At 40.5% G+C, this 144,179-nt stretch overlaps 3 protein-coding genes across 4 annotated transcripts; all 3 read right to left on the bottom strand.

The window, feature by feature from the left end:
* Positions 1–53,565: 53,565 nt before the first annotated feature.
* Positions 53,566–83,874, bottom strand: il10rb (interleukin 10 receptor, beta). Its single transcript, XM_034186966.1, is given in 10 exon segments — positions 53,566–54,443; positions 57,103–57,281; positions 57,574–57,731; positions 59,097–59,187; positions 59,189–59,212; positions 59,214–59,252; positions 63,153–63,313; positions 65,815–65,999; positions 71,879–72,002; positions 83,776–83,874. Coding segments are annotated over 10 exon segments (1,248 nt in total). The 5' UTR covers positions 83,831–83,874; the 3' UTR covers positions 53,566–54,211.
* A 6,685-nt stretch (positions 83,875–90,559) lies between these two features.
* On the bottom strand, positions 90,560–109,382 carry LOC117525010 (interleukin-10 receptor subunit beta-like). Of its 2 annotated transcripts, none has more exons than XM_034186829.1 (7): positions 109,235–109,382; positions 107,095–107,230; positions 103,065–103,246; positions 99,628–99,782; positions 98,305–98,455; positions 94,399–94,541; positions 90,560–91,162 (listed from the first exon to the last, which is right to left on the bottom strand). In XM_034186829.1, exons 1-7 carry the CDS (start codon positions 109,287–109,289, stop codon positions 90,947–90,949), a joined length of 1,038 nt encoding a protein of 345 aa, XP_034042720.1. In that variant the 5' UTR covers positions 109,290–109,382; the 3' UTR covers positions 90,560–90,946. The 2 variants fall into 2 exon arrangements, with proteins under 2 accessions (XP_034042720.1, XP_034042721.1); XM_034186830.1 differs by having other exon boundaries at positions 107,101–107,230.
* Positions 109,383–118,403: 9,021 nt separating this feature from the next.
* Positions 118,404–129,774, bottom strand: LOC117524308 (CD5 antigen-like). Its single transcript, XM_034186072.1, has 7 exons — positions 129,624–129,774; positions 128,844–129,137; positions 124,368–124,673; positions 123,999–124,292; positions 121,875–122,180; positions 120,212–120,544; positions 118,404–118,471 (listed from the first exon to the last, which is right to left on the bottom strand). Exons 1-7 carry the CDS (start codon positions 129,772–129,774, stop codon positions 118,404–118,406), a joined length of 1,752 nt encoding a protein of 583 aa, XP_034041963.1.
* Positions 129,775–144,179: the final 14,405 nt, after the last annotated feature.

Here is a 144,179-nt window from a genome sequence, read left to right as displayed (position 1 = left end):
TTACATTTTCGGCGGTTACACCACAGCCAATCACAGAGCGTGACGTGATAGCCAATAGCGGCCGATGTATCAGATGTCTCCATGGTAACCAGACAACAATTCATTTGCTGAGCATAAAACTGAGAAAACACACAGACTTAATTCAGAAGCACATCAACCACCAAACTGTTGACACCTTTGGAGAAATAAGGAACATTTGTCTCTCAATTTTGTCAAAAAGGTAAACTGAAATGATTTAAATGACATAAATACACACCAAATTATGAATAAGTGTTGTATGTAAATTACTAAGCTGCTGTAAATGAACAGGATAAGGTGTTCAAATTGAAATCACTTAATCAAAAGGGCAAACAGTAAGTACACAACCTATTTCCATCTGGATTTACTGTATCTGAGTAAAATATTGTGAAGCAACATGATAATATCACTGAAATAAAAACACTTTTACATTAATGACAGTAAATTAAAATAAATTAAGTCCTGTTGCAGGTGAGAAAAACCAAACAGTAACTTTCTTCTGTTTGGTAACACTCATAAGGCCACAATCATTCAGCTTGTAAAAAAAAAAAAAAAAAAAAAAAAAAAAGGTCTGGTCCCTTTAAAAAACTGAGATCAAACAAGTTTTTTAAAATATATTAATGACAGTAAATTAATATGAATTAAAAATAAAATGTTCCTGTTGTCCAGGCAGCAGGTGAGAAAACAAAACGTAATAATATCATTTTAATGTTGGCACACTAAACATTTATAGCAGTGACACCCAAAATGAAGGCAATTAGGATTAAAAACAATGTGAATAAAATGTAAATTGGCCAACACAAAGTGTTGAAGAGACACATAGAGATGTATTTGTTTCTGAATTCGCCTCATTTGTCATGACATAAGCTAAAAAATAAATTTCTTTAAATTTATTTGCTCATGTTCAGTGGATTTCACTTTGTAATTTGCTGTAGGAACTCTGAGCTCAAGTAAGGTGATCTAAAAACAAACTTATTTCTCAACTTTTCCACATTTATCAGAGGCGAGTTTTCCCTACTCTGGAAAAATATCTATTTTAAAGTATCATTTATGAAAACAACATCAAGATCTGATCAAGATTGACCCTGACTTGAAGGCAAATCTAAAGCTGTCTAATGTGAAAAATTAAGCTTTACTAATATTGAGCCTTTACAAACTATAATTCATCCAGTTAATGTAATCACATGTTTGCATTACACATTTGTATTTGGACCAGTTCATTGTAGTCGAAACACCTTCAAAATAAACCTTTACACAATTAGTTCAAACGCATAGATTCAGTGGTCAAATACTGCATGTGTTTGTGTTTTATTCTTATCTGATCAGGTTTCATCTCTGCTTACTATAATCTGACACTGAATTTCATTTTTCCAGCAATTTCCAGTAAAATTATCTCAGTTTACACATACAAATGAAATGGGCCTAAAAGATTTGCACAGTGTTGCACGTGTGTAGAAGGGCCAGAAAAAAAAGAAAAAAAATCCCAAAGACAAAACCACGCCTATTCTTCCAAATATGTGTGCAGAGCCTGACCTCTGCTGTCTGTTTCATGCAACTGCAGGTTCCCATCTGGTACTTGGTGAATTTCTCAGAAAACAGATTTGTGATTTTTTCTGTAGTTGTTTCTCCATTAACCAGTGAGGAGGATGAAGGTGTAACATCTGCACCTCTCCACAAGGGCGTTGCTGTAAATCTAAAAAATTTTGTCAATATGTTTTGCACAGATGGTTTTTACATCAGGGAATATTAGAATTTTGAGGAAGATCCAAATTTGCCTCAAGATTTTTTTTAATCCCTTTTTCTTTAACATTGTGAAATTGGGTTCTTTCAGGAGTTCTCTTAATGATATCTTAAACTCAGTAAATAAATATCCAGCTGAATTCAGGCTTAAAAATAATTTTAATCCACTGGCAGAAGTGTACACACACACACACACACACACACACACACACACCACACACACACACACACACACACACACACACACACACACACACACACACACACACACACACACACACACACACACACACACACACACACTCTGAGTGCCCTGTTAGTTTCTTGCCATTAAAGTTGAGCTATTTTGTGCACTATATTAAATTTGTTGTTACTTTTCTTCAGGGGTTTATCCAAGGATCCTCTGCTCTCAAGCCCATCACTTAACCACAAGACCATCACCTCCACCACAAAACAGACTACAGGGACATTAAAACCAGGTGAAGGTTGGTCTTTATTATTCACCTGAGTCATGTTCTGCCCAAGTGCTTTTTTAGTTTTTACATTGAAATTTTAGCTTGAATTGTCTTTGTAGCTCATTTAAAGTAATTTAAAGTGTTTCATTTTTCACATTAGTTCCATTTGTATTAATCTTGTTTTATGGTCATTTAGATTTTAAACTGTTGTATTTGATGTTTTTCTGAAATTTCCTATAAGTAAAATAATCATCATTATTGATGTTGTGTTCTGACTCCAGTGGACATCATGGATTGTTCCCAGACTTTCTTCGTGGATTTGCTTCATCATGACGGAGAAACTGACCATTTGGTGCACATGGTCGAGGTCATGATGAAGTGTTTCCGAGATCCCAGAGACCCCAAACACACAGCGCCTCCTTCTGCTCCTCCAGTGGAAGAACAGGTAGAGTTGGACCCAACACACAGTCAACAGGAGTATTTTGTCATTACATCATAAATGAAAAGTTACAAAACAATTTAAAGTGTCATAAACGCAGAAAGTTTGTCTTCAGATTAAGAATTTTAATGAATGGAGAGATGGATTTGTGAAAATGTGGACAGATGACATCTTGTAATCACTGGTTGTGTTTGTTTGCATCTCCAGGATCAGGATCCCGTGATCATGGACCTCGGAGGCCCTCAGACTGTCAGCAATCCTGGTCCACAATCTACGCTGTTGCAGGTTGCTCCTCCCACATGGTACCCTGCTCCCTGCACCGCTGCCCCTCCCACACTGTACCAGGCCCCCTCCATCCCTGCTGCTTCTACCTCCATTGCTCCTCCCAGTCCTCCAGCCCCTCCAGAACCAGACGTCTCTCCCAGCACTTCTGACCCCAAACCTTATATTAAAAAACCCCCCAATGCCTTTATGATTTTTAGGAAGGAGCAGCACCCTCTCGTGGTGGCACAACATAAAGTTCGAGACTGTGCCATCGTCAATAAACTTCTGGGGCAGATGGTGAGTGTGTGTGCACGTGCATGTGCACCATCTGGCGGTGGTGTCAGTGAGCGTGTTAACTGACCGTGTGCTGTCTTGTCTTTGCAGTGGCATTCTCTTTCTGCAGCAGAGAAGGACAAATACTATGAAGAGGCAAGAAAAGAAAGCCAGCTGCATTACCAGCTCCACCCAACGTGGAAGCCCAACAGGAAGGTGAGGAAAGAGTCGGAAAACACATGTTGGATGTTGTTCTGCCCCTCCAGTGGAAGACAGAACACAGTCAGCAGGAGTATTTTGTCATTACATCATAAATGAAAGTTACAAAACAATTTAAAGTGTCATAAACGCAGAACGTTTGTCTTCAGATTAAGAATTTTAATGAATGGAGAGATGGATTTGTGAAAATGTGGACAGATGACATCTTGTAATCACTGGTTGTGTTTGTTTGCATCTCCAGGATCAGGATCCCGTGATCATGGACCTCGGAGGCCCTCAGACTGTCAGCGCTCCTGGTCCACAATCTACGCTGTTGCGGGTTGCTCCTCCCACGTGGTACCCTGCTCCCTGCACCGCTGCCCCTCCCACACTGTACCAGGCCCCCTCCATCCCTGCTGCTTCTACCTCCATTGCTCCTCCCAGTCCTCCAGCCCGTCCAGAACCCGACGTCTCTCCCAGCACTTCTGACCCCAAACCTTATGTTAAAAAACCCCCCAATGCCTTCATGATTTTTAGGAAGGAGCAGCAGCCTCTCGTGGTGGCACAACATAAAGTTCGAGACTGTGCCATCGTCAATAAACTTCTGGGGCAGATGGTGAGTGTGTGTGCACGTGCATGTGCACCATCTGGCGGTGGTGTCAGTGAGCGTGTTAACTGACCGTGTGCTGTCTTGTCTTTGCAGTGGCATTCTCTTTCTGCAGCAGAGAAGGACAAATACTATGACGAGGCAAGAAAAGAAAGCCAGCTGCATTACCAGCTCCACCCAACGTGGAAGCCCAACAGGAAGGTGAGGAAAGAGTCGGAAAACACATGTTGGATGTTGACGTCACACAGCTGATGCCATGTGGAAAGTCATAATATGTTTCTTTATGTTTCTGTGTGCAGATTAAAAAGGTCAAACAGCCTCAACCCTGACCTACAGGCAGCCTGCGGATCATACAGTCAACTTTATTTTTTTATTACCTGTAAATATGTCATTTTAATAAATTGTCTTTTTAACATAAAATGTTTGGTTTGTTTTGTTTTTGTGCATTTTCAAAGAACCGACGGGTCACTGATTTCATTCTTACTTCAGATAAAAAGTAAAACCTGATCAATTTAAAGGACGAGTTGTCCAGAAGTGAAAGTCCATGTCTCCTGAAAATAACAGATTCCTGACTTCTTCCAATGTAAGAAATACAGCTACATTTTCAGGCAGCCTGTAAAAACAGTCTCATGCTGGAGTTTCAGCATGTTCTCTCCGTGTTCACATGGCTTTTCTCTGAGGAGCGAGTGGGAGGAGTCACAACAGAAACACAACGCAGGCGAGAGGGAGTACACAGGGCCGTATATAGGAATGTGAAAGGGGGGTTCAAATCCTTGAGTTGGGGCCCCCGGTGGGGTCGAGGGGCAACGCCCTTGTGGGGGGCTCAGGTGGGCGAAGCCCCCCGAAGCAGAAGCTTTTTGAGGATTTCGAGGGGTTAAAAGCTACATAAATTTCATTTGAAACCCAAAATGTATCATTTTAGGAAATACATTTTTATATACAAATAGTCCTTGCTTGGGATTGGATCAGTTGCCATAAGAACCACCCAGGAAGAACCAAGGTAACATTAATGCAAACTTTATACCTGCCTGTCAGTTGTGAATGACGCAACCGACAGGCGTGAAAAAAAACTCACACATGCCCACGAAGGTTCAAGCTTGGCTGATGCAAGCGCACGATTCAAATCCATATAGTTTTTGCAAAAAATAAAAAGGTCGGATCGTTTTCTAACAGACCTCGTATTTAGCGGTATTAATATTCGCATTTACATTATGAATATGTACGTATATGTACATTATGTATTAAAATAGCAGTATTTAATTTGGTGACCTTGTTTAACTCGCGAAATTCGCATAATAAATCCCACGCGAATATTTGCACCTTTACAGTATTTGCAACAGGAAGGAGAAGCTCCCTTTATTTCTCAGCTTATACATAAAAACATGTTTTTACAAACCAGACAAGTGTAATTGTGTGTCTACATGGGTATTTACAAGCCTACTAATCTGTTTGATATCAGAGGAGGATAGGGACCAGGGAGCAAAAATTCTCAACCGCCATGGGAAAAGTTTATCTAACAGTTTCCCCTTTCATCACTTAAGGGATTACTCTGGCAGAGGAAATTGAAACTTGAGGGTGTGTGATAATAGCTGTGTAACAGTTAGTGCTTGTTGCTTATTATCAATGAAAAGAAAATACATAACGTTAATATCCAGATCAGAAAAAAATCAACAGAAAAAAAATCAGCAGAATTCCCCTCTATATACGGACATGGTACAGATGCCACACACGCTAGGAGGTGAACCAGAAACTTTACAGTTTTTGTCAATTGCTTTGACACTAGTTTCAGAACCTTGATGACACAAAAAATGAGGTGGGCTTCATAGATAATTGGCAAAGCTTCTGGGGAAAACCTGGTCTTGTTAGGAGAGACGGCATCCATCCCACTTTGGATGGAGCAGCTCTCATTTCTAGAAATCTGGCCAATTTTCTTAAATCCTCCAAACCGTGACTATCCAGGGTTGGGACCAGGAAGCAGAGTTGTAGTCTTACACACCTCTCTGCAGCTTCTCTCCCCCTGCCATCCCCTCATTACCCCATCCCCGTAGAGACGGTGCCTGCTCCCAGACCACCAACAACCAGTAAAAATCTATTTAAGCATAAAAATTCAAAAATAAAAAATAATATAGCACCTTCAACTGAACCACAGACTAAAACAGTTAAATGTGGTCTATTAAACATTAGGTCTCTCTCTTCTAAGTCCCTGTTGGTAAATGATATAATAATTGATCAACATATTGATTTATTCTGCCTAACAGAAACCTGGTTACAGCAGGATGAATATGTTAGTTTAAATGAGTCAACACCCCCGAGTCACACTAACTGTCAGAATGCTCGTAGCACGGGCCGGGGCGGAGGATTAGCAGCAATCTTCCATTCCAGCTTATTAATTAATCAAAAACCCAGACAGAGCTTTAATTCATTTGAAAGCTTGTCTCTTAGTCTTGTCCATCCAAATTGGAAGTCCCAAAAACCAGTTTTATTTGTTATTATCTATCGTCCACCTGGTCGTTACTGTGAGTTTCTCTGTGAATTTTCAGACCTTTTGTCTGACTTAGTGCTTAGCTCAGATAAGATAATTATAGTGGGCGATTTTAACATCCACACAGATGCTGAGAATGACAGCCTCAACACTGCATTTAATCTATTATTAGACTCTATTGGCTTTGCTCAAAAAGTAAATGAGTCCACCCACCACTTTAATCATATCTTAGATCTTGTTCTGACTTATGGTATGGAAATAGAACACTTAACAGTATTCCCTGAAAACTCCCTTCTGTCTGATCATTTCTTAATAACATTTACATTTACTCTGATGGACTACCCAGCAGTAGGGAATAAGTTTCATTACACTAGAAGTCTTTCAGAAAGCGCTGTAACTAGGTTTAAGGATATGATTCCTTCTTTATGTTCTCTAATGCCATATAACAACACAGTGCAGAGTAGCTACCTAAACTCTGTAAGGGAGATAGAGTATCTCGTCAATAGTTTTACATCCTCATTGAAGACAACTTTGGATGCTGTAGCTCCTCTGAAAAAGAGAGCTTTAAATCAGAAGTGTCTGACTCCGTGGTATAACTCACAAACTCGTAGCTTAAAGCAGATAACCCGTAAGTTGGAGAGGAAATGGCGTCTCACTAATTTAGAAGATCTTCACTTAGCCTGGAAAAAGAGTCTGTTGCTCTATAAAAAAGCCCTCCGTAAAGCTAGGACATCTTTCTACTCATCACTAATTGAAGAAAATAAGAACAACCCCAGGTTTCTTTTCAGCACTGTAGCCAGGCTGACAAAGAGTCAGAGCTCTATTGAGCTGAGTATTCCATTAACTTTAACTAGTAATGACTTCATGACTTTCTTTGCTAACAAAATTTTAACTATTAGAGAAAAAATTACTCATAACCATCCCAAAGACGTATCGTTATCTTTGGCTGCTTTCAGTGATGCCGGTATTTGGTTAGACTCTTTCTCTCCGATTGTTCTGTCTGAGTTATTTTCATTAGTTACTTCATCCAAACCATCAACATGTTTATTAGACCCCATTCCTACCAGGCTGCTCAAGGAAGCCCTACCATTATTTAATGCTTCGATCTTAAATATGATCAATCTATCTTTGTTAGTTGGCTATGTACCACAGGCTTTTAAGGTGGCAGTAATTAAACCATTACTTAAAAAGCCATCACTTGACCCAGCTATCTTAGCTAATTATAGGCCAATCTCCAACCTTCCTTTTCTCTCAAAAATTCTTGAAAGGGTAGTTGTAAAACAGCTAACTGATCATCTGCAGAGGAATGGTCTATTTGAAGAGTTTCAGTCAGGTTTTAGAATTCATCATAGTACAGAAACAGCATTAGTGAAGGTTACAAATGATCTTCTTATGGCCTCGGACAGTGGACTCATCTCTGTGCTTGTTTTGTTAGACCTCAGTGCTGCTTTTGATACTGTTGACCATAAAATTTTATTACAGAGATTAGAGCATGCCATAGGTATTAAAGGCACTGCGCTGCGGTGGTTTGAATCATATTTGTCTAATAGATTACAATTTGTTCATGTAAATGGGGAATCTTCTTCACAGACTAAAGTTAATTATGGAGTTCCACAAGGTTCTGTGCTAGGACCAATTTTATTCACTTTATATATGCTTCCCTTAGGCAGTATTATTAGACGGTATTGCTTAAATTTTCATTGTTACGCAGATGATACCCAGCTTTATCTATCCATGAAGCCAGAGGACACACACCAATTAGCTAAACTGCAGGATTGTCTTACAGAAATAAAGACATGGATGACCTCTAATTTCCTGCTTTTAAACTCAGATAAAACTGAAGTTATTGTATTTGGCCCCACAAATCTTAGAAACATGGTGTCTAACCAGATCCTTACTCTGGATGGCATTACCCTGACCTCTAGTAATACTGTGAGAAATCTTGGAGTCATTTTTGATCAGGATATGTCATTCAAAGCGCATATTAAACAAATATGTAGGACTGCTTTTTTGCATTTACGCAATATCTCTAAAATCAGAAAGGTCTTGTCTCAGAGTGATGCTGAAAAACTAATTCATGCATTTATTTCCTCTAGGCTGGACTATTGTAATTCATTATTATCAGGTTGTCCTAAAAGTTCCCTAAAAAGCCTTCAGTTAATTCAAAATGCTGCAGCTAGAGTACTGACGGGGACTAGAAGGAGAGAGCATATCTCACCCATATTGGCCTCTCTTCATTGGCTTCCTGTTAATTCTAGAATAGAATTTAAAATTCTTTTTCTTACTTATGTTTTGAATAATCAGGTCCCATCTTATCTTAGGGACCTCGTAGTACCATATCACCCCAATAGAGCGCTTCGCTCTCAGACTGCAGGCTTACTTGTAGTTCCTAGGGTTTGTAAGAGTAGAATGGGAGGCAGAGCCTTCAGCTTTCAGGCTCCTCTCCTGTGGAACCAGCTCCCAATTCAGATCAGGGAGACAGACACCCTCTCTACTTTTAAGATTAGGCTTAAAACTTTCCTTTTTGCTAAAGCTTATAGTTAGGGCTGGATCAGGTGACCCTGAACCATCCCTTAGTTATGCTGCTGTAGACGTAGACTGCTGGGGGGTTCCCATGATGCACTGTTTCTTTCTCTTTTTGCTCTGTATGCACCACTCTGCATTTAATCATTAGTGATCGATTTCCGTGGTGGTTTCCGTTTGTGGTGACAGCTGACTGAGGCGATGAGATTAAATAGATCCTGGACCTGTGCCTGGTCTGGAGCAGACTCACCCCACAAAATAACAGAATAACTCTCCATGGTGACGTATGTCATAGTCCACTTTCCACTATCCCACTTTTGTGCAACTGTCTCACAAATAAACTGAGCCAGGATAACCAGGATATCCCAGCTTAATCTCTTATCCTACTTTTGTGCAACGGGCCCCTGATCTCCACAGGTCAGGAGAGATGACTGAGAGCTGTTTGTACTCACAAATTGTCTACAAGTCTAACTGGATTAAATTAATCTGCTAGCAGTTTCTAGAAAAGGCTAAACTTCCAGACAGTTTTGGAAATTTAACCTTGACATGTGGTGGTGAGAGAAATGTGTTCAGATCAGTTCGACGTGTCTGAGAATAATGGTCATTTCCTGCAAGGTGCTTTCTGGACCATCCGTGTGTTCTTTTTGTTGGTGTTTCATCATTCAGCTGATCAGTCTCACAATCTTTGTAAGACAGCACCTCGTGTGCTGAGGTCACGTCCCGACTGAAAGGTCAAAAGTGACCATGCAGCTGTCACAGGGGGTATAGCTCAGTGGTAGAGCCTTTGACTACAGATCAAGCAGATCAAGGTCAACCGAGTCAACTTTTTACAATTTCAACACAGACATCATTTCAGGAATGTTTTTTTTTTTTGGGCTTTCCATATAGGCTTCTTTTTTTTTATCTTATTAGCCTTGATCAAATTTAAGCTTTTCTTCTAAATTTTTCCCAGGTGCTTTTTATTCCCCTGGTTTGAAATACAGGGGGGGATATAGCGATCAGCGTGTCCGTCTCTCTATCTGTCCGTCAATTTTCACTTGTTAGTGTGATATTTCAAGAAGCAGTCAACTAATTTCAGTCATATTGAGCATAAGCGTGTACTTGGGTGGTCCTGCAACACCAGTGGATTACAGTGACCTTTGGGTCACTATGTTTTAACATATATGTTAATTTTCTTGAAGGTGGACTAAAATGACCGAGCTATATCCCTTGAGGCTGAGGGCTGATCCTCCAAGTGCACGTTATAATTCTTGATAAAGCATAAGTTATGTCCATCTTGCCAGCTTTGCGCTGAACTTCTTGATGTGAAAGTGAATAAAAGAATGGAAATGAAAAGGAAAAAGACTGAGTATCTTTTTCATGTCATCAGGCTGTTCATTACATTATAGTGAGCTCAAGCTCTGTTGTGTTTAATATGAATTGGCCATGACTATATTCACACCATCTCTATCATTTGTATTTTTTTTTTTTTTTAACCAGACTTTGATCCTTTGGGATTCTGGTTGTGATTGTTACTTGTATTCTGCTTTGGGTCATCACTGTGCCAGTTATATTAATAGCCAATAATATTAGTAGCCATAAGGGCCCATAGTCATTATGCTACCCCACACCGCCCTCCACTGGAAGTACAATGAGTTGCAGTAAACTACATTTTAGCAATCTACTTCTGCAGTTATTTTGGTGAAGGTACCTCAAAAGTAATGCAGAATGATAATGCATTTTAATTCAGAGACAATTATACTGTAATGTAACTAATTACTTTGAAATAACAATAACTAGTAATCTATAATGTAATATGTATGTGTCGCAGACATGAATGAGTGAAGCTCTTCAGCATCTCATCATGTCATTTAGGTCCTTCAGACTTTTTTTTTTTTCAGTAAATGCTTCTGGGGAGCATTAGCATGGCTAAAAACCTTCAGACTGCCAGACCCCCTAAATACAGCCCTCTTAACCCCTGCCACTTTAAGCATTTAAAAAAAAAAAAAGTAGATTAAATTAATATTCATATTTTCAGATCGTTGACAGTACGGCTACACAATATGGTCAAATTATCGTATCTCAATATTGATGCCAAAAATTATATCTCTATCGATATATGACTTGACTATGACTTCACACAAAGTGCAGCAACAGTGAAAATTAAGCATTCTTAAACAAAACAGTAATAATACCACACTCATTTTGCATTTTGGATCTAAATGACATAAATACACACCAAATTATGAATAAGTGTTGTATGTAAATTACTAAGCTGCTGTAAATGAACAGGATAAGGTGTTCAAATTGAAATCACTTAATCAAAAGGGCAAACAGTAAGTACACAACCTATTTCCATCTGGATTTACTGTATCTGAGTAAAATATTGTAAAGCAACATGAAAATATCACTGAAATAAAAAGTTTTTACATTAGCAGAATTGAATTAAGTCCTGATGCAGGTGAGAAAAACCAAACAGTAACTTTCTTCTAACACTCATAAGGCCACAATCATTCAGGTTGTTAAAAAAATAATAATAATAATAAAAAAAGGTTTCTGGTCCTTTTAAAAAACTGTACTTTGAGTACATTTGGGTTTCCATTTATTTAAACTCTGAATACCAGAAAAAAAACATCAAAGATAGCATTTTTGCTAAAACTGTTGAGAAACATATGATGTGCATGTTGCATTAAATATTAAGTTGGTTCCACTCCTCCAGTCAAGGCAAAGGAGTCGGTATCGGGTTGACTTGTAGTCAGGATTCTGACATTTTGCTGATTGGCTGAGACACGCAGCTCTCTGATTGGCTGCAGCCTTTGTTTACACCGTGGCACTGGTACCACAGTCTCTGGAGTAGTGGAACCAACTTACATTTTCGGCGGTTACACCACAGCCAATCACAGAGCGTGACGTGATAGCCAATAGCGGCCGATGTATCAGATGTCTCCATGGTAACCAGACAACAATTCATTTGCTGAGCATAAAACTGAGAAAACACACAGACTTAATTCAGAAGCACATCAACCACCAAACTGTTGACACCTTTGGAGAAATAAGGAACATTTGTCTGTCAATTTTGTCAAAAAGGTAAACTGAAATGATCTAAATGACATAAATACACACCAAATTATGAATAAGTGTTGTATGTAAATTACTAAGCTGCTGTAAATGAACAGGATAAGGTGTTCAAATTGAAATCACTTAATCAAAAGGGCAAACAGTAAGTACACAACCTATTTCCATCTGGATTTACTGTATCTGAGTAAAATATTGTGAAGCAACATGATAATATCACTGAAATAAAAAGTTTTTACATTAGCAGAATTGAATTAAGTCCTGATGCAGGTGAGAAAAACCAAACAGTAACTTTCTTCTAACACTCATAAGGCCACAATCATTCAGGTTGTTAAAAAAAAAAGAAAAAAAAAAGGTTTCTGGTCCTTTTAAAAAACTGTACTTTGAGTACATTTGGGTTTCCATTTATTTAAACTCTGAATACCAGAAAAAACATCAAAGATAGCATTTTTGCTAAAACTGTTGAGAAACATATGATGTGCATGTTGCATTAAATATTAAGTTGGTTCCACTCCTCCAGTCAAGGCAAAGGAGTCGGTATCGGGTTGACTTGTAGTCAGGATTCTGACATTTTGCTGATTGGCTGAGACACGCAGCTCTCTGATTGGCTGCAGCCTTTGTTTACACCGTGGCACTGGTACCACAGTCTCTGGAGTAGTGGAACCAACTTACATTTTCGGCGGTTACACCACAGCCAATCACAGAGCGTGACGTGATAGCCAATAGCGGCCGATGTATCAGATGTCTCCATGGTAACCAGACAACAATTCATTTGCTGAGCATAAAACTGAGAAAACACACAGACTTAATTCAGAAGCACATCAACCACCAAACTGTTGACACCTTTGGAGAAATAAGGAACATTTGTCTCTCAATTTTGTCAAAAAGGTAAACTGAAATGATTTAAATGACATAAATACACACCAAATTATGAATAAGTGTTGTATGTAAATTACTAAGCTGCTGTAAATGAACAGGATAAGGTGTTCAAATTGAAATCACTTAATCAAAAGGGCAAACAGTAAGTACACAACCTATTTCCATCTGGATTTACTGTATCTGAGTAAAATATTGTAAAGCAACATGAAAATATCACTGAAATAAAAAGTTTTTACATTAGCAGAATTGAATTAAGTCCTGATGCAGGTGAGAAAAAACAAACAGTAACTTTCTTCTAACACTCATAAGGCCACAATCATTCAGGTTGTTAAAAAAAAAAAAAAAAAAAAAAAAAAGGTTTCTGGTCCTTTTAAAAAACTGTACTTTGAGTACATTTGGGTTTCCATTTATTTAAACTCTGAATACCAGGAAAAAAAAATCAAAGATAGCATTTTTGCTAAAACTGTTGAGAAACATATGATGTGCATGTTGCATTAAATATTAAGTTGGTTCCACTCCTCCAGTCAAGGCAAAGGAGTCGGTATCGGGTTGACTTGTAGTCAGGATTCTGACATTTTGCTGATTGGCTGAGACACGCAGCTCTCTGATTGGCTGCAGCCTTTGTTTACACCGTGGCACTGGTACCACAGTCTCTGGAGTAGTGGAACCAACTTACATTTTGGCGGTTACACCACAGCCAATCACAGAGCGTGACGTGATAGCCAATAGCGGCCGATGTATCAGATGTCTCCATGGTAACCAGACAACAATTCATTTGCTGAGCATAAAACTGAGAAAACACACAGACTTAATTCAGAAGCACATCAACCACCAAACTGTTGACACCTTTGGAGAAATAAGGAACATTTGTCTCTCAATTTTGTCAAAAAGGTAAACTGAAATGATTTAAATGACATAAATACACACCAAATTATGAATAAGTGTTGTATGTAAATTACTAAGCTGCTGTAAATGAACAGGATAAGGTGTTCAAATTGAAATCACTTAATCAAAAGGGCAAACAGTAAGTACACAACCTATTTCCATCTGGATTTACTGTATCTGAGTAAAATATTGTGAAGCAACATGATAATATCACTGAAATAAAAACACTTTTACATTAATGACAGTAAATTAAAATAAATTAAGTCCTGTTGCAGGTGAGAAAACCAAACAGTAACTTTCTTCTGTTTGGTAACACTCATAAGGCCACAATCATTCAGCTTGTAAAAAAAAAAAAAAAAAAAAAAAAAAAAGGTCTGGTCCCTTTAAAAAACTGAGATCAAACAAGTTTTTTAAAATATATTAATGACAGTAAATTAATATGAATTAAAAATAAAATGTTCCTGTTGTCCAGGCAGCAGGTGAGAAAACAAAACGTAATAATATCATTTTAATGTTGGCACACTAAACATTTATAGCAGTGACACCCAAAATGAAGGCAATTAGGATTAAAAACAATGTGAATAAAATGTAAATTGGCCAACACAAAGTGTTGAAGAGACACATAGAGATGTATTTGTTTCTGAATTCGCCTCATTTGTCATGACATAAGCTAAAAAATAAATTTCTTTAAATTTATTTGCTCATGTTCAGTGGATTTCACTTTGTAATTTGCTGTAGGAACTCTGAGCTCAAGTAAGGTGATCTAAAAACAAACTTATTTCTCAACTTTTCCACATTTATCAGAGGCGAGTTTTCCCTACTCTGGAAAAATATCTATTTTAAAGTATCATTTATGAAAACAACATCAAGATCTGATCAAGATTGACCCTGACTTGAAGGCAAATCTAAAGCTGTCTAATGTGAAAAATTAAGCTTTACTAATATTGAGCCTTTACAAACTATAATTCATCCAGTTAATGTAATCACATGTTTGCATTACACATTTGTATTTGGACCAGTTCATTGTAGTCGAAACACCTTCAAAATAAACCTTTACACAATTAGTTCAAACGCATAGATTCAGTGGTCAAATACTGCATGTGTTTGTGTTTTATTCTTATCTGATCAGGTTTCATCTCTGCTTACTATAATCTGACACTGAATTTCATTTTTCCAGCAATTTCCAGTAAAATTATCTCAGTTTACACATACAAATGAAATGGGCCTAAAAGATTTGCACAGTGTTGCACGTGTGTAGAAGGGCCAGAAAAAAAAAGAAAAAAAAATCCCAAAGACAAAACCACGCCTATTCTTCCAAATATGTGTGCAGAGCCTGACCTCTGCTGTCTGTTTCATGCAACTGCAGGTTCCCATCTGGTACTTGGTGAATTTCTCAGAAAACAGATTTGTGATTTTTCTGTAGTTGTTTCTCCATTAACCAGTGAGGAGGATGAAGGTGTAACATCTGCACCTCTCCACAAGGGCGTTGCTGTAAATCTAAAAGAATTTTGTCAATATGTTTTGCACAGATGGTTTTTACATCAGGGAATATTAGAATTTTGAGGAAGATCCAAATTTGCCTCAAGATTTTTTTTAATCCCTTTTTCTTTAACATTGTGAAATTGGGTTCTTTCAGGAGTTCTCTTAATGATATCTTAAACTCAGTAAATAAATATCCAGCTGAATTCAGGCTTAAAAATAATTTTAATCCACTGGCAGAAGTGTACACACACACACACACACACACACACACACACACACACACACACACACACACACACACACACACACACACACACACACACACACACACACACACACTCTGAGTGCCCTGTTAGTTTCTTGCCATTAAAGTTGAGCTATTTTGTGCACTATATTAAATTTGTTGTTACTTTTCTTCAGGGGTTTATCCAAGGATCCTCTGCTCTCAAGCCCATCACTTAACCACAAGACCATCACCTCCACCACAAAACAGACTACAGGGACATTAAAACCAGGTGAAGGTTGGTCTTTATTATTCACCTGAGTCATGTTCTGCCCAAGTGCTTTTTTAGTTTTTACATTGAAATTTTAGCTTGAATTGTCTTTGTAGCTCATTTAAAGTAATTTAAAGTGTTTCATTTTTCACATTAGTTCCATTTGTATTAATCTTGTTTTATGGTCATTTAGATTTTAAACTGTTGTATTTGATGTTTTTCTGAAATTTCCTATAAGTAAAATAATCATCATTATTGATGTTGTGTTCTGACTCCAGTGGACATCATGGATTGTTCCCAGACTTTCTTCGTGGATTTGCTTCATCATGACGGAGAAACTGACCATTTGGTGCACATGGTCGAGGTCATGATGAAGTGTTTCCGAGATCCCAGAGACCCCAAACACACAGCGCCTCCTTCTGCTCCTCCAGTGGAAGAACAGGTAGAGTTGGACCCAACACACAGTCAACAGGAGTATTTTGTCATTACATCATAAATGAAAAGTTACAAAACAATTTAAAGTGTCATAAACGCAGAAAGTTTGTCTTCAGATTAAGAATTTTAATGAATGGAGAGATGGATTTGTGAAAATGTGGACAGATGACATCTTGTAATCACTGGTTGTGTTTGTTTGCATCTCCAGGATCAGGATCCCGTGATCATGGACCTCGGAGGCCCTCAGACTGTCAGCAATCCTGGTCCACAATCTACGCTGTTGCAGGTTGCTCCTCCCACATGGTACCCTGCTCCCTGCACCGCTGCCCCTCCCACACTGTACCAGGCCCCCTCCATCCCTGCTGCTTCTACCTCCATTGCTCCTCCCAGTCCTCCAGCCCCTCCAGAACCAGACGTCTCTCCCAGCACTTCTGACCCCAAACCTTATATTAAAAAACCCCCCAATGCCTTTATGATTTTTAGGAAGGAGCAGCACCCTCTCGTGGTGGCACAACATAAAGTTCGAGACTGTGCCATCGTCAATAAACTTCTGGGGCAGATGGTGAGTGTGTGTGCACGTGCATGTGCACCATCTGGCGGTGGTGTCAGTGAGCGTGTTAACTGACCGTGTGCTGTCTTGTCTTTGCAGTGGCATTCTCTTTCTGCAGCAGAGAAGGACAAATACTATGAAGAGGCAAGAAAAGAAAGCCAGCTGCATTACCAGCTCCACCCAACGTGGAAGCCCAACAGGAAGGTGAGGAAAGAGTCGGAAAACACATGTTGGATGTTGTTCTGCCCCTCCAGTGGAAGACAGAACACAGTCAGCAGGAGTATTTTGTCATTACATCATAAATGAAAGTTACAAAACAATTTAAAGTGTCATAAACGCAGAACGTTTGTCTTCAGATTAAGAATTTTAATGAATGGAGAGATGGATTTGTGAAAATGTGGACAGATGACATCTTGTAATCACTGGTTGTGTTTGTTTGCATCTCCAGGATCAGGATCCCGTGATCATGGACCTCGGAGGCCCTCAGACTGTCAGCGCTCCTGGTCCACAATCTACGCTGTTGCGGGTTGCTCCTCCCACGTGGTACCCTGCTCCCTGCACCGCTGCCCCTCCCACACTGTACCAGGCCCCCTCCATCCCTGCTGCTTCTACCTCCATTGCTCCTCCCAGTCCTCCAGCCCCTCCAGAACCAGACGTCTCTCCCAGCACTTCTGACCCCAAACCTTATATTAAAAAACCCCCCAATGCCTTTATGATTTTTAGGAAGGAGCAGCACCCTCTCGTGGTGGCACAACATAAAGTTCGAGACTGTGCCATCGTCAATAAACTTCTGGGGCAGATGGTGAGTGTGTGTGCACGTGCATGTGCACCATCTGGCGGTGGTGTCAGTGAGCGTGTTAACTGACCGTGTGCTGTCTTGTCTTTGCAGTGGCATTCTCTTTCTGCAGCAGAGAAGGACAAATACTATGAAGAGGCAAGAAAAGAAAGCCAGCTGCATTACCAGCTCCACCCAACGTGGAAGCCCAACAGGAAGGTGAGGAAAGAGTCGGAAAACACATGTTGGATGTTGTTCTGCCCCTCCAGTGGAAGACAGAACACAGTCAGCAGGAGTATTTTGTCATTACATCATAAATGAAAGTTACAAAACAATTTAAAGTGTCATAAACGCAGAACGTTTGTCTTCAGATTAAGAATTTTAATGAATGGAGAGATGGATTTGTGAAAATGTGGACAGATGACATCTTGTAATCACTGGTTGTGTTTGTTTGCATCTCCAGGATCAGGATCCCGTGATCATGGACCTCGGAGGCCCTCAGACTGTCAGCGCTCCTGGTCCACAATCTACGCTGTTGCGGGTTGCTCCTCCCACGTGGTACCCTGCTCCCTGCACCGCTGCCCCTCCCACACTGTACCAGGCCCCCTCCATCCCTGCTGCTTCTACCTCCATTGCTCCTCCCAGTCCTCCAGCCCGTCCAGAACCCGACGTCTCTCCCAGCACTTCTGACCCCAAACCTTATGTTAAAAAACCCCCCAATGCCTTCATGATTTTTAGGAAGGAGCAGCAGCCTCTCGTGGTGGCACAACATAAAGTTCGAGACTGTGCCATCGTCAATAAACTTCTGGGGCAGATGGTGAGTGTGTGTGCACGTGCATGTGCACCATCTGGCGGTGGTGTCAGTGAGCGTGTTAACTGACCGTGTGCTGTCTTGTCTTTGCAGTGGCATTCTCTTTCTGCAGCAGAGAAGGACAAATACTATGAAGAGGCAAGAAAAGAAAGCCAGCTGCATTACCAGCTCCACCCAACGTGGAAGCCCAACAGGAAGGTGAGGAAAGAGTCGGAAAACACATGTTGGATGTTGACGTCACACAGCTGATGCCATGTGGAAAGTCATAATATGTTTCTTTATGTTTCTGTGTGCAGATTAAAAAGGTCAAACAGCCTCAACCCTGACCTACAGGCAGCCTGCGGATCATACAGTCAACTTTATTTTTTATTACCTGTAAATATGTCATTTTAATAAATTGTCTTTTTAACATAAAATGTTTGGTTTGTTTTGTTTTTGTGCATTTTCAAAGAACCGACGGGTCACTGATTTCATTCTTACTTCAGATAAAAAGTAAAACCTGATCAATTTAAAGGACGAGTTGTCCAGAAGTGAAAGTCCATGTCTCCTGAAAATAACAGATTCCTGACTTCTTCCAATGTAAGAAATACAGCTACATTTTCAGGCAGCCTGTAAAAACAGTCTCATGCTGGAGTTTCAGCATGTTCTCTCCGTGTTCACATGGCTTTTCTCTGAGGAGCGAGTGGGAGGAGTCACAACAGAAACACAACGCAGGCGAGAGGGAGTACACAGGGCCGTATATAGGAATGTGAAAGGGGGGTTCAAATCCTTGAGTTGGGGCCCCCGGTGGGGTCGAGGGGCAACGCCCTTGTGGGGGGCTCAGGTGGGCGAAGCCCCCCGAAGCAGAAGCTTTTTGAGGATTTCGAGGGGTTAAAAGCTACATAAATTTCATTTGAAACCCAAAATGTATCATTTTAGGAAATACATTTTTATATACAAATAGTCCTTGCTTGGGATTGGATCAGTTGCCATAAGAACCACCCAGGAAGAACCAAGGTAACATTAATGCAAACTTTATACCTGCCTGTCAGTTGTGAATGACGCAACCGACAGGCGTGAAAAAAAACTCACACATGCCCACGAAGGTTCAAGCTTGGCTGATGCAAGCGCACGATTCAAATCCATATAGTTTTTGCAAAAAATAAAAAGGTCGGATCGTTTTCTAACAGACCTCGTATTTAGCGGTATTAATATTCGCATTTACATTATGAATATGTACGTATATGTACATTATGTATTAAAATAGCAGTATTTAATTTGGTGACCTTGTTTAACTCGCGAAATTCGCATAATAAATCCCACGCGAATATTTGCACCTTTACAGTATTTGCAACAGGAAGGAGAAGCTCCCTTTATTTCTCAGCTTATACATAAAAACATGTTTTTACAAACCAGACAAGTGTAATTGTGTGTCTACATGGGTATTTACAAGCCTACTAATCTGTTTGATATCAGAGGAGGATAGGGACCAGGGAGCAAAAATTCTCAACCGCCATGGGAAAAGTTTATCTAACAGTTTCCCCTTTCATCACTTAAGGGATTACTCTGGCAGAGGAAATTGAAACTTGAGGGTGTGTGATAATAGCTGTGTAACAGTTAGTGCTTGTTGCTTATTATCAATGAAAAGAAAATACATAACGTTAATATCCAGATCAGAAAAAAATCAACAGAAAAAAAATCAGCAGAATTCCCCTCTATATACGGACATGGTACAGATGCCACACACGCTAGGAGGTGAACCAGAAACTTTACAGTTTTTGTCAATTGCTTTGACACTAGTTTCAGAACCTTGATGACACAAAAAATGAGGTGGGCTTCATAGATAATTGGCAAAGCTTCTGGGGAAAACCTGGTCTTGTTAGGAGAGACGGCATCCATCCCACTTTGGATGGAGCAGCTCTCATTTCTAGAAATCTGGCCAATTTTCTTAAATCCTCCAAACCGTGACTATCCAGGGTTGGGACCAGGAAGCAGAGTTGTAGTCTTACACACCTCTCTGCAGCTTCTCTCCCCCTGCCATCCCCTCATTACCCCATCCCCGTAGAGACGGTGCCTGCTCCCAGACCACCAACAACCAGTAAAAATCTATTTAAGCATAAAAATTCAAAAATAAAAAATAATATAGCACCTTCAACTGAACCACAGACTAAAACAGTTAAATGTGGTCTATTAAACATTAGGTCTCTCTCTTCTAAGTCCCTGTTGGTAAATGATATAATAATTGATCAACATATTGATTTATTCTGCCTAACAGAAACCTGGTTACAGCAGGATGAATATGTTAGTTTAAATGAGTCAACACCCCCGAGTCACACTAACTGTCAGAATGCTCGTAGCACGGGCCGGGGCGGAGGATTAGCAGCAATCTTCCATTCCAGCTTATTAATTAATCAAAAACCCAGACAGAGCTTTAATTCATTTGAAAGCTTGTCTCTTAGTCTTGTCCATCCAAATTGGAAGTCCCAAAAACCAGTTTTATTTGTTATTATCTATCGTCCACCTGGTCGTTACTGTGAGTTTCTCTGTGAATTTTCAGACCTTTTGTCTGACTTAGTGCTTAGCTCAGATAAGATAATTATAGTGGGCGATTTTAACATCCACACAGATGCTGAGAATGACAGCCTCAACACTGCATTTAATCTATTATTAGACTCTATTGGCTTTGCTCAAAAAGTAAATGAGTCCACCCACCACTTTAATCATATCTTAGATCTTGTTCTGACTTATGGTATGGAAATAGAACACTTAACAGTATTCCCTGAAAACTCCCTTCTGTCTGATCATTTCTTAATAACATTTACATTTACTCTGATGGACTACCCAGCAGTAGGGAATAAGTTTCATTACACTAGAAGTCTTTCAGAAAGCGCTGTAACTAGGTTTAAGGATATGATTCCTTCTTTATGTTCTCTAATGCCATATAACAACACAGTGCAGAGTAGCTACCTAAACTCTGTAAGGGAGATAGAGTATCTCGTCAATAGTTTTACATCCTCATTGAAGACAACTTTGGATGCTGTAGCTCCTCTGAAAAAGAGAGCTTTAAATCAGAAGTGTCTGACTCCGTGGTATAACTCACAAACTCGTAGCTTAAAGCAGATAACCCGTAAGTTGGAGAGGAAATGGCGTCTCACTAATTTAGAAGATCTTCACTTAGCCTGGAAAAAGAGTCTGTTGCTCTATAAAAAAGCCCTCCGTAAAGCTAGGACATCTTTCTACTCATCACTAATTGAAGAAAATAAGAACAACCCCAGGTTTCTTTTCAGCACTGTAGCCAGGCTGACAAAGAGTCAGAGCTCTATTGAGCTGAGTATTCCATTAACTTTAACTAGTAATGACTTCATGACTTTCTTTGCTAACAAAATTTTAACTATTAGAGAAAAAATTACTCATAACCATCCCAAAGACGTATCGTTATCTTTGGCTGCTTTCAGTGATGCCGGTATTTGGTTAGACTCTTTCTCTCCGATTGTTCTGTCTGAGTTATTTTCATTAGTTACTTCATCCAAACCATCAACATGTTTATTAGACCCCATTCCTACCAGGCTGCTCAAGGAAGCCCTACCATTATTTAATGCTTCGATCTTAAATATGATCAATCTATCTTTGTTAGTTGGCTATGTACCACAGGCTTTTAAGGTGGCAGTAATTAAACCATTACTTAAAAAGCCATCACTTGACCCAGCTATCTTAGCTAATTATAGGCCAATCTCCAACCTTCCTTTTCTCTCAAAAATTCTTGAAAGGGTAGTTGTAAAACAGCTAACTGATCATCTGCAGAGGAATGGTCTATTTGAAGAGTTTCAGTCAGGTTTTAGAATTCATCATAGTACAGAAACAGCATTAGTGAAGGTTACAAATGATCTTCTTATGGCCTCGGACAGTGGACTCATCTCTGTGCTTGTTTTGTTAGACCTCAGTGCTGCTTTTGATACTGTTGACCATAAAATTTTATTACAGAGATTAGAGCATGCCATAGGTATTAAAGGCACTGCGCTGCGGTGGTTTGAATCATATTTGTCTAATAGATTACAATTTGTTCATGTAAATGGGGAATCTTCTTCACAGACTAAAGTTAATTATGGAGTTCCACAAGGTTCTGTGCTAGGACCAATTTTATTCACTTTATATATGCCTCCCTTAGGCAGTATTATTAGACGGTATTGCTTAAATTTTCATTGTTACGCAGATGATACCCAGCTTTATCTATCCATGAAGCCAGAGGACACACACCAATTAGCTAAACTGCAGGATTGTCTTACAGAAATAAAGACATGGATGACCTCTAATTTCCTGCTTTTAAACTCAGATAAAACTGAAGTTATTGTATTTGGCCCCACAAATCTTAGAAACATGGTGTCTAACCAGATCCTTACTCTGGATGGCATTACCCTGACCTCTAGTAATACTGTGAGAAATCTTGGAGTCATTTTTGATCAGGATATGTCATTCAAAGCGCATATTAAACAAATATGTAGGACTGCTTTTTTGCATTTACGCAATATCTCTAAAATCAGAAAGGTCTTGTCTCAGAGTGATGCTGAAAAACTAATTCATGCATTTATTTCCTCTAGGCTGGACTATTGTAATTCATTATTATCAGGTTGTCCTAAAAGTTCCCTAAAAAGCCTTCAGTTAATTCAAAATGCTGCAGCTAGAGTACTGACGGGGACTAGAAGGAGAGAGCATATCTCACCCATATTGGCCTCTCTTCATTGGCTTCCTGTTAATTCTAGAATAGAATTTAAAATTCTTTTTCTTACTTATGTTTTGAATAATCAGGTCCCATCTTATCTTAGGGACCTCGTAGTACCATATCACCCCAATAGAGCGCTTCGCTCTCAGACTGCAGGCTTACTTGTAGTTCCTAGGGTTTGTAAGAGTAGAATGGGAGGCAGAGCCTTCAGCTTTCAGGCTCCTCTCCTGTGGAACCAGCTCCCAATTCAGATCAGGGAGACAGACACCCTCTCTACTTTTAAGATTAGGCTTAAAACTTTCCTTTTTGCTAAAGCTTATAGTTAGGGCTGGATCAGGTGACCCTGAACCATCCCTTAGTTATGCTGCTGTAGACGTAGACTGCTGGGGGGTTCCCATGATGCACTGTTTCTTTCTCTTTTTGCTCTGTATGCACCACTCTGCATTTAATCATTAGTGATCGATTTCCGTGGTGGTTTCCGTTTGTGGTGACAGCTGACTGAGGCGATGAGATTAAATAGATCCTGGACCTGTGCCTGGTCTGGAGCAGACTCACCCCACAAAATAACAGAATAACTCTCCATGGTGACGTATGTCATAGTCCACTTTCCACTATCCCACTTTTGTGCAACTGTCTCACAAATAAACTGAGCCAGGATAACCAGGATATCCCAGCTTAATCTCTTATCCTACTTTTGTGCAACGGGCCCCTGATCTCCACAGGTCAGGAGAGATGACTGAGAGCTGTTTGTACTCACAAATTGTCTACAAGTCTAACTGGATTAAATTAATCTGCTAGCAGTTTCTAGAAAAGGCTAAACTTCCAGACAGTTTTGGAAATTTAACCTTGACATGTGGTGGTGAGAGAAATGTGTTCAGATCAGTTCGACGTGTCTGAGAATAATGGTCATTTCCTGCAAGGTGCTTTCTGGACCATCCGTGTGTTCTTTTTGTTGGTGTTTCATCATTCAGCTGATCAGTCTCACAATCTTTGTAAGACAGCACCTCGTGTGCTGAGGTCACGTCCCGACTGAAAGGTCAAAAGTGACCATGCAGCTGTCACAGGGGGTATAGCTCAGTGGTAGAGCCTTTGACTACAGATCAAGCAGATCAAGGTCAACCGAGTCAACTTTTTACAATTTCAACACAGACATCATTTCAGGAATGTTTTTTTTTTTTTGGGCTTTCCATATAGGCTTCTTTTTTTTTTATCTTATTAGCCTTGATCAAATTTAAGCTTTTCTTCTAAATTTTTCCCAGGTGCTTTTTATTCCCCTGGTTTGAAATACAGGGGGGGATATAGCGATCAGCGTGTCCGTCTCTCTATCTGTCCGTCAATTTTCACTTGTTAGTGTGATATTTCAAGAAGCAGTCAACTAATTTCAGTCATATTGAGCATAAGCGTGTACTTGGGTGGTCCTGCAACACCAGTGGATTACAGTGACCTTTGGGTCACTATGTTTTAACATATATGTTAATTTTCTTGAAGGTGGACTAAAATGACCGAGCTATATCCCTTGAGGCTGAGGGCTGATCCTCCAAGTGCACGTTATAATTCTTGATAAAGCATAAGTTATGTCCATCTTGCCAGCTTTGCGCTGAACTTCTTGATGTGAAAGTGAATAAAAGAATGGAAATGAAAAGGAAAAAGACTGAGTATCTTTTTCATGTCATCAGGCTGTTCATTACATTATAGTGAGCTCAAGCTCTGTTGTGTTTAATATGAATTGGCCATGACTATATTCACACCATCTCTATCATTTGTATTTTTTTTTTTTTTTAACCAGACTTTGATCCTTTGGGATTCTGGTTGTGATTGTTACTTGTATTCTGCTTTGGGTCATCACTGTGCCAGTTATATTAATAGCCAATAATATTAGTAGCCATAAGGGCCCATAGTCATTATGCTACCCCACACCGCCCTCCACTGGAAGTACAATGAGTTGCAGTAAACTACATTTTAGCAATCTACTTCTGCAGTTATTTTGGTGAAGGTACCTCAAAAGTAATGCAGAATGATAATGCATTTTAATTCAGAGACAATTATACTGTAATGTAACTAATTACTTTGAAATAACAATAACTAGTAATCTATAATGTAATATGTATGTGTCGCAGACATGAATGAGTGAAGCTCTTCAGCATCTCATCATGTCATTTAGGTCCTTCAGACTTTTTTTTTTTTCAGTAAATGCTTCTGGGGAGCATTAGCATGGCTAAAAACCTTCAGACTGCCAGACCCCCTAAATACAGCCCTCTTAACCCCTGCCACTTTAAGCATTTAAAAAAAAAAAAAGTAGATTAAATTAATATTCATATTTTCAGATCGTTGACAGTACGGCTACACAATATGGTCAAATTATCGTATCTCAATATTGATGCCAAAAATTATATCTCTATCGATATATGACTTGACTATGACTTCACACAAAGTGCAGCAACAGTGAAAATTAAGCATTCTTAAACAAAACAGTAATAATACCACACTCATTTTGCATTTTGGATCTAAATGACATAAATACACACCAAATTATGAATAAGTGTTGTATGTAAATTACTAAGCTGCTGTAAATGAACAGGATAAGGTGTTCAAATTGAAATCACTTAATCAAAAGGGCAAACAGTAAGTACACAACCTATTTCCATCTGGATTTACTGTATCTGAGTAAAATATTGTAAAGCAACATGAAAATATCACTGAAATAAAAAGTTTTTACATTAGCAGAATTGAATTAAGTCCTGATGCAGGTGAGAAAAACCAAACAGTAACTTTCTTCTAACACTCATAAGGCCACAATCATTCAGGTTGTTAAAAATAATAATAATAATAATAATAAAAGGTTTCTGGTCCTTTTAAAAAACTGTACTTTGAGTACATTTGGGTTTCCATTTATTTAAACTCTGAATACCAGAAAAAACATCAAAGATAGCATTTTTGCTAAAACTGTTGAGAAACATATGATGTGCATGTTGCATTAAATATTAAGTTGGTTCCACTCCTCCAGTCAAGGCAAAGGAGTCGGTATCGGGTTGACTTGTAGTCAGGATTCTGACATTTTGCTGATTGGCTGAGACACGCAGCTCTCTGATTGGCTGCAGCCTTTGTTTACACCGTGGCACTGGTACCACAGTCTCTGGAGTAGTGGAACCAACTTACATTTTCGGCGGTTACACCACAGCCAATCACAGAGCGTGACGTGATAGCCAATAGCGGCCGATGTATCAGATGTCTCCATGGTAACCAGACAACAATTCATTTGCTGAGCATAAAACTGAGAAAACACACAGACTTAATTCAGAAGCACATCAACCACCAAACTGTTGACACCTTTGGAGAAATAAGGAACATTTGTCTGCTCAATTTTGTCAAAAAGGTAAACTGAAATGATTTAAATGACATAAATACACACCAAATTATGAATAAGTGTTGTATGTAAATTACTAAGCTGCTGTAAATGAACAGGATAAGGTGTTCAAATTGAAATCACTTAATCAAAAGGGCAAACAGTAAGTACACAACCTATTTCCATCTGGATTTACTGTATCTGAGTAAAATATTGTAAAGCAACATGAAAATATCACTGAAATAAAAAGTTTTTACATTAGCAGAATTGAATTAAGTCCTGATGCAGGTGAGAAAAACCAACAGTAACTTTCTTCTAACACTCATAAGGCCACAATCATTCAGGTTGTTAAAAAAAAAAAAAAAAAAAAAGGTTTCTGGTCCTTTTAAAAAACTGTACTTTGAGTACATTTGGGTTTCCATTTATTTAAACTCTGAATACCAGAAAAAAACATCAAAGATAGCATTTTTGCTAAAACTGTTGAGAAACATATGATGTGCATGTTGCATTAAATATTAAGTTGGTTCCACTCCTCCAGTCAAGGCAAAGGAGTCGGTATCGGGTTGACTTGTAGTCAGGATTCTGACATTTTGCTGATTGGCTGAGACACGCAGCTCTCTGATTGGCTGCAGCCTTTGTTTACACCGTGGCACTGGTACCACAGTCTCTGGAGTAGTGGAACCAACTTACATTTTCGGCGGTTACACCACAGCCAATCACAGAGCGTGACGTGATAGCCAATAGCGGCCGATGTATCAGATGTCTCCATGGTAACCAGACAACAATTCATTTGCTGAGCATAAAACTGAGAAAACACACAGACTTAATTCAGAAGCACATCAACCACCAAACTGTTGACACCTTTGGAGAAATAAGGAACATTTGTCTGTCAATTTTGTCAAAAAGGTAAACTGAAATGATCTAAATGACATAAATACACACCAAATTATGAATAAGTGTTGTATGTAAATTACTAAGCTGCTGTAAATGAACAGGATAAGGTGTTCAAATTGAAATCACTTAATCAAAAGGGCAAACAGTAAGTACACAACCTATTTCCATCTGGATTTACTGTATCTGAGTAAAATATTGTGAAGCAACATGATAATATCACTGAAATAAAAAGTTTTTACATTAGCAGAATTGAATTAAGTCCTGATGCAGGTGAGAAAAACCAAACAGTAACTTTCTTCTAACACTCATAAGGCCACAATCATTCAGGTTGTTAAAAAAAAAAAAAAAAAAAAAGGTTTCTGGTCCTTTTAAAAAACTGTACTTTGAGTACATTTGGGTTTCCATTTATTTAAACTCTGAATACCAGAAAAAACATCAAAGATAGCATTTTTGCTAAAACTGTTGAGAAACATATGATGTGCATGTTGCATTAAATATTAAGTTGGTTCCACTCCTCCAGTCAAGGCAAAGGAGTCGGTATCGGGTTGACTTGTAGTCAGGATTCTGACATTTTGCTGATTGGCTGAGACACGCAGCTCTCTGATTGGCTGCAGCCTTTGTTTACACCGTGGCACTGGTACCACAGTCTCTGGAGTAGTGGAACCAACTTACATTTTCGGCGGTTACACCACAGCCAATCACAGAGCGTGACGTGATAGCCAATAGCGGCCGATGTATCAGATGTCTCCATGGTAACCAGACAACAATTCATTTGCTGAGCATAAAACTGAGAAAACACACAGACTTAATTCAGAAGCACATCAACCACCAAACTGTTGACACCTTTGGAGAAATAAGGAACATTTGTCTCTCAATTTTGTCAAAAAGGTAAACTGAAATGATTTAAATGACATAAATACACACCAAATTATGAATAAGTGTTGTATGTAAATTACTAAGCTGCTGTAAATGAACAGGATAAGGTGTTCAAATTGAAATCACTTAATCAAAAGGGCAAACAGTAAGTACACAACCTATTTCCATCTGGATTTACTGTATCTGAGTAAAATATTGTGAAGCAACATGATAATATCACTGAAATAAAAACACTTTTACATTAATGACAGTAAATTAAAATAAATTAAGTCCTGTTGCAGGTGAGAAAAACCAAACAGTAACTTTCTTCTGTTTGGTAACACTCATAAGGCCACAATCATTCAGCTTGTAAAAAAAAAAAAAAAAAAAAAAAGGTCTGGTCCCTTTAAAAAACTGAGATCAAACAAGTTTTTTAAAATATATTAATGACAGTAAATTAATATGAATTAAAAATAAAATGTTCCTGTTGTCCAGGCAGCAGGTGAGAAAACAAAACGTAATAATATCATTTTAATGTTGGCACACTAAACATTTATAGCAGTGACACCCAAAATGAAGGCAATTAGGATTAAAAACAATGTGAATAAATGTAAATTGGCCAACACAAAGTGTTGAAGAGACACATAGAGATGTATTTGTTTCTGAATTCGCCTCATTTGTCATGACATAAGCTAAAAAATAAATTTCTTTAAATTTATTTGCTCATGTTCAGTGGATTTCACTTTGTAATTTGCTGTAGGAACTCTGAGCTCAAGTAAGGTGATCTAAAAACAAACTTATTTCTCAACTTTTCCACATTTATCAGAGGCGAGTTTCCCTACTCTGGAAAAATATCTATTTTAAAGTATCATTTATGAAAACAACATCAAGATCTGATCAAGATTGACCCTGACTTGAAGGCAAATCTAAAGCTGTCTAATGTGAAAAATTAAGCTTTACTAATATTGAGCCTTTACAAACTATAATTCATCCAGTTAATGTAATCACATGTTTGCATTACACATTTGTATTTGGACCAGTTCATTGTAGTCGAAACACCTTCAAAATAAACCTTTACACAATTAGTTCAAACGCATAGATTCAGTGGTCAAATACTGCATGTGTTTGTGTTTTATTCTTATCTGATCAGGTTTCATCTCTGCTTACTATAATCTGACACTGAATTTCATTTTTCCAGCAATTTCCAGTAAAATTATCTCAGTTTACACATACAAATGAAATGGGCCTAAAAGATTTGCACAGTGTTGCACGTGTGTAGAAGGGCCAGAAAAAAAAAGAAAAAAAATCCCAAAGACAAAACCACGCCTATTCTTCCAAATATGTGTGCAGAGCCTGACCTCTGCTGTCTGTTTCATGCAACTGCAGGTTCCCATCTGGTACTTGGTGAATTTCTCAGAAAACAGATTTGTGATTTTTCTGTAGTTGTTTCTCCATTAACCAGTGAGGAGGATGAAGGTGTAACATCTGCACCTCTCCACAAGGGCGTTGCTGTAAATCTAAAAGAATTTTGTCAATATGTTTTGCACAGATGGTTTTTACATCAGGGAATATTAGAATTTTGAGGAAGATCCAAATTTGCCTCAAGATTTTTTTTTAATCCCTTTTTCTTTAACATTGTGAAATTGGGTTCTTTCAGGAGTTCTCTTAATGATATCTTAAACTCAGTAAATAAATATCCAGCTGAATTCAGGCTTAAAAATAATTTTAATCCACTGGCAGAAGTGTACACACACACACACACACACACACACACACACACACACACACACACACACACACACACACACACACACACACACACACACACACACACACACACACACACACACACACACACACACACACTCTGAGTGCCCTGTTAGTTTCTTGCCATTAAAGTTGAGCTATTTTGTGCACTATATTAAATTTGTTGTTACTTTTCTTCAGGGGTTTATCCAAGGATCCTCTGGTGTCAAGCCCATCACTTAACCACAAGACCATCACCTCCACCACAAAACAGACTACAGGGACATTAAAACCAGGTGAAGGTTGGTCTTTATTATTCACCTGAGTCATGTTCTGCCCAAGTGCTTTTTTAGTTTTTACATTGAAATTTTAGCTTGAATTGTCTTTGTAGCTCATTTAAAGTAATTTAAAGTGTTTCATTTTTCACATTAGTTCCATTTGTATTAATCTTGTTTTATGGTCATTTAGATTTTAAACTGTTGTATTTGATGTTTTTCTGAAATTTCCTATAAGTAAAATAATCATCATTATTGATGTTGTGTTCTGACTCCAGTGGACATCATGGATTGTTCCCAGACTTTCTTCGTGGATTTGCTTCATCATGACGGAGAAACTGACCATTTGGTGCACATGGTCGAGGTCATGATGAAGTGTTTCCGAGATCCCAGAGACCCCAAACACACAGCGCCTCCTTCTGCTCCTCCAGTGGAAGAACAGGTAGAGTTGGACCCAACACACAGTCAACAGGAGTATTTTGTCATTACATCATAAATGAAAAGTTACAAAACAATTTAAAGTGTCATAAACGCAGAAAGTTTGTCTTCAGATTAAGAATTTTAATGAATGGAGAGATGGATTTGTGAAAATGTGGACAGATGACATCTTGTAATCACTGGTTGTGTTTGTTTGCATCTCCAGGATCAGGATCCCGTGATCATGGACCTCGGAGGCCCTCAGACTGTCAGCAATCCTGGTCCACAATCTACGCTGTTGCAGGTTGCTCCTCCCACATGGTACCCTGCTCCCTGCACCGCTGCCCCTCCCACACTGTACCAGGCCCCCTCCATCCCTGCTGCTTCTACCTCCATTGCTCCTCCCAGTCCTCCAGCCCCTCCAGAACCAGACGTCTCTCCCAGCACTTCTGACCCCAAACCTTATATTAAAAAACCCCCCAATGCCTTTATGATTTTTAGGAAGGAGCAGCACCCTCTCGTGGTGGCACAACATAAAGTTCGAGACTGTGCCATCGTCAATAAACTTCTGGGGCAGATGGTGAGTGTGTGTGCACGTGCATGTGCACCATCTGGCGGTGGTGTCAGTGAGCGTGTTAACTGACCGTGTGCTGTCTTGTCTTTGCAGTGGCATTCTCTTTCTGCAGCAGAGAAGGACAAATACTATGAAGAGGCAAGAAAAGAAAGCCAGCTGCATTACCAGCTCCACCCAACGTGGAAGCCCAACAGGAAGGTGAGGAAAGAGTCGGAAAACACATGTTGGATGTTGTTCTGCCCCTCCAGTGGAAGACAGAACACAGTCAGCAGGAGTATTTTGTCATTACATCATAAATGAAAGTTACAAAACAATTTAAAGTGTCATAAACGCAGAACGTTTGTCTTCAGATTAAGAATTTTAATGAATGGAGAGATGGATTTGTGAAAATGTGGACAGATGACATCTTGTAATCACTGGTTGTGTTTGTTTGCATCTCCAGGATCAGGATCCCAGTGATCATGGACCTCGGAGGCCCTCAGACTGTCAGCGCTCCTGGTCCACAATCTACGCTGTTGCGGGTTGCTCCTCCCACGTGGTACCCTGCTCCCTGCACCGCTGCCCCTCCCACACTGTACCAGGCCCCCTCCATCCCTGCTGCTTCTACCTCCATTGCTCCTCCCAGTCCTCCAGCCCGTCCAGAACCCGACGTCTCTCCCAGCACTTCTGACCCCAAACCTTATGTTAAAAAACCCCCCAATGCCTTCATGATTTTTAGGAAGGAGCAGCAGCCTCTCGTGGTGGCACAACATAAAGTTCGAGACTGTGCCATCGTCAATAAACTTCTGGGGCAGATGGTGAGTGTGTGTGCACGTGCATGTGCACCATCTGGCGGTGGTGTCAGTGAGCGTGTTAACTGACCGTGTGCTGTCTTGTCTTTGCAGTGGCATTCTCTTTCTGCAGCAGAGAAGGACAAATACTATGACGAGGCAAGAAAAGAAAGCCAGCTGCATTACCAGCTCCACCCAACGTGGAAGCCCAACAGGAAGGTGAGGAAAGAGTCGGAAAACACATGTTGGATGTTGACGTCACACAGCTGATGCCATGTGGAAAGTCATAATATGTTTCTTTATGTTTCTGTGTGCAGATTAAAAAGGTCAAACAGCCTCAACCCTGACCTACAGGCAGCCTGCGGATCATACAGTCAACTTTATTTTTTTATTACCTGTAAATATGTCATTTTAATAAATTGTCTTTTTAACATAAAATGTTTGGTTTGTTTTGTTTTTGTGCATTTTCAAAGAACCGACGGGTCACTGATTTCATTCTTACTTCAGATAAAAAGTAAAACCTGATCAATTTAAAGGACGAGTTGTCCAGAAGTGAAAGTCCATGTCTCCTGAAAATAACAGATTCCTGACTTCTTCCAATGTAAGAAATACAGCTACATTTTCAGGCAGCCTGTAAAAACAGTCTCATGCTGGAGTTTCAGCATGTTCTCTCCGTGTTCACATGGCTTTTCTCTGAGGAGCGAGTGGGAGGAGTCACAACAGAAACACAACGCAGGCGAGAGGGAGTACACAGGGCCGTATATAGGAATGTGAAAGGGGGGTTCAAATCCTTGAGTTGGGGCCCCCGGTGGGGTCGAGGGGCAACGCCCTTGTGGGGGGCTCAGGTGGGCGAAGCCCCCCGAAGCAGAAGCTTTTTGAGGATTTCGAGGGGTTAAAAGCTACATAAATTTCATTTGAAACCCAAATGTATCATTTTAGGAAATACATTTTTATATACAAATAGTCCTTGCTTGGGATTGGATCAGTTGCCATAAGAACCACCCAGGAAGAACCAAGGTAACATTAATGCAAACTTTATACCTGCCTGTCAGTTGTGAATGACGCAACCGACAGGCGTGAAAAAAACTCACACATGCCCACGAAGGTTCAAGCTTGGCTGATGCAAGCGCACGATTCAAATCCATATAGTTTTTGCAAAAAATAAAAAGGTCGGATCGTTTTCTAACAGACCTCGTATTTAGCGGTATTAATATTCGCATTTACATTATGAATATGTACGTATATGTACATTATGTATTAAAATAGCAGTATTTAATTTGGTGACCTTGTTTAACTCGCGAAATTCGCATAATAAATCCCACGCGAATATTTGCACCTTTACAGTATTTGCAACAGGAAGGAGAAGCTCCCTTTATTTCTCAGCTTATACATAAAAAACATGTTTTTACAAACCAGACAAGTGTAATTGTGTGTCTACATGGGTATTTACAAGCCTACTAATCTGTTTGATATCAGAGGAGGATAGGGACCAGGGAGCAAAAATTCTCAACCGCCATGGGAAAAGTTTATCTAACAGTTTCCCCTTTCATCACTTAAGGGATTACTCTGGCAGAGGAAATTGAAACTTGAGGGTGTGTGATAATAGCTGTGTAACAGTTAGTGCTTGTTGCTTATTATCAATGAAAAGAAAATACATAACGTTAATATCCAGATCAGAAAAAAATCAACAGAAAAAAAATCAGCAGAATTCCCCTCTATATACGGACATGGTACAGATGCCACACACGCTAGGAGGTGAACCAGAAACTTTACAGTTTTTGTCAATTGCTTTGACACTAGTTTCAGAACCTTGATGACACAAAAAATGAGGTGGGCTTCATAGATAATTGGCAAAGCTTCTGGGGAAAACCTGGTCTTGTTAGGAGAGACGGCATCCATCCCACTTTGGATGGAGCAGCTCTCATTTCTAGAAATCTGGCCAATTTTCTTAAATCCTCCAAACCGTGACTATCCAGGGTTGGGACCAGGAAGCAGAGTTGTAGTCTTACACACCTCTCTGCAGCTTCTCTCCCCCTGCCATCCCCTCATTACCCCATCCCCGTAGAGACGGTGCCTGCTCCCAGACCACCAACAACCAGTAAAAATCTATTTAAGCATAAAAATTCAAAAATAAAAAATAATATAGCACCTTCAACTGAACCACAGACTAAAACAGTTAAATGTGGTCTATTAAACATTAGGTCTCTCTCTTCTAAGTCCCTGTTGGTAAATGATATAATAATTGATCAACATATTGATTTATTCTGCCTAACAGAAACCTGGTTACAGCAGGATGAATATGTTAGTTTAAATGAGTCAACACCCCCGAGTCACACTAACTGTCAGAATGCTCGTAGCACGGGCCGGGGCGGAGGATTAGCAGCAATCTTCCATTCCATCTTATTAATTAATCAAAAACCCAGACAGAGCTTTAATTCATTTGAAAGCTTGTCTCTTAGTCTTGTCCATCCAAATTGGAAGTCCCAAAAAACAGTTTTATTTGTTATTATCTATCGTCCACCTGGTCGTTACTGTGAGTTTCTCTGTGAATTTTCAGACCTTTTGTCTGACTTAGTGCTTAGCTCAGATAAGATAATTATAGTGGGCGATTTTAACATCCACACAGATGCTGAGAATGACAGCCTCAACACTGCATTTAATCTATTATTAGACTCTATTGGCTTTGCTCAAAAAGTAAATGAGTCCACCCACCACTTTAATCATATCTTAGATCTTGTTCTGACTTATGGTATGGAAATAGAACACTTAACAGTATTCCCTGAAAACTCCCTTCTGTCTGATCATTTCTTAATAACATTACATTTACTCTGATGGACTACCCAGCAGTAGGGAATAAGTTTCATTACACTAGAAGTCTTTCAGAAAGCGCTGTAACTAGGTTTAAGGATATGATTCCTTCTTTATGTTCTCTAATGCCATATAACAACACAGTGCAGAGTAGCTACCTAAACTCTGTAAGGGAGATAGAGTATCTCGTCAATAGTTTTACATCCTCATTGAAGACAACTTTGGATGCTGTAGCTCCTCTGAAAAAGAGAGCTTTAAATCAGAAGTGTCTGACTCCGTGGTATAACTCACAAACTCGTAGCTTAAAGCAGATAACCCGTAAGTTGGAGAGGAAATGGCGTCTCACTAATTTAGAAGATCTTCACTTAGCCTGGAAAAAGAGTCTGTTGCTCTATAAAAAAGCCCTCCGTAAAGCTAGGACATCTTTCTACTCATCACTAATTGAAGAAAATAAGAACAACCCCAGGTTTCTTTTCAGCACTGTAGCCAGGCTGACAAAGAGTCAGAGCTCTATTGAGCTGAGTATTCCATTAACTTTAACTAGTAATGACTTCATGACTTTCTTTGCTAACAAAATTTTAACTATTAGAGAAAAAATTACTCATAACCATCCCAAAGACGTATCGTTATCTTTGGCTGCTTTCAGTGATGCCGGTATTTGGTTAGACTCTTTCTCTCCGATTGTTCTGTCTGAGTTATTTTCATTAGTTACTTCATCCAAACCATCAACATGTTTATTAGACCCCATTCCTACCAGGCTGCTCAAGGAAGCCCTACCATTATTTAATGCTTCGATCTTAAATATGATCAATCTATCTTTGTTAGTTGGCTATGTACCACAGGCTTTTAAGGTGGCAGTAATTAAACCATTACTTAAAAAGCCATCACTTGACCCAGCTATCTTAGCTAATTATAGGCCAATCTCCAACCTTCCTTTTCTCTCAAAAATTCTTGAAAGGGTAGTTGTAAAACAGCTAACTGATCATCTGCAGAGGAATGGTCTATTTGAAGAGTTTCAGTCAGGTTTTAGAATTCATCATAGTACAGAAACAGCATTAGTGAAGGTTACAAATGATCTTCTTATGGCCTCGGACAGTGGACTCATCTCTGTGCTTGTTTTGTTAGACCTCAGTGCTGCTTTTGATACTGTTGACCATAAAATTTTATTACAGAGATTAGAGCATGCCATAGGTATTAAAGGCACTGCGCTGCGGTGGTTTGAATCATATTTGTCTAATAGATTACAATTTGTTCATGTAAATGGGGAATCTTCTTCACAGACTAAAGTTAATTATGGAGTTCCACAAGGTTCTGTGCTAGGACCAATTTTATTCACTTTATATATGCTTCCCTTAGGCAGTATTATTAGACGGTATTGCTTAAATTTTCATTGTTACGCAGATGATACCCAGCTTTATCTATCCATGAAGCCAGAGGACACACACCAATTAGCTAAACTGCAGGATTGTCTTACAGAAATAAAGACATGGATGACCTCTAATTTCCTGCTTTTAAACTCAGATAAAACTGAAGTTATTGTATTTGGCCCCACAAATCTTAGAAACATGGTGTCTAACCAGATCCTTACTCTGGATGGCATTACCCTGACCTCTAGTAATACTGTGAGAAATCTTGGAGTCATTTTTGATCAGGATATGTCATTCAAAGCGCATATTAAACAAATATGTAGGACTGCTTTTTTGCATTTACGCAATATCTCTAAAATCAGAAAGGTCTTGTCTCAGAGTGATGCTGAAAAACTAATTCATGCATTTATTTCCTCTAGGCTGGACTATTGTAATTCATTATTATCAGGTTGTCCTAAAAGTTCCCTAAAAAGCCTTCAGTTAATTCAAAATGCTGCAGCTAGAGTACTGACGGGGACTAGAAGGAGAGAGCATATCTCACCCATATTGGCCTCTCTTCATTGGCTTCCTGTTAATTCTAGAATAGAATTTAAAATTCTTTTTCTTACTTATGTTTTGAATAATCAGGTCCCATCTTATCTTAGGGACCTCGTAGTACCATATCACCCCAATAGAGCGCTTCGCTCTCAGACTGCAGGCTTACTTGTAGTTCCTAGGGTTTGTAAGAGTAGAATGGGAGGCAGAGCCTTCAGCTTTCAGGCTCCTCTCCTGTGGAACCAGCTCCCAATTCAGATCAGGGAGACAGACACCCTCTCTACTTTTAAGATTAGGCTTAAAACTTTCCTTTTTGCTAAAGCTTATAGTTAGGGCTGGATCAGGTGACCCTGAACCATCCCTTAGTTATGCTGCTGTAGACGTAGACTGCTGGGGGGTTCCCATGATGCACTGTTTCTTTCTCTTTTTGCTCTGTATGCACCACTCTGCATTTAATCATTAGTGATCGATCTCTGCTCCCCTCCACAGCATGTCTTTTTCCTGGTTCTCTCCCTCAGCCCCAACCAGTCCCAGCAGAAGACTGCCCCTCCCTGAGCCTGGTTCTGCTGGAGGTTTCTTCCTGTTAAAAGGGAGTTTTTCCTTCCCACTGTAGCCAAGTGCTTGCTCACAGGGGGTCGTTTTGACCGTTGGGGTTTTACATAATTATTGTACGGCCTTGCCTTACAATATAAAGCGCCTTGGGGCAACTGTTTGTTGTGATTTGGCGCTATATAAAAAAAAAATTGATTGATTGATTGACTTTTCACAACCGTAAATACAAAAGTCACAACCAATGATCAAAATGCACTTTTGTCAAAACTCAACGCTTTTTCCAATGTCTTGGATACAAGTCACATAAACCAAAGATCATTTGTCACCTTTTCAAAATGACAACTTAACATCAAAGTATAACCATTTCAAAATGCAATTCACACATTACATTTGAGATGACTGTCTATTCATTTCATTACAATAATCTAACTATCAACTGATACAACTGTTCAAAATGACAAGTAACTGTTGCATTACTCTTAAAGCATAGTCTTATGGAAATCGAGGATGAAACTGTCTACAATAGCAGCAGAGTCCATGAGGATTTTCCAGAAGTAAAACTGGGTCACAAATAGGAAGGTCACTATTGACCTTATGGTGCACAGGGAGGAAAATGTCTGTGATCAGTGGCGGCGCCAGGAAATTTTTGTTGAGGGGGCTGAGGTAAAAGTTGGAGGGGGCTCGACAAAATGGCGTCAAAATGAACAAAATATAGTAAATTGCTTTATAAATACCAAGGTATATGTTTTAGTCACCCGTGCTCCTCTAAAATGTGGTATCAATGCACAGACACACACACACATCATTTTGAATGATTGCAAGTTCAATAAATGTGCACATAGGTATAAATAAAGATAAGTGAAGTTTTAAGAGTGGCCGTAATAAATATTTAGGAAACCTAAATTTTTGTAGTATGCAGTTAAATTTGTCTCATTAATACTTGCAAATGCACAGAGGGTGATTTACAAACATCCTTTGATTTGTACACGTGCTTTGTGATCCACAAACACAAATTTCTGATTTGTAACTTGAGAGTGGGCTTTTACAAATAAATGTTTATTTGCAAAACTGAAAATTCTGTTTGTGAAGGGTGATTCAGCATTGGTGGATCAACGAACACACACATTCATCACTTTGCTCAGTTACGCAATATTGAGACATTCTCAGTGCAAAACTGCAGTTGAGATCCACAAATATGTCAGTCGCTATTCACATTATTGGCAGAATTATTGGGGGGGACTTGGCTTATTATTGGGTGGGCTTAAGCCCCCCCAAGCCCCCCTTGGTGCCGCCATTGTCTGTGATTATTTTGCAGCTTACTATACAGTCGCTGCATTGACAAACAAACACATATTACAATTTAGGACAGGACACAAAGTTTTAATGTTCTGTTTATCAGTTTGTTCCAAAGCAGTGCAGTCACGAAAGGTCATTGACCTCTTCCTAAAGATCATGTGCAGAATGACATTTCAGTGATTGGTTTGTGAAATACCTAAATATAGAAATAAAATAAAGTTCTACAAAAGTCCATTGAACAAGGATTCAGATTGAAACAGATTGAAAACATGGTCAAGCCTGGATTAACACTCATATCTGCAGGACTAATTTCATAATCATTCAAAGTCACAAAAGGTCAGGTAAGGTGTTTGTCATAGACATGATATTTAAAACAAGATATTATTTAAACTTGAGACAGATTTTGAAAAAGTCAAATTAAAGTTCAACGGAGCAATCTGAAAGGTCAGTGACCTCGCAAGGTCACCAGAGGTCAAGCATATCATGGAAAGTTGGTGATTAGAATTCGAAATATTCAGATCTAGAAAACTGGACAATTATGTCAGCATTTTGTAGATTTTGAATGAGCTCAGACTGATAATTCATGCTTAAAGTGGGATTTTTAGTTGGGTCAACAGTTACAAAGTTCAGTGACCTCTCAAGGTCACCAGAGGAAGATACAGTTTGGCAATTGTTCCGTTCCGAGCTGGTAACCATAATTTTGCTATCCTGAAGCAATTGTGATCTGTTGGACAGGAGGGTCTGTCCCATTTTCCACAATATAGGGTTTCAGATTTGGTTGTGTTAACTTGAATACACTCTAGAACATTTAGGCGAGTCTCTACACATCTCTTAGCAGTCAACCGTCCCACTGATACATTCCCTTCCTGATAATAACAAATTGGAAATTTAATTCCATGGGGTATTATAACAGTTTTGGCCACAAGTGCAGATGCCTTAATCCTAGTCAAGGTTACTAACTGACTACACGGGTCATAAATTTTCCCCCAATGAGATCCATTCCATCTGCTGTATGCTTTGGACATATATACGTGATCCTCACCAGTCATTGTTACGTACATAGCTTGAACAATACAGTCAGTGACACCATAACTAAATGGTCGTGCCCATAAAGTTGGTTGTGTGCTGGATATTGGGATGTATGAACAGACACAACAGTCTGTCTCATTAACTGATTGAGCTACGATTGTTGCATAATTGTACCATGAGTTTTGCTGTAATGGATTGTCTGTGGTATCGTTTTTTATCTCATCGAGTAGTGCTAGCATCTGTTTAGGTATGTATCTTTTATTGATTTTTGCGAACGCTTCGCTTTGTCTAGCTGTCCCTTGTAACCGGAAATGATGAAGTAAATATATTACCCCTGCTAACAGAAGCAACATTATCATACAACAACAAAAACAAGAGCATTTCTTTCTGCTATGAACCTCTCGGATTTCTCCCTTATGTCGTCTTTCTCTCCTCAGCAGGAGCTCTTCGTCCTTCATGTTGACTGGTACAGGTGTCATCTTTAGTGACAGTTCAAAAGGTGCAGTTTATGTGGGCTTAGGGGCTGAAGGTGATAGTTCACAGTCTCAGTTCAGTTCAGCAAGGGACTGAGGGAATCTGGAACCTTTTTTTTTTTTATTATGTTATTTCCCTTCAGTTGTAGTGCATAAATCTGTACTATTATCAGTATGTGTAAGGCATGTTGCAAGTGGACTTAAGATAATGTGTCATATACTCTGTCCTGTGACCTGTTCTTGACGTTTCTTTAAACACAGGTGCACAGGATTAGAACAGGATCATCTTGTCTCCTGTTTTCAAAGATGCAGTTTCGTCTGCTTCTGTCTCCTGGTCTGATCACGTCAGCTTCAGTGCTCTTATTTCAAGCTTGTAGTACGTCTGCTTCTGATCCTGGTCTGAGTTGACAGGCCTCTTCTTGGTCACAGCTGGTTACTCGTCTGCTTCAACCTTTGGTCTTTGTCTTTGTAGTGGGATAGATGCACCCAAGATGACCTTTTCCTCTGGGTTGTCCAGGAGTTTTACCAGCTTACAGTGACTTAGGTGGATCCAACTCAACCTCTCAGCGATTTTAACTGCAGTTGGTGTTAGTAACACTTGGAATGGCCCTTCCCACTTTGGGCTGGACCAGGATTTCCTTTTGATTACTTTAATGTAGATCCAATCTCCAGGGTGTACTTCCAGAGTCTGTAAGTTGTGATTGTTGTTGTTGTACTTGTGAATTCTGCTGTGATGGTTGTTGTACAATTTGTTGTCCAGGTTGTGGTCTCGGCTGTAATGGTGGCTGCTGTCGTCCGGTCACTGTCTCATTATCTTCAGGTCTTACATACATTATCTTGTCCTTTCCTTTCTGACTCTTCCTGTCATTGATTGATTTTTGTCTCTTCTATGCCTCATCTAACCATCTCTTCGCTACTTTCAATTCTTCCTCCTTTTTTAACTTACTCTTTCCTGTCTTTGTGGCTACTTGAAGTGTGACGTCACAACCTTTTGACAATTTTCCACCACAAGTTTATTTGTGAAACCATATCTCTTTTTCCAGTCTTTACAGTACTGTGTGGATCCCGGGGAGACCCTTTCCATATATTTGGGGTCGCCCTCGAGTTTTAATGTACCCTGTGTGTTTCCCATTTTAGACCACTGAGGGGGTTAGGCCTAGGGCCATCTAAATCAGTGGTATTTCAAGACCCCTTTAATGACTCTGGCGCGTCTGCGAGGTGCCGACCAAGCTTCTACCAAATCCTTAGATTGGGCGGGTCGACCTTGCCTCTGCTTCCTTGCGGTCACTGTTGAGTTTTTGTGCGTATGGAATGTCACGCAAGCTACACTGCAACCGGAGTTACAGGAATTCGCCTACGATCGTTCCGTCATACATTCCATTCATTCATCATTCATTACCCCTTCAGATAAACTTGGGTTTTCAGTACTTTTTAAAATGTCCAATTAGAATTTGTGAAATTATTTGGAGAAAAAAACAATCCTACACGTTGTCACAGTTGTCTATCTTTGACGTAAATAATAGTCTTAGAATTGCCCTCCAGGTCAAGTGTTAACTGTCTTCCTGTGGCAAACATCACATCAGGTCAAGAATAAATCTGTCTTCCCCGTCACAGGTCACGTGTTAAACGGTCTTCCTGTGTTTACAGGTCACGTGTTGAACGGTCTTCCTGTATTTTAGTTACATTGCAGTAATTAACTTAAAGTCCACAATCTCACACAAAAGACTCCTTACTTACGTCAAAATTGTGATTCTAGTGGCTTCGTAGAGCGTCGTCAATCCCTCCTCCGATCCACAAGTCGACTTCAGTCGAAAACGCCGGCCACGTTTGAAGTGGTGGTCTTTTCCTCCGTCTAACGGGGTTGCGGCGCGTCGTCTTCTGGTTACGGAGGGAGGATGTGTCGACGCCCCACATTGGGCGCCAGGAAAATGTCAGGTCCATTGCCCTAACTGGACCTGGCATTTAAACTGTGCCTGAGATCGTATCCTGCAAAACACAGTTTCTCAAAGCACAATCACATAAAAAGAGACAACATCAGACAGAGATCTCTTTTGTGAGCTTTGCGCAAAGGGGAGAAGCTTCGGAGAGAGCGTACAAACCTAAGACCAACCTTGCTTCTCCTGCTCCTCTCCGCTGCCCCCCAGCGCTTGCTCTTTTATTGAAAAAGAAAAAAATCATAAACACTACAACGTAGCATTAGGGTACATTGCGTTTGGGGAAAGGAGGGGTGAACGGTTGCTTGTGAGTTACGGTTCCCTGTGAAACATGCTCATTTCTTTCACCAAAAGAAGGGAGTAAGCAGTTAAGTTTCGATGTCAACAGAGTCCTGAAACAACCTTTAGTTCATCACTGTGGCTGAGCAATCATTTAGCTTAAATGCAGCATATATGAATGGGTACATAATTATGATTGAATGAGAATGGGTACATGAAGTATAAAAGAATATAATTCAGACAATAATAAATGTAGAATCCTTTAACAAGTCAGCTAAGACACATTCTTTCAGTCTTGTGGCTGGTTTCACTCCCACATCACACAAGTAACAGTTGATACAGTTCATTTCACAAGAAGCAGAAACTTAACTCAGACTACTTTTGATTACATTGAATATCATGTAAACAGGCAATGATTAATTAAATAAATGGTAACAACTCATAAAATCTCCATCAGAGACCAATTTACTTAACAGCCCCATTTGTTTGGTTAGCAATCGGTTGTATTTCTGTGTTTAAGTGCTTCATTTTTGGAGTTGTGCCGGCTGGAGTGGACCAGCGGCACTTTTTTCCCCACACTTTGAGCAATGCAGCTTAAACAATGATGTGTCAAATTTATGGATTTTACAAGCTACTGACAGCCCCGTTTCCACTGAGTGGTTTGGGTTGGTGCTGCACAGTATTATACGTGTCAGAACGATTAAGTCTTGCAAGCAGAACCCTTTTGATTGGCAGGTGGAACACATTGATGCGCTTGCGTCATCTCCATTCCACACGGAGGCAAAACTGACTATTTTCACATTTTATTTTATTCTATTTATTATTATTTCTTTTTTTGGATCATGGGATAATTTCATCACATGCAGACAGAATCCACTGATGCTTGTGGTAACTGACTTTTCTTCAACCAGGACAATTAAATTATTTTAAAACCTGAAAACTTGGTGCCAAGTCAGAAGCTGGACTTGGGAAGCAACAGATGAAAGATCATCTACAGCCTGTCCGAGGACATCCTGCTCTTGGCAACTTGTCTTCAGGTCACTGAACAGTTCCAAAAAGCAGCACCTCTAGAAAAAGTGGGGCTTGCCTGATGGGCAAATACTGGTCATCTTCAAACACTTTCAGTAGAATTCATCTTTCCATGTACAGTGAGGTAAAAAATGATTTAATCAGCCCCTGATTGTGCAAGTTCTCCCACTTAGAAAGATGAGAGGTCTGTAATTTTCATCAGAGGTACACTTCTATGAGAGACAAAATGAGAAAAGAAAAAAAAAATCCCAGAAGTCACATTGTAGAAATTTTAAAGAATTTATTTGTAAATTATGGTGGAAAATAAGTATTTGGTCAATAACAAAAGTTCAACTCAATTCTTTGTAACATAACCTTTGTTGGCAATGACAGAGGTAAAACGTTTCCTGTAAGTCTTCACACACTGTAACGGTTATTTTGGCCCATTCCTCCATGCAGATCTCCTCCAGAGCAGTGACGTTTTGGAACTGTAGCTGGGCAACACAGACTTTCAACTCCCTCCACAAATTTTCTATGGGGTTGAGGTCTGGAGACTGGCTTGGCCACTCCAGGACCTTGAAATGCTTTTTACAGAGCCACTCCATTACCTGAGCGGTGTGGTTGGGATCATTGTCATGCCACGTTGCACCCAGCCACGTTGCATCTTCAATGCTCTCACTGAAGGAAGGCGGTTTTGGCTTAAAATCTCATGATACATGGCCCGGTTCATTCTTCCCTTAACATGGATCAGTCGTTCTGTCCCCTTTGCAGAAAAACAGCCCCAAAGCATGATGTTTCCACCCCCATGCTTCACAGTAGATATGATGTTCCTGGGATGCAACTCAGCATTCTTCTTCCTTCAAACATGACTAGTTGAGTTTTTACTAAAAAGTTCTATTTTGGTTTCATCTGACCACATGATATTCTCCAAAATCCTCTTCTTGATCATCCATATGCTCTCTGGCAAACTTCAGACGGGCCTGGACATGCCTGGCACTGCAGGACTTGAGTCCCTCTGTGCATAGTGTGTAGCCTTTGTTACTTTGGTCCCAGCTCTCTGCAGGTCATTCATCAGGTCCCTCTGTGTAGTTCTGGGATTTTTGTTCACTGTTCTCATGATCATTTTGACCCCAAGGGATGACATCTTGCATGGCCCCCAGATCGAGGGAGATTATCAATGGTCTTGTATGTCTTCCATTTTCTTACAATTGCTCCCACAGTTGATTTATTCACACCAACCTGCTTCCCAGCCTGGTGCACATCTACAATTTTCTTCCTGGTGTCCTTCGACAGCTCTTTGGTCTTGGCCATGGTTGAGTTTGGAGTCTGACGGTTTGAGGCTGTGGACAGGTGTCTTTTATACAGATAACGAGTTCAAACAGGTGCCATTAATACAGGTAACAAGTGGAGGACAGAAGAGCTTCTTCAAGAAGTTGTTACAGGTCTGTAAGAGCCAGAAATCTTGCTTGCTCTATGGCAGGGGTGGCCAAGTTCGGTCCTCGAGAGCCACATTCCTGACACTCTTAGTTGTCTCCCTGCTCCAACACACCTGAATCCAATGAAAGACTAGTCTTTCATTGGATTCAGGTGTGTTGGAGCAGGGAGACAACTAAGATAGTCTTTCATTGGATTCAGGTGTGTTGGAGCAGGGAGACAACTAAGAGTGTCAGGAATGAGCCTTTCATTGGATTCAGATGTGTTGGAGCAGTGAGACAACTAAGAGTGTCAGGAATGTGGCTCTCGAGGACCAAACTTGGCCACCCCTGCTCTATGGTAAATTGGTGTGTAGACAGTTCTCAAAAACTATTTTACCTGTAAGACACACCTGCATGGGACAGAGTATTTTGTGAGTAACTTACAAGACATACTACACTGTACATACTTGGTTTTCTTTCCATAATCTCAGGAAGTGTAGTAGTCTGCCAGTGGCGCACAAACTGTCCCATTTTCTCTCAATCTGATTCAACACTTCACTTTGGAACAAACACCTCAAAAGAAATTTGACAAAAAATTTAAGTTTTAAACGTTGAATTTGATATACTGAGACAGGGAGGCGAGTTTCTGCAATGAGGATACAACTGAAAAGCGTTTCATTTACAGTAAACCTGGAGCAGCTTCCTGCTGATACTTTGTAATCTTTTCATTTACTATATAAACACAGTGCTTTGTTCAGGCTTGCAGAAGTGCAGCCTTCCTCAGATTCTTTAAATTGCAAAATAGTGGAAGCGTGAGTCAGTGAGTGTTTAACCCAGAGTCATGTGATTTTGATGACTAAATATAATAAAGTGGGGAATAACAAACCTCAAACAGTGGAAATAGCAAAGCCTAGGCAACGTGACAACATGGAACCATCATGAAAATAACTGCCTAATGCCCTCAAGAGACTTTAAAGGACGTATTTAGCGTAACATCTGTGTGGCTAACATACAGCCATGTGAACAAATTTGTGAACCCCTTGAGCTTTTACATATTTGAAATTTTTTAGGACATCAAAACAATAAAATAAAAAGGCTTTTTATATTAAAATTTTATTAATTTAATTTTTTTAAATACTAGTTGGTTTTTGGTTATCTGGCATCTTGACATTTTATTTATTTTTTTATTTTTTTTGGTCGAGTGCAGTGATTTGCTTACTGTCCATCTTAAAATTTCTAAAATTCTGCCCTTTAAACTCAGTGAAAAGTAATTATCTCTGCATCATGAATTAAAAGAAATATGAACATAAAAGCCAAAATGATGGTGTGAATAAGTGAGCGGACCCTTTAGTATAACACACACAAACCATAACGTGTACATCCAATATTCTTCAGACAAGTCAGGGGATGGATACATGCACATTTCCAAGACACAGATTATGTCTTGGACTTAATTTGCATTAGTTATAATGAAATACAAACCATATGGCACTCTATGATAAATCTGTGTGGAGCAGACAGTTTTCAAAAACTAAGGGTCTGTGCAAGGAGATGAGTGAGGAAAGCCACCAAGACACCATCCCCTGACTTGTCTGAAGAGGACTGGATGTAAAAGTTTGAGATTTTTATTTATTTTAATTCATTACATAGAGATTACTTTTCACTGTGCGGTGAAAGGGCCATAATGTCATACATTTTAATATAAAAAGCTTGAAATTTCATTTTGTTTTTTGATTTCCAAACATGTAAAAGCTCAAGGGGTTCACAAACATTTTTTGTAGAACTGTACATATTGAACAAATTTAAGGCCATATTTTAAAAATACTGAAACGCTGCCAAGGTAGTTGGACAGTGACAATTTTTCTAATTTTGCTTCTGGACACCAGCACATTGGAGATTAGACGTGCAGTGTCGACTTTTATCTTTAGTTCAAGGGGTTTAACAAAAATATCGCATTAACCTGTTAATGATGACTACTTTGTGTAGTTCGGAGCCCATATGTAAATGGGAAAAGTAAATAGTCACATGGTGCACAAGACTAACTAGGTTTTGTAATTTGGTTTGGGGTTTCACTGAAATTCAAGGGGTCTTGGTTAGGCTCACAAGATTGCTTCCACATGCAGATTAAAGCAAGACGATGGTGCCCCGAAGAATTTAATCAAATTCTAACATAATATTTAAATATTAAAAGTTCACTTTAATACACTACAACAGCAAAGTTTGGTATTTGGGGTTATTTCGTTATTTATGAATGACTGTCCTGTAACATAAGAAATGTGCAGTAAAATCATACATACGTATGAAGACCACAGACTGACGCCGCTGCTTCGTGCCCACATTTCACCACCGTGTCACAACATGCCAGTAATTTCAGGCTGTTGAGCATAAGAATTGTGCACAATATGAAAGAAGCATGAAACTTTCAGGATTTGCTCTTGATGACATAAGCTTTGATTTAATATGTGGCAGCATTCACAGTTTGACTCCTGGGGTCAGCTAGAGGTCATTGACCTGTAGGATATGAAATTTCTATGTAAGAAATAAGAAATTGATGTGTCTTAGGATCTAAATGTGAACAAAATGTGTATTTCCGTGTTTCTGAGCATGGGAAACTCATTCCTGATGAGTCCAATTGCCACAGAGGTCAAAAACTGTCACTCTTAGGGGTCAAAGGTCAAGGTCGCTTGAAAAGATCCCACATTTCGGTCAGTCTAAATATATAATGTACAGCTTCTTTGTATTTTAGCAAACAATGCCATGTTATGCATCACCCAAACTTAAAATATAGTTTCTTGTTCATTTTCTTTCATTTAGTGTATTGTCCTTACAATATCTGTGCTATCTGATATAAATAATAGGCATAGTTTGGAGGCACAGTCAGAGTTATTTTCCATGCCATGCAGAGGCGAACATGCTCTACAAAATTTAGCTCGTCAGAAACCACTGTTGGTTATGTTGAAGCTGTATTCATTGATGGTGCTGCAGCTGCACAAAGGCTCAAGCCAAGCACTGCTAAAACCTTTTAAGACTATGCTGACTGTTTTTATACCATACATAGCAGCACAGTTGACAGGCACAAGACATCGACATTGTTTGGGATGTGTACCAAACAAATAGCCTAAAAGCCATGACAAGACAGAGGAGAGGAAAGGGAACTCGGAGAAGAGTGGAACCAGGCACTCTGATGCCGAAGACCTGGAAAGATAATATACATTTAGTTTACATTTCCATCACATTTAGATCCTAAGACACATTGATTTCTATTTTAATACATAGAAATTTCATACCCTACAGATAAATGACCTCTAGCTGACCCCAGGGGTCAAACTGCAAACGCCTCCACATCTTAAATCAAAGATTATGTCATCAAGAGCACACCCTGAATGTTTCATGCTTCTTTCCTTTTCTGCACAATTCTTATAATCAGAGTTTAACACACCTACTATTAGGAAAGACACTGAGTCAGGACAGATGGTTGTTGAGGAATCTGAGCAGGATGTTAAAACTGGACTGCACTTCAGAAAATTAAATGCCGCATTTCAGACAATCCTTCAGAGACTCAAAACTTACAGCCCACATTTTTCCTGACATCCCGCCTCAGTTTGTTCAGGTTTGGTCCCCGATATAAGTTCACAGAGTATATACTTTACTTATTTAAAAAAACAAAAAACAAAAAGAAAATGTTTGGTCATAAAAGCCAAAGCTGAAAGACAGGTGTGACTGTGAACACATAAATAATACGTAGTACATCATGATTCACTTCCCATTTAAGACATTTTTAATCTCTTAAATCTTTACAGCCAATATGAGGAACAGAGGTACAAATAACTGCACCCTGCTGAGTAACAAGAGCACAGATTTAGTTTGGTGATGGGTCACAATTATTGCAAATAAAAAGAACACACAAAGCTATGAAAGGCACATTTTTTAAGATTCTGTAAAAACCACACACCTAGACCTTTCGGCTGCTCCCTTGGTTTAACTCATGGTGGCCACAACAGATCCAAGGTGGATCTACTACACAAGTTGATTTGGCACAAGTTTTATGCTGGATGCCCTTCCTGATGCAACTCCACATTACATGGAGAAATGTGGCAGGGGTGGGGTTTGAACCGGGAACCTTCCGCACTGAAACCAAGTGCACAAACCACTTGGCCACCACTGCTACTTAAATCTATATTTATCAATATTCAAAATCTAATTTACCTTCATATCTGTTCAACCAAATGTTCTACCAGATAGAAACAACACAGAAATATTCTCTTTATGGTACACATAAAGGTCAGAGGTGATTGGGCAATGGATTGAGTTGAATACTTTTTAAATAAGAATCACAATATCAGTCATTTAAAGGTGCTTCTTCTGAATGAGGTTTAACCTGACCAGTGCCTTGAGCAAGCACATTTGGAACAGTGTTCATACAAAAAAACCTCCTCAGTTTTGATTACAGCAAGGAACCTCAAGCACACCAGAACACCAGACTCAGGGTGGTGACTGTCCTTGCACATATCGTAACCCTCCCTTATACAATACCAGACCTTTCCTCTTGGCACTCTGTCAAAATCTTTAAGTCCACAAACAAACAATGCAACTCCTTTTGGCCGTCTCTACACTTCACCATCAGCACTCTTAGAGCAAATATTGCATCTGCAGTACTTGCACAGTGTGGTGCCCAAGTAGTTCCCAGTTCAAGACCACCCCGCGCCCATTCTCTGTGGAATGTGGAGTTGCATCAGGAAGGGCTTCTGGCATAAAACGTGCCAAACCGGACATGCAGATCCCAAATGAATCTGCTGTGATGATCACAAGTGATAAACCGGAAGAACTTACAGTTTTTATTTCAATATATGAAGTTGTTTTTGTGTGTTTGTAGTAGTTTAAGTAATTTTTGGACATTTTGTTAAATATTCTGATGATACAAAATTAAGTGGTTCCAGTAACTGACTGCACACACAGATAACAGAATTTGATGGAAAATGTTTAGTTTTAAGAAGGCATTTTTGATTAATTACATCCATACTGGTTCCTTAATCAGATGCATTTTTTCCAAAACTTATTTTTAATGTACTGCCAAAAGTGAAATAATTGTGGAACTTGTAGATTGCACAGACAGGCACGGCCTGGGAACACACACAACATACTTAAATATTTACATTTCCATCTTTTGATAGATCTTTCACTGTGCCAGAACAGAAACAGGTGTACACAAATATGAAAACATGAGCAGTCAATGATGCAAATTAGTTAAATAAAAATGTTTTCTTCTCTAAAACAAAGTTTTCAGTTTTTTTTTTGTTTTTTTTTTAAATTGCAAATCTCCCACCATCAGGAAAAATGCAGTAAGTAACCTATAGAACACAAAGGCCTTACTGTCAACAGAGGTATGATGAAGAACAGCAGCACCGGACGTTCAGGTAACACAGCTGCATTAAACAAACCCATGTGCATCTACATTTTTGAAAACAAAACAACAACAAAAAAGATGGATTATTCTCACGATAATATTTTTTGCCACTTTGAAAAAGGGCTCATATGGTTGTTATGGCACACAGCTGAGGAAGACACAGTTGCATAATGTGACAAACAGGTCCAATTGGCAGCCTAGCAACAGGTCTTTACCATCAGTGGCTGCCAAACATAAATGTGTTAAAACATGATGTGCAGTCTACGGCAAAAAGAACGGTGGAGATTCTAACTTACAAATTAACAGACCATCCCAAACCAAAAATATAAATTACATTAAGGGCAAATGAGTCCAATAATCTCAAAACATCCCAAACAACCCATACTGCAACTTCCCAGATAGAGGAAGAATAAAAAAAAAAAAAAAAAAAAAAAATCAACTTCCAAGTTCCAACAAGCAGCCTTTAACATATCTGAGCTGATGCCAACTGCCACAATTTGAAAGCATTTTTTATGCGATTAACAACATTTCACATTGGTTTTGCTGCATGGCCAGGACACAAAAAAAAAAAAAAGAAAAAAAAGAAGGAATTTTGTCAACAACAGGTAACACACAGATTGCACCCATTTGACACTTTTCAAGGTCGAGGCAAAGTTATCTATGGATGTTTTTTTTTTTTGTTTAAACTCTGGAGCAAAGTCTGAACCAAAGATCATATTTGTATACATTTGGTCTGATCAGTTTGGATTCAAACTGCAATACTGCACTTGCACTAAACCTTTCATGAAGTATCTGCATTCTGACATCACCTTTGAACACTGCATCCCCCTGTATGATTAGTTTGCAGCCTAATTAGATTGTCAATTTGGGAGGTAGTTCAGTTTGAACAGAGAAAAATGAATGAATAGGTTCCTTTCAGTGCAACTACAATATCTGTACCAGCAGCATACGACAACGCTCCACATAAAAATGAAAAAAAAAAAAGTTTTTACTGCCTGCCGCAGGTACAACGGCAAAACTTTACAAGGAGAAAAGACAAGACAGCGAGAAATTTACTATTTAAGTGCAGAGTGACCTGGTTTTAATTAGGTACGTGTGAATCATTTCTGTGATACTGCAGAGATGAATTAAAACTCCAGATACACAGGGACTGAATCCGTTTTGCATCCCTTGTGCAACCAGAAAATCAGGGAGGACGCCACAGGACACTGAAGAAATGCACGGCACATGCTATGGATGCCTTATGCCGCGTTCACACCGGACGCCACAAATTCGCGTCCTTAGCCTGGCGATGGACGCGCCACCAATGCCCGGTATGTTGCTCTGCTTTCACTGCAAAAATTCACCCCAATACGTCATCAAATAGGAGGAGCTTCCATTCCGCTCACCGTCAAGTTAACATGTTGCTGTGTTCTATTTGTTGTGGAAAGCTGACAAACATTGCCAGCAGCGCCATCCCTGGGTTCACAACATCCTCATGAGACATTCCCAATTCGGGGGGTTTCATTATTTGCTGCGTCTGGATGATGACTGCTTTCAGCGGTACTTCTGCCTCTCCAGGACCCAGTTTGAGGACCACCTGTCCCGTTCGCGCGTGCAGATGTGAACAATTAAAAGAGGCTGCTGCTGCAGTTCCTCATTCTCCCCTCAAACTATGTCATAATTGTGTTATAAACCAGTCACCATTTGTTTTATTATACATCTGTGTAGTTAAGAAAATTATCTTCACGGACGATTCGTTTGCGTGAACACTTGAAAAAAAAATGGCTGCTGCTGCTGCAGTGTTGCTGCTCGCTCTCCCCTCAAAACTCTGTCATAATTGTGAAATAAAGGACAAAAAGGACATAAGTCCTGCTCACAGGCTGGCTGGCTGCCAGAGACATGACATGTCCACATCAAGTATAAACTCCAGACATCTTCACGTCACCATCAGCACTCTTAGAGCAAATATTGCATCTGCAGTACTTGCACAGTGTGGTGCCCAAGTAGTTCCCAGTTCAAGACCACCCCGCGCCCATTCTCTGTGGAATGTGGAGTTGCATCAGGAAGGGCTTCTGGCATAAAATGTGCCAAACCGGACATGCAGATCCCAAATGAATCTGCTGTGATGATCACAAGTGATAAACCGGAAGAACTTACAGTTTTTATTTCAATATATGAAGTTGTTTTTGTGTGTTTGTAGTAGTTTAAGTAATTTTTGGACATTTTGTTAAATATTCTGATGATACAAAATTAAGTGGTTCCAGTAACCGACTGCACACACAGATAACAGAATTTGATGGAAAATGTTTAGTTTTAAGAAGGCATTTTTGATTAATTACATCCATACTGGTTCCTTAATCAGATGCATTTTTTCCAAAACTTATTTTTAATGTACTGCCAAAAGTGAAATAATTGTGGAACTTGTAGATTGCACAGACAGGCACGGCCTGGGAACACACACAACATACTTAAATATTTACATTTCCATCTTTTGATAGATCTTCCACTGTGCCAGAACAGAAACAGGTGTACACAAATATGAAAACATGAGCAGTCAATGATGCAAATTAGTTAAATAAAAATGTTTTCTTCTCTAAAACAAAGTTTTCAGTTTTTTTTTTTTGTTTTTTTTTTTTTAATTGCAAATCTCCCACCATCAGGAAAAATGCAGTAAGTAACCTATAGAGGACCACCTGTCCCGTTCGTGCGTGCACATGTGAACAATTAAAAGAGGCTGCTGCTGCAGTTCCTCATTCTCCCCTCAAACTATGTCATAATTGTGTTATAAACCAGTCACCTTTTGTTTTATTATACATCTGTGTAGTTAAGAAAATTATCTTCACGGACGATTCGTTTGCGTGCACACTTGAAAAAAAAAAAACTGGCTGCTGCTGCAGTGTTGCTGCTCGCTCTCCCCTCAAAACTCTGTCATAATTGTGAAATAAAGGACATAAGTCCTGCTCACAGGCTGGCTGGCTGCCAGAGACATGACATGTCCACATCAAGTATAAACTCCAGACATCTTCACGTCACTACATATCCAGCCCGATAGGTCATCGCGGTGCGACAAGACGAAAAAGTTCAGATTTTTCAACTTAGGGAAGAGGATGATGCGGCACAACGCGATATTGCACCAATCGCTCAAAATTGCTTTATTTGCGTCCATTGCATCGCATGGCTTGAACTTTTGTGGTGCCACAACACGTCCTTCCATAGGGATTACATTGCAACCTGTCGCCGCCATCGCTCCAGTGTGAACACAACATTAAACTATAACCTCACAAAAAGGTTAAATTTTATACTTTTTCCCCCCCTTATGTTTGGAGCCATCTATTCATTTGCATGTTTACATTTTAAACAACCATCAGAACCAGAGGTTACCAGTTTAATACAGCGCTGTGCCAAATGCCAAAACTCTGTTGTATCTTTTAACTAATTTAATTTTTTTCCAGTTACTTTAACAGTTTAATGAGTGAAGATAACCTGTCTGAGCTTCCTGTAATTGGTCCAAATGAGCCAAAAGTGTTTCTGAACGACAAACAAACCAAACCAGGTTTCCATTTTGTTCTGGATCAAAACCGCCACTTTTGCTTGGACCATATTTTGGTCTACAGTACAAGGCAGCTTTCACATCTGCTGAAAACTCAGAAGGTCCAGACCAAACAAAACAGATGTGAAAGCACACTTACTTACCTTTATTAAGTATATTCAAGAATGCTGTAGAACACCATTAGCACTTGCTAACTATGTTAACTCAAAGGCCAACTTTTAAAAACAAAACACACAACTGTGTCCCCCCCCCACCAGGTATTACAGACCCATCGATGCTGAGAGGTAAAAATGGAATGCACCTGAGGGTGAAAACAGCAACATGTCCTTCTGTCTCTGACACAGAAACTGCTGCTTCATGACAGGCACGTGAACATTCCGGTTATCAATAAAGAGACACGCCAGCAGCAAAGTGGCTCATCCACGGCAAGAAAAAAAGCCTTCCTCCTCGTCTTTCAGCAACACCACTTCCCTTTTAAATCAAAGACGATGGAGTTTGTTTTTCCATCAGGGCAGGCGGCAACAAAAATCGAGGGATAATCTTCTACAGAACTCCAGCGTCTTCTTTGCCTTTCAAATTTTTGCTTACACAGAACTAAAATATTCCTGATAAAATTGTGGCACGCTGAGTCTTCCCGTCTGTGTCTTCAAACACAAAAATCCACAATGCCCTCATCTTCAATCAGATTATGGTTCTTTACACTAGAACCCAAGTCCAGCATCTTCACCTGTTCCACATCAGAGGTCCCATGCCAGGAGACGTCAGGCTCGGTGCAGGACTGGGTGCCGCTGAGCTGCTGCTGCTGTCTTGATCCGCTCTCGGTGGAATAAACGCCCGAGTCTTGGCTTCCACCACTATCCTGACGAGCGTGTCTGCCACTGGGAAAGTCAAAACAGTTTATAGTTAAAAGTCTTGAGGATTTCACACTGAATCACAATTTAAAACATCCATTACACAGATTTAGTGATTTTTTTTATAATGTAAGGTCAAAATGGCAGATGTGTTTACAATAAATCAATCAATCAATCAATCAACTTTTTTCTTATATAGCGCCAAATCACAACAAACAGTTGCCCCAAGGCGCTCCATATTGTAAGGCAAGGCCATACAATAATTATGAAAAACCCCAACGGTCAAAACGACCCCCTATGAGCAAGCACTTGGCCACAGTGGGAAGGAAAAACTCCCTTTTAACAGGAAGAAACCTCCAGCAGAACCAGGCTCAGGGAGGGGCAGTCTTCTGCTGAGACTGGTTGGGGCTGAGGGAAAGAACCAGGAAAAAGACATGCTGAGAAGGGGGGCAGAGATCGATCACTAATGATTAAATGCAGAGTGATGCATACGGAGCAAAAAGAGAAAGAAACAGTGCATCATGGGAACCCCCCCACAGTCTACGTCTAAAGCAGCATAACCAAGGGATGGTCCAGGGTCACCCGATCCAGCCCTAACTATAAGCCTTAGCGAAAAGGAAAGTTTTAAGCCTAATCTTAAAAGTAGAGAGGGTATCTGTCTCCCTGATCTGAATTGGGAGCTGGTTCCACAGGAGAGGAGCCTGAAAGCTGAAGGCTCTGCCTCCCATTCTACTCTTACAAACCCTAGGAACTACAAGTAAGCCCGCAGTCTGAGAGCGAAGCGCTCTAATGGGGTAATATGGTACTACGAGGTCCCTAAGATAAGATGGGACCTGATTATTCAAAACCTTATAAGTAAGAAGAAGAATTTTATATTTTATATATATCTTAATAAACCAGTGAAAACACCATCATGTACAGCAATCACAACATGCCATGATCACTACTGCCAATCACCTATAAGGCTGCGGCTGGGCAATAAGACTCCAAATCAGCCACAATTACTTCAAAGTTTTATCTTGATTAGGACTGGTGAATGATCAGTGTATTATCTTTTCTTCTTTTTCAATGCCCTCATCTGCAGTCAAGTTAGGTAACCCTAGTTTAAACATGTTCACACCTTGCAGAGCCACGTCTGTCTATAACGGTATAATCATGATGTGATGAATATTGACATAACAGGGGAAAAAAAAAAAAAAAAAATTTCTAGAAGTCATTTTGGAGTCATGGGAAGTGGGGGGGGGGGGGGGGGGGTGTCGTATCTTGCTGGTATGCAACTACCGTAATTTCCAGACTATAAGCCGCTACTTTCCCCCCCCACACGCTTTGAACAATGATGCGGCTAATTTAAGTCGAGAAACGATGATTTCCTGAAAGCTGCGCTCCTCATGTGATGTAAATTCACACACAGTGTAAATATAAGGTCTTACCTGTGTGTTTTAGTGAAGAAAAGTCCCTCTCTGGCACTTTGTGCCAGAGCTGCACCATCAGATCAATTAGCGGAGCAGAGCCTTCTCCACCCCACCACCCTTCCAAACCGGTTCTCTGTCTTGCCACAACAATTCGAAAAAGTCACAGCGCCTCATTAACCACAGACTCCATCTGATCCTGGCTGCACACGATGAAATCTCAAGAAAACGTTAAAATTACTCAGTTCTCCATATGGAGCAGAGACACCGTGCGTGGATGCTGGATGACGTGCATGTCAGTATTTACGTGTAACACCTCGGGGGAAAAAAGCATTTACGGTACGTATTTAATTAAAAGTTAAAAAAAAATCTTTCTGTCTAACATCTTTGTGTAAATATCTCATGTTACAGCATGGAGACCCGCGGCTTATAGACATGTGTGGCCTATTTATATACAATTTTTTCTTTTTAAAATGGGTGGGTGCAACTAATATTCAGGTGTGCTCTATAGTCCGGAAATTATGGCAATATCTGGCACTAGTGTTTGTGCAGTATGGCTACCAACTCCAACCCGGCATAAACCATTGTGCAGGGCTGTATGAAGTCACCCAATTAGTCATGGGATTGTTGTGAGTGCCACATAAAAAAAGTCTACCAATCAGGGTGGCACTTGTTACTCCGTTTTAAGGCACAAATACACAAAGTGCTTATAGTATTGCTATTTATAGGGTGCATTCAGTGGTAAGACATGCAGCCCGATCCCAGCAGTCATAGGGCAAAAGGATGCCAGTCCATCACAGGGTCACAGACAGACAAACTCAGTCACACCTACAGTCAATTTAATGCTTCCAATCCACCTAACCTGCATGTATTTGGAAGTAGAAGGCAGAAGCACCTGGGGGGATCCCACGCAAACATGGGGAGAACATGTAAACTCCACACAGAAAGAACCAGGTGGGAAGTGACCCATGACCTTCTAGCTGGAAGGCAAAAGTGCTATCCACTAACCCACCATACCACCTACTGTAAGTGAGCGTTCTCTTTGTTGATGTTGAAACATTCATGACTTATCAAGCTTGTCAAGTTATGTGAGTCCAAATCCCTACTGATTTGACCTCAGATGATCATGAGAATCACTTTTTTTTTTTTTTTATCTAAAACGTGGCTCATAACCTATCAATACACTGGCTGAGGGGAATGTATTTGCTCTGTGACACCTATTTTTAAACATTATGTTTACACACAAGCTGATTAGAAGCATCAGGAAATAGCTCAACCTGCTGTGTGGCTCCAACCCTAAGGAGGGCGCTGGCAGCGGCTCACAAGGTGGAGGATCGTGGATTTCCAAGAGAGCTGAATCTGGACAGATACTCAGCTTGTCAAAGTTAACTTCATCCTCCAGTTCCGAAGGGAGGAGTGGAGGAATGTCAGACCCAGAAAAAGAGTCACAGAAATGCTGAAAAACAACACATTTGGAGACATGAGGCACTGATGTGGAACAGTCACCAACATCCATATCATACACACACACACACACAAAAAAAACCATATGAACTGAGACTAAGAATCTGTAAAAAGAACATGAAGAATAAAATGAGCTCTCTGTAGACCAAAATTATTTGGGGACATGAACGGTAATTAACCAACAGAGTGTTAATATCTTTATAGATCACCATTAACACTATCGTTTTACTTGAAACTGCTTCATTACAAACTTAAATGAAGCTCATGAGCCATGGGCTGCGTACCTCTTGGAAATGTGCCGGCAGTTCGATGGGGGGGTAGAAAATACGCTTCAGGCTCCAGGAAAACTTAAAGAAGCCCAGCAGAATCAGTCCCACCAGCAAAAAACACACCACCATTGAAACGATCAAGCACAGTAAGATCTGCCACAATGGTGTCGGACCTGCTAAAAACAAAACAAAAACAGTGACCGAGCAAACGATTGTCTCAGTCTTCAACTTGAAACTGGTCTTTATTAGAATGTGAAGTTAGTTTGGAAGTTATAGGTTATAACTTCAAAATTTATTCAAGATTCAGGATAAAACTGACTTGTTGTACTGACAGGATGGGAAAGATATGGACCCTCGAGGTTCAAATAATGCTTTGGTGATATTCTAATGCGTTCATCAATTTCACTACAATTTTTGCATATTTGCATGGAGTTTGGGAATGGCAGGGGTGGTGGCCAAGTGGTTAGTGCGCTTGGTTTCAGTGTGGAAGGTTCCCAGTTCAATCCTCACCCCTGTCACATTTCTCTATGTAACTGTGGAGTTGTGTAAGGAAAGGCATCTGGTGTAAAACTGATGCCAAATCAATATGCAGAGCTACCTTGGATGTGGTGTGACAACCCCGAGTGAAAACAAGGGAGCAAACGAAGGGACTTAATTTACTTTTTTGCATGCAGTATGGGAACAAGACACCAGGCCAGTTCTTCCCACACAGTGTATATCAATAAATACTGTGTATTGCGTGGCTGTACAGTCACGTAATACACAGACATTGCCAGTTGAGATTGTCATTGACATTGTCAGATGACATCATGATATGTAGTGAGAGTAGAGAGCAGATTGAGTCTAGCCTAGAGAAGTGGATATGCTCTGGGGAGCAGGGGAATGAAAGTCTGTAGGATCAAGACTGAGTACATGTGTGTGAATGAGAGGGAGCCCAGTGGAATAGTGTGGTTACAAGAAGAAGTGGTGAAAGTAGATGACTTTAAATAATTGGGGTCAACTGTCCAAAGTAATGGAGAGTGTGGTTGAGAGGTGAAGAGAGAGCAGGCAGGGTGGAGAAAGGCGGCAGGAATGCACTGTGACCGAAGAGTATCTACAAGAATGAAGGGTAAGTTTACAAGACAGTACTCAGACCAGCTATGTTATACTGCTTAGAGACGGTGGCACGAACAAAAAGACAGGAGGCAGAGCCGAAGATGTTGTGATTTTTAATGGGAGTGATTAGAATGGGCTGGATTAGGAATGAACATGTCAGAGGGACAACTCAGGTGGGACGGTTTGGAGACAAAGTCAGAGAGACAAAATTGAGATGGTTTGGACATGTGCAGAGGAGGGACCCAGGGTATATAGGGAGAATGATGCTGAGGATGGAGCCACATGTAGGTAGGGAGGGAGGGAGGGAGAACATGTAGGTGGTTGGTGTGACAGAGGAAGAGAGAGGACAGGGTTGAATGGATTGATCTGCTGTGGCGACCCCTAATGGGAGTAGCTGGAATAGGAGGAAGGACAAGACAATTACATGGCTGTAGAGGATGTACCTTCAGTCTGCATGCACTGAGGAGTGGTGAAGTTGCTTGTCTTGTTGTAATAGTCATCTCGGGACTGGACCTTCACACAATAGTGTGTCCTCAGCCTTCAGGTGTGGCAGGGTCACCCAGATTGGCACTGGTACATAGCGTCTGGACAGCTAATGCCTGGAAGGACACAGGAGAAAAAATACAATGATTTAATCAATCATATCTACTGCACCCTACACAGACATGGCATTTAAAAAAAATGAGATATTGTGAAGTTAATTCAGAAAGTGAAAAAGTGGCCTTTTACTGTGGTCCAGCCTAAGGCACACCTGTGCAATCATCATGCTGTGTAATCAGAATCTTGATATGCCTCAGCTGTGAGGTGGGATGGATTATCTCAGCAAGACAGATTTGTGAACAATGTTTGAGAGAAATAGGTCTTTGGTGTATATAGAAAATGTTTTAGATTTTTGAGTTCAGCTCATGAAAAATGGGAGAAAAACAAAAAGTCTTGCATTTATATTTTTGTTCAGTGTATGTACATTATCCGAATCTTATAGTGGAAGATTCCCTTATGTGCACAAACTTTAAGAAGATTCACTGTTCAGTTCTTGCTCACAGTGTTAAGTATTTCAAACAGACATTTTACACAACTCTTCAATGACCATCCAAATTTTGGTTCATTTAACTGCAAACAGTTTTTCTGGTCTTTATTCAGTTCCACTTCCTTTTCTTGGCAGCCGTCCTTGTGGCATTTGTTTGGGCTCTCAAGGGATGTGGCTTAGCTTCTCTGCAATAGCAGGCAGACCATTTGCAGAGGACAAGAGCCCACTGATATTCATCTCTTCTTCCATTAATCTGCCTCTCTCTTCTACTCTGGAGTGGAGTAGAAGAGAGGTGCATCAGGAAAAGCATCCGGTGTAAAACTTGTGGCAATAAAAATGCAGATTCACCTTGGATCTGTTGTGGTGACCCCGAATGAAAACAAGGGAGCAGCCAAAAGGACTTAAGCCCTGGTCCCACCAAATAATGAAGGATGAGTAATGACCCAAGAAGCATTTTTTTTTGGTACGAGTCCAGTTATTTAACAACTGTGGAGAAAAGTGGCTCTGAGAGGCAAAACAGTCGCCTAACAAGGCTCATCTCTCCGAGTGTGGTGCTAATTTCAAGAAGTTCAAAATTTAGCAACAACAGCGTGGGGCAGTTTGCGCACGAGGTACTACGAGGACAAACAAGGATTTTAGAGGCATGTTTGTAGTGAGGACGAGGCTGTTAAAGGCCCATTAACCGAGCACCTGGCGGCTACAAGGGACAGGACAGGCTATTTAACTCCGCCCTCTCACGTACTTCGTCGTGGCAATCCCACCTGCCTTGTGCGCCGAACACTGTACATAAAATAATTATTTTAGCGGACTAATCATTTTCTGTCACAGTTTGGCTGTTGAAAACACCTCTAATCGCTTTTGGAATCATAGAGGACTGTTTCATTTGCACCCTTTTTTCCTCTCTCTGTCTCATGCACTGAGGTGGAGAACGTATTTGGAACAGCTTCAAATGTATTATTTGTAAAGTTTTTATTGTAATAGCTTGTTAAAACCGTTGCATGTTCATCATTCCTTCTTTATAAGCAGCTGTAAAAGTATGTTTATGATAGATTTAACATCTTGTTATAATGGATCAGATGAGCTCCGCCGTGTGCGCACTGACCCAATAACTGGCACTCAAGACGAGCATTTGCGCAGAATGCCAGCACGCAAAAGAGTGTTCTACAGATAAACACAAAGTTAAGAAGTTGGCTCACCGGTGTCAAAATGAAGATGAGCATTTACGCAGAACGCCAGTGTGCAAAAGAGCGATTTTCCAGACAATAACGGACGAACACAAAGTTAACAGTTGGATCACTGGTGAGCCACAAAAGAAATAAAGCCAGTGAGAAGAAGTGTATTTCACGACTCTGGAAGACAGGTGAACTGCAGCCTGACACACAGATGCGCACACAGGTTGGACTGTGCAGGGTCGTCTTTTTTTGGACTACGTTTAAAAAAAAAAGTGACATCTTTAATGGATGCTATGAATTGAAAACCCAAAAGGACCAAGTGTGGGAGGGCTGGAGGTTTGGACCAAACCCAGCGTCGCATTATATGGATCATATGTGGCGACACAAGCCATTCGAGGCTGGATGGGTTCAAATGACAGGTCAGTCGTGGCTGATTAGAGGCTGATACCTGGGAGTTGTGAGGTACTTAGAGGCACATAGAGGCTTCTTCATAGTGGATATGTGATAGATTTATACATGGATCATTATTCAAATAATCACTGAAATTTCTGGCAAATCCATATGTGGCTCATAATTCATGGCTTTTATTATTCGGTGGGACTGAGGCTTTACTTTTCCTTCTTAGTGTTCGGCACTTACAAGTTGCTCAAGACATGTCTTTAAGCTTGATTTGGCACTGGTTGGAGCAGCTTTTGACTGAGATCATCTCTGGTGTCCACCTTTTTCAAAGCACCGGCAGGCAGACTTGTGTGTTTCTTGTCCTGGGAATGGCTAACCAATGCTGCCTCTCCCATGGTGGCAATGCTATTTTTTTTTTTATATTTTTCAATCTGTTTAGTGGTTGACCTTCGGGTCCGGTGCAACCTAGTTTTTTTTTTTTTTTAAATTTTACGATATATTGTAACTATAAGCTACAAAAAAACACACAGCATGCTCCTGGGCCTAAAGCTATGGGTGCTGACTAAGGAACAGCACGATCTAAATAGCTGATGATGCAGCTCGGGCTACCAAACTACAGCAGAGTCGACAGTAAGGATTGCTCGCTTGACACTCGGTGAGAAAACTGCTATCTGCGACTAGCGCACCATGGCCCTATTTTGCCCAAGGTGGCAAGTTCATTTTCTGGCCGATTTAGAATGACATCTGGTCAAAAGCCAACATATTTCAGTCATGTTCCCGGAACTGCAGAGTCATCTTTTGATTGGTCAATTAAGGATAAAAGAAACATGGTTCTCTAAATCCATGTGTGTTTTGTCTCACTCTATCTTATGTACATGGGGTCAATGGAGTGAACAAGCAGGCAGCTCTGCGACTGCGTTCAGCACAGAGCATGTTTTCTAACATTAACACACTGATTCACATTAAATATGCAACAGGTCTATTTTATTCACACACACAATCCCAGTCTTTCTGTGAAAGCTTAAAAAATGTATGTCACTCTTCTGTCCTTCAAATATGCACCAACTGTGTTTCTGACAGATGTCATATGTGATGTATCTTTACATGAGTAAAGAAGTTTTCCATGTCTATTTTCTTCTTGCTCACAAGGTTGTGTATGGGCGTAGACCGAAGGGAGAGAGGTTGTAATGGCCAATAGAAATTGCTACATGAAGCCTCGTGGCATGAACAACTCATCTGCAAAATGCGGCAAAACCTCACACGGCAAACTCAAGTTTGCAGTGGACCCCCCCACCCCACAAAAAATAATAATAATAATAAAAAAAATAATCAGCAATAAAACGAGCTGCAATTTTGTAATATACCACATATACAAGCAACACATTGCACTATTACTTAGACAGACCATGTGTCTTTTTCTCTCTTTGAAATTCAGTGTGGTTAAGCATTATGGGCATATTTAGTTGGCAAATGATCTGGTTACATCAGCAAAAGGGCTATTCAAAATAAAAAAAATAAGTCAACCAATATGTGATCATGTTACCCAATAAATATACTGAGTAAAAGTTAATCACATCTCTTACATACCAACATATGACATTGTAAATAAGATGCAGGTTCTTAGTTTTGGAGTTGATCATGTCTGAAAGAATGTGGATGCACTGACCGTCTCAGATTACTTACATACAATCTATCCCAGACACACGGAATAAAGGTACTTTACAATCACTTTGTTTCATCATAAAGTAAATCTCTGTTATGTGTAAAATTAAACACATATACAACTTTATAAAGTCTTGTTATGCAGCAAATTTTACAGAACAGTTCTGGTGCACTGTATCTCTAGAAAGACCCAAAATATGAAAATTCTCTCAAGGGTCATTTGTATCTGTCTGTAGTACCTGCGGGTCTGGAGAAGATTCCCAGTAGATAATACGGTAATACATGGATTCCACATAATTCTTCATGGAGCTGTTGTTGCTGGATAGAGGGTCAGTGATGTTTACTTCCAAATCACTTCCAGCAGGAGCGATGCGTACTTTGTCTGGAGGACCCAAATTAGCTAAAGGGGGGGAGGAGATAAGAGCCGAAACAAGAGACCCACAGTTTTAAGAGAGTAGATTTGGAACTTTCACACAGTTGTCCTAAATGTTATGATAATGGAACAACATTCACTTGATCATGAATTTAGACCACAGAAAGGTAGTCTCCACAGTATCACCACATCACCATTATAAGAACACATTCCAGGACTATAAATAGGGAGGGGTGTTATTTCAAAAATTATGGAAATCTATAAATGTTTGAATGGAATATGGAAATATACACGCATTAAACCATAGCAGGATAAATTTTGGGTCATTTGGTTCCAAAAACCCATATGGACGGAGCCAATGAAGATATCGGGTTCAAAAATATCGACAAAAATGTCATATCGTGAGAACCGCTGCACCTAGAGACTTGAAATTTGGCTCCAAATGTTGCTTGACCCCAAGTTTATATTCAACTTCTATAGTAACAATAAGCCTATCTGGTGTTTTTTTTTTTTTTCTTTTTTTTTTTTTTTTAAGAGAAATTGACAAAAAACCTAATATCAGTACATATGAGGTCTGTTAGAAAAGTATCCGACCTTTTTATTTTTTTAAAAAACCTGATGGATTTGAATCACGTGTGCTTGCATGAGCCAACCTTGAACCTTCGTGCACATGCCTGATTTTTTTCACGCCTGTCGGTTGCGTCATTTGCTTGTAAGCAGCCTTTGTGTGAGGATGGGTGGAGTCTCTCTGCGTTTTTTCTTTGCAAGGAAAATGGCGGAACGACTGGAGCAGCGCGACTGCATCAAATTTTGCTAGAAACTGGGCGACAGCCAGGTGGAAACCATGTGGATTATTCAGATGGCTTTCGGTGATGATCCTCTGGGCATAACACAGATTAAGGAGCAGTACAACCGGTTTAAAGATGTCCGCACAACGGTGGAGAGCGCGCTGCGCTCCAGTCAGCATCAACATGCTGAAATGACCGGATCATTTTCAAAGTGAACTCTGTGGTGATGTGGGACCGTCTTCTGATTATCTGAGAAATTGTGGAAGAGGTGGACATCAGCATTTTTTCGGTACATTCCACTGTGAAAGAAGATTTTGCCATGAAAAGAGTTGCAGCGAAATTCATCGGCACGACGCTGATGGTGCAGCAACAATGCCTCCGTGTTGAAGCCTCACAGGACATGTTGTAACATGTCCAGCTCGTCCACAATTTCTCGGATAGTCACACAACTGAAAAGACACCGAAAGCCGTCTGAATCTTCCGAATGGTGGAAGAGCTGGACATCAGGGCATGTCCTGTGAGACTTCAACACGGAGGCGCTGTTGCTGCGCCATTAGCGTTGTGCCGATGAATTTCGCTGCAACTCTTTTCATGGCAAAATCTTCTGTCATAGTGGAATGTGCCGAAAAAGTGCTGATGTCCACCTCTTCCACAATTTCTCGGACAGTCACACGACGGTCCCACATCACCACAGAGTTCACTTTGGAAATGATCCGGTCATTTCAGCATGTTGATGCCGAACAGAGCGCGGCGTGCTCTCCACCGTTGTGTGGACATCTTTAAACCGGCGTGAAAAAAAAAAATCATGCATGCGCACGAAGGTTCAAGGTTGGCTCATGCAAGCACACGTGATTCAAATCCATCAGGTTTTTGAAAAAAATAAAAAGGTCGGATACTTTTCTAACAGACCTCGTATGTTACGATCAATTGTAACAAACAAAATCTATGTCGTTTTTATTTCAGGAACATCAGCTGAGTATAATCATCACATGTAAAGAATGACATGGCCACAATGAACTAATTATAAGCAACAGAGCGGTTTTCTACGTCAACAGCACATACAACACGCGTTACTTGAAATTTTCAAACGCTCCGTCCATATGGGTTTTTGGAACCAAATGACCCAAAAATTATTTTTATTATTATTATCATCATTATTATTATTTAATTTATTCCATGTATATTTCCATATTCCATGCAAAAATTTATGGACTTCAAAAATTTTGAGATAACACCCCTCCCTACTATAAATAATACTGACATGTTGAGGTATCTTGCAGTGGTGGAGAAAGTACTGAAAAATTGTAGTTAAGTACAAGTACTGTTGCACTGCTTAAATAATACTCATTTCAAGTAAATACAAAGTATTCTTCTCAAAAACTACTCATAAGTACTAGTTATTTTTTAGATTTAGTTTTCGCTCCCATTTTTCATGTGCCTGACTCAAAGCTCTAAAACATTTTGTATATACACAAAAGACCCATTTCACTCAAAGATTGTTCACAAATCTGTCTAAATCTGCATTAATGAGCACTTCTCCTTTACTGAGATAATCCATCCCACCTCACAGGTGTGGCATATCAAGATGCTGATTAGACAGCATGATTATTGCACAGGTGTGCCTTAGGCTGGCCACAATAAAAGGCCACTCAAAAATGTTCAGTTTTATCACACAGCACAATGTCACACATGTCACTTCCCTCCCCACACCAAACTTCCCCGTCAACGGCTTTGTCTCACCATCTCTCTCTGGGCAGAATTCTTTCTCAACCCAGGCGGAGTGATCCTTGTCGACATCTGCACGCACACGAAGCCTGTAGGCATTTTGGTATTTCAATGCTGATGCTGTCAGATCGCAGGATTTTTGCGATGTATTCTCACACAACGTGGCCCATTTATGTTTGGGTCTCTTCACCATGTGGCTCCTGGTTGGGGGGGGGGGGGGGGGGTGTGTGTAAGAGAAACAGGTTTCATACACAAGTTACTGTACAACAGCTGCAGGTACAGTATTAAATGTTGAATGAACTTTTAATGTAGAAGGACAAAAATTCTTAAGTAAAAATCTGTCTCTAATAACGTGGATTTTGCCTTGGGGGCAGGGAGAAGACTTCTTTGAAAAATAAACTGTAATAAATTTTCACAACATTTTTAAATTCATGACAGGTAATAAAGTAACATTTTTAATCGCTTACGGTACTCCTACCAACTACCCAGCCATTGTTTTGTTAACTGGCTTTATTCACATTTACGGACACAAACGAACTGTGGAGCGAGGTGCTTAAGGGCCTGGCACAGTGGCGTATTCGTGGGGTTGCTCATTACAGCGTATCGTCTACGCTGTAATGAGCAGCTCTCCGCCCACTTCACATGGAGTTTTTTCTCAATACGCAGCAGTATGTTGAGGGCTACGCGCGTAGGACGGAAGAAATTAAACCTGTTTAATTTTCTTCGGCGTACAGCACAGCATGGAGCCTTCACGCGAGTACACGCAGCGCTGTGCTACTGTCCGCTATTGTGAGCCCGCCCATGCTGCAACACGGTACTGTGCGCCACTTCACATCTCCCTGTTGTTCTTCTGGTGCTATAAATACTGCAAGATCGTTGCTTCACTTTATCATACTGGACTAATTACATGAGGACTGTCTCACTGTGTCGCATTGTTTCATAAAAGCGCTCTCTCACGCAGTCTCTCTCTTTGTGACAGAGAGCAGTTTTATTTTGAGGAGTCTGAGTGTCCTTAAAATAAAACCGCTCTCTCTCCTCTATCAGACTCCTTAAAATAAAATTAAATAAAAGCGCTCTCTCGCGCGCTCTCCCTCCCTCCCCCCCCTCCTCTCTCTCTGTGTGTGTGTGTCTAATCAGAGCTGTGACTCTTTAAAATAAACGCGCACTCGCATGTCGGTGCGCTCATCAAACACCCTGATCGATCAGTCTGATCAATGCTGAAAAGAGCTGTGACTCTAAAATAAACGCGCACTCACTGCATAAAAAATAATAATAATGGTGAGCCGCACCACACCATGCAGTAGAGAACAGAGCGCACTTCCACAGAGACAGAAAATAGCACTGAAGTGGTGCGGCATGGCACACGCGACTGTGTGCACACATTAAAACGCGAACACACGCAGATGCAAGTATGAACGAACACTGTTAAAGGCTGAGTACGCGCGTATTTAAATGAAACAACGCTACAATAAGCAGCTCTACGAATACGCCACTGTGACAGGCCCTTTAGCTATTTAGCATTGCAGCTCTTCTACTACCGGCAAGCCTCATGCAGACCATGCTGTTCAGCGTTTTCTTTTGTTTTGTTTTATGAGAGATTCTTTTGTTAGGTATGTGTGTGTGCGCGCTGAATAAAAAGTCATTGAATTCAATTCAGTAACAGTGACGCCCGGTGACTAATGTGAGAGCTGTCACAAACACGTCACACCTCAGTTTTTTTTCCTCACAGGATTTGAAATGATAAACAGGTGACTAAATTAATCCAAACAATTGGACAACTGCCGATCAGCGGGTGATTCTTATCCATGAGAAAAGATTATTGCAACTATTCCTAGTTTTGTTGAAATGGGCGAACAAACAGACAGACAAACATATAAACAAACCAACAGACACACCAACAGTGTTGTTGAATGACTTCAACAAGATTAACAAATAGGGCTGCCACAAATGACTATTTTGATAGTCGACGAGTCAACGTTGTTTTTGTGCAAATATTTGCTCATTTTGAAATGGATGCCTGCAACACATTTTAAAAAAGTTTGGGAGGGACAACAAAAGACTGGGAAAGTTGATGAATGCTCAAAGAACACTTAACTGGAAACAGGTGAGTGTCATGATTGGGTATAAAAGGAGCATCCCCAAAAGGCTCAGCTATTCACAAGCAAAGATGGAGTGAGGATCACCACTTTGTGAACAACTGTGTGAAAAAAAAATAGTCCATCAGTTTAAGAACAATGTTTCTCAATGTTCAATTACAAGGAATTTAGGGATTCCATCATCTACAGTCCATAATCTAATCAGAAGATTTAGAGAATCTGTAGAACTTTCAACACGTAAGCGTCAAGGCCGAAAACCATTGAATGCCCATGACCTTTGATCCCTCAGGCGGCACTGCATTAAAAATCAACATCATTGTGTAAAGGATCTTACTGCATGGGCTCAGGAACACTTCAGAAAACCATTGTCAGTTAACACAGTTCATTGCTACATCTACAAGTGCAACTTAAAACTCTACCATGCAACGTGAAAGCCATACATCAACACCATCCAGAAACGCCGCCTTCTCTGGGCCCGAGCTCATTTGAACTGGACAGATGCAAAGTGGAAAAGTGTGCTGTGATCTGATGAGTCCACAATTCATATTGTTTTTGGAAATCATGGACGTTGTGTCTCCAGACAAAAGAGGAAGAAGACCATCCAGATTGTTACCAGCGCAAAGTTCAAAAGCCAGCATCTGTGATGGTATGGGGGTGTGTTAGTGCCCATGGCATGGGCAACTTGCACATCTGTGATGGCACCATCAATGCAGAAAGGTACATCCAGGTTTTGGAGCAACACATGTTGCCATCCAAGCAACGACTTTTTCAGGGACGTTCCTGGTTATTTCAACAAGACAATGCCAAGCCACATTCTGCATGTGTTACAACAGCGTGGCTTCATAGTGAAAGAGTGCGGGTACTAGACTGGCCTGCCTGCAGTCCAGACCTGTTGCCCATTGAAAATGTGTGGCACATTATGAAGCACAAAATATGACAGAGACCCCGGACTGTTGAACAACTGAAGTCGTACATCAAGCAAGAATGGGAAAGAATTCCACCTACAAAGCTTCAACAATTAGTGTCCTCAGTCCCAAACACTTATTGAGTGTTGTTAGAAGAAAAGGTGATGTAACACAGTGGTAAACATGCCACTGTCCCAGCTTTTTTGAAACGTGTTGCAGGCATCCATTTCAAAATGAGCAAATATCTTGTCTTTGTGGGGTATTCAATCGAATATAGGTTGAAAAGGATTTGCAAATCATTGTACAGTGGTCCATCGCTATAACGCGGTTCACCTTTCACGGCCTCGCAGTTTCGCAGATTTTTTTTGTGTAATTTTGCATGCTTTTTTTTTTTTTTAACAGCGTATTGTGTTCTGCGTCCTTATCAGGCGGGCCGGTCGCGGCACCGGTCGGCATCACCACGATTGCTCTCACTGCCTCTGATGCGCTTACTGAGTCTGCGGGCTCGGTAAACACAGTAGTGGGCCACTCACACCGCCCTCCTGTCTGCTGTGCGGAGCTGCGCCAAATCTGGCAACAGGTCCAGAGACTACGCTCGCTGTTTTGATGTGGATGTTGACCGCTACTTCACGGACTTCGCTTATCGTGGGTTATTTTTAGAACGTAACTCCCGCGATAAATGAGGGACCACTGTATTCTGTTTTTATTTACATTTTACACAACATCCCAACTTCAATGGAACTGGGGTTGTAAGTCCACAACAAAAAGAAGCCTTCACACACAAGTCACATGCGCACATGATCATAAATGTGATCATCAGGTGTGGAACGGTCCACTGGTCCATTAGAGAGTCTGTTATCTCCTGAAAATAGTGTCTTCTGAGCTTTTCCAAAACGAGACGTACATCTGTGTGTCCAGGCATGTCTGCAGCAGGACCCAGCAGCTGTGACACAAACAGCAGTGCCATGACACTAAGTTCCAAAATCCGACAGACTGAAAAAGTAAAGAGTTTTATCAGACAGAACTGGTTTGTTTTGCTCTATCTGTTTCTGTGTGGAATGACTCTGTTAGGCTCTGATCTTCGTCACATTCAGAGAAATGCAGAGAACTGCCAAGAATTGGAAATGCATCCGTTTACTCGCTTCGGGAGAGGAATAAAAAGCATCAGAAACCACTAATTATGAGCGCATGTGCACAGAGATTTACAATCATTAGTATTTTGAAGCTGTGCTGCTTACTGGGACGTTAAAATACATGCGACATGTCCTTTAAATAAAATAAAGGACTGGTCGACTACTAAATTAGTTGTTGAAGGTTTCAATAGTCGACGTAGTCGTGACAGCCCTACTAACAAACAAACAAGGGAGAAAATATTGGGCGGAGCTAATAAGTCTTAGATTTCATTTACATCGATCATTACAAAACATTTCCAGTAGGGTACTGTATGGTAAATCTGTCTTATAGGCTTCTGTGGCCATGATCGAAGAAAATGTGCATATGTAGCAGCTTCCTCTGAGTTGTGTTGTGTGTTTGACTCCTCTCACTCTTCCCCCTTGGGCGCAAATGTATGATCTCTGGCATGAGAGGCAGATGCTCTGACCAGTTGGCTAAAACCCGAGCTTTAGCTGTCAGTGGAGTGAGGCCTACTGACTACTACATGCACAGCAACTCCTGCTGGTCTCCGTCACACAAAAATGTTAATGGACTGTATTTATATAGCGCTTTTCCATCTGCATCAGACACTCAAAGCGCTTTTAAAATTATGCCTCATTCACACAGACTGAGTCAGGGTTGCTACCATGCAAGGTGCCCACTACACACCGGGAGCAACTCGGGGATTAAGGACCTTGCCCAAGGGCCCTTAGTGATTTTCTGGTCAGGCTGGGGTTTGAGCCAAAGATCCTCTGGTCTGAAGCCCAATGCTTAACCACTAGACCATCACTTCTCCACATAGTACAGCTTTAGCCTGTTTCACCATCAATTACACAGAATCATGTTGTAGAAGAAAAGAGAAGGATTTTGTTAATAAGAAGACGTGTTTACAGTTTGCCAAAAGGCACACGCAAGACTCTGGCTGAGATTTCATCAGTTTCCTCATTTTTTTAAATCCTTCTCTGCTCCTCTCCACCATGAAGCTGTGACTGACGACGCTACAAGCAAATCTTGCACCATTCACAGTTTCCACAATCACATCCACAGAAACCTGAAACCAAATAGTCATCAAGGGTGATGAGGTGGAGTCCTCCACGAGTCTCCGCCACACACGGTCAGTCCAGACAGATCATCTACAGTGTACCACACTGCTGGTATGTCTTACTGACTGGTAAAAGAAGTCGACATAGTCGGTGACTTGGAAATATTCACATATCAATCCAGTAGACTTGTATAAACAAATATATTAAAAAAATGGCTGTATAAGTGATGGTTTGTATAAAAATATATTTTTTGTCAAATCACTTATGGCATTTGAAAATTCATGCACAAATTATTTTTGTCAATTCTCCTTCAGTTAAGCTAAAAGAAGATACTGTTTTATTTTAACGCCGATGTAGTTGTGTATAGAGACAAAATTACATACAAATGAACAAAACCTGTCACTGTCAAAACACATGAACCTGACTGTATAATCTGCCTTTCTTTGACAAGTGAGCAGATAAAAGACACGCAGTGAAATTACTTCTTTCTTGCATCAATGTTAGAGGATCGTTTTGGTCATAACTGTCAAAGGTGAGGGGAGCACCCAGAGGCTTGATTGCTAACAGCGTCCAACAAATGACGAGTACGTCCCTTTGGCTTCTTGCTTGTTTTCTCTCAGGGTCACCACAACAGATCCGAGGTGGATCTGCATGTTGATCTGGCACAAGTTTTACATTGGATGCCCTTCCTGACAACTCCACATTAGATGGAGAATGGAAACAGGAACCTTCCACACTCAACTGCTGGCCACCACCCCTGCCCTAGTGTTTAAATCAATGACCATGCCAGTAAAAAGGTAAATGGTCCTTTAATGTCCACCTTTTTGTTTTACAACTTCTGATTTTAGTCCAAAAAGTGCTCAATCCAGGCAATGAAACTTACATGATGTATTGTGTTGTAAAAGAAACACTGTGGTTCTCAGCAGCTCTTTGGTCCCAGTCCCACTTCAGTGTGTAGCAGGTGTTCAGTGCGTTCACGTCCACATTCTGCGGTGGAATCACATCAGCTGAAACACAAATAAACATCAACAGTAATCCCACGTTACAGTCCAGCATAAAAAGAAACTGTAACTAACAAGTTTAAAGACACTGGCAGTCAAATAAAAGCCCTCATTTTGTTGACTAATAAGATGAAGGTAAGCTTTTGGAAGTTGGAAGAGAAGTGTTTCAGATTCCTGAAATTTCACAGTTACTATATATAAGAGTTGAATTTTGCTACGTGGGGAAGGCTAATCCAATAATCTGAGCAAAGAAAACATGAAAAGAGAAGCATAACATCAATGCACTATAGCTGGAGCAAATCCAGTGTTCAGTCGTTCTCTGTGCTGACAACATTATGCACAATTCACATCAGGTCATGTTCAGAACCTCGTTTCACATGGAAATACGTGACACCATGGAAACCAACCGCGCTGTCTTACACAACATTTCTGTACAGCTTTAGGAACGCTGTTGACAGCGCACTCATTGAACATACCACATTGAAACGTCAATTCTCTCTTCAAATTACAGTTTAAAATTATTGTGCGTTACATTACTTACTAAAATGTTGAGATGACAAGTCAACAGCAAGCAGTGTAGCAGGAATAGCCTCAGGTAGGGCTTAGCTAACAGTTTTTTTTAAAATTCAAATTAGAACTTTAGACTCTAATTGTGTAATATCACGAGGTCCCACCCAATCCCAATCAGTCTTAGTACTATAAGATATTGCACTTGCAGAGCAAGCACATGAGTGCCAATTCAAGGTACAGTAAATGCTTGACAATTTAACAGCTCAGTCATGCACTGAAGGAGCAAACACACCTTCAGTCCAAGCTGCTTCTTGACATTTTATTTAGTTTTTAAAAAATAGCAAACTTTTATATGTCTCCTCAAATCCATTTAGTGCAGAATTGCAGTAGTACAACTAAGAGTAAAACGCTCACAGCAAGACTGACTGAATGTTTTCATTGTGAAAATATAATCATCATCATATGCAAACCATGTCTTTAAGAAGTCTTCGACAGCGGATTCGTACTCTGAAGCAAAGAAAAACTAACATGTTTTAAAAACTTACTCCCTGATGTTATAACTGACAAGTCATGCAGATTAATGCCATTTTTCTACAATAGATATCAGCCAGTTAAAATGATTCTGAGGGTGACTATAAGCAAAACAACATGCAGATACTTCGATTTCATACTGTCCCTCTATACAACAACAGCAACAAATATAAAAATGAGAGGATTTTACATACACAGAGCCTCCTGGGTATGCAGAACGAATGATATATAAAAGCTGCCAGTCGTAACTGCAAAAGCACCGTGCCGAGCTTAGCTGCATCATGAGAGTTTTGCTTCTTTTTTCTGGCTGCAGGGAGAACATTTCAGTCAGAGCGATTAAAGAGTGATGACACACAGACGGCGGCAGTCACAGACTGTGACCATCTACACTTCAATAGAACTGTTACACAAAGAAAATTTGTGATGGTTTCACATGGGTGGCGTGGTGGATTAGTGGTTAGCACTATTGTAGTGCTGAAACGATTAGTCGACTAACTCGAATAATTCGATTACAAAAACTGTTCAAGGCAAATTCTGTGCCTCGATGCTCAGTTTAACGTTGTAGTACATATGCCAGGCCTGTGTGTTCACACAGAGACCTAGTCCACCAACCTAAAAAAAAACAAACAAACAAACAAAAAAAAACAACTTCAAAATGGTTACATTTTACAAGGTAGGGGAGAAAAAAAGCCACATCCCATAACCATTTCAGCAAAATGTCAAGACTTTGGCTGAGCTCTTGACACCGGGAAAGATCCAAAACTTTTGAAGATGTGAAGAAAAAAAAAAATTAACCAGGAAAACAAAGGGAATACACTAAATTTGACAATCTGTGTTATGGCGCAGTGACATTGTGCCATTGCTTAGGAAGAGCCCTGGACTGTTGATGTTGCTTAAAAACGCTGTGCTTCAAACATTCGTGAGCTGCAGAATTTAGTGGCTGCAGCTTAGCATGGCGGACAAAGAGCTAATTCAGCCAGCACCGTCTTTGCTGAAGGCAAATGTTTGGGCGCATTTTGGATTTTATTATTTGCTACGTAAGAAGGAGCTTGACATGGCATATGCAGTGTGCAAAATCTGCAAAATGAAAGTTAAGTACTTTGGAAACACTTCAAATCCGCAAGCCCACATGCTACGCCATCACCTGGAGCTATAAAAAGCAGAGCAGTGGTATCTGCTGACTACTGACCAGGGCTTCACTAAACTGCCAGCCAACTCCGAACGAGCAAAGCAGATAAGTAAATTTACATCTAGAATCACTTAATTAACCTTGTGAAGCTGCATTTTCTTAAACATAAACATTTTTTAAGTAATAACTATTTCTCAGAGCTCTTTGAATCGAAAATCGAATCTTCACCCCAAGAATCGGAATCGAATCATGAGTTGTTGTACGATTCGCATCCCTACAGGTTATGTAGGTAAATTGGAAACTTTAAATTGACCTCAAGTGTGTGGATGAATTTATTGGTCAATATTTGGCCCTGCAACAAGTATAGTGTCCAGGTTGTATCCTGCCTCTGACCCTATGACTGCTACTGCTGGGAAAGGCTCCAGTCCTCCACGACCCTTGATTAGAGTAAGCAGGAATAGAAAATGAATGAATGGATTGTTTCACAGTTGTTAACAAATAAACATGAATACACGGCATCAAAATATTTCTTTTCTCTGTGGCTGGCTGTGCAAGTCGAGTGCACTGGTAGAGCACCACAAATAAGATTTTTAGGATGGCTGATATCCATAATAAGGAGTTAAAAAAAAGATACAGATATAACGAGAGCAATCGCAAACCTCCACCAGCACTAGGTTCCAATTCCATAAATTTTTACCATGGAAAAAAACTGTCAAGGTCAAAGTCCTGTTAGAAGTGGCTTTTCATAAACTAAATTAGATGTGATCAAATGTCAAGAGTATGTATTTAGTTCATGCACTTGAATCAAAGTTTTTTGTGTTGTCAGGTTTTTTTTTTTTCTCAACTTTTTCAGTTTCTGAATTATTTTTCAGATAATAGGGGAGGTGATGGATGTTCATCAGTGGAAGGAACTGGGAGACTATTCAGGATTGAGGGAAAGATGAATGCAGCAATGTACAGAGACATCCTGGATGAAAACCTGCTCCAGAGTGCTCTTGACCTCAGACTGGGGCGACAGTTCATCTTTGAGCAGGACAATGACCCTAAGCACACAGTCAAGATGTCAAAGGAGTAGCTTCAGGACAATTCTGTGAATGTCCTTGAGTGGCCCAGCCAGAGCCCAGACCTGAATCTGATTGAACATCTCTGGAGAGATCTGAAAATGGCTGTGCAGTGTACACTGATGGTCCCCATCCAACCTGATGGAGCTTGAGAGGTGCTGCAAAGAGGAATGGGCAAAACTGCCCAAAGATAGGTGCACCAAGCTTGTCGCATTATATTCAAGAAGACCTGAGGGTGTAATTGCTGCTAAAGGTGCATTTACAAAGTAGAGAAGCTTGAATCTTCGACTGAACTGGGTTGCTTGACGCAGGGACGTTTCGCTTTGGCCAAGGCCTCAGTGAACCCCATCCTAACCAGGTCCACATAATCACGGGTACACCTCATCAAAAGTCTATAATTGTATATTGTTTTCAGTGAAAGTGAAATTTTCTTGCATGCTACTTCCGTCTTTTCGACCACCTCACATTTTTCTGCTGTACGCACCTCAAACCCAGTGGAAAAGTCAGAAATACTCTAAGTGAGAAAGAAGAACTAACAGATTTTGTGTCGCTTCCTCTTTCATACAGGTGCAACACCTGCACACAGCAACTGGTTACAAATATGCTGCACCATTGACCCAACTCAAATCAGTTTCTGTTCAGGCAAAGCAAACATTGTTAAACAATAGATGAAAGATGCTTTGACTTATAACCTAACTGAATGCAACTTTGAATGAAAGAAACAAACAAACCAGACGAGAGGATGAAAGGCATTCTGGGTGAGGCATGTTTACCATGGCTGCAGAGTGTGTGCGTGTGTGTGTTCCCTTGTTCTCAGTGGTCCACCGATATTTTGATTTTAAATGTTAGAGTATTTCCTTCCTAATTCTTGTTTTTCTTGAATATTTCATTATTCTTGTCACGCACGTACCATTTTCTCAACATGACATTTGGCAACAAGTTGCACCTCCTTCCACATCAAAGCCAACCTCAGACTCGATCTCCATATTGAAACCAGTGTGACTAACATCAGCACATGAACAAAGGATTAAAAACAATCAGTGTGCGGCTCACATAAACTCAAGACTATGCCACCACTGCACAGGTGTGCTGCAAATTAATGGTGTTTTCTTAAAAAAAAAATAAATAAAAAATTAAAAAAAAAAACAAAAACCAAACAAAACTCATTAACTTGGATTAAAATGGATCAGCTGCAGCGCTGATTAATTGTGTATGCATGAAATGACTGCAAATCAATGTTGTCAAATTTGTGTGTCACTTCTCAAATCTGTCTTCAAGGACCACCTGACCTACAAACATTTAGCAGCTTTTACTGCTCTGCCCCAAGATGATTAGAACATTTAGGTGCCATAGAATCATTCTCATGTGAAGGCAAGTCCTGAAAAGACTAAAAATATAACGCAATGCTAAAATACCCTCGACCGGATGAGCATTGGGTTCTTTAGAATTTGCAGTTGTTTAAAATTCTTAAGCTATTGTTTTACGTACAATTTGTACATGTTCAATAAAGCCCCTCAATCAATCAAAAACAATATTTACGATTTAAGACCGAAGGTTGTGCAAATCAAGGAATACGAGGTCTATTAGAAAAGTATCCGACCTTATTTTTTTTCAAAAACCATATGGATTTGAATCACGTGTGATTGTGTCAGACAAGCTTGAACCCTCGTGCGCACGCGTGAGTTTTTCCACGCCTGTCGGTTGCGTCATTCGCCTGTGAGCAGACTGAGTGAGGAGTGGTCCACCCCCTCGGCGAGACTGGCAGCTGGAAACCATTCGAAAAATTTATCTGGCTTTCGGTGAAAATTTTACGGGCTTCACAGAGAATAAGGACTGTTACTACAGCTTTAAGGACGCTCGGCGCGCCGCGCTCCGTGCCGCCATCCAGAGCCACAAACCACCGGATCATTTCTAAACGGATGACTGTGTGGAGCCGGGACCGTCGTGTGCACTCTCTCTGGTTATCACAAGAGCTGGACATCAACCATTTTCCGGCAGATTTCACTTTTAACAAGAGATTTTGTGATGGAAAGCCGAGCGGAGGCTTCGCGCGTCACGACCGATTTGCTGATGGAGCGAGACAAAGGAACACCTCCGCTTTGGTCTCACAGGAGGGCTTTGAGATGGCGTTCAGACAGCTGTCGGTGGTTTTTCCATCGAGTGATTATCCGAGAAATTGTGGATGTGCCTGGACATGCCAGAACATGTCCCGTGAGGCTTCATCACGGTGTTGCTGTGCACCATGCCGCACCGCGCGAAGCATCCGCTCCTCTTTCCATGACAAAAACTCCTGTAACAGTGGAATGTGCCATTCATTTCCAAACTGGACGCTGTGTTTTATCCGGGACGTCGTCTGACAAGCACAGGAATTGTGAAAAGACGTGGACATCAGCACTTTTTCGGCACATTGACACAGACGTGCGGGGGAATTCCGCGCGTCGCGGCGATGCCGCAAAGCAACGCCGTGATGAAGCCTCACGGGACATGTTCTGGCATGTCCAGGCACATCCACAATTTCTCGGATAATCACTCGATGGAAAAACCACCGACAGCTGTCTGAACGCCATCTCAAAGCCGTCCTGTGAGACCAAAACGGAGGTGTTCCTTTGTCTCGCTCCATCAGCAAATCCATCGTGACGCGCGAAGCCTTCGCTCAGCTTTCCATGACAAAATCTCGTTAAAAGTGAAATCTGCCGGACAATGGTTGATGTCCAGCTCTTGTGATAACCAGAGAAAGTGCACACGACGGTCCGGCTCCACAGAGCCATCCGTTTAGAAATGATCCGGCGGTTTGTGGCTCTTGATGGTGGCACGGAGCGCGGCGCACCGAGCGTCCTTAAAGCCGTCCTTAAAGCTGTAGTAACAGTCCTTATTCTCTGTGAAGCCTGTAAAATTTTTTCACCGAAAGCCAGATAAATTTTTCGAATGGTTTCCAGCTGCCAGTCTCTAACAGTTTCTGAAAAAATTCTGATGGAAAAAAAAAGTCCAAATCATTCCGCCATTTCCTGACAATGAAAATCCGCCGAGGGGGCTGGACCACTCCTCACTCAAAGCCTGCTCACAGGCGAATGACGCAACCGACAGGTGTGGAAAACTCACGCATGCGCACGAGGGTTCAAGCTTGTCTGACGCAATCACACGTGATTCAAATCCATATGGTTTTTGAAAAAATAATAAGGTCGGATACTTTTCTATTAGACCTCATATTTGTAGATCATCCTCTGTGCATTTACAGGTACTGATGAGACAAATTTTACTCCATAGAAAGTTAGCTTCGAGTTGGAATAGAATAGATGTGTATTGTCATTGCATTTCTGCACTGAAATTGTAATGGTTCTTTCCAAACAGCTATACACAACAAAAAAAAACAACACAGCAGCTTCAAAAACAATCTAACAGCTTCATGAGATGGCAAGACCTTCTTAAAATACAAAAATAAAGTCAACATGCTCCAAAACGTCTGCAAAATGTCTTGTAAATGACTCCAGTGGTGTGATCGGGTTACAAAAACCAGCATTTTCAGTTTTAGAGGTGTTTATTTCTCGCTAGCTTTTACATAAGATATGACAAGAAGATATATTTACACACAAACAAAACAGAGTTTTGCAGCTAGTTACCAGCCTGTGATGTCACCATGCTAATGTCTGAGAAATGTCTTGCAAATAAGTTCAGAGGTGTTATTAGGTTCTAAAATGCCATTTCTTTTTCACATCAAATACATTACAGGCCATTTACCATGATAGGTTGAAATGGCTGTGCCAACAGAGGAGAGAGACAGATCAGCCCCATTAACTTCTCCCTATCAGTTTCCATTTGAGAAATGAAAAAGAAAAAAAAAGGAAGCTCTGCTGACTGGAATTTGCCTCTTTAGCCTTAATCAACTCTACAAATAAAAACTGTTTCAAGGAAAGCTAGAAAGACAACAACAACTGCAAAAGCAATTGCTGCATTCCATTTACCTTGGATCTTGTAAGTCTCGACTGGGAATGACGTCACACAGGTAAATGTGCTCGAGTTCCCAAACAGCGTTGGGCTTTGGACCAGAGGATCCTGGGTTCAAATCCCAGCCTGACCTGGAAAATCACTAAGGGCCCTTGGGGAAGGTCCTTAATCCCCTAGTTGCTCCCGGTGTGTAGTGGACACCTTGCATTGCAGCAGCCTCACATCGGGGTGAATGTGAGGCATTAGTGTGTAAAGCGCTTTGAGCGTCTGATGCAGATGGAAAAGCGCTATATAAATGCAGTCCATTTAACTGCACTCCAATCATCTTAGTGACAGATATCTGAAGTCTAAAAATCAGCTGGACACGCCAAAGCTGGGAAAATCCCTTTGCAGCAACTAACATTATATCAGACTGCACTCAGGTCAGGCATGTGAGCAATCATGCTCTGGTGCTGCATCACCACACTACAGAAGCACATCAAGTACTGGATGGCAACCAACCAGTCCATCATTCAGCACCTCTGAAAAGTATGTTTCTAGCTGCTGCAGCATGCATGCATGCATACTAGGGATGGGTATTGATATGATTTTATTGACATTAATGCCATAGAAGGGATCGCTGTTTGCTTCAGCCTTTCCTGCGCATGTGCACACAGACCAGTAGGCAGAAAACTCCAGACTCCAAGCAGATGCAGTAAGAAAACGCACGGGAAGATTACTTCAGTCTACGTGTCAACTCTTGATTCCGAATATCGAAAGCAATATTGTGAGAAATTAAATCTTTAACCAAACAACAACAAAAAAAACAAACCACCACAAGGAGATGGCCGCTTTAGTTATACAACCCCTGGCAAAAATTATGGAATCACCGGCCTCGGAGGATGTTCATTCAGTTTAATTTTGTAGAAAAAAAGGAGATCACAGACATGACACAAAACTAAAGTCATTTCAAATGACAACTTTCTGGCTTTAAGAAACACTATAAGAAATCAGGAAAGAAAATAGTGGTAGTCAGTAACGGTTACTTTTTTAGACCAAGCAGAGGGAAAAAAAAATATGGACTCACTCAATTCTGAGGAAAAAATTATGGAATCATGAAAAACAAAAGAACGCTCCAACACATCACTAGTATTTTGTTGCACCACCGCTGGCTTTTATAACAGCTTGCAGTCTCTGAGGCATGGACTTAATGAGTGACAAACAGTACTCTTCATCAATCTGGCTCCAACTTTCTCTGATTGCTGTTGCCAGATCAGCTTTGCAGGTTGGAGCCTTGTCATGGACCATTTTCTTCAACTTCCACCAAAGATTTTCAATTGGATTAAAATCCGGACTATTTGCAGGCCATGACATTGACCCTATGTGTCTTTTTGCAAGGAATGTTTTCACAGTTTTTGCTCTATGGCAAGATGCATTATCCTCTTGAAAAATGATTTCATCATCCCCAAACATCCTTTCAATTGATGGGATAAGAAAAGTGTCCAAAATATCAACGTAAACTTGCATTTATTGATGATGTAATGATGGCCATCTCCCCAGTGCCTTTACCTGACATGCAGCCCCATATCATCAATAACTGTGGAAATTTACATGTTCTCTTCAGGCAGTCATCTTTATAAATCTCATTGGAACGGCACCAAACAAAAGTTCCAGCATCATCACCTTGCCCAATGCAGATTCGAGATTCATCACTGAATATGACTTTCATCCAGTCATCCACAGTCCACAATTGCTTTTCCTTAGCCCATTATAACCTTGTTTTTTTCTGTTTAGGTTGATTATATACACCTGTGTGGATCACATGACTTCCCAAAAATAAGATAAAAAAAAAAGCCACACACACACACACACAAGACTCAGACACAAACCACGCGCGCGCAGACACACGCACACCAGCTAGAACCGAACTATGGGTTCCTGGACGTCTCTGTGCTTCATTTCTTCCGTGGCTTACAGTCATTTTGACACCGGTGAGTCCAACTTTTCACTTTGTGTTCATCCGTTTGTCTGCAAAATCGCTCTTTTGCACATGTTAAACTGTGCTTGATTTCAAAAGAATGAACTGAAAATCAGATTGTTGTTGCAGCCCTCATAATAACTTCAGTCACAGCCTATCGCCTAAATGTGAAGCTGCACAGAGAAAACCAAAAGAAAAAAATAAATACAGAAGGGGAGGTTTGTTTTTAATGTGATGAATTCGAACACAGGGTGAGCTCATGTGATCCCATCTTCTACCTGTACTGGACACAATTCTGAGCCAAACCACACCTGATCCTTCAGACTAAATGCTTGCAAAGTGAAAATCTTTCAAACGGACTATCATCCATCTGGATGTGATGTTTTTTATACACAGTGCTGATCTGTGAGCATGTGATGGATATCAGGGGTCAAAATACATTTTTTAACCTACTTGCACTGGTGCCAGTAACAAAATAATTACTTGCACCACAAAAAAGTTACTTGCACAACCAAGTCAGTCTTATATCAACCTTAAAACTCCTCCTCTGATGTGTCAGACTCTTCCTCTCTGGAGAGAGTTTGCCACTGCTGCTGCTCTCCCCTCAGTTTTTTTTTTTCACGTGCGCGCGAACGAATTGTCTGAAGATTATTTTATTTATTAACTACACAGATGTATAATAAAACAAATGGTGACTGGTTTATAACACAATTATGACAGAATTTCAGGGGAGAGGGAGAGAGAGAGGAACTACAGAGCCCTGAAGTGTCATCGCAAAATGTTTTGCATGTGGAGCGAATGTGCGCACGTTTTATGATACTGTGCGCTCGTTTTAAGTATTGTTTGAGTAAAACAAGGGCACGATCTACTTAAACATGGCCACAATTTGTAAAACGTGCACTCAATATTGTCTTGACACATAAATGTTGGCTATTAGCCAACAAACCAGCAAACAGTGTAATACATTGCCCCATTAGAAATGGATCTGGTCAGGGTATATCATCTTGGTTTGGGAACACTAGGACATACAGAGAATGCCAGCTGCCCAGCATGGCATCATCTGGAGTTTAAGCACATTAAAAAGGATGCTGAGGGTGAATTAAGCGTCTCCCCGTCGTGAGGATGACAATTTAGGTCATATTATGGAGTTCATTTTGAACGAAAGGAAAACGTGCGCACGAATTATCACAGCCAGGAAAACGTGCACACGTTTTATTAATTTGAGAGCATGGTTTATTAATTCATGGGCTCAATTAACGGAAAACCTGTGCACAAATTATCATGGCCAGGAAAAAAATAAAAAATAAATAAGTCACTTTAAGTGACCTCTCTCGGGTTCCGTAATGGAACCGCAGCAGCAACCAATTTTTTTTTCCACGTGCGAGCGCGAACTAATCGTCCGTGAAGATAATTTTATTAACTACACAGATGTATAATAAAACAAATGGTGATTGATTTATAACAATAACAGAGTTTGAGGGCAGAGAGAGAGAGAGAGAGGAACCGCAGCCAGCCAGTTTTTTTTTCTTTTCTTTACATTGTGCGCTCGTTAACACAACAAATAGAGCACAGCAACTCGCTCCGTGTGTGAGTCATAATACGCAGGGAAGACGAAGACAACACACTGGAAATCATTTTTTTCCTTATTTATTCCTATTATTGATTCATTCTACTGTTGCTTATAGTTGATAAAACTTGGATAAAGTTACTTGCACCAGTGCAAGTGCAGTATAAAATTATGTGCACCGCTCGAATAATACGTGTGCAAACTAGCACTTGCACGTACTATTTCAAGCCCTGATCATTGAGTGCACGCTTCAAACGGTGACATCTTCAAATATTAAGCACAGTTAGTGGCTGCATAAGAGTTTTGTGCCTACCGGTGTGGCCCCGCCCAGCATGACATCATCGCGATTCCTATATCAATACCTCTTGTGAACTTTCTATGTACTAAAAGTAGGCTTTGCAGGTTTCCTATGTCAACAACAATTTATTGACTCTTAATGAAATTGGTCATTGGATCCTTGATCTTTGGACATCAATAAAATATATATATATATATATATATATATGTACATGTAACTGGTGATCTAACTTAGTTACTTTTAAAAGAGTAATCAGTAACTGGATTACTTTTTTAAAGTAATTGTGGCAACACTGATGTCATAAGGGAGAATAAAATATCAGGAGCAAGACAGACAGAACAAAAGATTTTATATATGTGTGTGTGTGATAAAAGATAAAAGTCATCTTCGTCCAAAATTAAAATCTTAGTTGAGCCTCACTGTGGGTCTATCGTGGTTATCAATCAATGCTAATTCATCTCTCGCAGATAAACTCGGTTGTAGCCAATACCTTTAGGTTAGAGTAGGGTGACCATATTTTGACAACCGAAAAACCAGGACACTCGACCTAGCAATGAGATACTCTGAAGTCTACTAAAAGACGCCTTATAATTTCAATACATTTAAAATATGCTTCCTCTGTATGGGTAGAAAATTGTTATATTACAAAGTACTATCTATATCCGAAGACACAAATTCAGATAGGCTTCTCAGAGAAACCAGGACATGTCCTGGGAAAACACTTTAATGTTAAAAAAAAAACAACAACGAAACTAGAGCTCTGTTAACTGGCAGTGGTACTTACCGGCAACGATAAGGAGACACCGAAAAACAAAACAGGCACCGAAAACGGCCAACATAATGAACACACCTTAATCGGCTCCGACAATGGCGTTTCTGTTTTTTCTTCTTCTGTTTCTTCTCCTTCGGCTTGTGTTTCTTCTTCTACGGCGTTTAACAGCAGCCGGCATCCTTATTTGGTGCATTGCCGCCACCTTCTGCATCCGTCCGTTATAGCAGAACAAAATCCTCGAGTTCAGTGTCTTTCAAGTATTTACACTGAACAAAAATATAAATATTTTTCCTCCGATTTTTCATGAGCTGAACCCAAAAATCGTAAACATTTTATACTGCTCACAAATCTGTCTCAATCTGTGTTAGTGAGCACTTCTCCCATTGCTGTGATAATCCGTCCCACCTCACAGCTGTGGCATATCAAGATGCTGATTAGACAGCATGATTATTGCACAGGTGTGCCTTAGGCTGGTCACACTAAAAGGCCACTCTGAAATGTGCACAGATGTGATTTTTGGTACGGGTGAACTGGGCAGCCACCCAGGGTGGCAATTTTTTTTCATATAAGTGTGTGTGTGTGTGTGTGTGTGTGTGTGTGTGTGTGTGTGTGTGTGTGTGTGTGTGTGTGTGTGTGTGTGTGTGTGATACCTGTACACGGTTATGTTGCTCGTTGTGGTTAACTGTTAAAAAAATGTGGAAAAGGTTAATTTACTGTGTGCATTGACCACAATCTTGTGCGTGTGTGAATATGCGTGTGCGTCTTAATGTGTTATGTTATATGTATGAGTTTATTGCCTCTGAAAACTCATTAAATTTACTTTTTAAAGAAAAACAAAGGTGTATGTTTAAAGCCCCTCCTATTTGCTATGAGGTGAGTAAATTACGTTTTATTTGAACGTTTATGGAGACGTGAATTTCTTAGACCCGTAGCCGTTATGGGGGGGGGGGGGGGGGGTTCATTTATGTGAAAAACTAAACATTTATATGCATGAGTGACGTGCACCAAAAGGAGCTAGCCTTGGTCTCCACGTCATGTCTGCAGCGCCGCTGCAGCAGCTCAGTAGCGAGTTAGCAGCTAAAGCATGGAAACAGTGAATTAACAGCTCAGAACGTACACAGAAACGTGCGACAATGTGCTTGAGCAATTCCACCGCTGCCACCAATGTAACTGAGCCGATGAGGGTTTGTTGCAGGAAGGTAGAGCATTAAAACACAGGACAACTGAAGACCGTTCGGTCGCAGCCAAACAGCTAGCTGCTTTAATGTGTGTTCCCGTTCTAACCACACATGGGTACATTGCCGCCTCCCGCCTCCCTTTCTACGGCAAACTAAACATGCCAAAATTAAACCACACACAACATAATGATAAATAAAAGCAAAGCGTCAGAAAGCCTGTTACATTAGAATGAGATTTTTTTTTTTTTTTTTAAATCGGGCAGCCATCGGCCCATTTATTGAACTGGCCACCGGGAAAACTCCCGGTACTCTGAATGGCCAATCCACCCCTAGGTGATATAACTCTTATGTTTGTTAGCCTTCTTGCTATGATGCTTGCTAAACCTGCCTCAACATAATCTTTTTTTCCCCACAGCAGACACAAAACTTAGGAAAAATCTCTCTTTTTTTTGTCATAATTTTTGAACTCATGGAGACTAACACTGAACAGTTTTCCTGTTTGTTTTTTTTAACTATTTCACCCTCTCTCTCTCTCTGTCTTTGTGTTAAACCAGCCTCAATGTAATTTTTTTTTTGAAAATACATACTTTTTCAATCTGAATGGAGTCAGATAGTATATATTTGCCAATTTTATGTATATAGTGTACGTTTAAGTTCTGATAACTTATACTGTTTTGTGCAGAATTACCTCATTGTCTTTTGGCAGTGTTGGAGGTGGGAGGAGATTGTGCCTCTATTGTTATAATAAAAATGTGTCTTTGTGCAAAAAAATGTTTTTGGGGGGGGGCTCGGAAGGGGTCTCGCATGTGGAGTAAATCGGTGTAGAACCACCATTGTCATAACTGCAGGATTTAAGATTTGAGATGAGGGAAATATCCATGAAAAAAATAGTCACACTCCGAGAATAGGTATGGAGAACATAAGAGGAAAAAGTATTCTCTTCCAGAAGTGTAAAGGAAGCACCAGGGGTCAGATGATTTATTAAAGTTAGAAGATTTACAGGGTGGGCCAATAAAATGTTACTTTTTGATCGTACACAAGTTTTTGAAATGAGAACTTATTTGAAAATTGTATTTACAGACTTGTAACAGAAGCATCAAATTAACATTTGAAACTAAAGGTTTCCCACTTTGTCTCTTGCTTTCCGGACAGTTCAATAATTGATGACATGTTCAATCAACACTCCTCTTCTTTGGATTACAGCTGCCACACATCTCAAGAGGGATTCTCCGAACTTCCTGACGGATGTTGGTCTTCATGGCCATAGTGGTCTGTGGGTTGTTGTAATTGCCTACGAATTAAAAAAGTAGTAACATTTTATTGGCCCACCCTGTACTTAAAGTTGTAGGTTTAGGAGATGAGCGGTCCAATGCCACAGCTATGAAACAGTTAAAATCACCTCCCAAAATTCGAGAATGCGAGTTGAGATTTGAGAGTTTGGAGAAAAAAAATGTACATCATCAATATTTGGGGCATCCACATTAGGTAGTGTGGCTAACTTACTGCCAAGTTTGCCTGAAATGATAACAAACCGTCCGTTACTGTCTGATATAATGTCAGAAGGCTCAAAGAGAATGTTCCTGTCAATAAGGATAGCTGTGCCTCTGGCCTAGAGTGAAAAATCTGGCCCATCCAAACCCAACCCAGAGTTCTTGAGGAAATACGACCCCAGCTTTAGGTTGCTTTAGATGAGAAAATACTTTGTTCCTTTTTACTGGATGATTTAATCCCTTGACATTCCAGCTGATGAAATTGAGATCACTCATCTAGATCCAGTAAAAAAAAAGAAGAAAGAAATGAGTAGCTTGAGTAAGCAAGGAAAAATAAAAAAGAAGAGAAAGGGGGGAAAAAAGAGGAAGAAAAAACCCCAAGAAACAACCACACTAGTTACTCCCTCCCCACCAACCTCACAACATTTAATACAAGAACTCTGAACAACATCCAGAACTCACCATGTTCAATCCACACTTATTTCCTTACGATTCTGACCCTTAACCTCTAGCTTAAGTTTACCCCCTCTGTCCATCCGACATTTGACTGAACAGTTATATGAATAAAAGTGTTTGGCATAACCAGAGGGCATACATACATAAATAAATACCAAGGCTGTCCAGTCAGGTTGAAGAGTCATGGAAAAATAATAATAATTAAAAAAGATACTGATGCAATCTGGTCAGTTTGAAGAATCATATGAAGAAGGATAAAAAAAGATGGATAACACAGAAGAGGAAGACTACAAACTAAAACTGGTACCAGTGCACTTCTATGTTGCTCAGGCATCATCTCACTTTCCAAGATTTACTAAAACAATCTGGTTAAAATTTCCACTGCCATCTCCATTTACAATGCTCAAAGTTTTTGGTCCTATGCAAAATTGGTCAAAACTATGTCACATTCAGTACGGCCATCACCTGGCCTAAAAATCAGTAAAACAGCTATATCTTCCTTAATATGTGAGGTAGAACTGTAATTTGTGAGCTGTCGAACTGAAAAGCATGGTTTTGTAGGGTCAGGCAATTGACTGGTGCCATTTAAACTAAGGCAAAATGCTTCAGAACCATCACAGGAAGGTGGTGGTGGCCATGGTAGCCAATCAGGGTACTCAGAATTGATGCAACACACATAAGGCAATGTTTGTGCATTTAAGAAAAGGTACACATGAAAAAAGTTTTATAATCATGTAATATCTTTATAAACATGGTCACAAAAGTTTCAGATAGCCTTATGATAGCCTTTTACAATTTACAAAGAAAGAAAAAAGTACTTGAAGCTATCAGGCAAGTGCCATCTGCAACATCCTAGATTTCATGTCAGTTAAAAGGTTATTTATTAGGTGTTACTGTAGGTTATTTATTAAGTTTCCAACTCCAATCCAATGGGTCAGTGCCCCTTTCCATGCCCAGCCAGAACCAGATGCCCATTCGTGAACAGAGCAGGCCGTGGCCTCAACTTTAACCAAATTCTGGGTCTTTTAGTGAAGCTTACGGCTAGTGGCCGGCGATCACCTTAGTTATTTCTTTTGTTTTTCTTGTTGCTTAATGCTGACAAATTACACTGTATTTGTCCTTCTGGTGCCTGATTGATTTTTTTCTTTTCTCTCTGTTTGAGGTGTGGCTCCATCCAGACATGGGTGTGGTATCTGTTCCAGAAACCCTCCAGTCCTATGCACCGGCAACATTTCCTGTATATTAGTTTTGTGAATTGTTTTCTAATTTGTGTTGGTAGCATGGCCCGAGCAGAGGGTCACCCCTTTGAGTCTGGTCTGCTTGAGGTTTCTTTCTCAGAGGGTTTTTCCTTACCACTGTCGCCTGATTGTATTAGGGTGTGGCACAAACCGGGTGGACACAAATGCAACCTCTCACAGCAGAAGCAGTTAGAATAAGGTTTAATTGTTGTAACAGACAGGGATTCAGTGCACAGGTGGTCCAGTAGCGAAGCAAAGGTACAGACAGGCGTAAGGCTGAGGCTTGGTCCAAGACACAGGCAGAGGTCAAAAAACACAGCGTGGTGGCAATCAGAGGCAGAGACAAAAACATGGTCGAGTACAAAACAAGGTCAAATACCAGCAGGCTGAATACAAGGCTAAACAAAGCAACATGTGAGGGCTGGAAAGTGAATAACATTCAACAATCTGGCAGGAGACTGTGAGGGTTTAAATAGTGTCTGGACTAATTATGGTGTGGAATGAGGAACAGGTGTGCAGAATGCTCTGGAAGGGGGCGTGACCAGGGAAGACAAAGATTAAGCCCTGTGCAAGATAGTGAAGGAAGGGAATGCACACAGTGGAGTGATGTAATACACAAAGATGTGTGAACAGGTACCAAGAGTGTGAGTGAATGAAAACACAAAGTGGACAGAATCAAAGTGTGAGACAGACAGGTGCAGTGGAGTGAGAACATTATCAGATGGACGTGAGGCCAAACTGAGAACAGAGCTAACACAGAATCAAAGGACAGAATATAATATAACTAGAATCAGGCAATAACATGAGAACTAATCAGGGAACAAATAAATACCAAAGTAAAACAAAACTGGAACTGACTAAGAAAACAAAGTGGCTGAACTAACTAAAGGAAAAACAGAGACTACATGATAACAGAAAACAAAACCCAACATTACAGCATAACTGATGAATAAATGACGTCAGCCATAGCTGACGTATGAAAAGTGAAAAAGAAACAAAGTGGCAATAAACAATAGAATAAACACATGATGAAAATAACTAATAAATCAAAGCTGGGGAAGAAGGTGAGAAAAAGAAAGAGGCAAATATATACCAAAACGTGACAGTGTGCTTGCCCTGGGGGCTGATAAGGTTAGACCTTACTTGTGTGAAGCACCTAGAGGCAACTTTGTTGTGATTTGGCGCTATATAAATGAAAATAAACTGAAACTGAAATCCACTGTCTGATAGTAGACTTGAGACAGTGGAATTTGGTGGAAGATTCAGTTAGCGGGAGATGTTCTGGGCTTACAAATGGTTTAACACAGTCAGTTTGCTTCATGAGTACATCATATTGTGAGGGGGCCAGAGAACATTTAAAGCTTTGAAGATGCACTTGGTAGAGTAGCACGTCCTGGGCTGTCACATGATGAAGTTGACTTGCCAGTTCTTTTCATCGTCATATTTTCCTTCCAAGAAAAACAAAAACTATTATTATTAAGTATTAATTAAGGTAGAACACATAGATAAAACATAAAAACAACCACATATAAGGAAATAGGGCTATTCTCTAAGAAAAGTTATTATGCTTTCATAATCATGTATTTTATGTATAAAACTATAATTTCACTTGCCAATTACAGACGTTAGCAGTTCAGAATGATTTGGTTCTGGGGTAGATTTAAACATTTGATTAGCTAATGACAACATGGCAGAAAGTTGTTAATAACCATAAAAAGCTTAAAAATATATGTGGGAGCTACTGTGTGAAAGACCCTGATCTAAAACTTTCTTTGATTGGGCTTAAAATTCCAAAACATCTTGAGTGTGTACATTGTTATGACAGACTGGGACAAGATATGGCTTTGCAATTTCTTGTGTAACGGTAATAATCTGTCCAAAATTCATGGATTATTTATAACAGAAGAGATACAACAGTAACCAGATACCAGAAGCTGCTTGAGGTTCTTGGTGCCACTTGGACATGTGAGCTTGTATGGCACCTCTTCCGGTCTTATTCTTGTCTCAAAAGTTGACTATCAGTGGCGGCCAACAGATGTAGGCTTTTGAAATGAAAAAAAAGCAGCAAACCAGCACTCTCTAAGTTAAATGTAACTTCAAAACCACACAAATCTTGAGACAAAGAGAAGTGACAAGTAGCTGCTTTGGCTACATTCATAGAAAGTCCTTTGTACTGTGTTTTCTGTCTTGTGACCATGCTAGTTTTACTGCTGTTAAACAATCAGAAAGCAGTAGTTTAATCGCTTCAATTTAGTCCATTTCTCTGTGGAAATGGTGTCTCATGGATCCTATTCATTGTGTACCTCGCTCTGCCACCTTCCTGTGCTTTCCTTTCGTAGCTAAATTCATACAAAACCCTTTCTGCGAGGTTGTGTGGAGTTCAGGTGTCTGTCAGGACATCTCTAACATGCAGTTTTACGATAGAACAAAACTGTTTGCAGATATTTATGTTATCACTTTATTTACATTCAAATGACGCCAACATTTCTTCAATGTTAATTTATTTTTGTTTCCACTCCTCGTACATGGCTGAGTGTGTGGATTTAGTGTGCCTAAGCAGTTTTCTAATATTACAGAATGTGCAACTCCTTCAGTGTAACAAACACGAGGTCGTGCACCACTTCAATAACACCCACAGGATGAGGTTTCAGTCTTGCACCTGCACATCTGCAGTGCACTTAACTGCGAAAAACCTGAAGAAAAAAAAAAACCTCTGAGGGCAAACATGGCCCCATCACTGACCCCGACGCCTCTCTTTTAAAGAGCAAACAAAAGCTTTTTAGCTGCTTTACCGACTCCTCCTTGATTGTTCTTAATTGCTTCAGTCCACAATTCTGATTTGTGTTTCCTCATGGACGCCTCTGTTTACTGTGACATCAAGCTGTCTGCTGCTGCTGTTCTCTGCTGCCTCTGGGGGGTGCTCTTCCACCACAGGTCTGCCATCTGTAATGAAGCTGACCTGGTGGTAAGTCTCCTCGGGCGGTTTGGAGTTGAGCATCGCCAGGTAGATGAAAGAGCTTGGGGGCTCCATCAGCTGCTGAAGGGTTGCACAGGAAAAATCAATAAAAAGTTACATTAAATATTTAATGAAAGGACCAAACTGATCATTTGTAAATGCTAACAACAAAATCTTACTCTGTTAAACATGTATTGTCCCCAGTGTTGTGAGCAGTGCAGTAAATCAAAAACATTTCAACTTCCTGATCATTTACTTGAACTTTGTGATTATTTACTTGAACTTCTTGATTATATGCTGCCAACCTGAACTGCACCGGCTCTTTAAGGAAGTCTACAAGACCAATTAACTGAATTGAGAGCAGGATGTCATAAGGAACCGTGAACAAACGAAAACAAAGATGATTTGTCAGTGGATGACGTTTTTATTTGTCATGATGCTCTTCTGCGTATTTGAAACAGAACAAAAACTGTGTGATCAACATTGGCGGAAAAGCTGAACGCATTTCGGTAGACCACCGCAAACTGGCCCACCTGGAGCTGGCCCGTCCACAATCACAGGGTCGTCCACCGAACTGGCCCTGCCGCCTACCCCGCATGCCTAAAACTCCTTTACGCAGTGCCCCAACGCCCCAGTACGACGGAGCAATTCCAGCCGGATTATATGCCCCCCGATGATTTTTCATTTTATTGTTCTTCCCTATGGTGAATTCCGGGAAGGCCTGTGTAGCACGCGCATATGCATGTACACACGCAAGGTGTTGTTCAGACATAATTCATCAAGTCAGTGGCCCACTCGAGGTTCAACCTGTTCGCACTTAAATGTCAGCCACTCAAGGTTATACTGCGCAAGGTACACATCTGTGTTCTATTGATTGTTTCCAAAGATACCTCGGTAATGTGTATGCAAACTTTGATCACTCACTACATTGCGCCAAGTGCAGATAATCATCTGCACCTGCTGTTTATGTAATCAGCTGCATGTTTGGATGTAGAAACAGTCTCTCTTTATTGCTTCTGACTCAGTTTGTACAGGGCTTCACTTTTTCTACATTTTGTTATGTTACAGCCTTATTCCAAAATGGAGTAAATTCATTTTTCCCTTCAAAATTCTACTCACAACACCTCATAATGACATCAAAAAAGTTTGTTTTATTATTTAATTTTTGCAATTAAAAAACAATGAAGTAATCACGTATGTAAGCATTCACACCCTTTGCTCAGTAATTTGTTGATGCACCTTTGGCAACAATTACAGCCTCAAGTCTTCTTGAATATTATGCCACAAGCTTCGTGCACCTATCTTTGGGTAGTTTTCTCCATTCCTCTTTGCAGCACCTCTCAAGCTCCATCAGGTTGGATGGGGAGCGTCGGTGCACAGCCATTTTCAGATCTCTCCAGAGATGTTCAATCAGATTCAGGTCTGAGCTCTGGCTGGGCCACTCAAGGACATTCACAGAGTTGTCCTGAAGCCACTCTTTGATATCTTGGCTGTTTGCTTAGGGTCACTGTACTGCTGAAAGATGAACTGTCGCTCCAGTCTGAGGTCAAGAGCGCTCTGGGGCAGGTTTTCATCCAGGAGGTCTCTGTACTGACTCGTCTTCCAGTTGCTGCTGAAAAACATCCCCAGTACCACCACCATGCTTCACTCTAGGGTAGAGTTGAGACGACTAATGAAAATCATTAGTTGGGTACCATTAGTCATCTAGTCAACTAGTCGCCAACTAAATTTGGCATTGAATTAATTAACCCAATTTTTAATCTTCATGGCGAAATTCAAATGTGACACTTATTTTAACAAATATAAGCACAAAATACAAATACATGAAGACCTGCACTCTTTTACTAGGCATAAACGTCCCATTTGAGCTGATTAATTCACCTGCCAAGGTTCACAACGGTGGCAACTCCAGCAGGTCTATTCTTTCAAGGGTTAAATTAACCTAATAAATGGCTTTTGACTAGTCGACTAATAAAAAACAGTTGACTAGTTGGATGTTAGCTTGTCGAAGTCGACTACTACGACTAGTTGTACAATTCCTACTGTAGGGATGTATTGGCTAGGTGATGAGCGGTGCCTGGCTTCCTCCAAACATGACACCTGGAATTCCTGCCACAGAGTTCAATCTTTGTCTCATCAGACAATTTGTCTCATCAGAGAATTTTTTTTCTTATTGTCTGAGAGTCCTTCAGGTGCCTTTTCGCAAACTCCAGGTGGGCTGCCATGTGTCTTTTAGTAAGGAGTAGCTTCCATCTGGCCATTCTACCATACAGGCCTGATTGGTGGATTGCTGCAGACATGTTTGTCCTTCTAGAAGTTTCTCCTCTCTCCACAGAGGAATGCTGGAGCTCTGACAGAGTGACCATTGGGTTCTTGGCCACCTCCCGATGAAGACTCTTGTCTCCAGATTGCTCAGTTTAGACGGGCTGCCAGCTCTAGGAAGAGTCCTGGTGGATCCCAACTTCTTCCATTTATGGATAATGGAGGCCACTGTGCTCAGAGGAACCTTCAAAGCAGCAGAAATGTTTCTGTACTCTTCCTCAGATTTGTGCCTCAATAAAATCCTGTCTTGGAGGTCTACAGACAATTCCTTTGACTTCATGCTTGGGTTGTGCTCTGACATGCACTGTCAAATGTGGAACCTTATATGTAGACAGGTGTGTGCTTTTCCAAATCAAGTCCAGTCAACTAAATTTACCCCAGGTGGACTCCATTTAAGCTGGAGAAACATCTCAAGAATGATCAGTGGAAACAGAATGCACCTGAGCTCAATTTTGAGCTTCCTGGCAAAGGCTGTGAATACTTATGTATCCTTAGTTTTTTTTTTTTTCCTATTTTAATACATTAGCAGAAATCTCCTAAAAAAATCACATTGTCATTACAGGGTATTGTGTGTAGAATTTTGAGGGGAAAAAAAAAGAATTTCATCCATTTTGGAGTAAGGCTGTAACTTAAAAAATGAAGTGCAGCGCTGTGAATACTTTCTCGATGCATCATATATTATGTGTATTTCTTTAAGAATAAATGGCTCCATATGTAATAAGTGGACTCCTATACATTCTGGTGCAACTCAAGACAATTACAGTCACTGTTTTTCACGCTGTGTTACACAAATAAATACACATTTGCTTAATATATCAGTTGCATAACATGGATTGCTTGATCATCAAAACAATCAATTTTATTGATTTATTTATTTTTTGTCAACAAACAGTGTGTGTGCGGTCAAGCTGGATGAGCTGAAAAGTGGTTGCTGATGGTAGACAAACACTACATTTTACAAGAAAACTGGTCATGACAAACAAACATGAACACACCTCTTTCAAGTGTGGAGGCAACGACACATTTGGACACAGAATGTAGGACATCCTTTTTCGATACACCACGGCAATCGCAACCACAATCACAACTACTGCCATGACAACAAATGTCACCAATGCTGCCACCCATGGAGTGTTTTCTGGGGGGAACAGTTAGAGCAAGAACACAACTGAATAATACTGTACATCTTTCCAATCGTTGTCCACAGAATGTAATATTCACACAGCTGTCATGTCTGGGAGATTCCAAATTATTTTGTTCATTATTTGTTGTTATCATATTTATTTAAAGTTGCTTAATTTGATGTCAAATGTCAAAGACATGCAACCTTATTTTCATTTTCATATTTTCATTTCATTTTCAGGTGATAAAACCTTGAAAGTTCTCAATTTGTTCAAACATGATAATACACACTATATATATATATATATATATATATATATATATATATATATATATATATATATATATATAAACAATGAACAAATGTTTTTCACTTTTATTAAAAACATTTACAGAAATATTTTAATGCTACATAAATTGTGCATCATGAGCATACAGTACTGAGAATGTTTCATTGCTACCCTACAAAGCAGAGCCCTGTGCGGGACTAATTTCTCTTTCCCGCTCCTGCTGGATTTCAGACTGTTACCGCCCACTCCCGCAATGTGTATGTTACACTCACAGAGGTCAATATAAGAACTAGAGTCCGCAGTCGTGAGCCGTGTCCCGGCAAGGAGGCGTGGTCCCCATTTGGAATCCGGGAAACTCAGTAGGCAGCGCACATAGATGCTCAATTTGTCTTGTCAAGAAACAGGTGGAATATGCTGGAAAGCTGCACATGTTGGCAATGTCACAAACGGAGGACGAAGGGAGACATTTCCTTCCATAAGTAAGTGGTTTTGGTTCTTCTTGTCACTTTGTCTGTGACATTTGGTTGATTAACAGGTGTATGTTCCCTGCCATGTCTGTGTTGTCCGAGGACACGGACCATTAACTTTTATGTCTAGTTGATATTTTCCCCTGCTAGACTGATAGTTGAAATACTTGTTGTTAGTGATTAAAATTGTTTGACACATTTTGCACCTTAAATAACCGAGCCGCTGTTCGCAGATTAAAATGACCCGCGCTGTGCCACTTAGTCACAGCCTCACACAGAGATGTGCACCCACACCATTGGCTTCATGAAACTCGAGCAATAAATGATAATTGTGTAAAAATATAATATATATATGAATGCATGTCATGGATTGATGAGCCGTTCTGCGCTGAACACAGCAGCAGCAGCAGCAGCAGCAGCAGCAGGATGTCTCAGCTCAGCAGCTGGAACAGATCAGATCTGTGTAACTTTCAACACTAATATTTGAGAATGTGTGGGTGTCACAGTAAGTTTAATACTTTCCTTACATAATTTAATGTAACTTAATTTTACTGGCTCAATATCCAGGTCAGAACGGCATTTTAACACTTTTTTGCGAGTGTTTTTCGAGTGTGTTCAGTCGCGTATTCGCATTGAAAATGCATTAACATCCAGGCACTTCGTCAATATTCTGTTTAAATCTGGACATTCTCTGTTAAAACACTCAGAGAATTGTGGGACTTTGGAGATGTTGAACATGAAATATCAAACATATGAAAATGTAAAAGGTAGACAAAAACTGATTTGGCACAATATGTAGAAATAATAATAACTTAATAGAGCGTCAAATCTGCTGATTGAACAATAAAACCTGGATGAAAAACACCACGATTAAAGCATTTTAGCACTGTTTTTAAACCTGTAAGAGCTCTGTGTGCCTGTGTCTAATTAATGATAATTAAGATCGAGGCAGTGTTTCAGGCAAAATGTCTGTTTACATTTGATATACAGTATTTATTACAGTTTTTAAAATAAGCTACTTCTGTAAGAAAACTTTTGAACTTTTATTTGACTTATGTTAGATACATCTGTGTTTATTTGTTATAGATTTTATTTTTTACTATATCAAGTATTTGCTACACTTAAATTGTTTTATTTTTTAGTGAGTTTTAGTTATCTGTTTGAGTTTGCATGTCATCTGATCTGAACTGGTTTTATCAGAAAGTCCAAAAAAAGACGTTGGGTTCTACCAGGTACTGAATAACTGAAGACAAGGGGTGGGGTTACCCTCTGTCTACGCGAGCTAATAAGGTTAGGTGTAGGAATAAAACCCACCCCCTGTACCACCAACATTGTCTTATAAAAACAACTTGTTGGCTTTGTTCCACTGATCTGAATATAATACTGGATATCTCATTGGCCCACACACTCCGTACAAACCACTGAAGCAAACTGGCGGCCATCTTACCACTCGCATGTTATGTGGCCCGCACATAGACTGCTTATTAGAACGCCAACAATTTGGAGTAATAACTGAGCTGATTCTCTCATTTTCTTATTTTTGTTCTCCAGATAATGTAACCTTCATCCCTCCTAATCTATGTCTGCCATGATTAGCTGTTTCATTTACAAATTTATATATATATATATATATATATATATATATATATATAGCAATAGCAGATTCTTTTCATAGTTGTACTGAAAGAATAGAATAGAACACCACTTAACTAGCTCCAGGAGAGTTGGTTTTCCCTTGCAATGTTAATATTTACTATGCACAGCTCTGTGAGCTTCAGCCTAATATTAGCAATAAAGCTTGTGGCAACAACACCTAAAGTTCCAAAACTATGCACAAGTAGACCTAATAAATGTCTTAAAATAATTTGTCCAACACAAATCTCAACATGTGGCTACACACAAGCCACAGCAGCTGTTATTATTATGGTGATTTGTGCAGTTTATAGCTGCACATTTTTTTTTTGTTTACAAAATCACAAAGAATAAAGTTGTGTGCGCCTGGTTAAAGATCAATAGTAAAGAACATTCAGGGGCAGAACATGCAAGTGGTAATATGGTGGCCAGTTTGCTTCAAAGATATTGGCCAAAGAGCGATCCAGTATTATATAGAGATCAGTGCTTTGTTCGGGGTCTCTCACAAGATGCAGCCCCTGTGTGGGCCACATCTCTGGGGACCCAGGCCTGTTTTTCAATGTGAACTTGACTAAATTCAAACTGAGTAATACTATGACTTTGTACTTTGTAAGGGACAGTATTAAGAACCTGGTAGAATTAACACTTACAGTACATGTGGAAGTGAGCAGCAGGAAGCACAAATGAGGCTGTTTTTATTCCTCACGTCAGTGAACAAGCTAATCTGTGTGCTGTGGATGTGCAAAACGTGTCAATCCCAAGGCACGCACAATAAAATGACATAACCACTTGTTGCTGGGTAGAACAGATAAAATATTCAAAAGCAGAAAGAGTGTGCACACCAGTAACACTTCTGTCACTGTCTTAAAAATGGTGAGTATTTACACAATCCATTATCTTTGAACTATTCATGTTGAAATTAGATCATGTTGCACGTTTTTCACTTCCAACATTAAATAACTTACATCTTTGCCTAAATAAGTATTTCTGTTTTAGAAATGCTTATTAGAGTATAAATAATTCTTAAAACACATCAAACAGGAAAGGATGCCAATAATTCAGACTGCTGCTGATGCACAATGTTTCACATTTTAAAACAGGGTTCAGACCCAAAACATGATGTGAACCCCTGTTTTGAAGATAAGCTGCTGGAAACACCGTATTGCTTGGATTTATGACAAAACTCTTCAATGACAAACTAGTAGTTTGCCAACAGCATATTTCAGAAACGGGCGTTTGGTGTCTTCACATCTTGCTGGACTGACTGTAAATATGTGGTGTCAATCTGGAATGAATCTACTCATGTCTGGCTCAGCTGAAATGACCAGAATGTGGAAGTTAGACTGCAGAGTCTCCTGCCTGCCGCTACAACTTTCACATATGTACTTACCACTAGTAGTGCTCTCACAGACAGGGCCGCTGAGTTCGCTGGGAGTGATGTTCCAATTTGTGTTGATCTGCACTTGGACACAGTACTTGGTCCAGAGGTCCAGCTCAGACAGAACCACCCGGTTTTGCTGTATGTTGCTCATGCTTCTGGCCTGTCAGATGCAGAGATGAACCAAGAACATGTCAAATGTGTGATGTGAGTTTCTCTTGTTCTTACAATACTGATGGGAAATCATTTTCTGTGAACTTCCAGTATGCAGAAAGTGGTGCACGATCCAAGGCGAGTGTCATTGCTGGTTTTCACCTGACACAGTTATCATTTTCATAGCCAGTGCCTATTTTTCTTGGACACCAAATGTACTTGCATGTGCCTGCGCAACTATGAAGGGGTGGTCAAGTGGAAAGCTGGTGTGTTACTATTATCCATCACAAGACAGTGTTTGTGCTTGAGACTACCTAAAAACAGGTCTAAAGTCTTACGCCCCTGTCACACATAGCAAGAATGTGCAGGAAGCATGCCCGATACGGCAAATATTGGCATAATCCGACACAGTCGGGAGGTAAAGAGGCGTGGTCGGGAGTGTCGGAGTGCAGGCAGACTTGTGATGCCAGATCCATCTCAAGGTTCCCTCATATGCGCTCAAATCATTCTGGATCCCGTTTTGCCGCCACTGGAATATATAAATTGCGGATAGATGGTCCTCTGATAACACATGGACCGCCAATGGATAGGTGTCCCATCTCGACCGCATCCGGAAAGTTTTGAACATGTGCATTACACTCGGGCCGCCGGCCGATTTTGACCAACTGTGTGGACTTCCGCAGATGACTGTCAGAACGTTTTGGAACTGAAATCCGACACTTTTTGGATGTGCGCCAATTCATAAGTAGGAAGCCAATTCATATAGCCGGAATCACGCCACTCTGTGTGATTCCGGCTATATGTCATGGGGGTATTATGATCAGCTGATTGGTATGTTTGCTAGTTGTGTTCTGATCCTCTGCTTTAATTGGATAAGTTGTTTGCGGCTTCCTCCACACACACCTTTGTCACACAGATTGAATTTCTCTGTATCAACTCCTCGCCTGCGTCTTTGACCATTGTCTTTGCCTGATTCCACCCAAATGCCACCGTGGCACCGATTCTCTGTGCTGTTGCTGTGTATCATTAAAAAACAGCAGTAAAGCCTGCTTTCACCCATTACCCATGTAGAGCTCTGCTTAGTAGTTTTGAGTCTCACCTTTAAATTTCTTCCCAACGAGCTAAATGAATCATGACTGTATGAAGAAAAGACAAATAACTTTGGATTCAGCATAATTCTACCTTTTCCTTCTCTCCATCCTTCCAGAAAGTAATGTTGTAGGTGATGAAGGAGTATGCATTCCTGAGCGCTGAGATCCTAAACACTGGGTCCTCAATGCTTACTTCAATAGTAGGCCCATTAGACATGAGGGACACCGTGGGTGGACCAATGATAGCTGTGGAAGAGACCAGACCACAAAGACACTGAGATAGAAACCACGAGGAGAATAAGATACAGAATAAGAAAGCATTTCTGTGAGATTAAAATCATTCTTCATCAGAAACACCAGTGCTGAACAATGCATCATTTCAGTATTGACACTGCAATCAATATTCATATCAAAAAATGTGCCAGTTCCAAATTCTGCAAAATCAATCAATCATGAAGGGTTTTGGAGAATGCCTGACTGTGAAGTAAAAATGCCTACCAAAATTAAAGTTTTGAAATTTCCAGATTCAGGCTGCCATTCTGGATTTTGAAGTAGTTCATCTGAATTTGTAATGGCAAACCCCTGTCACACCTTGACGATTTAGCCAGCGTATGCTGACTATATTAAAAATGCTGGCATATGCTGGTGTACGAGGTGCCTTCAATAAGTTTTGAGACTTTTTTCGTAGGGGCAGTTATAATCATCCCACACTCTGGTCATTTTGATATGGCATTACCATATGTCTAAGGAGATAATCTACCAATTTTTGTTATTACAGGTTGAAAGAGATGGCTGTATGTGGACGTTAAGCGGACCCTACTAAATCACGCTCATCACATCTGACTTTTTTGCAAAATGCAGTCAGGATGGGAGGATACTTTGGAAGAGCGATACGCTATAAAATTTTGTGTTAAGCTCGGAAAGAATGCTACGCAGACTTATGAACTGCTTCAGACTGCTTATGGATTAAATTGCATGGGCAGAGCATCGGTGTTTCGTTGGCACAAAACGTTTAAGGGTGGCAGAGAGTCTGTGAGAGACAATGAGAGGTGTGGGAGGGAAGTCAGAACACCGGAGTTGGTGGGGAAAATTCATATTTTTATGGATGAGGACCGTCAAGTGTCAAGAGAGACAATAGGTGTAGAGTTTGAAGTCAGTGTGGTAACTGTACACACAATTATTCATGATGAACTGAACATGTGCAAAGTTCAGGACAATGCACCAGTCCACAACTCCATCCGTGTTTCCAACTATTTGACCGAGATGGGCATCAAGACAGTTCCTCACCCTCCCTACAGTCCAGACCTTGCTCTCTGTGACTTTTGGTTGTTCCCCAAGCTCAAGGAAACCTTAGAGGCAGCTGTCCTGCATATGCGGACCATACGTTGCAGGTACGTTATGTGATTGTTGACACGTTTCTTGTAAGTTACTTATAAGATGAAATACCTCCATTGATGCTGTCCATTGATTGGCTGAACAACTGAAAGCTGCAGTCCTCATGCAGTTCAGACTGTTACAAATATTAAAACTATTCACACACAGAATAAATATAAAGTCTTAATCTTACCTGTTTGTTTCAGTCAGATTCATAATCACAGCCTGATGAAAACATATCCACATAATGTGTCCTGATTTTGGAAACCAATATCTGAAAATACATTCGTATTTTCGGTTTCGTGGCTGAAGGAATGTAGTGTTTTAAAAGAAGTCCCTCTGTGGTTTTTCTGTTCCCAGTGCATTTCTCAGCCTGAACCAGAGAATGGCGGTGCTTTGTGCCACAACAAGAAAATTAAGTTGTTTTAAAAGTTGAAAGCGTTACAGCACCTCATTCATTCATGTCATCGTTTATCACAAACATCAGTTGATTCTTCAACATTCTGCATGCGATGAAAATAAATTCCATGATCCACCAAGACAAAAATAAAATAAAATTTTAAAAATGTTAAATTACTCTGTTTGGCCTCCGTGTGGAGAAGAGGCAACGTGCGACAGCATACACGTGCTCGATAATGTGCACGTCAATATGTATGTGTTCCGCCAACCAAACAAAAGGCTTCTGCCAAGCCAGCCATAACCATCCCAACCTGCACAACACCATGCAGTACAGACCCGGGCCGCTCAGTGGAAACAGGGCTGTCAGCATACACTGGCTAAATCGTTGAGGTGTGACAGCTGCATTAAACACATTTTTCATTTGTTGGCATATGCTGGCAAAATCGTCAAGTTGTGACAGGGCCCTGAGAACGCATGTGAATGGACACCAAAATCGAATAATCCTGAATTCCAAGCTTGAGAATTGGAGCATTTTTTAAATTTGATCGCATTTTGATTCCCAACACAAATGTCCACCACTTTGAAGAGGATCACCCAAGCCAAATTTGTTCAGTATGCTTCAGCCAAAACCCAATCCAAAACCCCTTTCAAACCTTTGTCAATATGAAAGTCTAACAGAAAATTAAGATTGCTGCTCTATTATTTAACAGCCATGATTTACTAGAACCTTATGCACTGCTACAAGTAAGAGGCTTCCTGGCAAAGACCTGGATTTGTTTGCACAACATGTGCAAAGAGAACCAGCAGGAAAAAGAGATGCAATTCTGGAAAATTAGTGACTGCTAAGTATGAGGATTTCTCACTGACCACCACGCAGCTGTTTGAACCAAGAGAATTCCTGAATAAGTGAAAGTTCAGGTTCTACAGATCCACACTGAGATCTGTGACCTGCATCAATTTTTAAACGTAAGATACAAACTGTTCAATTTGTCTCGAACTGGAAATGTGCTGTTGTGCAGTTTGGCACAGATGGATTGAGTGGGCTTTGCTTTTACGTGTTTGTGTTATTGTATCAAATCATGGGTTGTTAAGAAGCTTAATGATATGAACACTCTACATTTTCATTTCAAATACTTGAAGTCTGGTGCCCTGATGAAAGCTGAACCCGACCACCCATTTGTCCACCTGATGTCCATGCAGCCCCAGACATGGGGAGGAAGGAAATAAATACAAAAATATAGCGCAAACCAGAGTTCCAGGGTCTTCAAATTCACAGGGAGCATTCTTGGGACACAGACCTTTGGGAAAGTCCAAAGATGGCTAACCTTGACATATTTTAAGAGGTCAAAAGGTCACATTCTGTTTCCTATTTTTATGCTCATACGGCTGAGGGTATTTTAGCATTGCGTTATATTTTTTAGACTGGAAGCACAAGTGGACTTGTGATTTACAAGACATGGGTGAGAAAGCCATAACTACATCACCCACACAGGAATAACAGTTATGTTGAAATACACGCATCTTCACGCCAGATGGCCACCCATGAGTACAAGTAGTATTACCCCTCTGTCAGTGGTGTTTAGGGTGAATTTGTAACATACTGAAACTGAGTAAAGCATGTAACTGCTCTTCTGCAAAGATTTATGAAGATAAGTCAGTTAATGTAACTCTCAGAAACATCCATGCATTTAAGTGTTTTAAGCATTTGTATTATTTTGTCTGAAAGGCATCAAAACAAAACAAGCGTCCACTCACTGTTCATGTCCATTGTAATCTGGTTACTTTCCACCCAGTCTGAGTGCTCTGTGGCTGACTGCACCCTCACTCTGCCGGTATACTTTCCATACTCGCTTAAGGGGATGTTGAGATCGGTGAAGTCACATCTGAGGGCAGAGATGTTCACACAGCCATCTTCATAGGGATGGGATAAGGATATGCTGTGGATAAACAATGGTATGAGAAATGTGTTGGCTTCTTCCCATTTTCAGTAGAGAACATGAACACAACAGCAAAAAAATAAATAAATAAAAAAAGAGAATGATTTGGAAAATGCAAACAACCCCCGCAGTGATTCTTACATTTATTTTGACTTCTATTTCAGTATAGACAGCATGAAAACAAAGATATTTCATATTTTTTGTAGTGAACTTCATTTAATGTGGTTGTCTGCATCCACTCCTGCATTTAAGTCCTGCAACACATTCCAAAAAAAGTTGGGATGGGAGAAAGGTATTCCATGTATAAGGTTTGAACAATCACTTTTACAGCTAGTTTTCTTGAAACAAGTCAGGGGGTGGATACAAGAACATTTCCATCAGTATGGTACTGCATAGTGAACCTGTGTCAAGCAGGCAATTCTCATCATGAATGCTCTGAGCACACAATATCCCCCCGGCAAATGCTGCTTTCGTACAAGTGCTTGCTACATTCTGATAAAATTTCAAGGAATTGGACCAGGTTTCCTGAAATTCCTCCTAAAAATACGCAAGGAGTTGATTTCAGAATGCAGGCATCAACTCATGAAACTGGCAGTGTCTAGGTTTGTTAATCAAGGGTCATTACTCTGCAAAAATGTGTCAATATTGTACAATATTACAATATGCGTATTATCAACCTATAACAAGGATTTGTACCAAGTTACTAAAAATGTGAGAGGAGTTCATTTCAGAATGCAGGCACCCAAGCATGAAACTGGCAGAGTCTAGATTTGTTAATCAAAGGCCATAACTCTGGTAAAATGAGCCCAACTAACCTATAACAATGACCTGTACCAAGTTACACGAAATTCCTCTTAAAAGTGTGAGAGGAGTTCAGAACTCTTATGCTCTTTTTGGGATGGACAGACACACAGAAGGATACTGCCACTACATAATCTCCCTTCTGGACTTTGGCCAGTGGGGGATAAAAATTAAGCAACCATGCTAGAAGGAAATTACTGAAAGAAGCCACCAAGACATGTCTGGCAGCTCTGAAAGAATTATAGCCTTCTGCGAATGTGAGAAACTGGGAATGATGCCAACATTTGCCTGTTGCATCACCATACCCATTGGTACAGGCAGTGTGTCTGCAAAATTTCTGTAAGCAACTCCATAAAAAACAAACAAACAAAAATCTTCATATTCACTCTGAAATTTTGGGTCCCTAGAGATGGGTATGGAAAACTGGTTCCTGTTAAGAATCTGTAAGAAATTATTCGATCCACAATAGCCTTTTTGCTTAATGATTCCCTTATCGGTTCTTCAGTTCACATTACACCGGAGCAGGTGTTGTTTTTGAGGGTGTGTATTGGGAAAATCAAAGTCAAAGTCAGCTTTATTGTCAATTCTTCACAGGTACCAGACATACAAAGCATGCACCAGGCATACAAAGCAATCGAAATTACGTTTCCCACCATCCCACAGTGAAATATTCCTGACAGTAAGCTAGTCAGAAATATTTCACCGTGGGAAAATGATCATTTCTCTACGTTGATTGTGGACCCGCTATTTCTGAGGAGCTGTGAAGCAAAGCAGCGGGCTGCAGCAAACGCGAGTGAAGCAGCGGGTCCGCAATTTCTTCATTAACTCTCCTCAAAGCCATTTAAAGATGTCAATCATGAGTCACCTTTGTGCTGATTAAAGTTTAACTAGGACTCCTGTCTTGTTGCGGGCAAGAAATGAGAATCATTCTCCGTTCCACACCGGACTATTTATTAGTTCCTTATTAAATTTTCGTGTGGCAGTGCACGCAATGGTTCACATGAGCTGGATCCACTTCGCAGCTCTGTAAACTGAAGTTACTGTTCCTCATGCAAAGGAAATAATAATAATAATAATAATGATAATAATATCCTCTGTTTTGTGGAACTAACTGCACAGCTCCAAACACTGCGCAGCTCTAAAGTTGGAAAGATAGATTTCAGTCAGAATTAATAACTTCAAAGTGAATCACCATTTTAAATCAAATGACACCTTTTTCCAAACGTTGTAATACAGACAACAAACTATAACCGCCAAAAACCATCACCCCCCAATTTTGTATCACCAGTTATCCATCGTCATGATGAAGTGGTTTAGAGGAGGATTTTCTTAAAAAGAAGACCTGAAAGTTTAGCTACAAATCACCAGAAGGTACATCTGAGATGCAAGTCTGGATTTGATCTGTTTGGTGAAAGAAAATCCTTCTCTGCTCTACTCCACTATGAAGCTAAGAGTAGTGATGCAAAATGCAAAGCTTGCACTGTGTACAATTTCTCCAATCACAGCCACATAAGCCCATAACTTCTCCTGGATTGTCTGGGTGTCTTGGTGGCTTTCCTCACTCTTCTCCTTCTTGCACAGTCACTCAGTTTTTCAGAACTGTCTACTCCATGCAGATTTACCATAAAGTGCCATACTGTTTGTATTTCTTTGTAATTAATGTAAATAAAGTCCAAGACATATTTAGTGGCAGCTTTACCATCAGAGAGCCTCATCCAAAACTACCACAAAAGACTCCAAGCTGTCAGTGATGTTAAAAGGGGCAATACACAGTATTAAGAACAGGGGTGTGTAAACTTTGGATTAGGGTCATTTGGGTAGTTCTCTTGTCATTTTGATTTAAAAAGAGGAAACACAGTTGTTTGACAATAAATGGCTTCACCCAACCACTAACCATGAGTGAAAAGAAGTTTTTGTGTTGTCATTCATATTCTCTTAAAAATGGCCAAAAAAGCAAAAATTCTGCCAGGGTATATAAACTTTTGAGCACAACTGTATGTTCAGAGATCAAGCATCCAGTGACCATGTACAGATTTTATTTATTTGTATTTATGTCCAGAGATCAAGGATCCAGTGACCATGTACAGAGTTTATTTATGTTCAGAGACCTAGGATCCAGTGACCATGTACAGATTTTATTTTTATTTATGTCCAGAGATCAATGATCCAGTGACCATGTACAGATTTTATTTATTTTTATTTATGTTCAGAGATCTAGGATCCAGTGACCATGTACAGATTTTATTTATTTTTATTTATGTTCAGAGATCAAGGATCCAGTGACCATGTACAGATTTTATTTATTTTTATTTATGTTCAGAGATCAAGGATCCAGTGACCATGTACAGATTTTATTTATTTGTATTTATGTCCAGAGATCAATGATCCAGTGACCATGTACAGATTTTATTTATTTTTATTTATGTTCAGAGAGCTAGGATCCAGTGACCATGTACAGATTTTATTTATATTCAGTGATCTAGGATCCAGTGGCCATGTACAGATTTTATTTATTTGTATTTATTTTAAGAGATCAAGGATCCAGTTACCATGTACAGATTTGATTTTTATTTATGTTCAGAGATCTAGGATCCAGTGACCATGTACAGATTTTATTTAATTTTATTTATGTTCAGAGATCTAGGATCTAGTGACCATGTACAGATTTTATTTATTTTTATTTATGTTCAGAGATCTAGGATCCAGTGACCAATTTCACATTTATTTACTTTAAGACTCAATAAAATGTTGATGACATAGAAAACCTGTAAAGCTTATTTTTTGTAAATAGAAAATTCACAGGAGGTATTGATAAGGGTAAGAATTGATAATGGCATCAACATCGATAAAATCTTATCAATTCCCATCCCTAGTCCTGATAGATGCAGGTGAAGACCAGTGAACCTCTTATTTTGGACCATGCTGGGATCTTGTAACATGCACAGCGACGATGGGTCCTGGGTACCTTCAAGCCTTGCCGTTGCGTGTTGATAAAATAAATTTTGACAAAAATCAGAAGGGTTTTTGTGTCAAAATTTCTGACTCACGCGTACTTAGTTGTGTACCCAGTAGTGTACAGCAGGTTGGGGGCTGCTCCTTCAGGTGGATCCCAACTCAACACCAAGTCCATGTTATAAGAGCTGAGTCGGACATTTCTGGGTCCTCTGAGGATTCCTGACACCACTGCAGAGTCAAAACATTAACATCACATTAGAATTACCATTAGTATACTTAGAGTGTACTGTGACTTTAAATGTGATCTTCTTGATAAAGGCTCTGTGATCACTGTACAAACTGCATGTAATATACTAATAACTTGTGCCGCAAGTTAAAAGACTCCCAGTCCCTCATCTGCTCATAATGGCTCAGTCTGCATGTGACGAAATTATCCCATGATCCACAAAACACTAAAATAAAATGAAATTATCTGAAAATACTCAGTTTTGCCTCCGTGTTGAGTGGGGAAGCCGCAGACACCGTGCATGTCCGCTTGTCAATATAAGTGTTCCACCTGTCAATCAAAAGGATTCTGCCAACGAGAATGAACCATTCTCACACTGAAAATACGGTGCAGCACTGATCCGAACCACTAGGTGGAAACAGGGCTGTCAGTAGCCTGTAAAAATCCATAAATGGGGCAATTAAGATAATGGTTCAGGCACTGTTATCACTTCCTACTTCTTCTCCAATGTCAGGACTCGCCAGGAAGTTCCTGGCTTTTAGTGACGGCCAATTCAAAATCTGAATATTTATCTCTTCAGTAACTGCGCACCAGGAAAGGATAAATTTCAAATTGTTGTTTAATTTTAGCCTTAAATACTCAAAAGACATTACATATCATGTCACCTACACATTAAAATTGTGCTATTATATTGGTGCACAATAAATTGTGGCTACGCTATGGCAGTCGATATAGCTTGGTAGATCTTGATACAGTCAACTTTAAAAGTCGATCTCTGTTCAAAAAAGGTTGGGCACTCCTGATTTAGGCTAACTGAAGACAGCCCTCTACTTTCTGTTACTCATAGTGTACTCAGTGTAGTTGATGTTTCACCCTGAAGAAGACCTGTTTTTACTCAGAAAAATTCTGAGTTTGTCCCCTTTCCACATAGCACTCATAATACCCATGTTGCTGAAAATGTAAAGTGTATTTATTTATAAATCGTTGACATGTTTGAGACAAAACGACTGCAAAAATTCATAGCTTAATTCATAATGAGAATGAAAGTGCAGTGGCGAGGCATAACCTGCGAGCACACATCATGAATGTGTTTTTTTTTTCACTTCATTCAGGAAATAATTAACTTATTATCTTTAGATCACCAATATAGCCCTATTATTTGCACCGATATCTTGGAAAATGTTTTTTTTTAGACATTTATGACACATGTATGATTTATGAACCTCTTGATTTACGTACTATTCCTGACCTAGCACTTTTTAAATCTAAGTTAAAGACTTATTTATTTAAACTGGCTTTTAACACTTAGTGGAGAGGTGACATGTTCTGTTATTTTTATGTTCTTTTTTATGTGTTGTTTTAAAATTTTATTCTATATGTGTTTTATTTTTGTGAATTTGTGTTTTTAATGTTAAGCACTTTGGACACCAGTCGGTGCTGTAAAGTGCTTTATAAATAAATGTTGATTGATTGATTGATTGATTGATAATTAGATGATGCTGTTGTCATGTGATCATAAGGTTGGTCACATCATTCGATTACAAATGACTTTCTGGTTGATATAAGCTTCATATCATCTCTCCTGCCCTATGGTTTCCTGGAAAATATTTGTGGGCTAGATTTTTGATGACTTTGACCTTTGACCAATCTGCTTCAAAAGCAAATAAACTGGAGGCGCTCATCTAAGAAAGTCACACAAAATTGGGTGAAAATCCGCTCATCCATTTCCAAGTTATTGCGCGATTTGAGTGATTACAATAATCCCCATTGTGTTTATCACATTTAAAAATATTTCTTTTTATCCACAAATGAATCTGTTTCCAATTCATTCAACGCTAATTTAATAAAAATGTGAGGTCGTGATAGAAAATGTGTTTCATTTAAAGTTATTCTACATTTGTAGTTACTATTCTGTTGCTGTTCCTTTAAAGAGGATCGAAAACTTTCCCGTAAAACACTCACATTTATAACGACGGTATAAACACAAACAGGAGAGTTTAAATTACCTGTGGATCCGCACAGAGCTGAGAACGTGAAAATAACATTTAAAAGAGGTGCCATGTTGTTAATATAAATTAATTTTTCTGACCAGCGTTTGCGTGTGTTTCATTTCTGAAGCTATTACATTGTATTTCCTGGTAGCGCGAGAGGGAGGGCGGGGAAATCCACAAAAGAAACTCTTCCGCGCGCACTTTACACTGTAAAAAACAATAACAACAAAACTAAAACTCCTTTGTTTTGTTTTTGAAAAGGAGCATTTCAAAAACACATATTAAATGCCGCAAAGTGTTGTGGTACGATTGCAATCAAGAATAGAAAGTGTTCCATTTTGATTACAGACATTCCCTAAAACCTTCAATTTTACATTGGATGGTTATTTATTTTTTTAAATTGAAAAATACAGTTCTTGAATCACCAATTTGCAGGGCCGTTTGGAGACCCCAAGCAAAATGGACTTGGAGGTCCCCCTACACCCCACCATCCCGCCCCGTCTGCCCAAACCCTACACAAACCACAGCATACCCTTAGCAAAAAGTAGTATACTTAAAGTTCATTTTATTAAGTATGCTTCAGTATAAGTATTAGCAAGTATACTACAGACCGTGTACTGTTAGTATACTAGAAAGTACACAAATTTAATACTTTTTCGGACTAAACTGGAACGTTTCAAGTTTATAAAAGTATATTTTAAAGTTTGTTTTAAGTTTTCAACAGTACACTTTAAAGTATACAACAAGTACACTCATTTATATACTATCAATTTACTTGGTATATCCCTCTTGTATGCTTAAATTATACTACACGTACACTTATCAATGTACTTGATATGCCTCTCCTATGATTAAAGTATACCACAAGTGCATTTATTGATATACTGCCACTGTACTAGTTGTATACTTTGAGTCCCTATTTTTAGTTTATTATCGTATACTTAAAGTATACTGTTATACACATTGGTTAGTTCACTATTTTATTTTTTATACTTTAATTTTGCTTGGCATATTACTTGTAGCTTACTGTTTATATACTGAAAATATACTCCTTAAAGTATTCTTAAAGTTTACTCATAATGCATGTACACAAGAGTGTGATGCATTTAAAAAAAAAAATCACAAGACAGATTGTTGAAAACAAGTTTGATATATTTTCAAACATTTCAAAAACAAAGACCTACGAAATCAAGTCCTTCCTTTGTGGAGAAAAGTAAAGGAAAAAGTGCATGTAAAATGTAAACATAATGGTCTGTCCAAGATCAAGTCCTTATTTGTAAAAATGTAAACACAGCGTCTTCAACTGAGAACTAAAGTCCTTCCTTGTCAAAAAAGGTAAAATAAAAGTGCGAACCTTTGGAACCCAAAATAAATAACTACATAGAAAAAAAAATCTGTACTTTTATGACTTCTTTTCAGTTACTTGAGTCAATGGCTTGACTTAGTATATCTTGCTCCAAGTGCATAATAAGTGTTAGTACTTTGTGGCAGAAAGACGTAAAAAGTATACTAAAGTACTAGATGCACTCAGAGAGTGCAAACCTGCGCCAAGGCCATGGGGTCACTCACGCCATAACATGTACACGCCGTGGAATCATTGAACCTAAAAAAGTCTAACAATGATGTTTAAACTTACACTTTATATCAGTAAAGTATTTTTTTGAGAGTGCATTTGAACATTTTCAAAAACTCCACCACTAGTGCAGCAGATAAGAGAATATTTACAGAGGAATTTTTCAAATGATGATACAAGCACCACATTTGGCACAAATACTCCTTAGACATCACTCTTTTGAACGAGCAGAGTATCCACTTAAATATTCAATAGGTGGCCAAGTAGGGGTCCATGAAGTATTACACAGGGGTCAAAATTAAAAGACGCTCCAATCACATTGAAAACTATACCACATTATTTGTCTGATCATAAAGATTCCAAAAATGTATAGTTTGGACTATCTATGACTGAATGTTCTGGAGTTATGGGGTAAAAACAGCAAAAATGATGACAAAGGTCAGTTTCAGTTAAAGTTGCTCCAGTTTTGGTAAAAAGTGATGCAAATTATTGGTTGAGCTAATAGGATTAATAAATGGAATAGTTTTTAACGTGTTGAATGTTTACTGTCCAAAGTAAAGGTCAAACAATGTCATTGACCATTGGATTCTATGACAGATGACATATGTAACCCTGTAACATGATAACTAAGCATGGCACATGGTGCAAACTATTCCTTTTTAAAACCGTATTCAGTCAACCAATAACTTGCATCACTTTTTACCAAAATTGGAGCAACTTTAACTTTGGCCCCCTGTACAAACTGAATTGACCTTTGTCACCATTTTTGCTGTTTTTACCCCATAGCTTCATAACATTCTTCAATCATAGATAGTCCAAACTATACCTTTTTGGAATCTTTATGATCAGACAAATAATGTGGTATAATTTTAAACATGATTGGAGCATCTTTTAATTTTGACCCCTGTGTAATACTTCATCTACCCCTACTTGGCCGCCTATTGAATATTCAAGTGGACAGTCTACTTTTTCAAAAGAGTAATGTTTAAGGAGTATTTGTGCCAAATGTGGTGCTTATATCACCATTTGAAAGATTGTTTCAGTTATCTGCTGCACTACACCATCCAATAATAATCAACATGTGACCAGAGGACCTATCTTTGTGGCCGGGACGGCCGTGGGATTCAGACACCAGACTGCTCAAACTGAAGACCAGAACTCTACCAGGTCAGCCAAAGGGGAATTCCCTGACTAGCCAAGCTAGCAGGAACATTGTTTCAATCTGGACTTCACCTTGCTACATATTTCCCCACCATTTTTGACCTCGTCCCGAAGTCACAGGTGCATTTAAGCATGTTCTGTGACTACCCACATCCTGCCGACAACACCAGCTTGTGAGTGGAGGACCTATCTTTGTGGCCGGGATGGCCATGGGATTCAAACACCAAACTGGCTTTGATATGAGGTCAAGAAAGATGTCATTTCAAATCACATTAAAGTTACTTCACCAAGTCACTGTGCATTACTTTTATTTTTGTATCGAGGGTCGATTGCAGCATTAAAACCAGCCCATGAGCAGGGAGATGTTGGCATTCGGTTGAACGGCCCACTTTGTCCGCTTTCAGGGAGCTGCAAGTACAGAGCTGTATCTGCTGCGCAGCAGCTCCGAGTTCAAAACCAGTTGTCTCGCAAAATGCATTGATGCCCAGAGCTATGGTTTTACAAAGACATGTTTAATTTAAAACTTTGTGCCGCTGTGTGTGTGTGTGTGCATCCTCACTAAAAAAGTAACTAGTAATCTAACTTAGTTACTTTTAAAATTGAGTAATCAATAATCAGTAATTGTATTATTTTTTCAAAGTAACTGTGGAAACACTGCTGGTTACTGTGGGAGTGGCCCCCTTGAGGGGGATTCTGATAACACTGTGGCTGCACTTTCCTGCATTGACTATCACAGAATTTAAAGGGGCAGTCACACAGTTTGTCGTTTATAACCAGTCGCTGTCTTGGGGCCCCAGGCCAGGTCAGGGCCCCAGGCAATTGATTGGTTTGTTTTCCTTGTTACAACATACCTGTCAAGTTGGATATATAAAGGGATGTTCGATGCAAAGTGTGATGTGACTGGGATGAGAATCAGCACTTCCGAATCTGAGACCATGTACCAATGTCGGAACAGGGTGGATTGTCCCCTCTGGGTCAGGGGAGAGTTACCCCCCCCCAAATGGAGGAGATTAAGTATCTCTGGGTTTTGTTCACAAATAGGGGTAACTTGGAGAGTGAAATTGATAGATGGACTGGGGCAGTGTCTGGTCTTTTTATGGATGCTGTACCAGACCATTGTGGTTAAGAAACATCTGTGCCAGAAGGTGAGGCTCTCAATTTACCCGTTGATTTATGATCCTGTCCTCACTTATGGTCATGAACTTTGGGTAATGACTGAAAGAACAGTCATGGATACAAGCAGTGGAAATAAGATGCCTCTGTTAGGTATCTGGGGTTACACTCCTGGACTGGGTGAGATGCTCGACTATCTGGGAGGGAATCGGAGTAGAACTGCTGTTTCTTTGTATCTAAAGGAGCCAGCTGAGGTGGTGAAAGCATTTGGTGAGGGTGCCCCCTGGGAAGAGGCCCCAGGGAAGACCCAGGACATGCTGGAGAGGTTATAGTGGTGCAGGTGGTGCAGAATATCACAGGCTGCAGCATCACCACAACACTTCTGGACGATGTGCTGACGTCATATAGAAAGTTTGAATGTGCTCTTTTCTTTTTTCATGTGAGGGTTAAAAACTTAACTGGGCCACTCAAGGACATTCACAGAGTTGTCCTGAAGCCACTCCTTTGATATCTTGGCTGTGTGCTTAGGGTCATTGTCCTGCTGAAAGATGAACCGTCACCCCAGTCTGAGGTCCAGAGCACTCTGGAGCAGGTTTTCATCCAGGATGTCTCTGTACATTGCTACATTCATCTTTCCCTCAATCCTGACTAGTCTCCCAGTTCCTGCTGCTGAAAAACATCCCCACAGCATGATGCTGCCACCTCCATGCTTCACTGTAGGGATGGTGCCTGGTTTACTCCAAACATGACTACTGGTAAAAGTAAGTCCCTTCGGCTGCTCCCTTGTTTGCACTTGGGGTCGCCACAGCAAATCCAAGGTGGATCTGCATGTTGAATTGGCACAGGTTTTACGCCGGATGCCCTTCCTGACGCAACTCCACATTATATGGAGAAATGTGGCAGGGGTGGGATTTGATCCCGGAACCTTCTGCACTGAAACCAAGCGCTTTAACCACTTGGCCACCACCCCTGCTAAACATGACAACTGGTATTCACACCAAAGAGTTCAATTTTTGACACATTAGATCAGAGAATTTTGTTTGTCATGGTCTGAGAGTCCTTCAGGTGCCTTCTGACAAACTCCAGGTGGGCTGCTATGTGTCTTTTACTAAGGAGGTCTTCCGTTTGGCCACTCTACCATACAGGCCTGATTGATGGATTGCTGCACAGATGGCTGTCCTTCTGGAAGGTTCTCCTCTCTGCACAGAGGAATGCTGGAGCTCTGACAGAGTGACCACCGGGTTCTTGGTCACCTCCCTGACTAAGGCCCTTCTCCCTGTCGCTGTTTAGATGGGCAGCCAGCTCTAGGAAGAGCCCTGGTGGGTTCAAACGTCTTTTATTTACAGATGATGGAGGCCACTGTGCTCATTGTGACCTTCAAAGCAGCAGAAATGTTTCTGTACCGTTCCCCAGGTTTCTGCCTTGAGACAATCCTGTCTCGGAGGTCTACAGACAATTCCTTTGATTTCATGTTCTTCATGTTCTGTCAGGTGTGGGACCTTATATGTAGACAGGTGTGTGTCTTTCCAAATCATGTCCAATCAACGGAGTTCACCCCAGGTGGACTCAATTAAGCTGTAGAAACATCTCAAGGATGATCAGTGGAAACAGGATGCACCTGAGCTCCATTTTGAGCTTCCTGGCAAAGGCTGTGAATACTTATGTACATGTGATTTCTTAGTTTATTTTATAATTTTATTTTTTAATAAATTTGCAAAAATAAAAAAACAAAAAAACAAAAAAAAAACAAAAACAACAACAACAAAAAACTTTTTCCACATTATCATTATGGGATTAATTTCATCAATTTTGGAATAAGGCTGTAACACAACAAAATGTGGAAAAAGTGAAGCTCCGTGAATACTATGATAAAAATAATAATAAAATAATAATACAATACAGTATTAATATTAACAGTATTCCTTCTTCATGGGCCCTTGGTACATGTAAACAATGGCTGTCTTCAGTCCATGCGTTCCATTTATGTACATTCTATGTACATAAAAACAACTAATGGTAACATTTCATTAGCGTGAGATCTACTTAAGTGACTGTGAAGAGTTTTGAAAACGCAGGGGAAATGAGAATAAGCACATGAGTACAGATAGAGGCCATGATCTAACCTGTAATGCTTTAACAAGAGAGACCTTGGAATATTTGCGACTATGTTGAATGCTTGGTCTGCAAAGTAAAGGTCCATGACGACGTCCATTGGATTCTATGATGTGTGTCATATGTTACCCCATAACATGATAACTAAGCATGACACATGGTGCAAACTATTCCTTTTTAAAATCCTATTAACTCAACCAATAATTTGCATTACTTTTTTTTACCAAAATTAGACCAACTTTAACTTTTGACCCCTGTACAAACTGAAATTGACCTTTGTTGCCATTCTTACTGTTTTTTTCTCCATAACTCTGTACCATTCAGTCACAGATAGTCCAAACTATACATTTTTGTAATCTTTGCCGCACTATACACAGACCAGAAAATACATATCCTATATCCTCAGGAGCCTCAGATGTTCAGTGGTTGAAGTGAAGAAAAAAGGGGGAACATCCACCATTGCAAAACAATTTATAGGGGTACCCATCAACAGAGGGACAAAAAGAGCAGTGTGGAATATATAATGCGTTTTATTTCTGAAGGTTGTATTGATTCAATGAAAAGTTGTTGCGTTGACCTTAGCCTTATTTGAAATAAAACAACTAACTTAATTAAAACCTTAAAAAATAAGTTTGTTCTGTAAATCCAACAAAGCAGGATTCCTTAATACTGAGATTTCTTTTTTTTTTTTTTTTTTTTAGTGTATGTAGTTATAGTAGTATTAGTAGTAGTTAGTAGTAGCTGTAGCTGCTGTCTCTTCTTGAGTTTGCTTTAGTTGTACCCTAACAGTTCTTTGGAATCTGGGATAAGTGGGAGGTCATAGCTTTGTGAATTTTTCATTTCAGTCTCTGAATCAAACCCACACTAGAATGAGTAATCAGCTAGTTATGACATAAAAGAGTTACTAAAAATAGGAAATGATGAAATCGGACAACACAATAATGGTTTAACTTTTAATCAATTATGGAGTTATATCACAATTGACTGGTATTTGTCTACAACTTTATTTATTTTATAATGCCATTTTTATTTAAATTTGTCACTTCGGGAATCTGCAACCCCAAATCAGAAAACTTGGGACGTATGGAAAATGCATATTTGAAAAACAAAAAATCAGATTTTTACACTTACTTTGACTTTTGTCTACTTGCAAACAATACGAGCCAAAGATATTTCATGTTTTGTCTGTCAGCATCATGTCATTTGTTAATATACATCCATTCCTGCATTTACCACTAACAAAATATCTTTTGAAGACAAGAAGTCTGTTGTGTGGGCCGCCAGAAGAGGAGGTACTGCTGGCCCACCACCAGAGGGCGCGCTGCCTGAAGTGCGGGCTTCAGGCACGAGAGGGCGCTGCCGCCACGGACACAGCCGGGGGTGACAGCTGTCACTCATTATCTCATGACAGCTGTCATCCATCTACACTTCATCATTCCACTCCATAAAAACCGGACGTCATCTCCACCTCGTTGCCGAGATATCATCTATCTGTGAAAGTAATATTCTCAGCCTTAGCACTAAACTGTGTCTTAGTCTGAACTCTTTGTGCAGCCGTTTTCCTGTGGTGTTCCCTATCTGAGAGATTGGCGTTTGGTGTGATCAGCGACAGCTTCGCTTCACACCCCAACCAGATAAGTGGGTAGACAGGAGCTGCACGAGTGTGTGTTAGAGGTGGAGGTGGAATCTCCACCATTGTTGTTACTGGGTGTGCACGCACCCACATCTGACTGTTTCTGCTCCTCGCCAGCAGTACCAGATCCGACACTCGGAGACGGTGGCCACCTGGGGACTCGGAACTTGGCGGCTCCAATATTCTCCAGGTTCGGTGGCGGAGGAAATCGTGTGGTTCCGGTTCTTCTCAGGACAGACGTCTTCTATCCTCGACCCTGCCCACACGTCACCTTTGTGGATTGACTGTTTGCTCAAATTCTGTAATCCTCTGTATTTTTGTTGTGCTCTTTCACAACAGTAAAGTGTTCATATTCGACTCTTTCATTGTCCGATCATTTACGCCCCCTGTTGTGGGTCCGTGTCACTACACTTTCCCAACAAAGTCAACACGTTTCATTTAATAGTCTGAATATGAATCACCGAAATATATATATTTTTTCGTCACTAGTGTTTATTAACTGAATGGAAATCAGCTGAGTGTACATCCTTACAACAAATATTTAAAAATATTAAGCTATTCAGATCATTATTAAACCATTCAGAAGTTATAAGATACAATTTTTTAATTGTCTGACTTATACATACCTTAAAGAGTATATAACATTTTAAGAATGTGGCAGCAATTTGCTGCCCACTTTTCTGAATTAAGGCGATGTCACATAAAAGCATCATTATACAAGCAGTGACAATGACAGTAACAGTGAGACATGTCAACAAGCAAAGAAGTTTAAGTTTATCTCGCGCTCTTTGTTGCTGGTCTTACAAATCCTCTTGGACGTGATGAGAGGTGATGGAGGATCTACCCTGGTTCCTCGACTTCTTACTCTCCAGCCAGGATTATTTCAGCTCCAGACACATCGAGGTTAACCATCTCAGCGTTCACTTGTCTGACTGGCTTCTGCCCTGGTGTGTACAGACCTGACAGCACATACATTTTAGTTAACAGCGCCCTCCTCTGGTCAAGTTCAGTCTTCATAGGTTGACTTTTGTGTCAGCAAGTCCTGTAAGGAACTATGGTACCATACCTTCCTGAACAAACAAGCAACCATGACAACTAGAAGCAGAGTCACCAACCCAACGACCACGAGTGTGACCAGAACTATTCAATCTGCTGAAACTGATTCACAAACTGAACACCTCCCTCTGCAAATGGACCCCAAACATCCTGAATGGGAGAACTCAGTTGGTCTGGACTGGAAAATGAATGACCAGCACATCACACTGAACACTGGAGTCCCTCAGAGCTGTGTGCTTATTCCCATACTATTCACCCCACTGCCTCATGACTACTGCAATACACAGAAGATACCACATCATCAAATTTGCTGATGATATGACTGTGGTGGGACTCATCAGCAACAATGAGCCATCATACAGAAATTGGTGGAAAAAGTGATTGCCTGTTGAGATGGTGGTCGACTTCAGAAAGTTCAGAAATGTCCACCATCTACTAAATATAGCCAGGGACTATGGAGAGCATCAAATTCCTTGCTGTTCACCTGGCAGAGGATCCCATCTGGTCCCTTACACAGGCTAAAAATGGTCAGTCTCCTACTCCTCTTTGTCATCACCTTCTATATTGGGGCTACTGAGACCATCCTGAGCAGCTGCATCAACACCTGGTTCGGGACCAGCACCGTAATTTACCGCACCAAATCACAACAGAAGCCGCACCAAGATGATCCACAAAGGTAAAGTCTATCAGTCAAAAGTTACTAAACTGTCAAACTGCTTTGGAAGACTAAATTTTGGTTCAGAGTGTAATTTCTCTCGGTTCATTATGTAATTTACTGCCCCTTACAAAGAACCACATCGATATATTCCTCATCTTGAATTTATTGAAGGTCACATTGAAAACCAGGCTTGGGTCTTCACAGACAGACACCATCTTGTGAAAGGCCAAGAAGATGCCTCGCACAGCACTTTTTTATACAATGTGGCCGTTACAGTGGGTGTGGTTTAGTCTATATGTTACTGGCTCTCACAGATAGGGGGAGTCCTCCCTGTATCTGAAACTTGCACGTGTGATGGAAGTGAAACTTAACTGATGTTTAAACTTTAACCCTCTGGGTTCCGAGGGCATTTTTTGGACAGTTCACTCGCCTGGCATAAATGTTTTATGACTGCTGTTAACAGCTCTCCCTGCATCCCACAATCAAGTTTTATGTCTCTTTTTTTCAGGACAACCTGTGCTTTCATAATATATATGATTTTGTTGTGTTTTATACTGTAAGTGTAATAAAGGTTTACAATCAAAAATAAGGAAGGAAAATGTAATGCAGAAATAATTTTCCACACACATTTATTCAAAACACACAGCAAACTATAATAAACAACTGTTTTGACACTTTATAAAGGTAATTTGAGGTCTTGTGGGAAAGACTGTACAACAAAAAGGTTCAAACAATAAACACAAATGCACATTTTGAACAATATATACAAAATGGTCTATGCGTTTTTTGTCTTCATGGTAAAAGCAACAGAGTTATCAATAATATTCACATGCAAACTAGTGGAGCAATCCTGATAGTTACACACTCTTTGTTTGAGCATGTGAGATTGTCATCAGAGGCTCTCTGTCTGCTTTCAGTGATCACTGTGCGTAATGGCACAGGGTGCATTTGGAGCTCAATAGTATGTACTCATTGGAGCACCCAGGGGGCTATTCAAACGGGCCAACTAGTAACATATCACTCCTGAAAACGATCTTTGGCTTTTCACGTGAGGTGAATCTGCCCTACGATTGGATTTTGGAAAACCATGTGATGGTGAACCAATTCCGATAGGATACTCACATTGCGCATGTCATCACACAGCTTCTATGAGGAGTACAAAGATGGCCGATGGCTGGCTCGAAGGTCTGTGGAGTTAACTTTTCAGCAAAAAAAAAAAGTAAGTTTCTATCTCATATCTTTAAAAAGTTATTTATAATTTAGTAAAGCTTGGTCTTAGCCATCGTATACGACGGCGTCAGCCCCAGAGGGTTAAACCACATCTCAGAGACTTCCAATCAAATAACAAAGGCAAGTACTTGATCACTATCATCAAATAAGGAATTAGCACAGATATTATCTAACAAGAGAATGATGCTGTAGGGGGTTGGTCTTAAGTCTTGGTTTGGTCAATCAGTGACCAAAGGACCAGATGTGAATCCAGAAGACAAGTTTCAACACTGTATTTGACAGAGTTTCATCATCAGGAAAAAGTTTATAGATTGCATCCAACAACATCCATGCAGAGCCAAAAACTGACTGGAAAATACCCATAATTCTTTCCTGGTGTGAGCTGTTTGAAATATTTGTGTAAAAGCTGATGTTGAACACAGTGGATGTCATATTTGTTTCTGCACTTCATCTTACCTGAGACAGTCAGAGACAGCAGATGACTCTCAGATGAGAAGTTATGAGAAAAAAAATGGACGTGATAAGCACAGCTGTAGTTTCCTTGGTGGGTGTGGTGTGCAGCAGGAAACGCGAAGAGGGCAGAGTGATTGACAGCTGACTGGGTGGAGTTGCGTGTTGTGTTGGAGGAAGTGAAGGTAAGTATGAAGGAGCCTCCTGGGTACTGTGGTTGGATGGAACATCTGATGGTGACGTTGGAGCCTTCAAACACCTGAAACTCCTCCTGCTGGAGCTCATAGACTCCGCCCACAGAGGAGGAGGACAAAGAGATGGTTGGTTGAAACAGCAACTCTGTAAAGAACATTGAATTATTGCACATGAACCTCATCTGGAAACTAACAAGATGTCCAGAAAAGTCCTAGAGATCCTTAAAGTCTCAGAATGACCCACAAAACAGCACAATCAACCAAGTCAAACATTTTGTAAAACTTAAGATAGGTTATACCCGCGTCACACGAATGAGGATTCGACCCACATGCGGGCAGATTCGAGGTGCATTCCTTGTACAGAATTCATACAGCAGTTGGCACATTTGCACATTTGAGCACATGCACTCTACACTCGTGGTGGAAAGCATATCGAATGACAGTCAAAGTGGACTCTAACTGCATTTTGACTGCGCTCTAAAATGTTCTCACGGCTTCAAAATAGCATTCGAAACAACCTGACCGCACTTGAGTGAAATTTGTCGTGGACAGGCAAATCAACTCCTGCCAGCGTGTCCCGGTTGTGACAGGATGAGCCGGACTTCACGCCGGTGCATCCCGTTTGGGATGCGCAGAGAAAATATAGTAATGTGCAACATCTGTGACACGCAACCATTATGTGCACCAGACGCGAACATTGCGCAATCACACCGAAAACGCCGTGTGTCACTAGGTGTCAGAGCCGCGGAGCTGCACGCGTAACTGAACGGGCTGTCACATCCATAATAAACATGATATTACAGATAAATTGACATCCCAACTTACGGGTTACAAAGGAGAGGAACAATAGTAGCCAGTAAGCCAGTAGCGTTTACATTTTTCAAATTGTATTTTACTTTTGATACTTTGTGTGCTATACAGTGCTACTGGAATCTCAGTTTCCCTGAGAGAGTCTTCCCAAGGAATTAATAAAGTCCTGTTTAATCTAACCTCTAATCTAAAGCACCCTGTGGAGTGAAGCGTAGAGCCCTGCACATATGCACACCACAGCCTGTGCTGTTTCTTAACATAAAGATAAAATAAGCAAGGTGGACAAATAAATATGCACTAGCCAATATACTGTTTGTCATTTCATGCAGTTTGGACATAAGACGGCATCAGATGGAGTTGGATTAGTGACCCACGGAGTTGGAAAAATTACAAGAAAAATGTGAGTCCAATTTAGAATATTTGTGTATTGTTGTGGTACTGTACACTTATTCTGGTGTTTATTGTGTTTAGTGTAGTGTTATGGATCCATCCTCCTGTCCAAAGACACTGGAAATCTGAGATCTTTTTCAAATAAAAATGACGAGTTTGCAGTGTTAACTGGGCATGAGAGACATATGACACTGGACCCAGGTTACACACACACACAGATCGAAAAACATATTTGCAGGTACTTTTGCTACAATAATGGCCCCATACTCTTCTACCTGAGCAGGTGAGTCCAACAGCACTACCAGGTGAACATGTGTTTCTGTCTGAGCCTGAGCTTCCACAGTCCAAAAGACCAGACTCATTTCCTCCACAGTGGAACTCTTTGGTCCACTTTGGAGCATCGACATCTTCATAGTTCATCCCCTGGAGGACTGAAGGAGGTCCACAGCCCAGCTCCCCACACACCACCTGTGCATCCTGCAGGTCAAAGTCATCATCACACACTAAGGACCAGGACTGGTTCAGCTTCACCTCCAGTCTGCCTGAACACAGACTGGACCCATGAACCAGTCTGACAGAGTCTGGACACAGAGAGACACAGACGTTGTTCCACATAATTATCTTTACATGACACCTAAACATATTCTCGTCATTTAACTGGTGGATTGTATGTCACGTGACATTCATTATTTATCCCATTACATGGGTGACATCACTGCTGTGCATTTTTGGTACAATCTCTGCATTTTTTTTCTCCCATCCATTCCTTGATACAAGGTTACTAAATCCAGCAGTGGCAGTGTTCATAGGGACGTCTTTAGCAGCTGTTCAATCCTGTAAGATGAAGAAGTTCTTGTCATGATTTTTTTTGCTGGGTTTAAGACATCAGATGTGTGTTTCCACACACATATACATGTGCACACCACTAAGTTTCTCAGGATCTCACGCCTCACCCGTGGTGAGTCAGGTGAGATAGGGAATAGGGAAGTGTGGGTTGAGCTACTTGATCTGCTGCCAACACAACCTGTGTTAAATGATAGAAAATAACTGAATAGGGCAGTGCAGTCTCGTTTGAACCCCTGCGTGATACTGCAGGATTTGACCACATTCGGGGACAGCCTGCATAAACATGGCAGAGACTAATCCCTGGGTGGCGTGTGGGAGTTTCAGCACAAACCATTCGGCCCGGCTCGGTAAATTTAAAAGCATACTCGCCACCACCTAGCGGACGTGCCAGTTTAAGACATGCTGGTTTAAAATGGTTTCCGCTAAAACCACCGTACTCCGAATGGTTTGTGCTGACACTCCCACATGCCACCCAGGTATTAGTCTCTCCTCACAAACAGCATCACTTCTAACAGAAAAATGGTGTATTGTTTTGTTTTTGGCTGCAATCCCTGAAGTAGTCGCGACCAGCCCCAACCAGTCCCAGCAGAAGACTGCCCCTCCCTGAGCCTGGTTCTGCTGGAGGTTTCTTCCTGTTAAAAGGGAGTTTTTCCTTCCCACTGTAGCCAAGTGCTTGCTCACAGGGGGTCGTTTTGACCGTTGGGGTTTTACATAATTATTGTATGGCCTTGCCTTACAATATAAAGCGCCTTGGGGCAACTGTTTGTTGTGATTTGGCGCTATATAAAAAAAATTGATTGATTGATTGATTGACAAGTGCAGTTTTTTGGGTTCCCAGTGGAGAAGGGAAGATGAGGCTAATAGGAGAGGTCGTGTCGGGAAGTAGAAGCTGTGTTCTCTCGCCTGCACAACCGCCTTGACATGTTTGAGCTCCGGGTCATAAACAAACCGCAAAACATGTCCGCTTTCCACTGCATCGTCACTTTTTCTTTGCATTTTGACATTGTTTGCTGTGTAATTTGGCTAAAAACTCAGAGAAAGTGCCCTGGATGGAGAATAATTGCGTCATATATTTTACCCTGTTAGTGCCCGCCCTCAAATGAGACTGCAGTGCCCAATTAATGAAAGATCTGAAAACATGGGGGCATCTTATAATCATTTATTAGACTTTTACGTCTCATGAAACACAATAGGTGGCGCCAAATACTCAAGAACATTCCAATAGCCTGGTCTGAGATACAGTTTCCACTTATTGTGCACTTATTTAACACCACTTTAACAAGCTCACCACAGAAACCAGCATATAACATTCACAAATGTGAAGTCCTGAAAGTCAGTGACTTAACAGCTGATATATGTTTTTATGAAACCTAAAATTCTGCTCTAAATATTTTCAGAAGAGAGAAAAAACATTTAAGGGCAGCATGGTGTCTTAGTGGATAGCACAGTTGCCTCACAGCGAGAAGGTTCAAGCTTTGCTCCTGGTCTTTTCTGTGTGAACTTTGCATGTTCTCCCTGTGTTCGTGTGGGTTCCCTTCAGGTGATGGACTTACCTGAGCAGGTGAGTTGAAGGCTGGTGGCAGAAGAATCTGGAGATATCACACAGTCCCTCAGAGCAGATCCAGACTCAAGACAGTTTGATCTGATCATCCACACAGGCCTTTGTGCAGGAGCATCTCTGCTTTCTGTATAAACAGCAGAGCCACAGTCCAGATCTTGACACACTACAGCTGCTGCCTTCAGGGTCCAGTCAGAGTCCCAGTCCACTACTGGTCTCCAGTCTTCCTGGAGTTTCACCTCCAGCGTACCAGCACAGTGACTGGATCCTCCCACCAACCTGACAGACTCTGAACACAGACATCAGTAAATAAATAAAGTGAGTTTCATTAGAAGCCAAATCAAAGCTGCAGCTCCTCTTCTACCTGAGCAGGTGAGTCCAACAGCTCTACCAGATGAACATGTGTTTCTCTGTGAACCTGAGCTTCCACAGTCCAAAAGACCAGTCTCATTTCCTCCACAGTGGAACTCTTTGGTCCACTTTGGAGCATTGATATCTTCATAGTTCATCCCCTGGAGGAGTGAAGGAGGCCCACAGCCCAGCTCCCCACACACCACCTCTGCATCCTGCAGGTCAAAGTCATCTTCACACACTGAGGACCAGGACTGGTTCAACTTCACCTCCAGTCTGCCTGAACACAGACTGGACCCATGAACCAGTCTGACAGAGTCTGGACACAGAGAGACACAGAAGAAATCTGATACCAGACACATATTTATCTAATTTTGCTCTAATAAATCTCCACTGGGTGTTTGTGTTACTTTCTTACACAGCTTGAAGCTGGAGTGAAACAAAAAAGATTTTCTGAAAATGACAGTGACACAGTCGGTTAGTGGTTAGAACAATTGCCTCACAGCAAGAAGGTCCTGGGATCGCTTCCCATATAGTCCTTTCTGTGTGGTGTTCATGTGGGTTCCCTCCGGGTGCTCCGGTCTTCTCCCAATTCCAAAGGCATGCAGATTGGAATCTTTAAATTGACCGTACTCTGTGAATGACAAACGGTTCAAGAAAGACATCGGTTTATTGTGGAGTTACAATGAGAGTTCCAAGGCACACAGCAGAGAAATACAGACATAATTTAACCAGGTTAGTCCTGTTGAGATCAAGATCTCTTTTGCAAGGGAGACCTGAGAAATTAAGTTTCCAAGTTACCAAACCTGCATGTCTTTAAATGTGGGAGGAAACCGGAGCATCTGGAGGAAACCTACACAAACACGGGGAGAAGATGCAAACTCCATTAGAAAGGCCACAGAGGTGGGAATCGATCCCATGACCTTCTTGTTGTGAGGCAACAGTGCTAACCACTAAACCACAATTTAAGTAAGTACATTTTATTTATATAGTACTTTTCACAGATAACAATCACAAAGTGCTTCACAATGAAAGTGTAACATATCACAACTATATTAAACAATAGAATACAGCATAAAACAACAAATTAAGGGTCACCCCTTTGAGTCTGTTCTGCTTGAGGTTTCTTCCTCAGAGGGAGTTTTTCCTTACCACTGTTGCTCTGGGGGTTGGTAAGGTTAGACCTTACCTGTGTGAAGCACTTTGAGGCAACTCTGTTGTGATTTGACACTATTTAAATGAAAATAAATTGAAAATTGAAATTGAAATTGAAAATTGGGAAAAGTGAAGAAGATCGGACAGGAGCATTTGTGAAAGACAGACATATGGAGAGGACTGTGCCCCTTTCTGATACTATCAAGAGAAGCAAATTGCCATTAACGTCATGCCTGTGTGCAAAGCAACCATCCAAGTCAAAGATGCAGATTGCCAGTTTGCGAAGTGACTGCAATTTGTTTTCAGACTATATATCTCATGCCAGACAAGGGATGGATTTCTTCAAACACGAGAATCAGCCCTTCCCACCATCACTCTCACATTTGGGAAGCCTCAGGATGTGTGCAAAATCCAGCCTCCTTCAGTGCTTGGAAGATCTAGCAGACCCTACTGATGAGAAGCCAACAGTTGATGTCACCATTCTTGATGGGGCTGCAATAGTGAACATGCTCAAACCAAACACAGCCAAATCATTTGCAGCATATGGTCATGACATATTTCTGCCTCATCTTCAGAAGCATCTACAACAAGGTTCAAAAAGACTTGATGTTGTGTGGGATCAGTTCATGCAGATTCCATGAAGGCAACAGCCAGAGAGAGACGTGGTGGAGCATGTGAAAGTGATCTCTCTGTTATATGGCTGGGGGGGGCCTGGCTGCCGGTTTGTTTGTCTGTTTGTTTTCCTCCCAGGTGGCGTGCATTTGGGACTGAGTGGCTGTGTTGCTGAGGCTGTCAGGACCTCACCCTGATCACCTGCGACTCGTCAGGACTCACAGCTGAGGTGCATCTGGATGGATTGGAGCATGTTGGCATTTAAGACTGGAGTGCACAGTGTGTATTTGCCAGAGACTCGACCTTGTGACCAGACGGGTGAGATCGTCGTCTCGGGAGCCATCTCATCAGCAGCGGATGCTGAGAAACGTCCAGGTTTGATGCACGGTCTGTGAAAGAGGAGGGGGTGAGGTCTCACGCTCGTCAGCACACTTCCTGAGGTACGTTAGATTTTGTGACTAACAGTTATACAGTCAGTAAATGTGGTGTCCCTCACACCTTATTGTATTGAGCTGTTTGTTAGTCATGTATCAGCTTCCACTGCGGTGGAGTTTTGTGAACGGGATGTTCCATGCCTGCAGGTTGGAAGCTGATCAGCAATCAAGCCAGGAAGTGTTTGCTGTTTGTACACCTTTAAGTGTTCTGTGTGTAGAGTGTGGACTCACATAATGGTTCCTTCTTTCACAGACTCGGTTGTTGCGGCCACCTGGGGGGTGTCGGCGGGGTCCTTGGGTCCGAAACAGCTTCTGGCTCCGGACCGTTAGCGCTGCTGGGGAGCGCACCACGCCAGGCCGCACCTTTCTGTTATTACATTTTCACTGTTATGTATTAAATTCAGTTAGCCTTTGTACCGTGCTCTGCTTATTTCATACTGGGTCCTTCAAACGCTGGTCGGTTCTCCGAGCTGCGTCCGACACATAACACTCTCTTGACTTCAGCACAAACAATGATGGTATCACCCAGGGCAGTAGAGAACTGTGTCCTTGATGGAGGAGGGCTAATGATAGATTTGCAGCATATTAATGTGAATTGTAAATAAATCTAAACTTGTAATTATTGTTTATAGACAAATACAACTTTGTTTCAGTCAGTATCAAAGTCATGCCCTTTAATATGTAATCGGGTTAAAGTATGTGTGTTTGAATGACTATGTGATATATGAGCAAAAATGCATAGAAGTAAACCTATCGGTGCTATTATAAGAAAAAACAGTGCACATTCTTTTAAGTTCTCTTCATGTTTGTGAATACTGATGACCATTAAAAGTGTTAAAATCACTCATTGTATCTATACAAGAATTTATACAAGAGTTTCCACATATAAAGTCTAAGTACACTGAGGAAATTAAGTACATATGGCTTCTGCATTTAAGTTACAAAAAAAAAAAAAAAAAAAAATTAAGATGGTTAGTGCTTTGAAATTGTTTCCATTGCATTTCTTGACCTCCAAAATGTATATTTAGACATCAAGATTATTATTCTACTTATTCTAGAAGCAAAGACACAGGAAATCTAATACTGCTACCATCCATTTTGAAAAAATGAAATAAAAAAGTTTACATTACTTCTTTCAAATGCCTCCATATCTATATCTTTTAGGGTATGTAAAGGCATCATTGTGCAAAATTTCATGCTTGTAGCAAAAAGCTCCCCCCGAGAACAAATGAATAGCTGCCCCCCCAACCACTGACATACATACACACAATTTCAATATCTTCGTGTTTCTTTTTATTCTTTTACACATGATAAACACGTTTTAAATATATTTATGCATTTTTAAGGAACTGTCTATGAATTTACACATTTTACAGCCTTTGTAAACAATTTAAACAAATTTTTAAAGAATTTTCTATTCTTTCACACTCTTTTCACACATTTTAAACGTGTTTTTAAAAAACTTTCTATTCTTCTATTTTTAGCTTTTGTCATATTTTAAACTTTTTTTTTACATTTAAACATCTCTGTGTTTTTAAATGTCTTTGACATAACTAACACATTTGAACATAAATAATTCAACTTTTATGCATATTTTATGCATATTATGCATATATGCGAGCAATGAGTCTGGGTCTTTGACGTGCACAGGCAGCTGATGCAGGTATGCACTGTGCAGAGGAGCAAACAAAGATCGTCCTCTACTTTTTTCTTTTTTTTTGGTCGCCCCAAACTCTGTCTTCTCACTGGTAAATTTATGCACTAAAAATTGATCCATTTTGCACCTGGCATGTTAGCTAACAATATTTTCTTTTTCATTTTTCCCCTTCTTTTGTTGGTTTACAGTGCACATTTTTTGCGCCCCCCCGAGGAACTCTGGCACCCCTTCGGGGGGGATGCCCCACAGTTTGAAAACCACTGATCAAATGGGTATTGACCTTGTTTGACCTTTACTTTGGAGACCAAACATTCAACACAGACAAAACTTTTCCATTCAACCAATAATTTGCATTACTTTTTATCAAAATTGGAGCAACTTGACAAACTGAAATTGACTTTCGTCACCATTTTTGCTCTTTTTACCCCATAAACTCCAGAACATCACCTCCATATCTGTGGTGAAAATTTCATTGTAATCCTGCTAACAGACAGACGAATAAATACATAAACGCAGATGATTTTATTACGTCCTTGGGGTACATAATGAGCCTGTTGTCTTCAAAAACCTCCCAGGGGTACAAAGACACTGAATGCATCACTGTTATTCATGATGCCACTGATGGACTTACCTGAACAGGTGATCTGAAGGCTGGAGGCAGAAGAATCTGAAGATATGACACAATCCCTCAGAGAAGATCCAGAGTGAACACAGTCAGATGTGATCTCCCAGACAGGTCGGAATGAAGTAACATATCCACATTCTGTATAAACAGCAGAGCCACAGTCCAGATATGCACACACAACACCTGCTGCCTTCATGGTCCAGTCTGAGTCAGAGTCCACTACTGGTCTCCAGTCTTCCTGGACTTTAACTTCCAATCTTCCAGCGCAGTGATTGGCTCCTCCCACCAACCTGACAGACTCTGAACACAGACATCAGTAAAAAAAAAAAAAAAAAAAGAAGAAGAGGACAAAGTCAAATGAATTTCATTAGAAGCCAAATTAAAGCGCAGCTCATCTTCTGCCTGAGCAGGTGAGTCCAACAGCTCTACCAGGTGAACATGTGCTTCTGCTTGAGCCTGAGCTCCCACAACCCAAAAGACCAGACTCGCGTCCTGTCATAGACTGGACAAAACTTCTGTTACGTCACCCATGTGTTTTGTGAAGCTCAGTATTTGCTGCTCTAGGTGGTGATTCTTTTCAGGATGGCTTTGGTGTCATATGAACAATTACGAAGGGCGATTGAGAACTTTTGAGCCTGGCCAAGAAAAAGTGGGGCGCGATTGTCCATCTTTTGCATTTTGAGAAACCAACATTTCTCAACGTTGCACCCAGTCAGTCAAAACTCCACACATTCTCGAGAAATGTTTAAAGGGGGCTCCTAGATGTGATCTGTTTTCATGAAACACCATCTTTCTCTGTGTTCATCTCCACCATGAAGCTGCAGCTGATGATGCAAGAAGACACATAAGTTGAACTGTGCCCAGTTTCTCCAACCACAGCCACAGAAGCCTGGATAATTCCTTCAGAGTCGACATGGGAAGTGTTACACTGGCCCATCACCGCTGGATGATACATGACAATGATCTCAAAATAATAGAAATGTGTAACACATTCCAAAATACATATTTAAAATATTTTCTTCTCAGCAAAACATCAGAGCAACATTTCAGGAGGTCTGATTGGCAGCACTGTTTGATGGTAACTGCTGCCTCATACAGAGTGGCACAGCGCCACCATCTGGAGGAATCTAGCAGCAGGGAACTCGAATATCATCCTATGCATAAATAACCAAAGATAATATTTTATTTCTAATGTAAATTATAACACACATTTCCCACAATAATTTTACTGCTACTTTTTAAAATTGGTATAAACCCCTAAAAAGAATATTAAAATAAATATGCAAACTTAAACTACCAAATAATAACACTATGTAACACAATTTTTGTTCCTGGCTTCTATTCTATTCTGTTATATTTCAACTGCTTATGTCTAAAGTCTATGAAAAAATGACTACATTCAGCACAAACTTTGATTTTATTTTTTTTTTAATGTTCTAGAAAGTTCTAAAAGTTTCTTGAAATTTAGATAATTCTGGAAACTTCTAGAAAATTCTGGACAGTTCTAGCAGTTAAAGAATATTCTAGAAGACTACTCAGTAGTAGTGAAGGCGAATCAAGAATATTCTTGAAAACAGACAAATTTCAAAATATCATTGTCCTGATCACAGAAGCAAAGTTTCTGTGGAATAACAGCTATTTTCTATTTATTTAAGGCATAACAGGTTAGGAGAACACACTGTGTACCCAGGAACAAAACAAAAATAAAAATTTGTTACATAGTGTAATAATAATAAAATAATAAAATGCCCTCATTACTCCATAATAACTCCAGAATTATGCCAGAAGTTTGCTTGACAGCTACCAAAACCATCTGACCAAGATGAAGCTTGCTAAGGAACATTTAACCAACTATTAGTGGGGGTGCATGTGTATATTTGAGCCTGTATGTATAATTTTGACAATGTATGGATTAGAGAAGATCCAAAATAAATTCAGACTTGTCCACCCCATTCTTGTTATTTCAAAAATGATGATCTACTGTACAATCATTCCACAAAAGAACAGTTCAATGACATCATTAAAAGCTCATAATGAGCACGGCATTCATGCTCATAATGAGTTTAAATAAACTCTGGACCAAAACTGTAAGTTCAAACTTTGAATGATTCTGTGTCTTTGGTGTATTTACCAGCTATGTAGTTTTTGTCTTCAGCTTGAAGCCCTGGGGGTGGAGGTGGGTAGGGGGGAAATCAAGAAATAAACTTTAAAGACAGTATTTGTGTTGCAGAGCTGCAGATAAACACAGTTACGTTTCATTTTTTGCAGTTTTCATGTTTAAAAATAAAATCCAACCTGAGCGCCATAGAAATACCAACAGCATCAGGATGTGATCCATGTCCAGGTTGACCGCCTGTTCCTGCCTTGCTTAATGGTCCTGAGATGAAAATACAGTAGATATTTAAAAATGGTCTCTTTATTATTTCCCTCCTGCTCAGCCTGCTAATAAACAGAGAAAAAGCTGAACCCCAGAAAAAATTTAACACAATTTCACAACTTTTTATTTGATTCTGTAACATTGAAAATGACTCTTGATGGCTATCAGCTGATAATTTACAACCCCGGATCAGAAAAAGTTGGGGTGATATAGAAAATGCAAATAAATCAATCAAAACAAGAGCAATCAGAGATTTCTGACGTCTGCCAATCTGGATCCGGTTTACCTCCAAAATTCAGTGGAGTCTTCCATGCCCTAATATCTGTCTGTGGTGCAAATTTGGTGACAATCCGTGAAGTAGTTTTGACACAATCCTTCAAGGCCTACGTATATACAGTATCTTGATGCAGAATCTGGATCACCTCCTCAGTGACCTAATATCTATCTGTGGTGCAAATTCTGTCAACATCTGTGCAGTAGTTTTGACGCAATCCTGCTAACAGACAGACAAATAAATAAATGAATGCCAATGATTTTATTACATCCTTGGACATCTTATTTCACAGTCCTTCTGTATTCCACTCCAACATCAAGCTGTGAGTGGGGATGCAACAGGCACATGGTGGACTATTCCCACTTTCACATCCTGTGTTATTGCGCATTTTTTTTTCTCAAGACAAGATGGTTGGCAAATTAAAAAAAAAAAAAATCCAACAGCAGTTGTTCAATAGTAAATAAGTAATGTTTTAAGTATAAACAAACAAATATTGAAAAAGGATGATTAAACTACCGGTTACACCCACTACTTTTGCTTGTCACGTCAAAGTTGCCACGTGACAGGGAGTAGTGGCGGGAAAAGCTAATTGTTACACTAACACCACCATGCTTGCAGAGGGTGCACATGTTGTGTGGAAGGTTGAATGAATGAGAGTGTGTTGAAGGGGGAAGCTGTGGACTGGGCCCTTCTGATTTTTGGAGGTGGCGTTGCAGTAATACCAGTGTCCCAGACCGAACCGTCTGCACCTAAAAATCGGTCCACCTTTTGCATCTGCGCATGCGTCATTTCGGAGCACAGCAGCACGTCTGAGACGGAGTCTCTTCACCCAAAGCAATCAAATGCATTAATGGGATTATTAACCGTCAGACGATAAAGGTCGAACTGCTTAAAATCATTCTAAAGTCAGTTTTAAGCAGAAACTAGGCCGTTTTAAACAGATAGTAAGTCCCTTCGGCTGCTCCTTGTTTGCACTCGGGGTCGCCACAGCAAATCCAAGGTGGATCTGCATGTTGAATTGGCACAGGTTTTATGCCGGATGCCCTTCCTGATGCAACTCCACGTTACATGGAGAAATGTGGCAGGGGTGGGATTTGTACCCGGAACCTTCTGCACTGAAACCAAGCGCATTAACTATACTCAACAAAAATATAAACGCAACACTTTTGGTTTTGCTCCCATTTTGTATGAGATGAACTCAAAGATCTAAAAACTTTTTCCACATACACAATATCACCATTTCCCTCAAATATTGTTCACAAACCAGTCTAAATCTGTGATAGTGAGCACTTCTCCTTTGCTGAGATAATCCATCCCACCTCACAGGTGTGCCATATCAAGATGCTGATTAGACACCATGATTAGTGCACAGGTGTGCCTTAGACTGTCCACAATAAAAGGCCACTCTGAAAGGTGCAGTTTTGTTTTATTGGGGGGGGATACCAGTCAGTATCTGGTGTGACCACCATTTGCCTCATGCAGTGCAACACATCTCCTTCGCATAAAGTTGATCAGGTTGTCAATTGTGGCCTGTGGAATGTTGGTCCACTCCTCTTCAATGGCTGTGCGAAGTTGCGACGACGAACCGGAGTCAGGTCGAGACCCCGATGAGGATGACGAGCATGCAGATGAGCTTCCCTGAGACGATTTCTGACAGTTTGTGCAGAAATTCTTTGGTTATCTTGGAGGTGAACATGGATGTGGAGGTCCTGGGCTGGTGTGGTTACACGTGGTCTGCAGTTGTGAGGCTGGTTGGATGTACTGCCAAATTCTCTGAAACGCCTTTGGAGACGGCTTATGGTAGAGAAATGAACATTCAATACACGAGCAACAGCTCTGGTTGACATTCCTACTGTCAGCAGGCCAATTGCACGCTCCCTCAAATCTTGCAACATCTGTGGCATTGTGCTGTGTGATAAAACTGCACCTTTCAGAGTGGCCTTTTATTGTGGGCAGTCTAAGGCACACCTGTGCACTAATCATGGTGTCTAATCAGCATCTTGATGTGGCACACCTGTGAGGTGGGATGGATTATCTCAGCAAAGGAGAAGTGCTCACTATCACAGATTTCGACTGGTTTGTGAACAATATTTGAGGGAAATGGTGATATTGTGTATGTGGAAAAAGTTTTAGATCTTTGAGTTCATCTCATACAAAATGGGAGCAAAACCAAAAGTGTTGCGTTTATATTTTTGTTGAGTGTACTTGGCCACCACCCCTGCGCCGTTTTAAACAGATACTTGACAAAATTCCGTGATGCTGCATCAACGTGCAGTGAACACATCAACTAGCAGCTTGTTTAGCCGTGGCGCTCTGATCACTTCCATCGCCTTTTATGATGAAATAATGCTGAATTTTTGTGTAAATGATTGTTGTGCAAAACCTTCAGATATCCATCACTGAGATAGATGATGACTGGGGTGCAGTTTGAAGCAGAAACGAGGTGATAATCGGTGAACTGAGTCACCAGGGGGGACAGATTTTTCGGAAGAATGTTCATTCGGCGACACCAGTGTGAGGGGCTCAGCATTCTCCTAGACTGAGCACTCCTCTACACTAGTCTGTGCATGTGCGAACCCGGTGTTACAGTCTGATCTGTCCCCCTGCCTTCACTGTGCATCTGTCATGTCAGAATGTTAGCAGCAATTTACAGATTATCACCTCGTTTCTGCTTAAAACTGACTTTATAATGATTTAAGAGGTTTTACTTTGTCATCTGATGGTTAATAATCACATTATTCTCTTTGATCTGAAGAGAGTCTGACTCCGAGAATCAGTCTCAGACATGTTGGTGTCACGCTCTGATTGGCCCCCGTCTTTTATTGTGAAATAATCCTGAATCTTTGTGGAAACGATTGTAGTCCAGAAGCTTGAAATACCTGTCGCTGAGATAGATGATGACTGGAGTGCAATTTTAAGCAGAAACAAGGTGATAATCTGAGCCCTCACACCGGTGTGGCCGACCGAAGGGTTCTCCTCCTAAAAACTGGTTCCACCCTGCCTTCACTGCATATGCATCATTTGGACCACAGCAGCACTCTACACCCAAAGCGATCAAAATGTGTGTTCAATTATGGTTTTCTTTATTTGTTTTCCAAACTTTTTTGGTGTTAATGTAGTTATTTTACTTAGGATTGTATTCTTCGTGTTCACTCTTATTTCTTATTCTTACTTTCCTTTGTTCTCTGTTGGAATGTGCATGTCATACTGGATTTAGCCAGTTTTTACCATTTAGGACAAAGAGAGTTAGGTTACATTATCAATCATATATGTCCCATTATTGCGTGGGTCTTGGGCAGGGGGTGGGACCTCAATCGAATGCCCACGGGGACCAATAAGGAAAGGATTTTGCAAAATAAGGTCCGCCTCTGTCACGCCTATGTTAAGTTTATAAAAAGTGTTTCTGGCTGTTGTTCGAGGTTCTGAAGAGCGGATCTCGTCTGTGAGAGAAGTTCTCCAATACCCTGATATTTTCACTGTGACTTTGAATAAATTTAAAACTGCGGAATAGTTTGAGTCTGTCCATTGTGAGGGGCAAAATAACATTACTGATTTGGACAGATTAACACATTAGATTACTCGTTACTGAAAAAAAGAGGTCAGATTAGATTAACAAAGCGGGAGCTACTAATCGCCGGAACTATTGGCAGAATGGAACCGGAACAACGGGTAACTGGCAGAATAGGTCGTTTTTGCTTATATTACACCCAAATCAAGTACTGATGAGGTGGTCAGGTCTCACCTTTAAAATAATGAAGTTATTTAGCCACTATATAAAGCTATAGGTAGGCATTAGAAGGCACACACTCTTGACAGAACAGTGACGGTATGGCAGAACAGAATAGCTTACCCATTGAGCCTATAGATGGCACCAGTGTACAACACTAAGTTTGTGCTTTGAACATGAAGGGGGACTTTCTACTTTGTATGATAACATTTTATTACATTAACTTGAGATTGGTTATCAATATCTTGAGATTGGTTATCAATACACGTTGGGGGGAATAGTATGGTGCTGTTCTGTCAATCAATCCATCAATGTATTATCATTTCAGTCTGCCAACCGTTCCAGATCTGCCAATTAGTACCCGCTTAACACGCCCTCATCTGGGACATCGTGTATTTGGGGCCCGAAGAGGGGAAACACAACGTAGAGGTTAAATTAGCATACCTACGCAGTTCATTCTGCAGCAGCTCATTCCAAACAAACTTTGGGGAAACAGACAAGTATCAGTGAAATCTGTGTGAAAATATCTGTACACATGGCTGTGTTTCTTAACAAATACTACTATTAACTATTATTAAGCCATTATGTGTGAACTTTAGTCCAATGCCTAAACAGAACCTCGACCACACCAACATCTGGAAGAAAAATCCCAGTAAGCAAAGCACAAACCAACATTTAACACTCAACGACATCATCCAAATGTAAAAGAAAGTATTTACCTGATCACCAGTGAGCGGCAGAAGCGACAAAAAGATGCAGCAGTACGAAATTAAAAACGAAAAGTATTCAAACTGGAGTGAGTACAGCAGACTCTTACAACAAAAGGAAGGGTAAAACGTTACTGAGAGGAAGGCAGCTGGTGGCCAGCTGCTCCTCCACACGATGCAGTCAACACTCATCCCTCCAACACCCAGATACTTCTCAGTTGCCTTCATATTGATTTTTATTCTGTCTGTCCTACTCTCAGTTTGAGCAGAGCAGTTCACAACTTTGTATGTTAACAGCACTAAATCAGATTTGGCCACCAGCATAGTGTCCCCTCGAGACGTTTCCACAATTTCAACAATCCTGCACAGCACTTCTTTGAGTGGGCGAAGTCGGTGGAGATGCTGTGGTGTTGGGTACAAAATACTCAGCTCAGTCTGAACCAGCTGAACCTTCTCTTCCTGCTGTCACAGCCCCAATACACTCTACAGTTACCATGACTACTCAGTATTCTAAGGTGCATTAGTCCAAAAGCCCATTGGTCCAAAGGTCCATCAGGCTGGATGCGGAGATGGAGTAATACCTGACAGAGAAACCCCTGAGTGGTGGAGAAGTGTGCAGGTTTAGCACTGAAGAAGTTTAGCACTGACCCTCTGCCAGGCCAGAAGCCAAATGAGGATCTGCCATGGAGACACCTTCAAATCCTGAGGAATATTAGAGAACGGAAAGGTGTCACTGCTGTTTTGAACAGTTTTTTGGGCATTAAGAATATTGAATAGTTATTGTTATATGCTGTTTGTCTGCTACCTAACTAGTTGACTAGCCTTCTTTAAGGACCTTCAGAATAATGATCCAACCTATTAGATATATTTGTGTGTTCAATTGTGGTTTTCTTTATTTGTTTTCAGTACTCATTTTGGTATTAAAGTAGCAATTTTACTTAGGATTGTATTCTTAGTTTTCACTCTTATTTTGACTTTCCTTTGTTCTCTGTTGGTATGTGCATGTCGAACTGGATTTAACCAGTTTTTACCACTTAGGACAAAGAGACTCAGGTTACATTATAAATCATACATGTCCCGTTATTGCGCAGGTCCTAGGCAGGGGGTTGGACGCCCCTCCCTCCCACGGGGACCAATAAGGAAAGGATTTTGCGAAATAAGGTCCGCCTTTGTCACACCTGTGTAATGCTTTATAAAAACTGTTTGTGGTTATTGTTCAGGGTTCTGTCTGATTCCTTATGCCGCAGGGCTCTTGACAGTAAGATACAGTGGTATGTAAAAGTTTGGGCACCTCTGATAATTTTCCTTTTATAAATCATTGGTTGTTTGGATCAGCAATTTCACTTAAACCTGTATACATAAAAGGCTACGTCTGTCTGTCTGTCTGTCTGTCTGTCCAGGATAAACTCCCAAACTATAATATGTAGCACTAAAAACTATATATACGGTATATTCTGAATTGTCATGACATGGGGAACAAACTGGTAACTGCTAAATTACCCCCAAAATAGCCGGCTGTGGGTATGACCAGGCAGATTCAAATTTCCAGCCCTGTATATGTGTTGGCCATCTCTGATTATTTAATCCCTTTCTACAGCACACTCAGCACAGCACAGCTACAGCACACTCAGCAAAACAACAACATGTTTAGGCTGAGGCTGTGGGTATGACCAGGCAGATTCAAGTTTCCAGCCTTGTGTATGTGTTGGCCATCTCTGTTTATTTAATCCCTTCCTTCAGCTACTTTATTTTCTCAACTGTTAAGCACCTGACTGTCCTATACTTAACCCAGTTTGCCTTCTTGTCTGAATACATTCATTTTATGTTTGTAAAATTGGAATGTAAAAACAGTGAAATACACCACTACTTCAGTTTTGATTCATTGTTATTTACATTTACTGTTACCTACCTTTTGTGTGTAATTTTGTTATAAATTTGATTACAAAACAAAGTCACTTAGTTTGGGGAGTCCACCCCTTATAGATCTGCTGGACAAGCTTTAGCACATTAACTACGAGGTCTGTTAGAAAAGTATCCTACCTTTTTATTTTTTTCAAAAACCATATGGATTTGAATCACGTGTGATTGCATCAGCCAAGCTTGAACCTTTGTGCGCATGCGTGAGTTTTTTCATGCCTGTCGGTTGCGTCATTCGCCTGTGAGCAGGCTTTGTGTGAGCACTGGTCCACTCCTCTCGTCATTTTTTTTATTGCGAATAAATGTCTGAACGATTTGGAGCTTTGCTGCATCAATTTTTTTCCAGAAACTGTGAGAGACCTCCAGGTGGACACCGTTCAGAAAATTAATATGGCTTTCAGGGATGATTTTATGGGGATTATACAGATTAAGGAGTGTTACTGCCACTTTAAGGACAGCCCACAACTGCTGAGAGCGCGGCGCGCTCCCAGCCCCCATCGACAGGCTGACACCCCGCTGGAACAACCAGATCATTTCCAACGTGAAAGCTTTGTTGATCCGGGACCTCGTCTGACTTTCACAAAAAGGCAGAAGATGTGGACATCAGCACTTTATCGGCACATTCCACCGTTACAGGAGTTTTTTTCATGGAAAAAGAAGCGGAGGGACGTGCCACCGTGCCGCTCATGGCGCAGCACAAAACCACCTCGGTGTTGGTCTCACAGGACGGCTTAAAGGTGGATTTCAGATGGATTCCAGTTGCTTTTCAGTCATGTGATTATCCAATTGTGATTGTGCATGAGCTGGACCTGCCCCAACATGTCCTGGAAGGCTTCATCACGGCAGTGCTTTGCACCATGCAGCTCCACAGCGACGCGTGGAATTCCTCCGCACGTCTGTCTCAATGTGCCGAAAAAATGCTGATGTCCACGTCTTTTCACAATTCCTGTGCTAGTCAGACGACATACCGGATCAAGACAGCGTCCAGTTCAGAAATGAACAGCACATTCCACTGTTACAGGAGTTTTTTTCATGGAAAGAGGAGCGGCTCCACCGCGTGTCACGGTGGAGCTGCATGGCGCAAAGCAACGCCATGATGAAGCCTTCCAGGACATGTTGGGGCAGGTCCAGCTCATGCACAATCACAATCGGATAATCACACGACTGAAAAGCAACTGACAGCTGTCTGAAATCCACCTTTAAGCCGTTCTGTGAGACCAACACCGAGGTGGTTTTGTCCCGCGTAATGAACGGCTCGGTGGCGTGTCCCTCCGCTCCTCTTTCCATGAAAAAAACTCCTATAACAGTGGAATGTGCTGTTATTTCTAAACTGGACGCTGTCTTGATCCGGTATGTCGTCTGACTAGCACAGGAATTGTGAAAAGACGTGGACATCAGCATTTTTTTGGCACATTGAGACAGACGTGCGGAGGAATTCCGCACGTCGCGGTGGAGCTGCATGGCGCAAAGCAACGCCGTGATGAAGCCTTCCAGGACATGTTGGGGCAGGTCCAGCTCATGCACAATCACAATCGGATAATCACACGACTGAAAAGCAACCGACAGCCATCTGAAATCCACCTTTAAGCCGTCCTGTGAGACCAACACCGAGGTGGTTTTGTGCCGCGCCATGAGCGGCACGGTGACGCGTCCTTCCGCTTCTTTTTCCATGAAAAAACTCCTGCAACGGTGGAATGTGCCGATAAAGTGCTGATGTCCACATCTTCTGCCTTTTTGTGAAAGTCAGACGAGGTCCCGGATCAACAAAGCTTTCACATTGGAAATGATCTGGTTGTTCCAGCAGGGTGTCAGCCTGTCGATGGGGGCTGGGTGCGTGTCGCGCTCTCAGCAGTTGTGGGCCGTCCTTAAAGTGGCAGTAACACTCTTTAATCTGTATAATCCCCATAAAATCGTCCCTGAAAGCCATATTAATTTTCCGAACGGTGCCCACCTGGAGGTCTCTCACAGTTTCTGGAAAAAAATTGATGCAGCAAAGCTCCAAATCGTTCAGACATTTATTCGCAATAAAAAAATGATGAGAGGGTGGACCAGTGCGAATGATGCAACTGACAGGCGTGAAAAACTCACACATGCGCATGAAGGTTCAAGCTTGGCTGATGCAATCACACGTGATTCAAATCCATATGGTTTTTGAAAAAAATAAAAAGGTTGGATACTTTTCTAACAGACCTTGTATTATATTTATAAGACATCAGCATTACAAAAACAAATGTTGGGCAATTGTTTTTAATAAAATGATTGGCATTTGGCTTATTTCTAAAACAGGTTAACCCAGGCAGCGCCGGGTACCCCAGCTAGTATATCATATAGCAAACAAACACAGTGATATTTGAAAAGTGAAATTAAGTTTATAGATTTACAGAAAGTATGCAATAATTCTTTAAACAAAATTAGGCAGGTGCATAAATTTTGGCACCCCAACAGAAAAAAAAATACATCAATATTAGTAGATCCTCATTTTGCGGAAATAACAGCCTCTAAACACTTCCTATAGCTTCCAGTGAGCATCTGGATTCTGGTTGAAGGTATTTTGGACCATTCTTATTTACAAAACATCTCAGGGCTGTTGGGTTCCGAGCATGGACAGCCCGCTTAAAATCACACCACAGATTTTCAATAATATTTAGGTCTGGGGACTGAGATTTCCATTCCAGAACGTTGTGTTCCTCTGCATGAATGCCTTAGTAGATTTTGAGCAGTGTTTAGGGTCGTTGTCTTGTTGAAAGAGCCAGACCCGGTGCAACTTCAACTTTGATACTGATTCATGAACATTGTTCTCAAGAATCTGCTGATATTGACTGGAATCCATGTGACCCTCAACTTTAACAAGATTCCCAGTACCTGCACTGGCCACACAGCCACACAGCATGATGGAACCACCTCTAAATTTTACTGTAGGTAGCAAATGTTTTTCTTGGAATACTGTGTTGTTTTTCAGCCATGCATACCACCCCTTGTCATGTCCAAATAACTCAATTTCAATTTCATCAGTTCACAGAACCTTTTTCCAAAATGAAGCTGGCTTTCACTTCTCAGATATCAGTGTGTTCATCTGCTAAATGATATATTTAATGGCATGTGTCTCTCACTCCTCCCCAGCACTGTTGTAAGAGTGCCAGTTGGGAGCTGTGAATCTACCTACACGTATTAACAGGGGTGCACATAACTGATACTCATGGTGCTGTGTGTGCCTAAACATCATTGATGCACAGCAGAGGGAAACACTTTTCCTACAGTCTGTCATTGCTTTCCTCTATGAAGTGCTTCCTTGTGTTTTCTGCTGCACATCATTTATTTCTAGCATGCACAAGCACCATGAGTACCAGTTATGTGCATGCCTGGTATAAATAAAGTAACTGTTACCTGTTTCTTTGTTAAAAGTGTAAATTAAGGCAACTTTTGATTCTGTAAAGATATGTCCGTGGGCCATATTTGCTACAACACTATCGGGACCATCACCAATATGTACACTCAACAAAAATATAAACTCAACACTTTTGGTTTTGCTCCCATTTTGTATGAGATGAACTCAAAGATCTAAAACATTTTCCACATACACAATATCACCATTTCCCTCAAATATTGTTCACAAACCAGTATAAATCTGTGATAGTGAGCACTTCTCCTTTGCTGAGATAATCCATCCCACCTCACAGGTGTGCCATACCAAGATGCTGATTAGACACCATGATTAGTGCACAGGTGTGCCTTAGACTACCACAATAAAAGGCCACTCTGAAAGGTGCAGTTTTGTTTTATTGGGGGGGATACCAGTCAGTATCTGGTGTGACCACCATTTGCCTCATGCAGTGCAACACATCTCCTTCGCATAGAGTTGATCAGGTTGTCAATTGTGGCCTGTGGAATGTTGGTCCACTCCTCTTTAATGGCTGTGCGAAGTTGCTGGATATTGGCAGGAACTGGTACACGCTGTCGTATACGCTGGTCCAGAGCATCCCAAACATGCTCAATGGGTGACATGTCCGGTGAGTATGCCGGCCATGCAAGAACTGGGACATTTTCAGCTTCCAAGAATTGTGTACAGATCCTTGCAACATGGGGCCGTGCATTATCCTGCTGCAACATGAGGTGATGTTCTTGGATGTATGGCACAACAGTGGGCCTCAGGATCTCGTCACGGTATCTCTGTGCATTCAAAATGCCATCAATAAAATGCACCTGTGTTCTTCAATCATAACAGACACCTGCCCATACCATAACCCCACTGCCACCATGGGCCACTCGATCCACAACAGTGACATCAGAAAACCGCTCACCCACACGACGCCACACACGCTGTCTGCCATCTGCCCTGAACAGTGTGAACCGGGATTCATCCATGAAGAGAACACCTCTCCAACGTGCCAAACGCCAGTGAATGTGAGCATTTGCCCACTCAAGTCGGTTACGACGACGAACTGGAGTCAGGTCGAGACCCGAATGAGGACGACGAGCATGCAGATGAGCTTCCCTGAGACGGTTTCTGACAGTTTGTGCAGAAATTCTTTGGTTATGCAAACCGATTGTTTCAGCAGCTGTCCAACTGACTGGTCTCAGACGATCTTGGAGGTGAACATCCTGGATGTGGAGGTCCTGGGCTGGTGTGGTTACACGTGGTCTGCCGTTGTGAGGCTGGTTGGATGTACTGCCAAATTCTCTGAAACGCCTTTGGACACGGCTTATGGTAGAGAAATGAACATTCAATACACGAGCAACAGCTCTGGTTGACATTCCTGCTGTCAGCATGCCAATTGCACGCTCCCTCAAATCTTGCAACATCTGTGGCATTGTGCTGTGTGATAAAACTGCACCTTTCAGAGTGGCCTTTTATTGTGGGCAGTCTAAGGCACACCTGTGCACTAATCATGGTGTCTAATCAGCATCTTGATATGGCACACCTGTGAGGTGGGATGGATTATCTCAGCAAAGGAGAAGTGGTCACTATCACAGATATAGACAGGTTTGTGAACAATATTTGAGGGAAATGGTGATATTGTGTATGTGGAAAAAGTTTTAGATCTTTGCGTTCATCTCATACAAAATGGGAGCAAAACCAAAAGTGTTGCGTTTATATTTTTGTTGAGTACAACCCCTGGCAAAAATTATGGAATCACCGGCCTCGGAGGATGTTCATTCAGTTGTTTAATTTTGTAGAAAAAAAGCAGATCACAGACATGACACAAAACTAAAGTCATTTCAAATGACAACTTTCTGGCTTTAAGAAACACTATAAGAAAACAAGAAAAAAAGATTGTGGCAGTCAGTAACGGTTACTTTTTTAGACCAAGCAGAGGAAAAAAATATGGAATCACTCAATTCTGAGGAAAAAATTATGGAATCACCCTGTAAATTTTCATCCCCCAAACTAACACCTGCATCAAATCAGATCTACTCGTTGACATTGACCCTATGCCATGACATTGACCCTATGTGTCTTTTTACAAGGAATGTTTTCGCAGTTTTTGCTCTATGGCAAGATGCATTATCATCTTGAAACATCCCCAAACATCCTTTCAATTGTCCAAAATATCAACGTAAACTTGTGCATTTATTGATGATGTAATGACAGCCATCTCCCCAGTGCCTTTACCTTACATGCAGCCCCATATTATCAATGACTGTGGAAATTTACATGTTCTCTTCAGGCAGTCGTCTTTATAAATCTCATTGGAACGGCACCAAACAAAAGTTCCAGCATCATCACCTTGCCCAATGCAGATTCAAGATTCATCACTGAATATGACTTTCATCCAGTCATCCACAGTCCAAGAATGCTTTTCCTTAGCCCATTGTAACCTTGTTTTTTTTCTGTTTAGGTGTTAATGATGGCTTTCGTTTAGCTTTTCTGTATGTAAATCCCATTTCCTTTAGGCGGTTTCTTACAGTTTGGTCACAGACGTTGACTCCAGTTTCCTCCCATTCGTTCCTCATTTGTTTTGTTGTGCATTTTTCAATTTTTGAGACATATTGTTTTAAGTTTTCTGTCTTGACGCTTTGATGTCTTCCTTGGTCTACCAGTATGTTGCCTTTAACAACCTTCCCATGTTGTTTGTATTTGGTCCAGAGTTTAGACACAGCTGACTGTGAATAACCAACATCTTTTGCAACATTGCATGATGATTTACTCTCTTTTAAGAGTTTGATAATCCTCTCCTTTGTTTCAACTGACATCTCTTGTGTTGGAGCCATGATTCATGTCAGTCCACTTGGTGCAACAGCTCTCCAAGGTGTGTTCACTCCTTTTTAGATGCAGACTAACGAGCAGATCTGATATGATGCGGCGTTAGTTTTGGGGATGAAAATTTACAGGGTGATTCCA

Source organism: Thalassophryne amazonica, chromosome 14, assembly GCF_902500255.1.
Source record: "Thalassophryne amazonica chromosome 14, fThaAma1.1, whole genome shotgun sequence".
Taxonomy (NCBI): domain Eukaryota; kingdom Metazoa; phylum Chordata; class Actinopteri; order Batrachoidiformes; family Batrachoididae; genus Thalassophryne; species Thalassophryne amazonica.
Note: the sequence above shows the minus strand (reverse complement) of the source record. Positions and strands in the feature narration are given on the sequence as shown.

Excerpts from the sequence above, each read along its gene's own strand:
- LOC117525010 (XM_034186829.1), bottom strand. The coding sequence starts at position 109,289 with ATGGCACCTCTTTTAAATGTTATTTTCACGTTCTCAGCTCTGTGCGGA. Across the intron at positions 103,247-107,094 it reads GGGTACACAACTAAGTACGC|CATATCCTTATCCCATCCCT; the intron begins GTGAGTCAGAAA and ends GTTTATCCACAG. Across the intron at positions 91,163-94,398 it reads TGCCTCCACACTTGAAAGAG|CAGCTGATGGAGCCCCCAAG; the intron begins GTGTGTTCATGT and ends GCAACCCTTCAG.
- LOC117524308 (XM_034186072.1), bottom strand. The coding sequence starts at position 129,774 with ATGGGCCAGTGTAACACTTCCCATGTCGACTCTGAAGGAATTATCCAG. Across the intron at positions 124,293-124,367 it reads TGTTGGACTCACCTGCTCAG|AGTCTGTCAGGTTGGTGGGA; the intron begins GTAGAAGAGGAG and ends GTCTGTGTTCAG. Across the intron at positions 118,472-120,211 it reads GCTGTCTCTGACTGTCTCAG|GTGTTGATGCAGCTGCTCAG; the intron begins GTAAGATGAAGT and ends GTCCCGAACCAG.